Below are 112,045 nucleotides of genomic sequence, written 5' to 3' on the forward strand. Positions count from 1 at the left end.
ATGGGCATGGGGTATGGGAAATGACCTGTTGTCTTTATTTGGGGCTTGGCCTGCACTAAACGTTCGGTAAGAGTTTATTGGAAAGTAGCCGAAACTGTTGCACTTGGCCAGCCCCCTAGGCGCAGTCAGTGTTAATTTCTTAGCTATTAAAGAACTCGAGCGTATATGTACTCATATTAATATGGATCAGTTAAAGGAAAGGCTTCAACTCAGCTCAGTTAAGCTGAATTAGCATTTCCCATTTGAAAAGGAAAAGCTCTAAAACCAGATTTACATAAATATATATAATTATAGCTCTATGAATCTTCATATATAAATTGACTTTACCCCAAATGAAGCACATTCGTTAATCTTCCTATTTTTGCCTTACTTCAACAGGAACTCATCTTCGTATGCTTAAATATGGAAACTCTTGCATGATGTGTATACAAAATACAGCTGAATGTATTCATTTTGTATTCATATATAGAGACACGCTTCAGCGGCAAGAAGAAGAGATCTGTGAGGCTACCTCAGAGCTGCTGCCGTTTGCCAATGTTTCCCAGCATTCTAAGCCGCCAGCCGATTTATCACTGGCCCACAGAGCGCTGAACGTTGAGCGCTGACTACTTGACATATTCATTAAATTTGCCACATTGTTGCAGCAAGGAGGAACAGACAGGCAAGCACACGGAGCTGACAGAATGGCAAAGAGTCTGGAGAGATGGTCATCATTTTGACACCTTAATGCGGTAATTAGGGTTTTCTCAGCATTAACTCAGACAGCGGCAACACCCGGGAACGGCAACGGACCATCCTTAAAAGCCGATCATCATGAGCAAATATTAACACAGCGCAACGACCAAAGGCGATAGCATCGCCAACGAACCAACCGAATCCAATACTTATGAGCAATCGGCCATGGCCAATGACCAATGGCCATTGGGCAACATGCAATGGGCTATGGGCTATGGGCTATGGGCTATGGGCCATGGGCAATGGGCCGTGGACAACGGGCTCTGGACAAATGGGCAACGCCTGCGGTGTGCCGTTAACGGTTTACGCCGAATTGGCTTAAATTTAAAAAAGATTACAGCCAAAGATCATCAACGCCAGCATGCAGGGTGATCTCTCTTGCTTCATGAGATCCTTGCGGTTCGGGTGTGAAGATTATGACACAGCACAAAATATAAAAACACCAGCCAGCATCAGGCAAGGGCGGCCAGGGCGTCAAAGGCCAGGTCAGAACCGGGTCCCAGCAGTCATGCCATGGACGGGGCAGAGGAACCGATCCGAGGAGCAGCAGGCGCTGCAATTAATTTCAAATTTTTTAACAACTCACAATGCGCCGTCGCAGACAGCTGGGCAAGGCGAAACGTAGGAAAAAGAGGCCAAGGGAAAGAGCGGCACAGAGAGTCAGTGTGAGCCACAGAATTGAAGAGAAATTGCAGACAAATTAAGATAAATGAATTGTTTAATTGTTGCATATGGTGGGCATTCATATTGTGGAGCTGCTAATTTACCTTGTAAAGTAAATGGCGAAAGAGCTTATGAGAAGCATTCCATGTCATGTGTTTATGCAAGAAGAAAACGACGACTATATACATATATATATGTATGCACATATCAGCCTATGCATATGGGTATAGAAATACATACTACTAAAATAATTGTCTTCTCTGAAATGATAAAAGTTAACAATAGAAACCATATGTAACTTCGAATTTAAGTCTTGGATAGAGTGAAGAGAAGCAGTAGAGGTGTTCCTCTCGGCAGTGCCTGACTAAGAAATGCCCTTACACAGCAGACATAAAAATTGCATAGAAGAGCCTACTTTATATGGTCTTATTATAGATTTATTATATAGACCTATTCATACATATCTAAATACTATCCTACATAACTATTTATACATACAAATATAAAATATTTATATATCAAAAATATGCATACATGCATACATACATACACACCTTTACCATACATATATATATACATACATACATACATACATACATACATAAATCCATACATACATCCATATATACAAACCTTTACCATACATATATACATTCATATATACATACATACAAAAATACATACATACATACAAACATACATACATACATGCATACATACATACATTCATATATACAAATATTGATAAATACATACGTCCATTCATGTATACATACATTCATATAAACAATCGTACATCCGCACCAACAGACACGCCCACATATTGATCAATATTTGGTTGGAATTTCGCGCGAATATTTTGTCAACACATTCCAATAGTCAGCTCCAAATTGTTGGCCAGCTGCCATGCACTTGACACTTGGCCACACTGAGAGGCAGGCTTTTAGGATTAATTTGCGCTCAGCTTGAAATGCTATTAGATGCGCATTAACACCCGTATATATACATACATATACAAACAGTTAAGCTCGGCTCATCAATCAACGTCGCGATGTCTAAATAATGCAGCACAAACACAAAAGGCAGCGTCTGCATGTCGCTCTGTGGCTCCGTCTCTCTGTCTGTTAGCCTGCCACAAAGGACTACCGCACTAATTAATACTGCCGCCCCGGCTGACTGATGGCCAAAAACAGATTCGTGTTGAACACAAACACACACAAATACACACGCACACACATAAGAAGAGAGACCATTCTAAGCTAAATAAAGTTATTAAGCTGCCAAGGGCCAAAAGGGAAATGTTGCCAAAAAAAAAAAAGCAGCAAAAAGACTTACGCAAAGGAGGCAAAGAAATGAAATGAAACAAAACGAAAAAGGCCCAAAACGCAGCATGTGTTAAAATTATATAGAGAGTGCGTGTGCGCATCGGACCCCCCTAATGGAGGACGCAGACCCACACGGCTGGGACATGGACATGGACACGAGCAGTTCGCCAGAGTTAATAAAAAACACATAATTGCGTATGTTTGGACCAGCCACATGCGTTTCAATGCCCGCTGCCCACACTCCAAGTTCAGCACCGGCACCAGCACCAGGTCCAGCTTCAACTCCAGCATCCTTCAGCCTCCGCCGCGTGCTCAAGTGCGAAGTTCTGCGCAAACGCCAAGCGCCTGTGAAAATATGATTTTTGTTGCCATTTCGTGTTTTGCCACTTTGGAGGTCTTCATCATTTTTTCGTTGCCTACCACACTCACTCTCTCTCTCTCTCTCTTATATATGAGATCTGCTGTGTTGTGTGTGTGTGTTTTGTGTTTCCATAAAACTGACCCCATGGGCAGTGAAATTAAGTTGATTTTTAATGCAGTCATGGTGGGTAGCCTGCAAGGTGGTTCCGTGCGACTTACAAGTTAGCCAAACTTTAAAGGAAAAAATGTTTCAATCAGCAAAAGTACAGGTATATATAAACATATTTTGATAGCAATTGAGGATACTTATCTTGCATATCATGGAAATTTTCTGTGTATTTTCTAGATGTATATCTCCTACGACATTTCTACGTGGATATCTGTCACACAGTTAAGTCTTCTAGAACATCATCTTGTACACTCTTCGCCATTTCAGAAGCTAATAAAAATGTTATATATATAGCTGATATATATGTATATATATATTATATACTTACATAAGAGGAGCTTTCATTAAATGATACTCATAAAATTATTTATGTTTCTAAACAACTTCATTGATATATAAATTTCCGCCAAGCCTAAGCCTTTTCATATTCAGCTCGTATGATCTACAGTTATGAACTGAAATGCCTTGCATACGGCTTATGGCCCACACGCTCGAGCACAGAGTCTGCTCATCTCTTGTCCAAAACTATTCAATATTTCCGCGCCTGCTCGCTGCCCACGAACGTTGCCAGAACGTTGCCATAATAAATTTCAACTTGTCTACACCTATTTTTACAAACATTTAAAAATTATTACACAGACTTTTTCATTATGCTGCGAAGCAGAGCAGAGCAGACCAGAGCAAAGTAGAGCCAGACCGGGGACCCGTTGTCCAGACTCGAACCGCGTCCCGCCTGTTGACCTTAAATTAAATGTGCAGCACATGAATTATGTAAGCTGTTTAATAAAGTGATTCCATTTGCATGCAAGAGCCCCGCACGCATGCGCAGCGGGCAGTCAGCCAGTCAGCCAGTTGGCCAGTCGAGCAGTCCCCTTGGTGCCGATGGACCCGCCGCTGGAGCCGGGCCAAACAACTTACTCACAGCCGCGCTGCCAGCCCGGAGCGGAGGCATCGCGCAGCGCGCGCTGATTGTCGCTTAATAAAAATGGTTATTGTGTTGCCCTGGCTGCGGCCAGGAAAGGAGCAGCACTGCCCCAAAAGGAGAATGAAGCGAGCGCCGTGTGGGGGGCGCAGGCTGCAGCGACTATTTATGTGTGGCTTTTGTAAGAATTATTAATGTAAATCTTTCATAATTTTCTTAAGCTGTGCGCGTGCGCAGCCAGCCAGCTGCGTCGGGGGTCGAGGAGAACACAGGAATCTGGAACTGGACGGCATTTACAATGATTTATGGCGCCATCTGCCAGTGCTGCGCGGCATCCTGTGCGCAGAGCTTTAAAGCACATGTACAGCTTTAAGCTTAAAGCTCACGCATATGCCAGTCGCCCTCTCTCTCTCTCTCTATCTCTCTCTCGCATACATTCATTATGTTCATTCAACGTCTTTTTGGCTCCACCCACACAAAACGTTCATTTTGTGTGCCGACGCATGCGCCGTACCTGAAAGGGGGATGCGAACAAAATGAAGTTGCAAGGAAGCCAATATGCACACAAATACACATGTGTTTGTGTGTGTGTGTGTGTGTCAACATATTGCTGCAAGCCAAAGCCATGCACACAACTGTTTGCAGCTGACAGCAAATCAAAGGCAGCTTGTTTAGCCGCGAGGCAAGTTGACGTTGCTGCCACAACTGGGCGCCATATGCTGAGGCAGCCCGTTTGCTCCAATGGCAACGGGCCACAGCTCCTTGTCAATGGCAATGGCATGCCACGAGAGGTAACGCCAACTGTTGCCGCCAGCTGCAACTTGTTGGTGGCTCTTTGCCAGCCTTTGCCTGCCTGCCGCATTCGTCATCTGCAGCAGTGCCACATCAACGTCATAAACAACAAGATGAAGCAGAAGCAGAAGCACACGAAGAAGCAGAAGATACGCAACCACATAGCTACAGCTCCATCTGCTCAGCTCCTGACTCCACTTCTTCTGGTTGGCTGCCAGCCACCAAAAGCCAAAGATGGCCGCTTGAGCCAACGACTGCTGTGCACTTGAACTTTCATTTTGACGATGCTGATGATGTGCATCTCGCGCACATAGGGTTGCACTCTCAACTGTGATCTTTCACAGTGCTGTGACTGAATTGCCTAGCTAGAGTATGAAATAAGCCATATAGACATACATATAGACTTATAATGATTCATTGACTTAACTAAGAGTTAGAGAAAAAGATAGCTAAAGTGTGAATGCTCCAACAAAGCTTTCTTATAAAGGTAATGGATTCTAAGCATAGTAACTTATTGACTTCCATATATATTAATTAAATTCTATATGCATATGTTAAATATTTACAGAATGTGCATAAAGTTTCATTAACATAATTAAAAATTGAAACGAAAAGTATTTCATTATGGAGAGAAAAACTACAATGAATCATGTTATGAATCAAGACATATTTAGTATTCTAAAGAATTTGCTCAAGTAAGACATATTTAAATTATTATATCAGTAAACATATCGTTAAGAGTTTCTTAACAAAGTGAATTTAAAACTTTTACAAAATCTTTACTTATCAAATTATATTTACATAATTTTAATGAGAAAAGAAAGGGTTTATAAATGTTTATTTATTGAAAAGTTAACATAAAATTTAAGTCTTTTTCGAATATGTAATTGTTGTGGCTTCATATGATGATATTCCATAATAGTTTAATGATACTCTTTTAATACACTAGCTCTCAAATTAGTGCTAAGTAAATATGACTCAAAAATATTTAGTTAAAACGCAGTGATTCACACGAAAATATTATATCAGCAATGATGAGTGAAAGCCCTTAATTCTGTTAATACATTTAATCCATAGAAGGCAATAGATAATTATTTAATTACACACATGTGAGGCAATTTCATGCTCTCATCTCAATACATTTACAAAAATAATTACAGTTTGAGTACTGCACTATGCAAAAGGAAAATGTGAATCAAGCTAAGTTAAAAATGATCTAAGATAATTCTCAGTAAAACAACTATACTTAAGTATTATATTATAGGGAAAAAATTCACTAATATTATAATGCATAATATGACATCAAATCAGATGATTTATTGTGATGATTCGGAATCAAGTGAATACTGGATATAGGTTTAAAATCATGTAAAATTCTTTTATATAAAACTAGATTTTAAGAACATTTTTTATTAAGTTCTTGTGAAACACAGTTTTTTTCGACTAGCTTTGATTATTTTTTAATCCAATCTAACTTTTGCACATAATAATAGCTACCTCCCCTAATTATCGTAGCTAAGAAATACCATTCAACACTTAAAGCATAAATGATATTTATTTTCTGCATTGGCAACTCTTAAACAAAAATGTTTTAAAATTATTTAAGAACTTATTTGTTTTATATTCGAGGATTCACAGTTTACAGTTCACAAAATATTTCGACCAGCCCTCAATGTTTGTGTTTTCTCTCGCTTTTTTTAGTTCTTTGCATTTTGCGCTATGTGCGTGCTGTGGTTTGTAAACCACTTGAAACAATTTTTAATTGTAATTTGCGCAAAGCCACGCCTTACCCAGCACCACCCACCGCCCCTCAGGCAGCCAGCCAGCCAGAGCTAGCCAAGCGGCTGAACCGGGATTGGGGCGTAGAGTGCTCGCATGCATAGCTTAGAGCGGAGGCATTGCTGGGATGCCAGCCGCGGCTGCGACGTTGCCTGGAATTTTCATAGAATGGCGCGTCCGGCATGCAGACGCTTTGTGCCAACAGCTGGGGCAAGATTTGTAGGTGGGCCAGCAGCAGCAACAGCAGCAGCCACAGCAGCAGAAGCCTCTTTAATGCACAAGCGCAGACGCTTTAAATTTTGGCCAGCCAGTTAGCCAGCAGTCCGGCCAGCCGGCCAGCCGGCCAAGTCCGACCTGGCCAAGTGCAATTAAAAATGAAAAATTTTCCCACACATTCGGTCAACTGTTGACTGGTCAGCGGCGATAAGAGGAGACAGAGACAGCCAAAGAGACAGAGAGGTGCAGTGTGGCCCGGCCCCAAGCCCCGGTTCGCAGTGCTGTCCATGCAGCATACCCATACCCATACCCCTACCCCCACCCCAACCCCTACCCATACTATACGATACCAATACAGTCCATGGACGCTGCACTGATTTCTTTTTCATGTCAGAGCAATGCAAACTGCGTGCACTGATTGGAGGCCAGCGGAATTTTTCCCATACACACAACGCATCGGGTTCGCGAATCGGGCCTGGTAGCCCTTTAGCTTTAAGTTTGGCTTTAACTTTAACTTTAGGCCTTACCTTGTGCCACTTTGGCCCGTGGAATGCGTCGAGTTATGTTTGTTATGTCGCCTGTCGGTTGCTGCATTCGAATCAGGGGAGGAGCGGTCGCTCCTCGAAAATTACTTTTGATTAATTTTCGCTTAATTTTTATTTTTATTTCTTACTTCCAGCAAAATATCTCGGCGCAAAATTTGCGTCATTTTGAAATTTTTGTCGGGATTTATGAACGTCGTCGTTGAGTTAATTAAATTCAGCAACAGCAGCAAAAACAAAAACCGAAAAAAACACAAATATTAACTAAATTATGGGGTCTCCTTCCATCTCTCTCTCTCTCACACACTCGCTATCTCTTTCGGTAACCCTGGGCAACGCCATTAAAACGTTGTATTTGCTTTTTCTCTTGAATTTTTCCTTTTAATGAGCACAAATTGTCTTGAACTTAAAGGCTCACCTGCAAATATCAGTGCAGAGCTTTAGAAAACTATGAACATTAATGAAAATCAATCAAAATGTGGTAAGCCAAAACAAACATAAAAAAATGATATCCCGGTGGGCGTGGGAATTGCCATATAATGAATATAATCATGCACGCAAATCCATTGTAATATCTATCAACTAATGGGCACAACAAGGCCAGACAACCCTCAACCCTTGACACTAATTGAGGATGCAACCCACAAAGGAAATGTCAGGCAATAGTCGGTCAGACAAATACCCAACCCTGTTATGAGATTTTTAAATAACTTAAAAAATTATAAATTAAAATTAAAAATAATTATAGATATTTTCAAATATATAATTAAAATTCATGCCTAAGACATAGACCTGTATCTATAGCATTTAAATTTCTAATCTTAACGATGATATTTTAAAATAGATTCAGCTAAATAATTATTAGTTTCTCACACGCTATAAACAAGTAAAGCTTTGCTTATAAAAATGTGTTTCCTAGTTTGCCTAGTTTCTCTGTCATCTAAAAGCTAAGCTACCCTTGTGATACCCTTTTCTGAAACGGGCTGAAACAAAAGCAACCCCCAATTGTTAGGGACTTAAACTGAGATATCAACACTTGCCCTGCGCAAAAATATGTTAATATCTGTGAAATTGATCTGATTTTAATTTCAATGGCGTCCCCTTACCCCAGAGAGCGTAGCTGATAGCTGAGAGCTGGGAATCCCTTACAGTTCACTGCACATTTTTCATGCCCAACAATAATAACAGCAACAAGGACACAACCCTTTGCAGTGCCAGTTCCATTTTCAGCTGTCTGAGGCTGAGTCTGAGTCTGAGCCTGAGTCCGATTCTGGATCAGGGTCGGGGTCTGCTCTGGTTAATCCTTTTGGTAATTTATGCGCATTCCTCTTGCTGCCACTTACCAAACTAATCATCATGCTGCTGCCTGCCTGACTGGCTGCTCCTCCACCTCGTTCATGTCACGTGGCCGTGGCCGTGTCCGTGTCCGTGTCCGTGTCCGTCCTTTCCATCCGCTATCATTATTCCTGCTGCTGCTTGTCGTGGTTGTATTGTTTATTGTGACAATTCTTGTCAACAGCGCAGCAAATGTCAACGGCACATTGATGGATGTGCCGTCAGAACCAGAGCCAGAGCCACAGCCAGAACCAGTACAAGTAGAGAGCCTCAAGCTGATGCCTCAGCCACAGCCAGGTGATGGTGATTCATGGCAATTGCATGCGGTAAAGAGCTGCTCAAATTTGTTGTTGCTGTTGTTGCGGTTGCTGTGGTCACAGAGTGCATGTGTGTGTGTGTGTCTGCCTGACTCTGACTACATGGGAAAAGATTATGTTTTCATTCGCTAACGGATGTGCTTAATGAGAGCAAACTGAGCAAAATATGGCATCACATTCACACTGCATAGCCGCACCTATAGCAATTGCTTACATAACAAATAATTATCAATTACGTCATCAAATGATTTTGATTGCTTAAAGAACCAGCATAGTCACTCTTGAGCCTGTAAATGGAAGACTTTGATATTATGAATATATCAAGGGGAAATGTTAGCTCACAGCGCAAGAATCTTTTTAGACAAGAAAGTCAGTCGCAGTTAACACAATTAACAATATTCATAAAGTAAGATAAATATCTATGATGCTTTGAAAAGTTAGTCAAAATTCATTTATTAAAATTACTACTAAATTATATAGAGATGATAAAAAAACAGCGACAACCTGGCTTTTCACAGTAAATATGCTATAAAATAATAATAAATATATGCTCAAAAAATAATAATAAAATAAATAAGCTCGTCTATATGAACTTGTTATCTGCCTCATTCGGCTATCATTAAACGTTAAAGAGCTCAGATTAAAAGCCTAACCTAGGCTAAATTCTAATCTGATGTTAATATAAAGCAACAAAAGGTAGTTGCCATTTCCACTTAGGGCTAAGCGCTGCATATGCTGCTGTAGATTGTGGCACAAACAGCTGGCAACAAGTGTTACTTGGCCGCAGTCGCATCCTTTGAAGTGTAACAAGTAGCAAGTGAAAAGTCAAAGAGGGTTAAGTTCACACACTCGCCAGCATGCAGACACAAAGACACACATGCATACATCCACTCACACACACACACTCACACAGCAAGCCGACCCACATTTGAGGTTATTTCGCTACTTAGCCTTTGCCCTGAGAAACTAGGAAGTAGACGAGAATCAATTGCCTTATTCTCAGCCCTTTGTTGCTCTAAGGTCAGCCCTTCTCTCCCCCATGGGCGCCCTTACCCCGGCGCCGTGCTAAATTAGCATATTTCAAAGACAACAACAACAAAGGCCACGAATGCAATAATTGGAGTCCTTGACTGCGCCAGTTTTCACTTTTGTTGTTGCAGTCGCTTTAATCCTTTGATGTTCAGCAGAAGTGGCACTCGGACGTGTGTCCTTGTATCCGTGCCCCCAACAACAACAACAATGCCACTTAATCAGTTTTCATTTTTCTAAAGCCTCTTTAAAGCCTTAAACAAACGAATTGGGGTTCAGCAGGTGTCAATTGGTAAGGGGGCAGCGGGCAGGGGTGGTGACATCTATTGGGGGCGGAGCCGCTTTGAGCCAGATAAATCCTTTCACATTGCCTTTTGTGTTAATTAGGCCGCAAGTGCAACATAAAAAGTCAATGGAGCGTTGAATGGACTGAGGGTAGGAGGCCAATCGGCAAATCTCGCATGCGACAAATGCACGAGGCAACTAAGTACATCACTTCGGCTAGCAGCCCTGCCTCAATGTGGCTGGCTATGTGTGTCCTTTGATGTATTGTACTTTCGCCAGCCAGTCGCTGCGCAGCCACCCCAAGGACGGGCGCACATCAGTCAAGGCACGCGCATCTTCATCTCCGTTAACACCAGCATCATCAGCATCATCATCAGCAGCATCATCATCATCAGCCTCAACATCATTACTGCAAGGATAACAAGCAGCACGCAGACTGCGACGCACAGGACGAGGCAGGACGCTGCTTCAAGCGTTTCTGTTTCTGTTTCAATTTTTGATTTTAATTTGCATTTAGAGCCTGTCGCACTCGGCTCTCGCTTCATAGTCGTGCGGCGCGTTTCCGAGACAGGACGTCTTGTGTCCTGTGGCTTCCGTCAAATTTATTTACACATCCATCACCAGTGCTGCAATAAATAGAAAATAAAAAAAATAAATACAAATGAAATAGAAAAAAATTAAATTAATTGAAATATGAAATCAATAACAATCAATTTAAATATTTTCAATTTAAGTTGTGCAATAAAATGTATTTAATTATAAAATATACATTAATCAGAAATTAAAATTAAAAATATTGAAATAATAATATTAAAAAATCTTTCAAGAATTTGAATTGAAACAAATTTAAATTGAATACCACCCAAAGCAATGGCAAATAATTAAAAAAAAAAACTCGTAACATATTTGATGCATTTAAAAGATAAACAATAAATAAATTTCATTCAAATATTACTTATAACATTTTTTAAACTAGTTATAAATTTCAAATTAAATTAAATGAAAAGCATGAATGTGCAAATTATATTTTATAAATGTATATTATATTAAATAAACAGTTTATAAACTCTAAAAATAAATGAAAATTGTTAGTGAAATTTAAACCAAAATGAATTTAAAGCCAACAAATGTTTCCTATTCTTTAATAATTAAATTAAATTATTAATTGTGTGTAGCAATTGGATTTTATACTAGTCAGACAAATATCTCATAGTAATCTGATTCATAAATTGAATTGAATTGAACACAAAATTATATCGAGCTAGAAATAGCTTAAGAAAAGTTCAACGAATCGAACGTAATTCTCAGAGCTGAGAAAGAAAAGCCACCCAGAAGTGAAGTTCGTGTAAAATAAAAAGAATAACAAAGCTGCGGACCAATCAGAACAGCCCGAGCAAAAAACGATTGTAAATAAAACGTAAGCAAAATAAAAGAAGGTAACAAATAAATATTACAAGCCAAAGAAGTTGCTCAGCTAGCCAGTAGCTGAAGAGCTCAGAGCTGAACGGTCAATGTTTATTGACGCTTTGCGCGCGATCGGCGGTTCGATAGCCGCGCTTAACGCTTTGCCCTGAAAGCATGGCAAAGAATGGCCAAACATTGGTAAAATATTGGCCAGAAATGTGAAGATTTAAAATTCAATTACAAGAAGGATAAAATTATGATAAAAGACAAACAATAAATATATTTGAATTATGTGAAAAGTTGTGAATTTTTGGACTTATGAAAAAATATAAAAATAATTAAAATATGTTTTTTATTTGAACATAATTCAATGGCAACTTTTAGAAAAGAATGTTTAACAGTGTAGGCAGAATAATATATGGACTTTAAAAAGATTTTGAAAAAATTTAAAAATAAATAAAAAAAGATTGAATTTAAATAAAAAAATATAGAAATATTTCTAAATATATTAAATTAATTAATTAATTGGCTTATAATTTACGATTATTATTTATATAAATTATATAAAATATGTGAAAAATATGTGCAATCTATGTGAAGAGCTAATAATATAATATAATAATAATTAAATAATAATAATAAACAATAATAATAATAATTTAAAAATCATTCCAATAACTTAAATAGGCTGAAATAAAAACCAAATTTAAAATATGCAACGAATATGTGATGTGCGTAGCAAAAAGTGTTGCTGTGTGGCTTCAATGTGTACTACAAAATGTTTGCTGTTGCATGGCCTCGGCAAACCAGCTCAACAACAACAACAACAACAACAGCAACAGCAGCAACTAATCAACTAACTTGTGTGTGCAGCAACAACAAATGCAATCAAAATGTGCTGCTAGTAAAATTTGGGCTTCAATTGTATGAAAATTTATGCAAATCAAAGTCGAGCGATGACTGCGTGGCAAGCAACAACAGCAACTGGCAACAGCAACAACAACAACAGCAACAACTTGACTGCAACACAGTCGCCGTCGCGCCATTGCCATTTGCATTTAATTGTTGTGATTATCTTGGCCTGCTGCACACGGTGGTAAGTGCGAGTATCTTGTGGATACATAGTGTTAACAACGAGTATCTTGCGGATACAGACAACCAGCCCCACTCGTATCTATCTAAGTAGCTGTCCAGCCGCATCCATCAACACTTTGGCGCGTATGTAAAGCAAAACTCAAATGTGTAAATGGCCTGTCAACAAATTAACCCAAGCATTACACAAGCGCAGTTGTTGCTGTTGTGGTTGTTGTTGTCGTTGTTACTGCTGCTGTTGTCGTTGTCGGTGGCAAGTTAATTAATTAAGCGACAACCACAACAACAACAGCAACAACAACAGTAACAGCATCAGCAGCACTTTATGTTGCTGAGTCAACAGATTAATCAATGCGAGTCTTACACGTCCGTTCGACCCGTCGTCCCCTCCCGAAAACTGTCAGCCATAGGTGTTGGCATAATTAATATTGATCTAGCCATAAGGCCGGCCAGCCGAGCTACCTGCTTAATTGCCTGCAGTTGTTGCTGTTGCGCTCAATTCAGGGTGGAACAATTATGCGAATCAAAAACTTAACTCAACTCATTTAATTTATTTTAAATGTTTGAGCAAGCTGGAACGAAACTTTGAAGGAACGACCTAGGCTCAGCAAATAATTAAATTTATTTAAGCTTTCTCTTGACTATAAGTTGAGCTCTATGCCAAGTTAGTTAGTTGCTTAGGAAACTGAGCTGAAGCAAATTGATGCTTAAATTGAATGTTTTAAATATTGATTGAAACTCTAATTTTGTCAATTTATTCAAGGTTTCAAGTATTTTATATCATATGTATAAGAATATATATATATATTAATTTTGTTTAGATATTTGAAAATGTTGTATAGTGCAGATGCATAATTGAAAGTTATATTCTTAAAATAGATGAAGTTGTTTTGAGTGTCTAGAACCAAGCTTCAGCAACCAAGTTTCAGGATCGAACTTTCAGGAGCCAAGCAACCAAGTTTCAGGAACCACGTTTCAGAGTAAATCGAATCGACTCGTAAATCTACAATTTTTCTTTCTTAACTTCTTGATACAAATCTTATATGAATCGATATTATTAAAAAAATAGTTATCTTGAATATAAATTAACAAAGTCGAGACCTAGCAAATGATTTGTTACTCATAAAGTTATAAGGCTATATTGATACCATATATATGTTATATAGATAACTCATACAGGTGATTGATCGCATTCATTTAATTTATTTTACTTACATTGCTTAAATTTAAGGTAAACTATTATAAACTCATAAAATTATGCTCTTTAAGAAAAATCAATTTAAATATATAATCTTACACAACATTTGCTAATCAATGATTTAACACCAAATTGTTTAACGATATATTTATATGAGTTCTCTTGGTTCATGTTAAATAATATTAATAGTAGTATTTTCATAGACTTTATAAAATGCTTTAAAAAACAAATAAAGAAGCATATAAATTTTTTCAATTATTTTATATACTTTTTGAAATTCCTAAATGCCTTAGCCATTCTTCAAGCTATTGAAATTCTTGAACTGCTGCTAGAGGCAGCTCTCTGCAGCCATTGCTATGTTTAGCTATTTAGCTAGACGAAACAGAAAGGAATTCTTTGCCAAAGAAGTCAACGCCATTTTGAATGGTTCATGGCCGCAACTGGACATGGTATCCACCCAGAGAACACACAGCCGAATGGCAATTGCTCAGTTGCTTCCAGTTGCTGTTGCTCTGGCTGCTGGGCTTGTTGTCTCGTCCTCGCATCAACTGCGGCCAACCTACACAATTGAGTTGATTTCAATTGCAGGGTGGTCCGTGGCACTCAGGGCCTTATAATGCGCCAAGCGCTGTCAATCGGTCTCCGACTCCGACGCGTATGTCTGCGTGTGTGTATGTGTGTATGCTGTGCGCAATCAGGCGAACGAGAGGCAATGTCTGTCCAGGTTCCAGGTGCGGCTGACTGGCTGACTGACTGGTTGCCTCGCCTAGTAGTTGCAGCTTGTTAATCTCGTTGCTCTCCTTGTTGTTGTTGTTATTGTTGCATGGGGTTGTCAACATACTTTTTTGCTTGTTGACAACACAGCAACAACAACAGCAGCGACGACGACGAGCAGTTGCAGTCAACTCGAGACTGCAGCAATGCAACCTGAAGAGCAGCCTGCAATTCGGTCGTCTTCCTCGTAGTTACAACGTCATAATTGCAGCGCATAATGAGGCACACACACAGGCATGCGGCAAGTGCAACTGCATCTGCAGCGAAAATTGCCTCAATTTTCGTTTGAAATGCAAATGAAGCACACAGACACCCACACGGCCACGCCCCCAATGATGACAGTGTGCCCAACGCAGTTAAGCAAGTGCAACGTATAATGTGCAGCAACCGAATCCTAATTGGATGCATCAAACACACACGAACACTCACACACACACACACACACACACACACACACACACACACACACACACACACACACACACACACACACAGCTTGAAGTGTGCTGCGCTGCAACACATGGCGTATGCGCAACGCAAGGCAACAACTTGAGCTTGGTTTATTTATGAGTCGCTGCTACTTTGGCAGCCTCAGGTCTGCAGTCTTATATGCACGATATGCAGCGCATTTAATTGCTTGTTAAATTTGTGGCATTCTCTTATCGCTGGGCAGCGCGATAAGGCCGCCTCGATTGGTAGTCAAACGATCTTCGGTTCGACACTTGCCGAACTGCGAGAAAGTTGCCCCAGCAAAGATTTCGATTCTTTGCTGAAATTTACAGCTCATTTACAGCGGCAATAAGTTAGATAAAAGTAGATAAAGAGCAGCTGATAAATGTGTAGCATTATCTAAGCTAACATAAAGGACACACCTAAAGAATATGGAGATCAGATGGACTTAAGCTGGGCACAACAATTGTTCAAAGAAATGAAGAGATAAGTCTAAGAATTCTTAGATTTTGGGTACTATTTAATATATATTATATATATTATAAATGAATTAATTTAATATATATTTTATATATTATAAATTAATTAATTTAATAAATATATTATATATATTATAAATAAGCAAATTGTAACTTGATTCAGAATTTCAAAATTTATAATGGATACATAATTTTTGGCAAGTTTTTGGCTACAATTTAATACACTTTTCCTGCTAAACATGAAATCCATTCGCATGGAACTCGCTGAAGCTGCTCTATCACCAACTCAATATCAGGCATACAAAACTGCAATTTAAAAAGCCGCAAAGAGAGAAACTTAATGAAAATAAATATAAGACAAGAGTTTTCTAAGTGACGTAGCCGACATGGAGATACTCAGTATTGCTGTGCTTTCACAAACTTATATATATAACTTATATATAGTATATACGGCATATAGTAATAATTTGAAATATAATGAATTTAGTGTTCGTGTTAGCAGAAAGGTTCTACATAATTAACCTACAGACATTGTGCCTGAGGGAATAGACATAAAAATAAAAATACGCTTCAAGCCTTGCTCAATGGCTACAGGGTATAATAAAGTTTCTTGGCAAAATGCATTTTAATTGGTCGCCAGATATGCAATGCAGGGCATCACACAGAGCCATCTGCCAGACGTCTCTCAGATAAAGAATTTAAACTGATGCACATTTTGTTAACAGCTTTATAAAGCGTATGGCTTTTAGTCGTCGTCATCGAAGACGTTGTTGTTGGCACTGCCAGTGCTGAGTTTGCCAGTGAATTCAATAAAACTGATAAGGCAACAAAGTCAAGGAACCGACGCTGACTCATGCAGCGGCGTGCAGCATGCGGCAGATCTTCGATCCAATCCGATCCGATGGCGATCCGATGTGGCTGTCTGTCTGGCTTAGCGCGTATTTCACGCGATGCGATAGCAGCGCAATTGATTCGCTTATAAAATTTATCGATCTGTTAGCCGTGGCTTAAAATGTTGCCAGGTTGGTTAATTTGAGTTTAAGGACGATGATGTTGCTTATCAGGCGTGTAAAGTGTTGCCACGATAACCAACAAATAAACTGAAGCAAACTAAAAGTCTGCCAATAAAACGTATATATATTTATATATATACGGCCGATGGGCACAAATTTTTATTTCATTTTCATAATTGAAGTTTCTCACGCTCTGGAGTTCTATTGAAATGCCATAAAGATTGAAATGTGTGGCAAGGCTTTAATAGGCGCCGCCAAAAGTCTTCAGCCGAGCAGCGTTTGGGCCGCAACGTCTGTCAAACGGTAGCCCGTGCATAAATCAAGGATTTTTCGTTGCTTTATGCCCCTCCACAAACTATATCAAATCAGCTAGCTATCTAAGCCAGTTAGGCATAAACATTGTTTCCCACACACAGATACGCTAACTCACACACACACACATATGCTGGCAGCCAGACTCAAGTCAAGGCAGATAACTTTGCCCCGGTCGAGACGAGACATTCCAGGCAGCCTGGCAGCCTGGCTGCCGAAGCCACGGCAACAGCTAGGAATGCTTTTGATCTCGGGCGACTATTCAAATACAGGGTGCCCCACTGTCAGTCAGCCGAAGCATTTCATTTCCATAGCTCTACGCTAGCTCCCTCTGTAATTAAACGAATTTTATCACATTTTTCGTAATGTTTTATTTTTAACGTTTAAGCCATGAAATGCACAAAAGTTTTTTCAGCAAGCCAAAAGCGAAAGCTGCCACGAATAGGAAATACTTAAAAATTAGCTCGACTCTTGGCTTTAAAATCTTAAACTTCAACTATATTAAAGTTGATAAGAAGAGAGTGGACTGAACTGGGCCAAGCAGAATACGTGGATAAGAATTCATAGCTTGAATAAGCTTCAATAATATAAAATATACAATAATTAAAATAATTATAGAAGCGAATATTTCTGTAAAAAAAAGTAAAGGAGGGATTATAACCTAAGATTTTATATAGTAGTACCAATTATATATGGTTTTCCCGAGTTATTGGTAGCCTAATAAACTCTTTCAATATGTTTCCACGGGCAGAACATGTTTGACTATATATGCTTAATATTTGAGCGTTTATTTCTATGGCAACTATAGTCCATCAACCCAGGAACCTAGATACATACATAAATTGATATCAACCGATTTTGACAGACTGTTTAATCATTATGGAAGCATCATTATGCTTTACTCATATAATGACAACAACATACTCTACATTAATAACTTTTCCGATACTTTATATAAAAAAAATCTCAAATTGATAAGCTGACCAAATAAGAGCAGTAGAAAAAATAATTACAAGGAAACAAAAATGATTTGTAATATTTAATTTTTTCTAGTTTTGTTTTATATCTACATCTATGCCATTTAGTAAAAATGTATCCATAGTTCAAAGGTGTGCCTCATCTTTGCAAGATAATTCATGATCAAATGGCAAGTTTTAGTGAAGTTTTTGACACCTGTCTCTTAATTATAACTTAAGCAATAACTACAATATAGTGGTTTCAAATGGTATTGCTGTTGTTTGGTCATCCTTACTTACACATTCTAATACATAAATCGACTCATAAGATTTTCAGAATAATATACAATATAATATATTGATTAGCATAGATGGTATCAAAGTAAGAGGATCAAAGTATAGTATTTTATTCACATGTACCCACGCTAGAGTTGCACCTCATTAACATGGCTAAACTGTGTCGCATCTGCATCTGCAGCTGCAGCTGCAAGACAACGTCATATGCAGTAAACGGGAAGCAAGTGGAGCACAGGCTCTGCGCTGGGCAGCGTGAATGGCATACCAAATGATGGCAGATCCTCAGATCAGTTGCAGCGCTGGCTACGTGTGTGAAAATGGCACGTTTCAACATTTGAGTATTTTTTACATGCGCTACGTGCTACAATTAATCCACACCCACCCCTCCCCGTCCAGCTGAGCGGAGTGGCGTGCGCAAGAAACTACATTGAAGACGCCATCGTTGAGCGCATCACGTATACGCCTGGTATGCCAACAGCAACAGCAACAACAACAACAACTGCGCTCTGCGTGTCACAGATCAACGCGATGCGATGGCGATTTCGATGGATGTGGCGATGAAGTTGTTCAACGTCAACTGGCACTCGCATTCAGTCTTTGTATCTATGTCTGTATCTGTGTCTGTGCATGTGTCTGCGCCTGTATCTGTGCCAGTATCTGTGGCGCAAGATCAGAACACCTCTCCGCTGACCTTGAGTGCCATGGCGCGCTTTAAATGAGTTCAATGCGAGCCTCAACGAGTTGGTTCTTGGACAGGCTTCTGTTGCGTGAGTCATAGACCAAAGACTTGCCTGAAGATTTATGACAGCTCTGGAATTTAATTTAGCTACTGTCCGTCCGTCTATTTGCGCTGAGAGCTTTGCCTTTGCGCGCTCGTTGATTAAATCTGCCACAAAGTCAAATTAAATTTCACATAAACAAATAAAATGAAATTAAATTAAATTTGTTGCCAGGCATTTTTATATTTTATTCACTTAAATTTTATTTATTTCTCTTTTTTTTTGTACTTTTTCGTCTGCGGTTTTTTGGCGCTCAAGGTTAATGACGACTTTCGGCTGCGGTCTGTGTGAGCTCGGGCTGTGATTTGTGTTGGCTACGAAATTGAGTTTGGGGTTTGGGTTTTGGGATTTTTGGGGTTGGTTATTGCGATTGCGATTTAATTGCCTGCTGCGGTTGCTATAATCAAATTTCTGCTAGACCAAGGCGGGCTCTGAGCAGAGAAACACGATTGTTAGCCAAGATATGACAAGTCGCGTCTCTATATATATATAATAAGGATATTGTTAAACTGTCTTGACTTTTACTCTCACAGGTTGTATGGCTTGCCGGATGGACGCGCCACTTGTCGCTCGGTGCCAGGCCTAACCAAAGATCAGGTGGAGCTCTGCTACAAGGCAAGTGATGTAACAGCCGCAGCTCTGGAGGGCCTGGATATGGCCATACGTGAATGCCAGATACAGGTAGTTGGCTAAAATGATTAAATGCACTCAATTTTTATTTTAATAAATATTACTATGAAATTTCTTATATTTGATAATTAAATTTAGATATTTAATAAATTTATTTTAAATATAAATTGTTTATTTTCTTTTACTCTTATAAGAATAAACTTTGAATAGAAAATATCTTTATTTTTGTATACTTTTTCATTATTATTAGTTGTTTTCTTAAAACATTTCCTTGTCCTTATCTTAATTGAGTTAATAGAGGCTAAAACGTTTAGAGCTTGTTATATATTTACCCACATGCACACACGAAGCTATCATAGAATTTTCTTAGAATTTGTGTTAAGTTTCAGTTCTGGACTTTCTGTTGTCAAATTAGCTAATCATTTTATGTGGTTGCAGTTTCAGTGGCATCGCTGGAACTGCTCGTCCCTCAGCACAAAGAGCCGCAATCCGCACGCCTCGAATCTGCTCAAGAAAGGTAAGTGTTTGCCAAGTTTCCCAACTGCCCCAAGTAGCAGTGGCCTGGTCCAACCGAAAGCCATTAAGCTGACACTAAAATGCGCCGTAAGTGTGGCTCAGCTTTCACGCAAACAAAATCGCTTTACGACCAGCAAACGACAAACTGTCAACGGGTTTGCGGTTATGCATAGAGCAACGGCCCACACGCAAACCGCTAGGTAAAAAAGTAAAGTAAATGCACTAAAATCGGGTATGCTCGACTAGCAGATGCCATAAGCCAAGTCCTCACAGATCGACGGCAAACTAACTCAACTCAACTGACTCATGCTGACTCTTACATCGCCTATACCCCTGGCCATATCAGTGTATGAATAGAGTCTAATTAAAAGTGCCCAGCAATAGGCCCTGGTCCAGTGTCCGATGCTATTAGCCATCGCATTATTAGACACGCCATGGCACAAAACCACAGCAGTCGAAGCTGGCGCTGTGCCTGTGACTGTGACTGTGGCTGTAGTTGTAGCTGTAGCTGGTTCTCTGGCTGCCTAATGCCCCAGGCCCAGTTGGTCAGCCGCAGCGCAGCTAGATCATGTTTCTAAGTTTTCCAGCTAGTAAGAGTGTTGCTCGAGGCTTGTTCTGGGCGCACCTTTTGTCACAGCCTAGTGCATCCCAGCAGCGGCAGTGCGAACTTTGACTTTGATATCTTAATCTGTCGGCCAGGCATTATATTTCACACACGCACACACACACACTCGATACGCGGCGTGTGCCTTATGATCATGTTGGTCATGATGATGTTTAACTGACCATCTACAAAGTGTCGCCGCTTTCTTAGCCGCTTTTGTTAGCCAAGTAGCAAATAGCGGTAACTGTATGATCACAAGCGCCGATCTGTATCAGCTGCGACTACTGTTATGACTCACAGCGATAGTTTCTCAGGTTCTATAGGCAGCGTAGGCCACCCAAAAACGCCCTGAAATAGAAGTGAATATTGCTCATAGGTTGTGAATATCAAAATCATATATTCATTGACAAGATTAGAAAGTTTCTTCAAAGAGCAAGACAATCTTTAACTAATGGCCCAAGGTGGCAATCAGGCTAGTTACTTGGAAAATCCTTTGACTTGGAGGCATTGAGGAATGTTTTAACTGCGTTCCCAAGCGCTTCATTAGCTAAATTATGCGTCATACAATTGCTGTAAGGAGAGACAGGGTCCAAGACAATGGGGCGAATGGTCAGCGATCAAAATGGCGGCATGCAATGCAGATGCAAACGATATACTTCCAGTAGCCAGGCTGAAAAGATTTCTCACAAATTTCAATGCAACAAAAAGAAAGAAATAAATAAACAAATGCAAAGAAAAAAATCGTATGAAACAAGCAATAACAAGAGTGGCCTGGGAGACCGTCGAGTAAAAGGGAAAGGCGCGCATCCAAGTCGAGTGGAGACGACTCGACTTGACTCGAGTCCGGCGTAATTTATTTGCATTCATCGTATAAATTATATTGTAAGCAAACCACTTCATTCAATTTCAATTTAAAAAATTGTTATCTCTGTTGACGGATGCTGCCGCGGCCACTGACAACGTACAGCAAAGCGACAGCCAGACATTTCAAGAGACAAACGAACCAGCCAGCGACAACGACTGAACGACTGAACGACTAAACGTGAATCTGGATGTGGATGTGCCAACTCGATCTGTATGCGAATTTCGGTAATGGGCATGGATAAGCTAAGCAGACGCCAATAGCAGCAAATTATAGTCCATCAATTAGTCGGGTGAACATGAAATTGGATTAGATTTTTGTAGAGTCGTAAAAAAGTTCAGCGCGAAAAACGTATTAGAATATTACTTAAGAGTAAAGCATAATGTAAAAGTTGAATGAAATTATGCAGTATTATTATAAAATGGAACACAAATTCATTTTACACTTTGATGAAAAGGCAAATGTCCATGAAACCTTGATAGATCTGTAGAACTCTAACCCTATGCACAATGAAGTCTTTGTGTAAGCAAAACTATAGTTAATCAAGCACTAATGTCAATATAAATTTATTATTTTGATAATATATATATATATAGAATCTTGACTTATCAAAATGAAGAAATCATATCGAGAAAGGTTCTTGAAAAACTATTCTAAGCTATTCAGTAAGTTAGCTAAGTATAATAATTATGCTGATCTAAATATTTGTGGGATCTATTGGTTCCAAAGACATATTTTGCTGAAGAACTTCTGAAAACGAATCAATTGGGTTCAGAATTTCGTACTGAAGTAAGCCAACTCCCTCAAACACTTTACTCAAATATAGACCCAAGCATACATAAACAATGCAAAAAACTTATGAACTAACCTAATACATATAAAATAATATTAAAAGCCATATATCAGAGCTTAAATATAGGCCTAGGGCAAATATTTTATATAATCAATTTACTAAACGAACCGTTTGACTTTAAGATTGCCTCAGCTGGTATTGTGGCAATTGTGGATTTAGTAATTCCGACAAAGCCAGAACAATGTCATTACAGCATATCTACATATAATTTGCATTTAGCCATAATCTTGGGACTGGCATCAAGTGCACGCAAACTTGATCGGGCCAAATACCAAAATGAGTCGGGTTAAAGTTAACAACACTGCCCAATATAACAATGCCGAACCATAAATCTCCAAATGCATGCCACACCAGCAGCAGCAGCAGCCGCAGCAGCCGCAGCAGCAGTTGGAGAAGCCAGAGCAGCACTTCCAAGTAACTCTCGACTAGCCTTCAACGGGGCGCGCAGCGTACGAATATGGTAAACCCAAGCTTATGTCAGTGACATGTCTGCCGATCTGGCCGGCTGTCTGTCTGTCCAGCTGTCCGGCTGTCCGGTTGTCTGTTTGTCAAGCCGCCCGTTCGTGTGTCCATTAAATAAGGAAGGAAACACCGAACTGAACTGCACATAACGAGAGTCAATATTGACAGGCAACAGCAACGCGTGCAACGATTGCGACTGGGAGACTTATAAGGGCAGAGCCACAGTCCAGCCAGCTAGCCAACCAAGCAAGCAAGCCAGCAACCTGAGCAGCCCCAAAACAGCGAGGGATCGACGACGATCGGCCAAGTGAAACGAAACAAATCAAGTCGGAGAGGCACAATGACTGACAATCGAACGGCGCACGGACAGGTCAACTATTTTGCATACATCTACTATAACTTATGGAACTGGTCGATCGTTGATCGTCGTCGCAGATCGCAGATCGTTGCTGCTGCGGCTGCTGCTGCTGCTGCTACTTCGCCATGCATTATTGTCAATCAAGTGAGGCTGGACTTGGGAACTGAGCAGTGGGGCTGGGACTATAGCGGCAGCAGGCATGTACAAAAGTAGTAAAAGGATTACGTACGATCGTCGACGACGATCGACCTTTATCTTGGTCTCGGTTCAGCCAAATGCATGTGACAACAAGCGAGCGACGTATGTCGCAAACAATTACTTGGGATTGCAACATAAGAGACAGAGACAGAGGCAGGGCAAGGGAAAGGGGCAAAGACAGGCATGCACAGGGACAGGTCGCAGAGAGAGAGAGAGAGAGAGAGAGATCGGCTGGTCGCCTGACTCGATCGCTTGCCAATTTATGCGCAGTAAGAAGCACGTCACTGGCCCCAAGGCATTGTCAAATGTAACTCGCTGGCAATGATGTGATTTGGATTTGCAAATGGCCTGGGGGGAGAAACAAAGCGTGCATAAATCAAGACCCAATCGACCGATCAACGAGCACCGATCACACAGATCACAGATCGCGAAAAATTCAATCGAGTGGCAGCGGGCGAAGGAGGTGAAGGAGGTGGCTAGGCTGCGGCTACTGTGCGCATTGATGCATTGATTGATGGCGTCTTAATCGTCAATCAAATGCGCGCTACACTTTTGCATTACACCATTGACATTGGAACGATGCCATCGCTGGATCGGTGGATCGCTGGATCGCTCGATCATTCGATTGCTTTGGCTGTACAACAGCGACAACTTGTCACAACATTGACATTTGCATTCGTGCGCATCCTGAGTGACGGACTCTTGACTTTCGTTGCCATCGGACAGCTTGACCATCTCTGACTGATTGTTTGACAGCTTTTGGCCCCTGCCCTGGCAGCTTCCATCTCCCAGCTCTCAGCCTGCTAGCGGCTAGCAGTTAGCATCTTCTTGATGCACGCCTGTCACATTGACATATGTACTGTCGCCGGTGCATTGGATTTGCTCTGGGGTTTTGTCTTATGCAAAGTGGCGCTGACAATTTGCATGTCAATCGATTGACAAATGTTGCTAACTTTGGTCCGCTCAATGACGGTCCATGTCGGTCATGATTAACGTCAATTTTGACAGTCGTTTGACAGCTGTTGCATAAGCCGTCAACTAACCGACTGGGTGGGTGTGCTCTGGCTTTGGCTGTGCCCACAATTTTGCATCATTAAAACTTGTCTGTTCGATCGCTGGAATCAATTGAATTGGCCAGGCTTTGGGTGGCGGCATTTGAGGCTTGGCGGCAAAGCTTGAACGCTTGTCCAGCCCATGTCTAAGCCAAATGCCGCACAATTCCCTTGGCGATCGCAAAGATAGCAGAGAGCAGACAGCGACAACAACTGCTTGGGCATTCAGTGTTAAAAATAACGCCGCATAACTTAGTTTGCGATAGTTTGCCGTGAATCCCTAGTGACGCATCCACTTCGACTTCCATTGCAATTGCTCTGAAATCTAAACAATCTTCTTCACAGGCTATCGGGAGAGTGCATTTGCCTTTGCCATTTCAGCTGCTGGCGTTGCTCACAGTGTGGCGCGCGCCTGCAGCCAAGGACGCCTGATGTCCTGCGGCTGTGATCCGACCATCAATCGCAAGACGCTCAACAAGAACCTGCGCCAGTCCCTGGACAAGGAGAAAAAGCAGTTTCTTCAGTATCTGGAAACGAATCAAATCCTAACGCCCGAGGAGGAGAAGACATATGAACGATCCAAAATCGCCAGTCGCTGGAAATGGGGCGGCTGCTCCCACAACATGGACTTTGGCGTCGAATACTCCAAGTTATTTCTAGATTGTCGCGAAAAAGCTGGCGATATACAATCCAAAATCAATCTGCACAACAATCATGCAGGCCGAATGGTAAGTGAGCAATAACTGAATATCTGAATATCAACTGAAAATACCTTATGCATTGAATGATTGCCCAACTTTCTGCTTAGGCCGTATCGAATAACATGGAGTTTCGCTGTAAGTGCCACGGCATGTCGGGCAGCTGTCAGCTTAAGACGTGCTGGAAATCTGCGCCCGACTTTCATATTGTGGGCAAAGTGCTGAAGCATCAGTTTCGCAAGGCCATCCTGGTCGATCAGTCCAATCTGGGCAATGGGGAGCCAATCGTGGTGCTGAAGCGCTCGCGCAATAAGAAATCGAATGGAGGCAACAGCGCTGGCAGCTCCACAGATATGGCTGGCGCCGATGCGTCTGCCACGCTGACGGGCAGTGGCAGCCAAAGCGATCTGGACGCCGAGCAGGGCGCACGACAGCCCAAAGCCGATAAGAACGCTGCGCGCATGGCCCGAAAGCTGGAGACGTCGCTCTTCTATTATCAGCGCTCGCCGAACTTTTGCGAACGCGATCTGAGCGCAGATATTCAGGGTGAGTGTTGGCATAGCGAGTTGAGGAAATTTATAAGTATTTAAGTCTGGAAACTGTTTTATTGGCTCATCTTTACTTTTCATCTATATCAAACATAAAAACTTTATTTTTTCTGAAACCCTAACTCACTTTTTGTCTCACCCATTGTAACAAATGCGAATCATATATGAAAAATGATAAGAGCAAATACCATTATAAACAGATTACCAAAAGAAAACATAAAAAAATGTCAAAAATTCGGTCACACTCGGACAACAGGGCACTAATTAAAAATGATTTATTGGCATTGCTTTAGCGATAAATTTGATTTGCCTCTAATAAATAAATCACAAATGCAAATTAACAGCAGCCGGATAACAACAACAACAACTGCACACAAAAAATAGCCATTTATTAACGGAGCTACCAAACATGCCACATAACTCAAAATGCGCCACGACAAAGTCGAGAGCTGCGCATGCGCTCGGCACGTACTCTCCGCCAACAAGCAGCAGCCACAACAACAATAACGACAGCAACTGAGATATGCATGACTAGAAGATACTCTAGCTAAAGTGACCCAAGTAGCTCAGGCCAATGCGATGGAGTAACTAAAAAATCTGAGTTGACTTTTACGAAGTTAAGAGCTCAAGCAGAGATCAACAACTTTTGCTAACAACAATCTAAGTCGTATATAGAGCGAATATATCTAAGATCTATAATCCACATATAATATGAAACTTACTTGAATTTGGAAAGAGCACTAAAATATTCTTAATATTTATAAAAATATATATAAATATTTATATAAGACTTAAGTTAAGATAGATATCTTAACTGTCTCAAAATAATACTCAAAGTAATTATGGAACTGTTAAAACGTTTGCTCGATTAAATATGCCAATTTAAAGTGCTCAACTTTCAGACATTCCACAAACAAAACTATGCACACAGAAATCAATATACCCCATTTAGCCACTTTTAATGGGTATGACTAACTGCCACTTGCAATTTTCGTTAGCCATTTTGTGGCTGCTGCTGCCGTTGACACATTTGCAAATTATCAAAGGCGACTGCGACTGCGACTGCGGGCCAGTTTAAAGTGTTAATTACGACGCAAATTTATAATTAATCGCCGCCGAGCGATGGGGTGTGGGGATGCGGTGAGGGGGCGAGCTATCGAGGTTGGCTCATATCGTTCGGCCCGCAGTCCGCCGTGCTCATCGCAGCGCATTCAACAGGCGCTTGATTCATGTGCCGTGTCTGGCCAAATGATGGCAATTAACGTTGGCAATTAACATCTAACAATTATGATACTTTGCTTAGCGTTGCAGTTAATTGTTTATTTATCGCTTTTTAATGGCCGCAATTTCAACAGTTGCAGCCGAGCACGAACGACAGCTTAACACTTTATAAAGCCCCAACTAGTCGTTGATTAATCGAGTCCTTTGCCTAACTTGATTAGCATATTGAAAATTGACATGATCAGATCAGATCATAATGGCTGAAATGCTGAGCGCTCTTTGGAGTTGTTCATTCTACAGAAAAAAATATTTTAAAAATAAATCGATATTTATCGATCTCATTACTTATTTATATTTTTATTATAATTTCTAAATAATTTTATTATTGTTTAATATTTCAGGTACAATTGGTCGCAAATGCAATCGCAATAGCACGACCAGCGATAGCTGCGCCTCTCTCTGCTGTGGGCGTGGTCACAGTCAAGTGAAGGAACGACGCGCCGAACGCTGCCGCTGTAAATTCCAATGGTGCTGCAGCGTCGAGTGCGATGAGTGCCATGTGGAGGAGTGGATAAGTGTGTGCAACTAAGCCCCTTGCCGCTGCCCAAGACAACTGATAAAAGACTGCTCTTCAATTAGCAAACAGCAGCAGCTAAAGCCAAGAAACGGAATAAGAAATCAGTATTAAAATACACTTAATTAACAACAATTAATTATATACGAATAGATTAAAATTAAAATACTCAATATTGAATAGGACGACTATAGATGGATCCATTGTGCGAGTGCGTGTACATTTTATGTTTAGCTTTAGCAGTCCATTTCACTTACGAATATCTGTAAATACAAATAATAAGATGCACGATTAGAGTCTGTCAACCAGCTGACTTTTATTCAATTTCAAATTAAGCTTATCTCTTCCTCTCCCTCACTCTCACCCCCTCGCTGTTTCTCTCTCTCTCTCTCTATCTCACTCTGTATCAGTCACCCCACATTATGCACATTTTCTTTTGCTTCACGTGAATGTCGCGCGGTCTGAGCTACTGAGCTACTAATTCAATTAGCTGGCTAAATAGCTGCCCAAGGTACAAGCACTGAAAGGGGGTGCTCTCCGAATTGGAATAGGCAATTGGCTAAACATGCCTTGGCGTCACTGCGGGGCTTCTGGGGCACAGCAAAAAGCCAAAGAATCCGTTTGCACAACTTTCAGTTGGCTTTCTGCGGCGCTACGTGCTGCAAGCGTGCGGTCGATTCGGAAAATCTATCTGGGAGCTACCAAAGGATACTTTCTTCCTTCATCATTGTGGTGTGACATATAAATAGAGCTAACTAAAGTGTGCAGGTCTGTCTTTAAGGACACTCGCTTTTTAGTGCTGCAAAATGTGTTTTGAACCTTCCACTCTTTTTTAATATAAAAAAAAGTTCAGGGTGTTTGGATGAACCAAACTTTGTCCGTATACATATGTAAATTTCAGCTTGTTAGTGTATGGTTACTCTGGGAATTTCAGTCAGTGGCTTCAGGGATTTCGGAATTATATATTTCTGCGTATCCTCGCGCACCTGCTCTTAAATTTGTCCGCTTATATAACCTGTGCAACAATAACCCACTTGAGGTTCAGTGTTAATTCCTCGAATCCTTTCATAGTTGGTGTTAGGCAACATCAATGAGGCTAATGCAACTTGCAGCACCAAAATCGGTTGAAGAACTTTTTCACTAGTTTTACAGAGTAAATCACCTTTTGCAACTTTAGTATACAACGAGTTGTCTGTGCGAGTTATTCAATATGTATTTGCCATATTCGCAATTGCCGGATCCGACGGATAAATTCGAGATCTATGAGGAGATTGCGCAGGGCGTGAATGCGAAGGTGTTTCGCGCCAAGGAATTGGAAAATGATCGCATCGTTGCACTGAAGATACAGCACTATGATGAGGAGCACCAGGTATCCATTGAGGAGGAGTATCGCACGCTGCGCGACTATTGCGCACATCCCAACTTGCCGGAGTTCTATGGCGTCTACAAGCTGTCGAAACCCAATGGACCCGATGAGATTTGGTTTGTCATGGAGGTTAGTTTGCCAATAAAATCACGTCTGGGTTTTTATACCCAACTCGACTCACCTCTTAACTACTCATAGTACTGCGCCGGTGGCACTGCTGTGGACATGGTCAATAAGCTCCTAAAACTGGACCGTCGCATGCGGGAGGAACATATTGCGTACATTGTCAGGGAGACCTGTCGCGCTGCCATTGAGCTGAATCGCAATCATGTGCTGCATCGTGACATCCGAGGCGACAACATTCTATTGACCAAAAATGGACGCGTTAAGCTGTGCGACTTTGGGCTGTCGCGTCAGGTGGACTCGACGCTGGGCAAACGGGGCACCTGCATTGGTTCGCCCTGCTGGCTGGCGCCCGAGGTGGTGACAGCACTGGAGGCCCGCGAACCGGACATAACTGTGCGTGCCGATGTCTGGGCACTGGGCATAACAACCATTGAGCTGGCCGATGGTAAGCCGCCGTTCGCGGACATGCATCCGACACGGGCCATGTTTGCAATTGTGCGCAATCCGCCGCCCACCCTGACACGACCCACCAACTGGTCTCAGCAAATTAACGACTTCATTGCCGAGTGCCTGGAGAAGAATGCCGAGAATCGTCCCATGATGGTGGAAATGGTTGAGCATCCCTTTCTCACCGAGCTGATCGAAAACGAGGATGAAATGCGTTCGGATCTAGCCGAGATGCTCGAGCTGGCCAGCGATGTGAAGACGCTGTACAAGGAACCGGAACTGTTTGTGGATCGCGGCTACATTAAGCGCTTCGACGAGAAGCCGGAGCGCATGTATCCCGAAGATTTGGCAGCTCTAGATAATCCAGTCGATGAGAGCATACTCGACTCGCTGCGCAATCGCATGGAAATGGGCGAGTCCTATAGCTTTATTGGCGACATTCTGCTCTCCCTGAACTCTAACGAGCTCAAGCAGGAGTTCACCAATGATGTGAGTCTCCAGCGTGTCCCGCCCGTATGCAGCTTACGTATTTTATATTTGATATCTCTTTTCAGTTTCACGCCAAATACAAATTCAAGTCACGCTCGGAGAACCAGCCGCATATTTTTTCTGTGGCAGATATTGCCTATCAGGATATGCTGCACCATCGAGAGCCGCAGCACATTGTCTTTTCCGGCGAAAGCTATTCGGGCAAGTCGACCAATGCCCGCCTGCTGATCAAGCATCTGTGCTACCTGGGCGACGGCAATCGCGGCGCCACTGGACGCGTCGAGAGCTCCATCAAGGTTATACTGATGATGGTGAACGCCGGCACACCGGTCAACAACGACTCGACACGCTGTGTGCTGCAGTACTGTCTGACCTTTGGCAAGACTGGCAAGATGAGCGGAGCTGTCTTCAATATGTATATGCTGGAGAAGCTGCGTGTGGCCACCACCGATGGCAGCCAGCACAACTTTCATATCTTTTACTATTTCTATGATTTCATAAATCAACAGAATCAGCTGAAGGACTACAATCTGAAGCCAGATCGCAGCTATCGCTATCTGCGCATACCACCGGATGTGCCACCATCCAAGCTCAAGTATCGTCGCGATGATCCTGAAGGCAATGTTGAGCGCTATCTTGAATTTGAGGCCATTTTACGTGACTTGGACTTCAATCACAAGCAGCTGGAAACAGTGCGAAAAGTGCTCGCTGCCATTCTGAACATCGGCAACATACGCTTCCGTCAATCGGGCAAATACGCCGAGGTTGAGAACACCGACATTGTGTCACGCATCGCTGAACTGCTGCGCGTCGATGAAAAGAAGTTCATGTGGTCGCTCACCAATTTCATAATGGTTAAGGGCGGCATTGCCGAGCGGCGCCAGTATACGACAGAGGAGGCACGCGATGCTCGGGATGCTGTAGCCTCCACGCTGTACTCGCGCTTGGTTGACTTCATCATCAATCGGATCAACATGAATATGTCCTTCCCTCGCGCAGTCTTGTAAGTATTTGGGTATCCAGATCCTGGTCTTTAAATTAATGCCTACCTGTACAGTGGTGACACGAATGCCATAATCGTGCACGACATGTTCGGCTTTGAGTGCTTCCATCGCAATGGCCTGGAGCAGCTGATTATCAACACGCTGAACGAGCAAATGCAGTATCACTACAATCAGCGCATCTTCATAAGCGAAATGCTAGAAATGGAGGCCGAGGATATTGACACCATCAATCTGAACTTTTATGACAACAAGACGGCCCTAGATAATCTCCTGACCAAGCCCGATGGCCTGTTCTACATCATAGACGATGCATCGCGCTCCTGTCAGGACCAGGACTTGATTATGGGTAGACCCAGAACCACTTCTCTGGAATAGCTCTCTCTCTCTGACATGATTTCACTACTCTATATTTGACTTCTCATCTTTTAGATCGCGTTTCGGAAAAGCACAGCCAGTTCGTGAAGAAGCACACTGCCACTGAGCTATCTGTTGCCCATTATACGGGCCGCATCATTTACGATACGCGCGCATTCACTGACATCAATCGGGACTTTGTGCCGCCCGAGATGATCGAAACGTTCCGCTCCTCGCTGGACGAGAGCGTCATGCTCATGTTTACCAATCAGCTAACCAAAGCTGGCAATCTGACCATGCCCTTTGAGGCCATACAGCATAAGGACGACACTGAGCGCAAATCATACGTGAGTTGCATCAAATCATAGCACAGCTCAGATCGAGATCTCATTATGCACCTTTGCCGTACTTAAAGAATCTAAACACGCTCAGCGCTGGCTGCATCTCGCAAGTGAACAATCTGCGCACCATGGCCGCCAATTTCCGTTTCACCTGCCTGACCCTGCTCAAAATGCTCAGCCAGAACGCTAATCTGGGCGTACACTTTGTGCGCTGCATACGCGCCGATCTGGAGTACAAGCCGCGCGCCTTCCACTCGGACGTCGTGCAGCAGCAGATGAAGGCGCTGGGCATTCTGGATACGGTCATTGCGCGCCAGCGTGGCTACTCCACACGCTTGCCCTTCGAGGAGTTCCTCAAACGGTAGGACGCGCCACGAAGTTTTGCTCCTAGTCCACTCATCGCCTCTTGTTTCGCACTGCAGCTATCAGTTCTTGGCCTTTGACTTCGATGAGACGGTTGAGATGACCAAAGACAATTGTCGCCTCTTGTTTCTGCGCCTGAAAATGGAGGGCTGGGTTCTGGGCAAGACCAAGGTCTTCTTGCGCTACTACAACGATGAGTATCTAGCCAGGTGAGCAGCAATCGATAACAGCTAACGCATTGCCACTAAACTGTGCGTCACCGCTAGGCAATATGAGCTGCAGGTGAAAAAGGTGATCAAGGTGCAGTCCATGATGCGTGCACTGCTGGCACGCAAGCGCGTCAAAGGCGGCAAGGTCTTTAAATGTAAGTGGCGCCATCTAAAGCAATGCTTAGGCAAGTCTCCTTAACTCTCTGTCTATCACACAGTGGGCAAAAAGGGAGCTGGCCATCACGACGAGGCAGCGAGCAAAATACAAAAAGGTAAAAAAACTCAAGTTGATAAGCTTAAAGATTACGATGAGGAACATATCGACATAAGTGAGACACCATCGGAGGCCGATGAACTGTTTCTGGAAGCGCGTAAAGACGAGGCTCTCGCCGCAGTGTGCATCTCCAAAATCGAACAGGCCTCAATCGATGAATAGATCTCATTTTATTTTTACATAATCAAAAGCAATGCCCATGTGGGCACTATACTAATTCGTGGGGGTAGCACTACCAATATCCCACATTACCAAGTACTACATGCTACTACAACTACAACATACATACATAATAAAATATCAAAGTAACCAAGCCACAAGTTTGCATTAGTTAGCGTGGTTAGGGTCTCCGGTTGGTCTACGTGCCACTTAAGCCGCTTAGTGCAATAGCGCACGGGTGTCCAACCAGAACAACATCTAACTACCTGGCCACCCACATCTAGTGATGCAACCAATCGGCTTAGCTGGACGTGTGGCCTACAGAGACAGATGAATTATAAGTGTTGCATTGAAAATAAATGAAAATTTAATTAAATTAAGGTGACTCCCCCGCACACTGACCGCAATTCTAACTGGCCACTAACCCACCTCCTCTCCCTTCCTTCTCTCTGCCTCTCCTTTTTCACTTTCTCTCTCTCTCTTTTGTGCTTTCCTCGGCAGCTTTTCGTGGTTTCCGAGACCGTGTTCGCTTACCGCCCTTGGTGAATGAAAAGTCCGGACAGCTTAATCAGAACACGGCGGACTTTATTCGACCCTTTGCTAAGAAATGGCGTGAGAAGTCCATCTTTCAGGTGCTGCTACATTATCGAGCCGCTCGCTTCCAGGACTTCGTCAATCTGTCGCAGCAGGTATGCTTTCTTGGTTCCACTCACCTTCCTTTCGCTAATTGAAACACCTACACACAGGTGCACATTTACAATCAACGCATGGTGGCTGGCCTCAATAAGTGCACTCGAGCTGTGCCATTCGAGCGCATTAACATGCGTGAGGTGAACTCTTCGCAGCTGGGGCCGCTGCCCGTGCCCATCAAGAAGATGCCCTTCCGCTTGGACCAGATACCATTTTACGATACCCAATATATGGTCGATCCGGCCAATTCGATCTCACGTCAAACCTTTCCAAGTCACTTACTGCTGCAGCAGACAGAGGACGATGAGCCCTGGGACAGTCCATTGCAGCGCAATCCCTCAATGACCTCTTGCTTGCTAACCTACAATGCGTATAAGAAGGAGCAGGCCTGCCAGACCAACTGGGATCGCATGGGCGAGAGCGACAACATCTACAATCAAAGCTACTTTCGGGATCCACAGCAGCTGAGAAGGTGAGTCAGTCCATTGCACAATCTCAATCGAATCTTCTTCTCACATCTTATCCATCAGGAATCAAATGCAAAAGAACATGAATGCCTATAACAATGCTTACAACAACAACTACAACAGCAGCAACTATCAGAACGCCAACTGGGGGGTTTATCGATCCGGATCGCGCCGCAATTCTTTAAAGGGCTATGCGGCGCCACCGCCACCGCCGCCGATGCCATCCTCCAATCAGTATCGCAATAATCCCAGCCAGCAGCAGCGTAATTACCAACAACGCTCTTCATATCCGCCCTCTGATCCGGTGCGGGAGCTGCAAAACATGGCGCGCCGCAACGAGGACGATGTAAGTAATGCCAAAATATGATTTGGATTTAGGTTGATTACAACAGCTTGCTCTTGGCAGAACTCCGAGGAGCCACCATTTAACTTTAAGGCCATGCTGCGCAAGACAAACTATCCACGGGGCTCCGAGACGAGCACCTACGATTTCCACAATCGCCCTGGCTGGGAGAATAGCGATCAGCAGCAGCAGCAGCACACATTCCAGGCACCAAAACTACGGTCGACAGGTCGACGCTATGATGAAGATGGCCAGAACTCCAACCACAATGCTGCCGGCAACTATGGTGTGTCGCGCAACTTCGGCCAACGAGCACCGCCTCTGCATCAGACGCCGGCGAGCGTAGGACGCAGCTTCGAAGATAGCAATGCGCGCTCTTTCGAAGAGGCCGGCTCGTACGTTGAAGAGGAGATTGCACCGGGCGTTACGCTCTCGGGCTATGCTGTTGACATTTAAAATACATTAATTGTCTACTATTATATTGTATTCTAAGTGGGCAATAACCTAATACAATTGGTATCGAAATTTTATTAATTACAATTAGAAAAAGCCACCCGTTAATTTTAGCAATAAACTGGAATTCAGCAAAAAGTTTACGATTTATTGAAACGCGGAAAAGAGGAGATTTACGACGATATTAAATTGCTTTTGAAAAATTTCATTCACTTGTAGTCCTAGAACGCAACAACAATACTTTCAGTATTACATAGACACTATGCATAATACATTCTATATACGTATATATCTCAATATATATATAATATTAACATTAATAGCTTAACAAAATTGTTGTAGGAATGGAAATATCGAATACTTTTTGTATCCAGGACTTGGTTTAAAGTATTTTGGAAAGGTTTTTAAGACTAAAGTATATATGTATAGGTTTAAACCGCACACCCAAAAGAGACATAAGGCTATAAATTCTTGAATATGATAAAACCAAGATTTCACTCAATGCCTTCCAAATCGACCGCCATCAATCATCCATGCCCGGCTCACGAAGTCCATCCGAGTGCATTTGCTTGCCAGCGATTTCCAGCATGGCACGATCTTCCAAATTGGTATCCAACACCGAACGTTTCTAAAAAAGCAAAACGTATTTATAGATGTAAAGAAACTTAAACTTTAATTTCTCTAGTTTAATATTGCCTATTCGCTAACTTTTCCACTTGTATGAGGAAAACATTTGATTAGCTAAATATTTAGATGTGGAAAATGTTTACCTGATCATCACTGCCGCCTTCGTCATCATCCTTGACAGGCAAATCGCCTACAGCCCAAACCTCCAAATTGCGTATTTTGAATTGCTTGCGTTTGCTGTAAAAGAAGATATTATATATATATATTATTTTAATATTATATTATTTTTTGTATTCAGCATCAATCACACCTGAGCTGCACATAGTCAGCATATGTAGTACAGCTCTCCACACTCTGACCCTCGCCAAACATGCAGTCCAGCCAGAGACCTAGTAAGTAATACAATGGTAAGCCAATTCCAATTACAAGTCTATTCCTTTTGTCTTACCCCAGAACTCGAACTGTCCACCCATGCCCTGTAAAAAGTATTGTTGTAATAACACAAATCGATATACGCACAATTACTCACAAGCCCATTAGGCATTGTCTGCTGATTCAAGTTTAGATACTGATAGTGGTCATTGTAGCCAGTGGAGGTGAAGCAGCGCATGGCTGGGCTGAGCGTATAGAGCAAAGAAGTATCGTTGCCAGTGAATTGGGGTTTAAGTGCCCACGATTCAGGAGCATAGCCGCCAAATATGTATTGATCCTCATCCTCGATGAAAAACAGCGTAGGTCCCTTATCTATCATCTTGCCAAGCATTGTGGAGAAGCTCTCGCCATGGATTTTCGATGAAAATAGGAAACGCCATTTGTGACGCATCTCGCGCGGCAACTGTGCATTGATATACAGCACATGTGGCAGCTCGATGATGGGTCGGTAGTGGCTATTATGCGGCGCATCTGTGTGCGTATATAAATGAGATTTACGATTGTCATGATTGAGGTACAAACAACGTCATTGCACATTACATACCGCACAGCTGGGGCAGAATGGAAATTTCCATCTCTTTGATGATTGTACGCTTGCTGCCGCCATGGCGTGTGTAAAGCTGCACAAAGACCTCGCGCCACAGCTGTAGAAATTGTGGCGTTACGTGGAGCCAACGCTCCAATGCCTCATTGTGCAAGGTGTGTTCTAAGTCTTTGCTTAGACTACGCATCAGGCCCTTGGCAAAGCTGCAGAGCGACCGCTCTGTGGTAATAAAGCCCAACTCCTGCCAGTCCTTGATATTGGAACCCTTTAAGGTGCTCTCCAGATGCACATAGCTCTTAATGATTGAGTGTATATACTGAAAGCAGTCAATTAATATATAATTAATTCAGTTATTATAAGATAAGAGCTCACCTGTTCCAGTTGTTTGCTGCTCAAGCTGTCGTTGGGGCTGCATTGCAGAGATGACAGCATCATCTGCATTTTCATCTCAATGCTGCCACGTTCCATAATGTAATAGGGCTCGCCAAACTTCTTCAATGGTATATTGATGCATGGCTGGCCTGGCTTCGTTGGGATAAACAGATATTGAGCCGTGGCCTCGGCTAGTGAACGCTCGATCGTTTGAGACCAGGCTTCCTGTTTTTCGGACAATCGACAATCCAAAACACACACAAAAACGAAAGCAAAATAAACAAATTAATGCGATCGTCAGCAAACTCTTTGATGCCAAGGTAGCGCGGTAGGGGACGAACACAATGTTAATATTTGATGACATTTACTGTATTCGTCGCGTCAATTGTTTATCATAAATTCAATTTCGTAGCCATAATTATGTGTTGCCCCCCTTGGAATCACGACTAATTCGTTAACAAGCAAATTACACAGAGCAAAACAAGCAAAAAGTCACCCGCAAATACGCAAAGCAAACAAATTAGTCTAGCCAAAGACATGATTGCAAAACCGAAAACGTATTCCGTTAATGCAAAGTGTTATTGATAACGACGACAACGGCGATGGCTTTCCCCGCACATAATATATCATTTATGGAGTCGCATGACACTGCTGCAGTAAACCTTGAACTTGTGACCGTAGCCACTGGCAATGCCAGGCAACAACCGAGCATTGATTTGTTAGCCAAAAGAGCACAAGTGCAACGACCCAATAGCGTTCACCTACCACCAGTCGATCTGAGGTTAATTTCTCTAAAGCACCGCCAGATGCGTTGCGATATGCCGTTTCTAAAAAGCGCAGCTCCTCATTTGTGTACACATTGTCCGATTCTTTTTTGCTACTAGTGTTACCCATAGTTTGTGATGGTATTTTATAGAAAGTAAATACGCTACTGATGCGTCGAATTTAAATTGAAAAAAGAAAACACAACAAAGACTTAACACAGCTGTTGGGCAGTGTGACCACAGAGCAATTACACCAAACACTGCTAAATGCAGTGCGCCACACCGCAGCCGCTGCTCATTTCTGCGCACCGGCAGAAGTATTACGATTACAACGTAGAAAATCCGAATTATATTGGCCATTGGTGTTGGCTCCAATTATATAACATCATTGTATGGTAAGCAAATGTGATTCTGATCCTTCTAACTTAAGCATAAATAACAACTACAGCTATTTTGCAGTGCTACCACAAACTAGTATAAGAAACGCTCAATTTGCCGCACCGCAGCCGCAGCCGCAGCTCTTTGCCAACATTTCTGCTTTTTATTATGTCTAAATATTTTAAACAATACATTAATGAAATATTTTCTTTTAATATTATTAAAAGCTTAGACCATAACAAGCGATAAATATTTTTCACAACAATGAATGAATGAACACAAACATCGTTCGTAAACTGGTCACCCTGTAATCGACAAGCCTCCACATTGTTGCGGAAATGACTTATTACAACCGTTGGGCTTTTATCACTAATTCTAAGCCGTTGTGCTCTCCCAAGAATTTGAATGACAATTTCTAGTCCTTTCCCTAAGTCCGTTGAGAATCATAACGAACCTGTCCAAATGGCCTAAATAGCTATTTCGCACTCAGTCAGCAAAACCCGAGATCACGTTCAGCAACAGCTATAATTGTCTATTAAAAAGATAATAAATAATACGCATTTAAATGTTATATGATATTATAAACCGTACTTATGTATGTAAAGCTATAGCATTAATCGATTGTTAGCGGCTGTTGCTGATTCATCTCTAGCACCGATAATTTACTTCTGATAAGAATTCATTGCGAGACTATATTCTATATTTTAGATAACTAACTTTTGATCAAATACGAAATAACAAACGCAAATAAGATTTTGACTTACTTGCTCTTCCGTTTACTTACCTAAATAATTCGCTTGCCATTAAATAGTTGATTGAGAAATAAAAAGTTAAAATTGCATTCTTCGAGTGATATTTTGTGAATCAGCATGAAAATTTTATCACTAGACGATCTTTCTGGGTGGCAGGTAATGGATTATAGCGCCATTGGTCTTCTGCAATGTCCGTCTGTTTGAATTAGCTCTGGCATTAAATGCGCCAATTTAAAACATTCTTAATGATTTGTATTTTTATGTGAATATTAATTTTGAAGGAATTCCGGAAAAATGCTCGTGGCTTCGTGACAAAGGCACATTACGCCAATGAGCTTATTGCGTTAAAGACATCTGCACGCTCCGTAGTGGACATTCCGTGGATCTTGAAAACGTACAAGAAGCTATTCAACAAATACCATGAGAATATCATAAAATTTTATGGAATTGACTACAAAAAAACGGCCTATGTAAGCCTCATTATGGAGTTCGCAGTGGGTGGATCGCTGTATGATCAAATCCATGGCACAGATGTCCCAAGGTACTCTTCGCAAGAAGCACTCAATTGGATGCTGCAATGCGCTGAGGTACATTGGCACTTTTTCCTTTCTACCTAAAACAAATGTCGAAAACTGTTTCTTTTCGCAGGGAATTGCATTTCTACATTCACTCGGTGTTTGTCATGGCAATTTGAAGCCAATGAATTTATTTCTGTTCAATGACAATCGCTGCTTGAAGGTCGGTGAGCTGACATTTGGAGTGGAAGATAGTTGCAATGATTACGCGCCGCCAGAGGCCAGAAAAACACTCTCAAGTAATATAAACCGAAGACAACTCAATTCCATGTACGGCATCATATATGAATACATCCCGCCATACTATACACAAGAATACGATGTATATAGCTTTGGAATAGTTCTTTGGGAAGTGCTTTCACGCAAACGAGCTTTATATTACTATGTATTGCCGGAAAAACGTCTTAGTTGTCCTAACGATGAGTTGGGCTTCAACTATATCAATTCGCTGATTGCCAGTTGCTGTGATGATGACCCGAGCAAACGGCCCAAAATGTCGGAAGTGATTGAGCAGCTCAAAGTCATTAGAGGGTATTTTTAAAAGTATTTATTCTTATTGTGTATATATATTGTTACTTAGTTGTCATAAAGACAACGGATTTGCGCATCGTCTGCCACAAAAGTCTGAGATTCGTTTCTAAATTCGCGAGAATCCACAGTGCACCTGCCTAATATACCTCTAAGAGTGAAGTCTCGAAAAAAAAATAGTAATGAAATATATTATTATTTTCGAGACTTGCCTGCCAGCAGCTAGCTGCAGCTCATGTCATTTGGTCCAGTTAATGTGAGCTACCCTGTAGCCTGGTATCCAAGACACGTTCGAGAGGCTCTTGAAGTTTTTTCTTTATTGATTAAATATTTATTTATTGCTTAATGAAAATACAATTAACATTTGCTTTTTGTAGACAGCATTATAGAATTGAAGGGGTATTAGAAACCCCAACCAATTTCGACATCTCTGGCGTACAATTGGGAGTGGTAATGAATGATCGATCTTCAATAGAGTTTTACTGAACGTCTGTTTTGCAGAAAATTGGATATGGCAGGTTTGGAGAAGTGTATAGAGCAAATTTTAATAATGTTCAATTGGCAGTAAAACAATGTAAGCCAAAGAACGACATCGAAAAAATAAACACTGCGAGAGAGGCGTCTCAACTTGCCCGGTGCAATCATGAGAACATTATCAAATTTTTTGACTTTAAAACCGATGCTGACGTTAGTGTGATTGTAATGGAATATGCCGAATGTGGATCACTCCAGAATTATTTGTTTCCTAAAGGAGTTCCGAACTATAGTTATACGAACTGGACTGCTTTCGACTGGATGCTACAAGTGGCTAAGGCAAGAACTGTAATTTTTCTGCTGAGAACTAAACTAAAATTGCAATATTTCATAGGGCCTTGCTTACTTACATGCCATGAAACCACATCCACTAATTCATCGAGATGTTAAACCACAAAATGTGTTGTTTGTTCACGGCTATCGCGTCGTTAAGTTAGCAGACTTTGGATCGATCCGCGAACAACCTGATGCGATGATAGCAGATATGGTCGACGCGGAATCGGTTAATGAACAAAATAATGCGATGACAGGCAACGTTGGCACAGCCTCATACATGGCACCAGAGGTTTGTGTTGCATAAAATTAAAGTACTCATAGATCCTAAAAATGGTTAACTATTTACATAGATTATAGATCACAAGCCATACACTGTAAAGGCAGATGTTTACAGTTTTGCTATTGTGCTCTGGCAGGTGATTAGTCGTAGTGTTCCCTACCCTGATCATTTAAAAATAAGAGCAGAGTTTCGTAAATTTAGGACATCTAATGGTAACTTATTTGTCAGACCTAATAGAATTTTTTTGATATTATTTTTTTTTGGATATTTCTAGGTGCACGTCCGTATATTGACAAACTAAAAAAATTTTCCAAATCGGAAGAGCTAAAAACTTTGATTTTAAAGTGTTGGAATCAAAATCCGGACGAGCGATTATCTATGAGGGAAATAATTTCCATACTGGAAAATGAATATTGACTGCCTATAAACAACATAGGGATATGACATGGAAGTGAAGCGATTCCGAGTGTGGAGGCTGCCAGATTTCAATAATAATGATCATGTCTAATTATTTAAATACATAAATCAAGAGTTTTATCGTGCACATCATATTTTATTGCCTCTATTCAAATAAAAATTATGTTCTTGGGTATTCTTGCGATGTGGAAAGAATAGCCTATGGTGCTGCGACATAGGTTGGTTACAGGTGACATGGAACGGTTGAATCCTTATAAAAAATTAGGTTGATGAGCTGTTACTTTCACTCTCTAATTACTAGCCTTGGCCTGGATACCAGTTCCCAATTAGAAAATACGAACGCTCTCCATCCCTTTCGCGCCTTCATCATTTTATTATTTCTTGACTTCTCCTATCTTAATTGACAGGCCTGTTGTAGCTCAGTTTGGCATTGTAATTGATGTCTCGATGACAATGTTATCAATGTTATCGATATATCGATGCCCCCGATCGATATATCGATATATATATATATATATCAAGCATAAGCATAAACCAGCTAAACGTGAACAAAATTATTCAGCAAAAATGTAAGTATTTTATGATCGCAAATAGTCAACTCATTTAACCCAACTACGACTCGACAAATGTGTTTGTAAATAAATTTCCATAACTTACATAACCCATCACATAAAATGCAAGAATGAATATTTTAGTCAGAATATTTAATTTGTGCGATGGAGCACGTGCCCTTCTGCCATAGATTTTATCCACCAATATTTCAATAAAAATATTTATTTTTAATTTTAAGGAACTGTAAACTATTAGAAGAACTATCCACAGAAGATTTGAAACATGTGCAATTGGGAACGGTAATGTGTGATCTTCCATAGAAATTTATTCATGTCATCATGTTCCTTGCAGTTACTTGGAGAAGGCAGCGGTGGAAAAGTCTATAAGGCAGATCTGCGTGGTTCTGTATTGGCAGTGAAGACGATTGAATGTTACGATGAAAAATGCCAAATAAATATTGATAGAGAAGTGAATGGACTTAAGAAATGTATTCATGAGAATATTATAAAAATGCTTGGTCTTAAAAAAGATGGCTTAACTTCACTGATTATGATGGAATTTGCTGAATGTGGATCGCTCAACGACTATTTGTTTCCCATGAAAGGCCCACGTCAGGAATATTCTGAATCGACCGCAGTCGATTGGATGCAGCAATTGGCCAAGGTAAATTCAACTACTCTTCAAAGAACCAGCCATAAATATATATACATTTTTGTAGGGGGTTGCTTACCTGCATAGCAGGAAGAAGCCAGTGATTCATCGGGATCTGAAACCAGCCAATCTGTTACTTACACAAAACTATAAAGTCTTGAAAATAAGCGACTTTGGGTGTGTTCGTGAACAGACCGCTTCGATGACAACTGAAGTTGGCACTGTCGAATATATGGACCCAGAGGTCTACATTAAACTACATAAATATTTATTTTAAACTAAAAACTCTTTTCATACTAGATGGCGAAAACCTCTCATTACAAAGCAAGTGTTGATGTTTACAGTTGTGGCATTGTGTTCTGGACGATAAAAACTAGAAAGATCCCTTTCAGTCATTTGAATAACCCTACCAATGAAATTAGTATTTTAAGAAAGGCTTTAAAAGGTAAGTTTTTGATCCAGTTCGACTAAATTTGTTTTATATTAATTTGGTGCATCATTTAAGGCGAACGTCCTCCTATCGACGATGTAAGTTCGGATAGCTTAAAATCTTTGATTTCACTGTGCTGGCATGCAGACCCACAGAAACGATATTCCATGGAAAAAGTTGTCATCGAACTGAACAAAATTGCAGCTGATTTATAATTTTATATGAAGTACTAAATACTGTTTCACATCGCAGCCGCAACATTACAATGATTTACAAGGCTAATATTCCAAAATAAATAATTCAAGCCATTTGTAATTAAATTTTGACGTTCACTAGATCAAAAATTATGAATTTTTACATCTTTTCGTTATCTTTTTTTTTTATTTGGTCAAAATTGATATAAAACTGATAAAAAATTTGTAGCTCTACCATTGTTTTATCGATTTGTCCAATGCCCCCTCTAATTTAAGACAAAATATAATCTATATACCAATAAATTCACGCATATAAGATAACAAAAGAATATAAGCAAACGTGCCCTATTGCTTGGATGAAAAGTGATGAACGACACGACAAACTTTTAGAAAAAACTTTTACCTTTATAAGGATTTAGGTGGCAACCGACGATTTTTAGAGCTGGAACTGGCTGCACTCCAAATTTTAATCTGCCGCGATCAAATGTGAATAAAAAACGCATCCTAGCCAGCTTAACCTATCAAATTGCAATGAATAGAATTATTCTATAAAGTAGAGCTAATTTATGAACTAAGTAATAATTAGAGAGAGTTCGATGATTTTATACTCTACTCTACTCTAAGCATTGAAAACAATTTCAGAAAATATTATGTAAAACCTTAAAAGAATGGATTTTTCCCCATTTTTATTTATGCCACTTTTCAGCTTTTTCATTGTTATGTGATTGTATGAATATCTAATTTTTGTATTTAGAGTTATATAAAAGTGTAGAGCAGTTTTAGAACTCATATTCAATTGATTGCAATAATTTGAATGTCTTTCGAGCATTAAGTTCTTTAGCTTTTCATTATATATACTGAAATGGAATAGAATCAAGTGTGACAATTCTTAACACAGTATCACACTTTCGCCGCACCACAGCTTCATTGGGATCAGTCTTAAATAGCATGGTGCCATTTGCAAAAAATTCAAAAATGAAATTTTAATCATTTGTGTATTTTACTTTTTGTTGTTGTAATGTTAGGCAGATAATAAAAGACGAAATCAAGTGCTTCCCCACACAGAAATACCTGACACGATAAATTTCTGAACGTTGCCCAGGCAACAAATGTTATTTAATCGATTTTTGTACGAACATTTGGAAATTCCTTTACGTAAGCTACACACAAATTCCTGAACAATCAAGTTCAACTACGGCAACAGGCTCTTTCACTAATTACTTGTGTATGAAAGGTTAAATATATATTAAAGATATACATATATAGATAACTGGTGTTCGACAATGATTGCCACCGCCGGACAGAAACATTCGCGACCGATCCGCGATCAATGCGGCTCCTGTCCGGATCGCTTCGCTAGGGACAAGCGTCAAGTGGCAATGGTAGATTCCGATACCACAGAAGAAGAATCATCAACGGATGAGGAGGAACGCTGGAAGGATGTGGCGCGAGCTGCCGAGATTCCAGCCGAATATTACAACATACAGAAGCTCGTCAAATATATCAAAGCAGGCAATCAAACAGCCACAATTGTGAGCCTGTGCTGCCTGCAGGACTATGATTTGCGCATACAAATCAATCAGTTCGCCATCCAGGACATTGGTGGCCTTGATGTTTTGGTCAACATACTCGAGTGCAACGACACCAAATGCTGCCTGGGCGCCCTCACCGTTCTCTCCGATATAACGCTTAACATTGACATACGAAAGACAATCGTGGATCTAGATGGCATTCCACTGATTGTCGACATTCTGAACTCATCTATGAAGGACTTGAAAACTATGGCCGCCGAGACGCTGGCCAATGTCAGCAAGGTTCGTTTGGCACGCAAATACGTGCGCCAGTGTGGCGGCATTTCCAAGCTGGTCGACCTGCTGGATATCAAAATGAGGTAGTATAATGAGGTAGCTATAGTCGAGCGCTTATACATTTTTTGTATATATGAATTTTTTATTTTCGATGCGCTGCAGTATCTTACAAACGCCACGTAATCAGCTGACCGTCGAGGAGATCGAGTTCCTGGACATGGCACGGGCCGGCTCGCGTGCTCTTTGGACATTGGCCGATTCCAAGCACAATATGGAACTGATGCGAAAGAGCGGCATTGTGCCACTAATGGCCAACTTGCTAAAGTCCGTACATATTGATGTGGTCATTCCGATTATGGGCACCGTAAAGAAATGTTCGTCCGAGCCAAAATTCCAGCTAGCCATTACCACAGAGGGCATGATCGCTGATATTGTGACCCATTTGAACTCGGAGTGCATCGATCTGAAAGTAGAGTGCAGCACGGCGCTCTATAAATGCGCATTTGATGCAACCACAAGGGATTTGGTGCGAGAGGCGGGCGGACTTGCCCCGCTCGTTAGCATCCTCAAGGATAAGTCGGTGCGGGATAATAAGCCACTGATCAGAGGCGCCACTGGCGCCATTTGGATGTGTGCCATGTCTGATGAGAATGTGGAGCAATTGGATGACATGAATGTTATTCATCATCTGGTGTCCTTGCTGGCCGACGAGTGCGATGAGGTCTTAACCAATGTCACTGGCGCTTTGTCCGAATGCGTGCGCTTCCAGCAAAATCGTGTGGCAGTGCGTAATGCTAATGGATTGCCGGCAATGGTGGCACTGCTTAACTCCTCGCACGCGCCGCTGCTCGAGAACTTAGCTACGGCAATAAAAGAGTGCGCCGAAGATCCAGAGAGCATGCGTATTCTAGAGCAATTGGATGCAGTACGTCTGGTTTGGTCATTGCTCAAAAATACAAGCCCCCGTGTCCAGGCGAATGCCGCCTATGCGATTTGTCCGTGCGTACGAAATGCTACGGATTCCGCCGAGCTGGTGCGCAGCTTGGTCGGCGCAATGGAGCTGGTAGTGGGTTTGCTCAAGTCCAAGGAAATTATGGTACTGTCGGCGGTGTGCGCGGCAATTGCCACCATTGCCTTGGACCAGACCAATCTGGCCATTCTGACAGATCTTCGTGTCATATATAAGATCGCGGACTTGGTCAATACAACGGATGATATGCTGCGCATGAATCTGGCCGCTGCTGTCGCCGCTTGCGCCTGTTTCGGCAACAACACCGAAGAGCTGGGACGCCTTCGCACCGTAACACCCATTGTCACCTACATGACCAGCGAGAATCCCATGGTCCATCGCACCACGGCCATGGCGCTCGAGAAGCTCTCGATGGATCCACAAAACTGCATCACCATGCACCAGGTCTGTATCAATGTGTGTGCCCAGCTATTGTGCCCAGCTAATGTCTTACCCTTAGAGCGGTGTGGTACCCTTTCTGCTGGAATGCATTGGATCCACCAATAAGGAACTACAACTGGCAGCCGCTGGCTGTCTACGCAACATACGTGAGCTCGCACTGCGCGCCGAAGAGTATATGCTTAAGATTGACGATGATTAAAACGTTGGCTTTCGCCAAGAGCCCTGGGGCCTTATGCTTTAGCCCAGGTCGATAACTATTTTTATGCTTTGAATGTTTAAATTTGTTGCAAGTGCAAAAATATATGTAGCCCAGAAGCTTCTATAAAATAACAAAAAAAATAATATGGGAATATCAGATTACCGTATGAACTAAAAACTAAGCGTATGCTGCTCTACCCTTTAGACTCTGTAGCAAGGCCAAATCTTGCCAGTGCAGTTGAGCAAAATTATTATGTAAAAGGAATATGAGAGATGAGGAATGAGGGAGAGGAGGTAATCGTATCGATTGAAAGACAAGCATTCGAATATTATATTCAACATTTAGCTATAGATATATTTGGCGCAACATTTGAACTAACTAGGTGAGTTTCAGTGTCAGTAGCTGGCATTGCTGCCTCTCGTCGAGATGCTCATGCGACGTTCGACGCGATTTGTATGCGGCAGTAGACAGCCGGGAGGGGGATAGCGCCAGCGTCGGGGCCTGGACAGTAGGGTGCCATCGGTGGAGGCGCGATTCCGGAACGGTGCATCGATATCGCTGCGTGAACTACCCAAGCTATTGCTGGCTATATCATCGGTGGATTCGGTATGATCGCCGCTGTTCTCCTCTTGGCAGGCGCTGCCAATGACCAGGAACGATCGTCGGGCCACGCCCAGCGGCGTCGCATCGTAGAAGGAACAGGAACCGGAATCGGGCGTTAAAGTGCCATCGGCGGCATGCGCCACATCGCTGGTGGAACGTTTGAGCTTTGGAAATTTGCTAAATACACGCCAGAAGCGGAACACATCGCGGAATACGTTTTGTACCTAGTTCGGAGTCGAAGCACAAATAAATGATGATAACAACAAAATGAAATCCAATGAACCCACCTGATCGACGCTTTCTCTTACAGAAATCTCATGGAAGCAGGCACAGGAGAGCTCACGAAATCGACGTTGTCCCTCCTCCAAGCTGACCATTCGATCGCCAGTCTGATCTGTCTTGTTGCCCACCAGTATGACTGGTATATCCAGAGCGTAATCCTGGAAGCGACAAAACTAGAATACACTATGCTACACGGTACGTGGCAACGGCTCACCTTGCTGGCCGAGCCCAGTTTGCGCCGTCGCTTGTTGTAGTTGATGAGAAACTTTAAGCGGCTGCATTCATCAAAGGAGCATTTGTCTGTGATGGAGTAAACGAGTATGAAGGCATCGGCCCAGCGTATATTGGACTCCAGCGTAACGCCATCCAGTTCCTGAAGAAGAGCTAAGTTCGATTATCTTCGCATATCTTGTGGAGTTCACTCACATGCAGCTGCCCGGTGGCATCCAGTATGTCAAACTGCACCGACTCTTTGTCCAGTGTCGTTTGGCAGGTATAGATTTTCTCCAAGTTCGGATCATATTCGCCAATGAAGCGACGCGTTATAAAACGCACGACCATAGCTGTAAATTGCAGAGCCGTGAGCACAGAGAGGTGAGGTGAGAGGAGAGAGAAGCGTCCACCTACCCGTTTTACCAACCCCGCTCTGGCCCAGAACCATAACCTTAAGCGCCTTTTGCTTGTTGGTATGCAGACCCAGTTTGACCAGCGATGACTTTGGCGAGGTGGCATTCATTTTGCAGGGCAGGCAAAGAACACGCACAGTCTTTGGGCTCAGGCTAAGACAATGTCGTCTGCTCCAAATGATGGAAGTAACCTTTTTGACTACCCTGGAAATACGATAATACAAATGGGGTATGTTAAGTAACTTATAACTTCAACTTAGATAAGTATGAATTCCAAATATAAAAAATCATTTCAAAGTTGCAAAAGTGATTAGGAACTTCGCTGTATAATCCATTAGTGTGTTTACCTCTTGCTCTTACAGGGTATTCACCTGCCCAGGCTTAAACGCATTTGCATCTATTTTTATATTATCGCATAGTTTGGCTGGCCGTTATCCATATGCCAGCTGTCCCACCTAAACCAGACGAGACCTCGCCGCATATTTTTGGCTCAGCTCCAAACATTATTGCATATTTTTCAGCAACGGCAGCAGCAGAAGGCAGCAAATATTTTATAGTATACGCCAAGGGGCAGTACAATGGAAGTTTGAGTGTGTTTTATAGCTCCCTCTGTTATGTGTACATGTGTGTTTCAGTATGTGCGTTCGTGTGTGTGTAAGTATGTGTTTGCCTCTGATAAGGTCAACAATGCCAGCGACAACGACAACTATGAAACATTTATTGGACACTTTTTGCGTCGTCGTCGTCGTCATCGTCATCCAGGGCCAGCGCTATTTCCAGGGACATGGCCAGAGACCTATTCATCATCATCATTATCATCATTGTCCTCGTCATTATCATGATAATCGCTCCACGCCCCAACAATTATCAGCAGATTACTTGGAAGCAATACACTTGAAAATAAATACAGTAAAATATCAATTATCACTTGAGCTGAGCTCTCGTCTGGCTCCACGACATTGTGACCAAGTACATGTGGACATTTGGCTGATACGAGCAGTCGCCACTGTTTGCCCAGCCAGCCATGTAAACAATAGAATTGCTAGGTGAATACAGCAAACAAGACCGAAACCTCAATTCCCTAACGCCACTCGCACTGATGGATTATTCCCAGCGGAAGCGAAGTGCATAATTAAGAAACTATACATACATTTAATTATATATATACTACAAATACATAGGCCATAATTATATATTTTTTTGTTATATACTTAAAGTCAGAGAAATGTTTATGCCTTAAAGACTTTCCATCAATTGAGTTTAATACTTTATAAGAGCTACTTGCATTACTATAGAAATTGTAAATGGGCAAGTGAATTAAGATAAAGCTTAGGTCTTTTAAGGGCTAGCTTTGTTATTTTAGTTACTCAATAGTAGCTCAAAAATGTATACTTTAATTTCATCAAAATTTTAATATTTTCAATTCAAAAATTTGAAGTTCTCCAACTGCTTCGAGGTACTCGAGCAAAGAGTATTATAATTGCTTCTACTCTGTCCACACTAACACGCACACACTCCTTGCTCGCACACACACACACACACACACTCTGTGTAAATATGTAAACAAACGTATTAATGTCTGCTGTGCTGATAAATATTCATCAGGAGAGCGCGCCAGCGTCAGACGAGTAGCAGCCACATGCATGCTGATTATGGCCGGGCTAGTTGAGTAGACCGTGCCAGGAGCGACCAGACTTTACCTTTTGCGACTTAAAACATTGCTGCGTAGATTTTAATTAGTTGGATTTGAAGCTCAAACAAAAGCAAAGCTAAAGCCGCCATGGAAACAAGCTGTGTAGCGCGCGTGTCTAATGAACCAATACCGATGGCAGGCAACGTGGCGTATGCGCAACGCATCGAGTGCTTCTCTAGAAGTAGCAGCTAGTATTAGTGCATTAACTAACTGTTGCCATGACTTTAAAGTATCCCAAAAAGTTTTCTTCCACAGACTGGCCAGCCAGCCAGACAGCCAAAAGCCCATTAGGGCCGTCTGTGCGTCGTCTGCAACATAGATGTAGAAGCGCAACTTTGTTTTGATTTCAATTTAATTACGGCGATAGCTTTTCTTTAGCCCCAAAACAGTAACATACGCGTTTTCTCACGCTGCTGCTTAAATGGCTGGGGTGGGCTGAATGGTTGAGTGTCGAACAGGTGGTGCAGTCGAGCAAGGTGTAAACAACGGCAGCAGCAGCAGCAGCAGCTTTTATGCACACTAATGAGTTCTAGGAATCATTATCTAACATCTTGAAGCACTAGGGGTATTCGATGGCATTTAAATCATAAATATTTTCTTTCTCTAATATTCTAGGCCATTATTCATAATTATCTTTTAGCAAAAAAAAATATGGGAAATTTTGAGATGGGCTTTAGCGTGAGCACCCCTAGTGACAGCTGGCAACACCTTGGCAGGCGGCGCCGTCAATGGGACCTTGGCATCGACATTGAATTGAAAGCATGTTCACTCTTTTGTAAGGATGGCATCGCAGGTTTTGGGGCACGCGGATAGGACTATGTCTGTAATATTTTACGACTCTATCTGACACTGGGTTGTTGACCTGCTTATGTTTATGAAAACATATTGCGTGCTAGCTGTAAATTGAGCTTAGATTGGGTTGCGTCTCGTTGCCTAGCACGTGGCATGCCACTCAAATTCCATTGAAAACAAATCAACCTAACCACTGACCAATAACAAAATATCAATAGCCAAAACAAGTGCAGCGCCAGCTCGTCAATGGAGTTGGGTTGGGTTGTCATGGTACTAAAGCAATTCCGTTTCCCACTTTCTCAGTAAGGTCATGGGAAGTGCGGCAGTTGCCGCGCAACTTGTTGACGACTGGTTGGAGTTGCCGCCCACTCAGCCCACCGACAGCCCCACAGTCCCCCTCCTGTTCGACAAGCGCATTTGTGCTTGTCATTTCAGTTCATTACCAGCTATCGACAATCGACCACTGAGTTAACATTAACAACAAACGTGCTTAGCCTTGTGTTATTGCTAGGCCAGATGATACCCTATGGAAAGTGTCAGCAACATATGTTGTAAATAGTTTAGGTATTGAAAATATTTTTAGATTCACGCAGCTAAATAAATGTATATATATATGCGTGCTATGCTAGAAGATACCCATTTGTTGTGTATCGTTTTAGAATGCAATATAAAGTTAAATGCTTGCTCTGTTTCATTTCCTTAATTAGCTTGAATATACCCATCGTTATTTAGTTTATATTTACAGGGTATAACAAGAGCTTTGCACACAACTGTTGCCATTGACTGCCGCACTTGTTGTTGGCCCTGAAATTGAAAATGCGAAATTGTTAGACCCAGCGTCGCGCCGAAGAGTTGGCGGTCAGCCTCCCGCGTCTGCCCAACCCAAAACCCTTCTCCGCTAAAGTATTTGTTTTGTCGCGCATTTCCATGTGGGAAGGAAAAACCTTGAATTGAGTATTAGCCGAAAAAATAAAAAAACATTGAATTTGAATGCGGTTTCCGAGCGCATAAATACAATCTAGGCTTCATAGCTATAGATATGCTCTTTAAGCAGGGCACAGATCATATTAGTATATTGAACTATTTATTATATATATTAGATATATGATATTAGTTCGCTGAATATTTAATCTACTGTATACATCTCCTATTTGGTATATATAAAATTGCGAAGATGATTTTAAGCCATAAAGGTGAATGAGAGTTCCAGAAAGTGAATTGAAAAAGGTCGTAAAATTCTTTTTCTGTGTACTGTGATAATAAAATGCACTTATTTAAATATGATTATTAATGTTTTTAAATAATTGTTATGTTAAATGTACATATTACTAGTATCTTTATATATATATGAATATATTTATTCAAAATAAAATCATATTCATCATCATATTCCATCTTCAATTTGCAATATGCAAAGTACCCAAAGTGAAAGGGTATAAGTATGTCTCATAAATTGAAGTCAAGCGTCATAAATGCCATTTTGGGCTGGCAGTTATGAAGGGCCAAGACAGTGGCAATACCAATGGGGATAGCTGGAGTGCTGCCCGCCTATAGGGAGTGAGTGATAAGCGATGCTTAACTAAAAATAAACGCGAATGGGACGAAAGAAAAACTCATACTCATGGTCAGCACTGTGCGGAATATGATACAAAAACCACAATTGCTCGCAATATAAACACACAGATACGCACACAGTCTCACAGTAATATGTATACGTGAGTGGTGCTAAGCTACTGGAATTGGTTTAGTGGGTTAGGTGTTTTGTTTAGTTGCTTACAGCACGTGCTTAAGCCCAGTGACTGTTTCAATCTAATAATATGAAAAGGTAAATAAAAAAATTCTAAATGGCTTCAATTGACTGAATAATTTACACATTTGTTGAGTGAATTTATCAAATCAAAATATTGAGTTCTAGAATATAGAATAAAGGATTTTCTACTTATTTCATCAACCACGTCGTATACTTATTGTTGCTCATTATCATAATAATTCCCGATGAAAGCTCATAAGCTTATACTCACAATAAAGAGAGTCTTGCTAAATGCTTTTATATTGATTTCTAGCTCATTTCGTTTGTGTCCTGAACGCTCTTACTGCCGCCTTGGAGCCGCCTTTAAATACTTTCGTTTCTTATGAATGACAATGAGTGGCATATGCTAGGGCTGATTCAAATTCCTTTGTTACGTGTTTTACACCATAAAATAACATTATATCTTGACCCACTGAACACAACATTTTATAACTACTTTGGCGCATTTTATGCCTGTTGCCTGCACAGGCGTCGTCCGACACGTCACACAGGTCGTATGCGTTATTTACTTTGAATATCAATAACACTTGTAGCTACCGATGCGTTTACGATCGCGACACTCAATCTCAATGAACAATGAATTATGATATGGCGATTGTCAGCCAGCTCCAGACCTCATCCCGATGACAACATCTGCGGTTGCTGGGCAATAAAAACGTAAGCGCTTTTGTGCCGCTGTTGTGGGATCTGCGGGTTGTTGTCATTAACTAGTAAGTAGCTTTATAGCTGTGGGCTGTAGGCTGTGGGCTGTGGACTGTTGGCTGTGTTCTCTTGTCTGGGCTGTTTGCAATTTGCCCCATTATATTGGCGTGTGGCAAACAATCCACACACACTCACACAAGCACGCGCACGTCCATTGACCGCCAAGTTGTGCAACATATTCGCTTTTCACTTTTATTTTTTTTTTGCTCTGGCCTTGCTGCCAAATTTAAAAGCAAATCTAACAAATCAAATCAACAAGCGTTCGCAACGTAGACATTTTTTTTCGCTTAATTTCATATGTTTCGAATATTTTTCAAAGTCAAAGCCGCAAATCATACCGGAAAGACACGAAACTATCGAAGCTAATTAAAATGATTAACAAAAGCATTTATAAGCTATATCATTTCTAGAAAACGCTCTCAATAAAAAAGCTTAAATACTCTTTGAAAATATTTAATAAACAAATAAAAAAAACTTAGTGTTTTTTATGAAATAGTTTTTCTTTTAATGAGGTCAATTATTTTTCATTCATAGATGAAAGTTAAATAGTTTTCTAAGCGAATTGTGGTCCAGGTTGTAATCATTGCAACATATGCCAAATACCCCAAAAAACATTTACCACAAAAATTATAAGAGGGCAAAAACATATTTGGTTAAATGATGTGCGCGAGACGAGGTCGTTTGCTCTTAACACATAAACAACAGCGCGGCCAGAGGCGTTTCGAAACTTGAAAATATTTATAAAATATTTTAAAAGATTCAATCACAATTACAAAATTAATCAAATAATTTTTAAATAATATTTGAAAAAAAAACTCGCACTTTTAAGGTCTCACAATTTTTTTTAAATATTTTTAAATAATTATAAGTTTTTTAAAAATAAAATTCACAGATTTAGTCCACCCCATCTTAATATTTCGACAACGCCACTGATTCAACTTTTAATTGTTTACAAATTTTATCAAATAATTTTGAAATTATATATTGTTTATTTGGCTGTTTAAAAGTTTGTTATTGTAGCACATTATATATATATATATATCAATCTATATATAAAACTGTATTTTTTGCAAGCTAAAAGAAACTAAGTATACGCACCGTGTGACTGCAACAGGAAATTATTTATTTGTACTCAGCTTCGAAATTGTGTTTCCGTTAATTGTTAATTTTTATTTTTTATTATTTTTAGTTATGTTATTTATGCGTCCTTTGATTGAGGAACCTTCGCGTTGAAGTTCCTGACGCGTATTAAGCCGCAGGCACACAACAATTATGCTTTTATATTCACATGTTTAAACTGCCGTTGGCGTTGCCTTTGCCGATGCCGTTTGCCGATGCCGATGCCTGCTTATTGCGACGCGGCCAAGAGGCCATTGTAAAACAATAATGAAAATCCGCAACAAGCCGACAACAACAGCAATAAAGAAAAAAACAAAAACAGAATCCAAAACACGCGGCGACTGCGCGACGTTGTCAACTAACGCGCGTTCGGACAGTTCTAGCAGGGGCACACCCCCCTCGCCCACCTCACGCAGTTGTAAAATGCAAAAGAGTTTCGACACGGAAGTGCACAACACGCCCACAACAACGCGTCAACACACACGCTAGCAAGAAATTGCTTTTTTCTTAGTTTTTTTCGCGAAACGGGAGTTTGACTGCGAAGCGGCGATGCGTCCGTTGCGCTGGCGTTGAAACAGGCGAATAAACAGCGGCAACAGCAACAAAAACAAATTCAACCAATGCCGGCAGCAACAGCAACAGCAACAGCTACAGCAGCAACAGAAGCACCAACAGCAGCAACAGTTAGCATCAAATTGCTTGTAGAGATGCTGCTAATTTCTACATTGCTTACAAATATATATATGTATATATATATATAAATATATTTATTTGACTTAATTACTGTTAACATAGTTAAATAATAATTATACATATTTAACTATATTACCTGCAAGCCATCATATACGATTGTAGCTAGTTTTAGCGTTAAACCCGCTAAACGCAGCGCATCTTTAATTGGTTAACAGCATGCTAAGCGTACCCTGAGCTGTTAACAGAGCCATGTTAAGTGTGTGGTAAACTTAACAGCACCTGTTACACGTACATTTGACAGCGTGTAATGCTAATTATTAAATGTAAAAATAAAATTTAAGTAAAAATATAAAAATATAAAAAAAAATAATTTTAATAAAAACAAATGTATTTTATTTATTGTTTCTCGCAGTCAGTTTGACCGTTGCGGGAGTTGATTTTTGCCGGCCGACCTTCAGTTCAAAGTTGGGGCCACACGTGTTTTATATTATATTTTGGCAAAAATGCAAACATTGTCTATGCCAGCGATGAAACGTACATGACTAATGTTAGTCCAAACACAGACTCTAGTACAAATTACATACACGTGCACAGGACGAGGCAGAGGCAACGGCAGCGGCTGAGGCAGAGGCAGACGCACGCGCACGTACAATGTAAATAGCAACACACACAGAATGTATAGAAGGGCAACCTGTTGACATCGGCAGGTGGCCTGTTTTTATGATACACTTATTGAGGATATTTTTGTTACTCAGTGTGTTAGGCATAGGTGGATACAGCCTATAAAGTATAGAACTTATGGTTAAGTACGAAGAGCTTGTTTCTAAATATCGACCAAAACTATTAACTTGGCTAGCAATTTAGTCGTCGACAAAATTAAAGTGCTTTACATATTATATATTATATATTATATTTATATGTTAATATATTTGAATACAAATTCAAAGTTTAATTAAGTATAAATAATAATTGAATTATTCTAATTGTGGAAAATGCAACTCTTTTATAAAACTTTACCAAACTCCTTTCATGAAAATTTAAAGACCAGACTACTATAGCATAAAAATCTATAGAAAATATCGGTTTTTTATATGACAACTCTAATTCCCCAAATTAATTGATAAAATACCTGCCTAAACAATCATATCAAATCAAATCACCATATCAAAAAATGCTATATTTTCAATAAATACTCTTCTTTGGCATTCAGCTGACTTATAGGGTATTCATGTTGCGACGTGTCATCCATAGTGTTAAACATTGTTTTATTTCTTTTGCGCTAAGCGAACCATTGGACACTTGGGCTACCGCATAGGATATGTGTGTGTTTAATACTTAAGTATATGTACATATTTGTATCTTAATGTCAGAGCGAAACAAGACTGACCTTAATTATGTATAATAGATAACTTAAAGCATCAACAAGCTAAGCAATCCTAGCCCAAGCTGAAACGAAAGTATAACTTAAAGTAAATAAAAATAAGAAATAATAAATATATAAAACAAAATGAGGAAATATATAAAAATATATATTTTTTTAAAGTTAAATATTATTTCTAGAAATCACAGATCTATCCTATATTTGTTTATTGGAGTATCTTAAAAATATTTATTTTCAGCACTTTTAAATGTTAATAATTTCAATAGAGAAATATAGTACATTTTAATAAAATTTTGAACTAATTAAATTAAATTTAATTACAAAATTAATCTTTTTTTTAATTTAAAGAAATTCATAAAAGATCTGCAATTTCTAAAAATTCTAAAACATCGTTTTGATATATATATAAATAAGATAAAATATATTTATACTCTATCTTTATATTCATTTATATATTAGTTATTTCGTATACAGTTAGAGTATATGATATTAGTAACCATGCTTTGAAGTGGTTTTAATCAGCTGTGGGCATCCGATTTTGCTCACTAATTGGTTTGGACAAGCGCCTGTGCAGCTAGGTCTCAATTGGCAACAGGTTGGGAATGCCGCTGGCTTCGGGTCTCGGTGAGCATTAATTTTGGCAGGCGCTGCGTGTGTGCATTCATTACGGTTGGCTGCCCCAGGCAATTGGTGTCGTCGGCGTGCTCCCAACCCTATCCAACCCCAGCCAAACTATTGACAGTCCAAGCTTGCGTCAGTCGACTGGGCGTTCTTACCTTTAACCCTCCCAGGTCAAATGCTATCGTCGTCATAGCTGCTGTCACTTTGCATTCATGTTGTTTACGCATCGGCAATGGCCAAAAGGTGTGCACGTTTTACCACCCTCCCCACCTTCTGCTTCCCCCACCCCTCCCTGTAAGCGAATAACTTTTCATCTATTTTGCGGCTTAAGCAACTAATTTACCAAATTGAGTGCTGCCCGGCAAAGTTTAGACTGCTCAAACTTGTGCGACCTATTCGCATCTCAACGAGAATTGTTGGTCCGCTAATTTATTAATCTTGTACACGGTTTCCGTTGTTGTTTCCGCAAGACCCTTAAATGTGAATAATAGACTCAGATCAAAGTCAAGGTCGCCGTCAATCACTTTAGCCATTTCGCATGCTAATCAAGTTTTTAGCTTTGGGGCGTGTATAGGAAATTGTTATGTTGTTGAAAATTACAATTAAAATTTCACATGACCAAATATAAAATGTTTTCGATCAATTTTATTCCATTGTTCCCACTAAGCACTGGCTCTGCCTCTCTCCATCCACTGTGCGAGTCTTTGGCAGTTGCTTCTTTGAAGCTTTTAGAAGCTTTATACTGCAAACAAAGAGCAATTGCAGCTTGTCTCTTTGAAGAGCGAGCAAAAGCTACAAACGATCGCAATTCGAATTAAGAGCTGATTGTGGGAAAACAATTGCTGGGGGATGCCTTCTTGTTAAATGGAGCATATCATGACTAATGGGAAGCAATGGAAAATAAAGATTAGATTACGCTTATTGGCAAATATTTATACTGTTTATATTTATATATAAAATACATTGATGCACATAGCATTAGGCAATACACTGAAATTAACTGATAGAAAAAAGAACAATTAAGTTGCAGATGATAGAAGAAAAGCAAGCGAAAAGCCCTTCTCTTCGTCGAACCTAGGTAAGGTAATAACCTTAGTTCCTCTTTTATATGTCTTAAACAAGTCGAAAGAATGTAAAATAAACACTCATAACAATCCATAAGCACCTAAATTACTTTAATATTAAGCTGGATATTGAAGTCTTCTACAAGTTCATTTCATTTTAGATAACTTTACCTAGTCATCCAATTGCCGATCTATGCTACAATCCCTGTCTAATATATGAATATAGTCAGCATCTGGTACAAATAATTAATCTATACATGCAATTGCTGTAGAACCTCATTATACCCATTTCTGGAATCGATTACAGGGTATACAACACCAAATAATTATGTAGATATATATATATTGAGGCAAATTTCGCTTTAGCATTTCGATCTCACAGCCAGTACACATTAGCACCTCGTCGAGCACGGAACGCGAATAACGGTACACAGGCTGGAAAAACTCAGCGGCAAGTGCAAAGCAACGGGATCGAGAGATCGGGGCAGAGGCGGAGGTGTAACAATTTGCACGTACTGCGTGTGTCGGTTGGAAAAACAATTCAATATTTTGGAGATTTCCAAATAAACAAAGACAAAGAGAGAGCAAGAGGCAGAGAGAGAGAGAGACGAGGCACGCCACTTGGCCGGCGCAAAGAAGCTGCTGATCTGTTGTGCCGCTGACGACAAGCAGATCAAAAGATTAATTGGAGAATTGAATGAGGCATGAGCTAAATGAGTTGTCGAACAGATGATGTTAACGCTGTGGCCAGATTGCTTACGGTCAACCAATTAGTTTATTTTGTAGGCCACAAAAGTGTAAACACATCAACAGCATGGAGAGTGTGCGCTTCTCCATCATCGTAAGTAGCCCCGCGGCCGCCCACTCGCGCTCTGTATGCACCGTTTGGTTTATTTGTATTGGCAGGAAAACGACCTGAAATGGCAATCGGAGAGCGAGACGGCCGAGATGCAGATGCTGTTTGATAAGCGCAGCATTTCCAGCGAGGCCAACAGCGATGCCGTCTTCAGCAACGAGGCCCATGAGATTTTCACACGCCAGCAGCAGAGCCAGGTGCTGTGGCAGGCGCAGGAGATCGAGGAGACGCTGTGCACGGTACCAAATGGCCGGCAAATCTTGGACATGGTCAAATCAGCCTGCTTTCTAGGTGCGCAGCCACTGCCAATGGCTTGGCAACTAATTTAATTATTTTTGCTTTGCAGAGCTAATGATCGAGCCAAGCGACTGCAACCTGGCGCTCATTTGCTGCTCTCTCTATGGCTCCGTCGAGAACATTATATATCTGCTCAGCCATTACGATGCCGATCCAAATACCTCCGACAGCCATGGACGCACTCCGCTGCACTTTGCCTGCTGTCGTGCCAATGCGCCCATAGCCAAAGTATTGCTCGATCGCGGCTCCGATCCGAACCGCTGGGAGAACAAAAAGGAGGTGACACCGCTGCACTGCGCTGCCAGGTGAATCGATTACGAAAATGATTGGAAACAATTGAAAGATATTTTAGACACTTCAAGAATTAGCAAAGCTTGTATGATGAACTCTAATGAAGACAGCCAGCTGGCTTACCAGGCACATTTAGATTGCTGGGGAATCTTTGAAAAATACTCAAAAGTTTGAGTAACTTAAGTTACAAAATACCTCAAGTAAATTGTAAATATTGCAAGGCACTTACATTTTTTATATCTATATATATAAATCTGTCACCTTAAAATCAATCTAAATAACTCAACTCAACTTGAGCAAATGACGTTAGACTTATAAGTTGCATGTCTAGGAAGTCGAAGGCCTTGTAAGTTACAGCCACCTTGTAAATATTTGCTAGGTAGTTTAAATAGCAAGCAGTTCCATTTTTGAAAGAAGATTAAGTCTAACAGAATTAGACTAGACTTCAAGATTTTAGATTTTAAAGTAGAGAATAATAAAAAACAAAACTGACTGGCAACATGTGAGGGAATTATACAGGCAGTAGATTTTATCATCAGTGTAAATTGTACATATGAAGTATGCAAAGAACTCTTATCTCAATACAATATCTCAGTGTTTCATTAAAATTGCAATGAATTTCAAATTAAATCCAACTCTATCTCTTTTGAAGTTTCTAAGTTATACAAGAAAATATATAACTTCTTTGCCTAAATTGATCAAAATCTCACTCTACCATAAATTTCAGTTCGAAAAGCGTTGAGTGTCTGCTGCTATTGCTCAGGCGCAAGGCGAATATCAATATTGGCATCAACAGGCGCTCGGCCTTGCACTATGCCATTGACGGCAATGCAGTCGATTGTGTGGAGATCCTATTGAAATATGGCGCCGATCCGAATACGCCGCAGGTGTACACAGAGACGCCGCTGCATACGGCCTGCGCCTCCGGGTTTACCAAGTGCGTGCAGCTGCTGCTGAATCACAATGCCGATGTGCGCTCCCAATTCGGTGAAGGCAAAGTGACGGCATTACATTTGGGTGAGCTCCGGCTGCGCTTTAGATTCGCTTTGAAGATTTTGCCTGACTGACATTTTGCAGCGGCCGAGAACGACTATGCGGAATGTGTGCGTCTGCTACTGGAGCATCGGGCCGATGTCAACTGTCGCAATGCCAGCCAACAGACGCCGCTGCATCTGGCCTGCCTCTCCCAGTCGATAAGCAGCGTCGAGATTCTGCTGAAATATGGCGCAAATGTGAATGCCGTTTACCGGGACGGACGCACAGCTCTGCATGCGGCCATAGTCAAGCAGTCGCGTTGCCTGGACTGCTGCAATGCGCTGCTTAAGGCCGGCGCCGATGTCAACAAGGCGGACGACTATGGCTATACGCCGCTCCACTTGGCCGCACTGAACGAATTTAGCAGCTGTGTCTACATCTTCATAGGCGAGTGTGTGTGCTTAGAGCATTCAAGTCGACTAATTAACAATATAATTGCAGAGCATGGCGCAGATCTAACGGCACGCACGGGCGGACATACATCGGCGCTGACGTTCATTGTGCGCCGTTGCCCGGAGATTATACCAAAGCTGATGCACAAGCTGGACAACTCGATCAAGGCGAATGATCATGAGATAGGCGACGTCGACTGCCAAATTAAGTTGGACTTTCACCTGCTGGTGCCCAGCTCATCGACCGAGAAGGGCGAGGCCGAGCTGATGTTGAGCCTCATCGAAGTGGGACAGAAGCGCATACTTATGCATCCGCTGTGCGAGACATTTCTCTTCCTCAAGTGGCGTCGCATACGAAAATTCTTTCTGATGAGCCTCGCCTATCACACCTGTTTCGTGATGCTCTTCACCCTCTACGTGATCGGCGTCTATGTGCGCAGCTGCAAGGAGGGCGAGACGTGCCAGGCACCTGGCTATGTATCCACCATTGGCTACTTTGTGATTGTCCTGAATGTCATGCTGCTCGGCAAGGAGGTCTTTCAGATGGCGCACGGCCTACATGGCTATGCCAAGTACTGGGAAAACTGGCTACAATGGACCATTGTCTTTGGCGTACTCTTATGTGTGGTATGTTGTGTGTGTGTGTGTGTGTGTGTACTCCCTATGAAACTAACACTACAATTTTTGTTTGTTGTTTTTCTTCATCATGAAGCTTACATATTAATAAATCAAACTTGTTGATTGATAGATTCCTTTTGTACAAATACACTCAGCGAAAAACTTGGAACAGTTTATGAGCAATTTAAAATGGCAATATTTTTGGGGCTAGACCAAAACTATGATTTATAGCAAAATATTATAGATCTCGTTCCGAAACCTGACTTTGCTTTCATAAAAATATATTAAAAATATAGATTATATAAATTGAAAAATAATTCTTGAAATCTTTTTTTCATTTGCCCTTGTTCTAATAAAAATTTAATATATAAATAATATATTGATTATAATAATAATATATTGATTATATATTAATTGCCTAAAATATTAAAAAGTCATCAAAAAATCTAAGAAATGTTGGAACCAAATGAAAGACTTCTCTGGCAGACTTTGTTGGTTTCAAAAACATTTTTAAACTAAACTTGTTTTAAAAGAATTTAAGATAGATCAAATATAATATGGTTAGATTGATAAAGTTAATGAAAAAAAGGAAAATTATGTTTAAGCTTCCACTATAGGATAGTGATTCTGATACTGAAATACTTTTAAAGAGAGTAGTTAGGTACTTACCTAGCAGCTAGTAATACCTAATACTTACCCCTATATACCTTTAAATATTTCGAGTTAGATCACAAATGCCTTAATCACATTTGCTAGATCGAAATACAATTTCAGAAATCTCTATTTGCAGACACCGGAAATTTTGTGGACTGGCGATCTATTGGCGGTGCCCATGTGGCAGCATCATGTGGCTGCTGTGGTCATTCTATTGGTCTGGCTGGAGTTGATGATGCTGGTCGGTAGATTTCCCATATTTGGCGTCTATGTGCAAATGTTTACCAAGGGTAGGCAGCAGAAGTGATGAGCTTCTTCTATAACCCGTGCTATAAATCTATTTTCTGTCCATCAGTCGCTGTTAATTTTGGCAAATTCTTGATGGCCTACATCTGTTTGCTGATTGCGTTTGGCTTGAGTTTCGCTGTGCTTTTCAACGACTATCCGGCATTTGAGAACATAACATGGTCGTTCCTGAAGTCGTTCACCATGATGTCCGGGGAGCTGGAGTTTGAGGATATCTTTTATGGCGATTATGCGGTCAAATTTCCAGTCACTTCTCACATCATTTTCCTGGCCTTTGTGCTGTTGGTAACAGTGATACTGACCAACCTGATGCTGGGCCTGGCCGTTAGCGACATACAGGGTCTACAAGTGTCGGCCACGCTGGATCGATTGGTGCGTCAGGCGGAGTTGATATCGCGCCTGGAGAGCTTGTTCTTCTCCAGGCTACTACGCAATGCACCACTCGTGGAGTACTGCAGGCGCAAAGCTCTGCTGCGCACATCGCGCGATCGACTGCAGTTTACGGTGCGTCCCAACGATCCGCGCGACCGCTCCCAGCTGCCGGAGGACATCAAGCTAAACGTATACAAGCTGGTGGCAGAGCGGCGTGATCGCAACATGAGCACGCGCCGGCGACAGTTCGAGAAGAACTATCACATGTTCAGTCACAGTCTGCGCCAGCGACAGCAGAATGTCAATTGTGGAGAGTCAAAGGCCTCTCCACAGCGACAGCAGCTGGAGTCTCCGTATGCAGCACAGACGCAATATTTCCAGATGAACGAACTGCTGCGTCCGCGCTCAGCCACAAATGTGCCCCAGCAGCTACGCAAGGAGCACGAACTAAAGGCTCAACAGGCCGACGACTGGCGAGTGGAGCTGCAAGTGCTCAAGGATCAGTTGACTCAGCTCACAGCCAAGTTTGAAAAGTTCTCAGAGAATGCGCTGCGCAAGCTAAACTACAGCGCCAACGAGCTATGCCGCATGAGGCAGCAGCAGCAGGCGACAACTGAGACGCTGCGTCATCATCATCGTTGATACAATTACATGTATTCTATATATATATGAATTTAATAAATCTAAAATTAAACCTTATACCAATCACTGATTGAGCAAACCAATTATGTCTTTCATAGTTAATCGTTCCGTTTGGTCGTTGGTCCAGCAACTTTCAATCAACGACTTAAAGTGCTCACAATATTTGATGCCATGAATATCTGTCAGTGGAGGACGTTCACCTGCATATTTATAACATGTATATTTAACATATTTCTCGTTCAATCTGCTCACTAACACTTACCCCTAGTGACCAAGTTAATAATTGCCAGTGAACACTTCTGTTTCAAGTGGTAGAAAGGTTTCTTTCTAGCCAAGACCTCCCAGAGCACGATGCCAAAGCTATAGACGTCGCTTTTGTCTGTATACCACTGGCCCAACGCAACCTTCGAATGCAGTTATCAGTTTCAATATATTTACAGCAATTTTGAGCTGGAACAAACCTCTGGCGCCATATATTCGGGCGTGCCTATTAGATCTGTCATCAGAGTGGCCTGATCCCGCACTGTTCCGAAGTCGGCTATCTTCAAGGTGCGAAATTCGTTCACGAGCAACAAATTGTGTGGCTTAAGATCGCGATGGATTACAGGCTTTGGCGTCATGTCATGCAGGTAAGCAACACCCTAAAAAAGACATTGCTAAATATTAAATTCGATAACCGCTTGATCTCTCTCTACCTTGGCCAACTGTTGCATCCAATTGAGTACAGTTCTGTGAGTATATTTATGCTTCTTATGTCCATTGCCGTACAAATAGTTGTGGAGTGAGCCACAGTCGGCATATTCCATGAGAATCAACGTATTGCCATCAGCATCTTGCGTGGAGCCAAAGAATTTGATAATATTCTCATGGTTAGCCCGGAATAGTTGTCGCACTTCTCTCTCAATCCAATTGCCGTTCAGTTCGCTCTTTAAAATTTTCTTCACCGCCAATTCAATGTCAAATAAATTTGCTCTCAAGACAATACCAAAGGATCCTCGTCCCATTACCTGCAATAAATATGTATAGTAAATTCTTTCACAAATTGGGCATTCATTCGCTTACCTCTCCTAATTGCAACTCAGCGACATTTGCCGCTGTCGTTCCTAAATCAAGATCCATGTCGTAATATAACCTGAAAGAGATAAATAAATTAATTAGTTAGTTAAAAATAATAAAAATGAAAATTATAAATAATTATATAGTTTATACGCAATACAAGTTTATTTTTGTATTATTTTTATTTATTATTTTTATATTTTTTTTTATTATTTGAACTTTTTTTCCTTTGGCAACTTATCAAATTTCCTTAATATCGATAATAATCGATTTAGTTTAAGAACTACAAGAGCTGTAAATTTTAAACACCTAATTATATATAACATAAACACTTTTAAGCAGACAAGCGCCGAATCCTAATGCCAAACTATCAATACAAATACCAGAATTTTCTCATCAGCTTTTTTTGTTTGCTTCATATAGAGTTTTTTCTTTACTTGCTATGTCGCTATGTCTACAATGCAATTTATCAGGTAATCTTCAACACTTTATCAGAGCAGCATGAACAGTTGCTTTTTTTATTAAGCTGCCAATTCACAAAACTAATCTACTCCATCAACTTCGTAAGCGCGCATAGAAATACAGATATTAATAAGAATTTTAAGTTGACATACCTGGCAATTATGCTGATGTTCAATATCACATCTTCCATAGTTGGTCGCTTATTCTTGTGTTCATCTCGACATCTGGCAATCAGCGAGTTCATTTCCTTGAAGCCCAGCATATCTGGGCCCAGTGCCGACATATAAAATAGCACCTCCCAGAGCACCACGCCAAAGCTGTATACATCGTACTGTTCTGTGTAATAGTATTCTATTGAATTCAAAAAGTATGTGTGCATTCGTGTTAGATTATTTTCATTCAGATAGGCTTGCTTCTTGCGTCTAGTCTCCCGTGGCGCATAGTCATTGCAGCTCTCTTCAGCGCCACTGGCCAACTCGCCGACCTTCAGGCAGCGCAGGTTGTTGGTCAAGAACAAATTCTGTGGCTTCAAGTTGCCATGATATATGGGCTTTGGCTTCAGGGCATGTAGAAATCCAACGCCCTACAAAATGCAAATGTGAATCGAACTTTCTCAAAGTATATAAAACGTCAATAGATACCCTGGCAAACTGCAGCATCCAATTGAGTGCCTCCTTTGGTGTATAATTGGGTACTCCGGCCCAATGAATGTGAGTGTACAACGATCTGCCTTCCGCGTACTCCATTAGGACCATTACTTGGCCTGGCTTCTCGGTTGTGCCATAGAATTTCAGAATATTCTCATGATCAATTTCCAATAGCTGAGCATATCTGTTCTTGAACCATTTATAATCGATCAGAAATTCGGGATATATTTTAACGGCGATTTGTTTGTTTTGCCACTTTGCCTTTTTCACTATGGCGCCATAGTTTTTCACGATTTCCTTTAAAGTAGAAATTTGTATAAGATCTCTTCACGTTTGATATTCACGTAATTAAGTATTAAATAAGTGTTCCATTACCTCCTTAAAATCAATTTCATGCAATTTTACATTCTCACACATGTCCAACATAAATATCAATTTTAATTTACTGATTTGCTGAAGAAATGATTTGATTATTTATGGGTTTTTCATATAAAAAGTTTGCCTCTAATATTTGATATACATTTACTTTATATTCAAAGAGTTAGCCTTAACTGCAACTGTAGCAGACATCCACTTGAGCTAATATATGTGACTACATTAACTGATTAAACTTGCAAGATAAGACTATCGTTTTGCAAGATAACTTTTTATGCTCTTCAATTAGAGGTCGATAGTTTAACGTCAGCTTGACTAGGCGTCTACCCTGCATTTTCATTGGCAAAATCTAAGAAAATGTCAAGTCATATTTAAATTTTATAGCAGCTCAGAGTAGTTGCCGCTATATGGATATTTTGTGCCGTCTTTTGTTTAGTATATCAGTAAATTGATTTTAATTACCAGCACAAGTTGCAAATGTAAGAATGAGCAGCTTTAAATCTTAATTGATTTCATGAGACTCATTAAGTAAAAATAAATCATGTCTCAACGTTATGAATTTCATGTTTTAAATAACTTTCAACACTAAGCTTTAATTTAAATTCATGAATTGCCATTTTCAACAAATATTTTTATTATTTTTATAAACTGTTTCGTGTTTTGTGAATGAACAATATTTTTCAACTATATTTTGATACTCGTTTTTCTGGTTTTACGTTTTACTCAGAGTCTGTTTAGCTAAGCATTCGTGTATTCTTTTGAGTGTAATTTTTTCAAACTAGAATAATATAACAAAAAAGTCGAGTAAAATATTATATCTTTCTCATTTGAGAAAGAGAGTAAGGGAGGGTTTTAGGGTTTCACTGTACACCTGTCTTGTTTGCTCTAAAAAGTTTACGAAGATTACTTAGATATGAAATTATAAAGATATTATACATACTATATATAATAATTTTTTAATCGATTTTAAGTCTCAAGATAAGAATTTTGCTCATAATTGCACACCTCTAATCACTTAGCCTCATTGGCTTTTCTGTGTCGAAGTATATACTTATCATTATCAAAAAATATAAACGCTTTGTTAACAGTCTAAAAGAGTATTCTGAAATTGTTTCAATATTAAGAGCAGATTTTATTCAACAAAAAATACTAATATAAGCCGAAATTAACTTAGGCATTGATGATGTACATTTTTGAATAAACTAATATCGATATTAATCGATTTATTGATATTTAAATAAGTTTATTAAAGTGATGTTCTATAATGCAAATACGTAAATAGGCAAAAGCTTGTGTTTATATTTAAAAAATTAACGTGAAAGTAAATTTTTTTTGTATATTTGTGATGAATGCTTTATGTTTTCCTTTTCACTTCTACTTAACATATCTCTAAGATCCCGGGACGTTGGTTAGCCACTTATCATTGCTTTGATTCCAAATCAAAGTATCCTCATCCGGCTGTGGATCGTGTGCCGAAATCTTGGTCCAGGTTTGCGTGTTTGGATTATAGGCAAAGTTCTTGGAATTGCCCGGCGGCGGCGGTGGCGTTTGGTTGAGCAGTGGAGGTCGTGTGATAGGCACAATATTCGGCTTATCGCCTGGGTGTACACTTATATATTCCACTTGCGACTTGGGATTGGAGTACTCAACGGCCAGGGCCTGGCACAAAAGCAGCAAGGCAACTGCAAAAATGTTGGATGTGAAAACAGTTTACACTGTGAGAATATTTCACTTACGGCTTATGTGAAATGGACCTGGTCTCAGCATTATGTTTGCTTTTGTTTTTTTTTTTTTGTTTTTTTTTTTTGTAAATCTCTCACTTAATGCGCCGCGTAATCGCAACAAACAGACAAACGTTTCGGCTACGACTGTTCAGAATTTATTTTTTACACATTAGACAAGCCGCAAAAATAGCCCGAATGTGAACATTGAAATCTCAGCTTATTAATCTGTGTGCTATGCCCTATAAACGTTGATGGTGTTGGTGGGGCATACGCAGCGCGAATTAGAACTGACAACTTTTAATTTTCATTCCCAATATTTCTTAATATAACTCAAACTCAAACTCTGCGAATCAATTTGAAATTTTGAAGTTTTAATAGAAAAACTTAAATTTCTTTGTTATAAAATTCAACTTTTGAACCCTGCTTCCTTTCAATAAGTTGTCTTATAAATTATTTATTTATTATCAATTAAACTTTATACATTTGTATTGCTAGCATCAGCAATTAAATTCATATTTCTATTTTGTGATACAGAGTAGCAGTTTGTCGAGTAGACTCGCCTAATTAGTTCTCGCTTGTTTTTATTCATATGCCTCTAAGGTCATTAGTAAAGCATTGAACTGTAGATTGTAGCAGACATTTTCACTAAAACTATTAGAAATCACATACAGCAATGATCTACGTAGTACTGCAGATGCCCAGGTGTATGAAACGAACATCTATGAATGGGAGTTAGAGGAGAGAGTTAAATAATAGACAAATGAATATATTCAAAGGAAACTCACTTTGACCACAGCGAATAGCACAGTTGAGACGTCCCTCGTTGTAGTAGTTAACGCCATCGCTGCCACAGATGGGATTGTATTCACTGGTCGCTGGGCAGGTCTGGATGCAGGCCTGGATGCGGGGCGAAGCTGTTGTTGGTTGAGCTGTGGTCGTTGGCCTAGTTGATGTAACGGGCTGTCCACGAATGAAAGTCTGCGTCAGATCCTCTTCCCATCGCTGGAACTGTGGATGCGCGGCAACAGCAGCGATCAGCAAACCAAAAACTGCAACCGGAATCAATGAGCATAGTTTTGTTTTTAGAATTACTGATTAGTAAGCAAAAACCCACCGATTATATGGGTTATTTCCATTTTTTTTGTGTGCGAGAACCACGAATTTGTCCGAACGAGTGTGAAACTGAATTACTTCTGAGCCCGTCAAACCACCCGTTGGGTGCTTATAAGCGAAGCCCTGAACTGATATGTATTTCGGTATTGATTGCTAAAAACGTCATCAGTCGCTTGGGTGACTGTGTTTGTATTGAGATCGAGGGAATTGCCCTGACTACGTAAAGAACTGGAACTGGTTACAAAGTGTAGAAAATCGAATTACTTCTACGACATTCACAAGACAATTGTGATTCACTCTTGGCCACATAATATTTGCCGTCTTACGGATATTCGCTTGACGCTTACTAATCTGCGCACGATCAAGGCACTGCATAGTTCGACTAGAGCGCATTATCACGTGCAGGCGAAGTCAATTTTGCATTCTCAGATTGACTTACAATAATTTAACTGCAATTCTTAACATTTCAAATTCAAAACCCAATCTCATATCTCTGCGAATTTCGCACTCTTTTCTCAAAGTTTTCGAGTCAACTGAGAACAGAGCATCGCGCAGTCGGCTAAGTGCTATGTCATAATACTTTTGATAATGCTCTAAATTTAATAATTTTTTGTTCAAGCTTAATTGGAAGCACATTAAATGACTGAATATAATATTTATATACCGGTTCGCAATGTCTAACGAGCTGTACTCAAAACAGGAGTTTTAAACTTGAATTACTCGTCATCTGAAAACGATATATGATTTTTTGAGGCTTGGCACAATGGGGATTTCTTTATTTCTTTCAACCTAAAAGCTATTATGAAGCTTGGAAGTTAATAAAGTCACACCTCCTGGGGAGGTAGAAAATCAGTCAACAGCTAAATTTATCAACTGAGTTAATATTAAATAAACTTATTTAACACTGAAATATCTTAAGAAGTTATAGCATTATTACTTCTATTAAACATTTTTATATTTAATCCAGAAATCATAATAATTAATCAAAATAATATAAATAAAATAATATTATATTCATTAGGTATAACATATAAATGTAAATAAAAGCAAACTAAATTTCTTAAAATATAAGCAATAACTTTCTATCATTTTTGAACATAATATATTACGCTTTTGAGCAAATACTGTTAGACAAAAGTTTTCTTTACAATTATCAAGGGAAGTATATACTATATAAACAAAAAGGTTCTGAGCTAAATTATGAATCAATTTGATTAAAATAAGCTTAGCATATTCTTAGGCTGAAGTTAAATTAAAATGAAAGTATAAATATATTGCGCTAATAGTATTAGAATATTGCTATTATATTAGTAGATTATTGCTATAATATTACTATAATATTGGTATAATATTTATCAAATATTACTATAATATTGCTATAAGATTGCTATAATATAGAAGGTTTATGAGAGGTTTTTAAAAGCTAAGCGAAAGTTTTCTTTTAATATAAACAATAATTTAAGCACGTTTCTCTTTTTTTACTATTTAATATAAATACCTATAAATGCATAAACAACATAAATTATTCTAGTATCGTCCCACTGTGCAAGCTCTCAACAGTTTTCCTAGTTTTTTGTTTACGGACTTTTCTATTTATGGTGCTCGATCGCTAAGCAAATAGATAGTCATGACGCCAAAGAAAAAAAGCTCAATGAAAGCTTTTCAAGCAAAACAAAAACATTTGGCATTGTTTAGAAAACATTTACTAATTGGGCTGAGCAAATTGAATTTACGTTTGCACAGCTTACAAAGTTAAGCATTTCAATATTTAAGGCCAAAAATAGCGACGTCTAATCAAAACAATCAAAAGTGAGTGGAAAACATTTCGAATGCTGAAGATCAATAGAGCCAATGGAAAAATATGTGTCAAACAGTTAATGAAAGACATGTGTGTGATAATATTGGCGAGGCCGGGCACTTGTTGACAACGTGAATGTCTCGTGTTTTAATTATATCATATTAACACTCAACGATTTGTTTAGAGAGGTCTAGGGCTAAATGACTCAATGGGCGATCGATCAGACAACAAAAAGCTGTAGATATATAAACTAGAAGTCAATTAATATGAATATCAGCTTGTTTGCTTTAGATTAGACACTGACGTTGACACTGCTCTCCACTAATATGCCTCTATTTATCGCTTAGGCAGGCAAATATCGTGAGTAAATAGTTTGACCAGATTTCAGAATCGCGGAGCCACGAGCATGCGCTCATGGCATGCTTCGACCGCATTCGGCACTCGCGCAGTCTAATCAAAGAGCGTGCTCCCCTATGGGTCTTTCGCTTTAATTGAAGCTGCTTCGACTGCAATACAATTATATCTCATTAGGTAATCCGCTAATTAAACAGCATCTTATCTTACTTATGCAGTAGCTGTAGAATATATATCATTATTGGAAATGTTCGATATATAGAATTTAATTCTTTGATAGATAAAATTTTCAAGCATTACGATTGACTGCAATGCCAAAATAAACACTTTTAATTGCATTAAATTATATATTATATCAGATATCTCTACATGGCTTCTACTATTCAAAATTCACACTTAATAAATTATTGATATAAATTAGTGAATTGATGGATGAAATATAAACAATGCTATTTTCACTCGCATGACTAAAAAAGCTGAATCTTTAAGAGAGAAGATGAGAGATAAGCAAAAACAAATATGAATATCAAAAATGATCTATATCTACATATACATATATGTATATGTATAACAATAAATAAGGTTATAGTAATTTAAGTTTATTTATAGTTATATGTAGATAAAGTAAAGGACTCTTTTTTCTGCCTGTCGCATACGTTAGCATAGATATAATTATAAATATTGTAATACAATATAATATAAAAAATGATTTTCCTTCTTTATGTTATTTATTTTTTCTATCTACAAATATTTATAATATTCTATTCTAATCTTGCATTATCTATGACCTTAAAGAACCAGTTCATGTATAATTGTTTGCCTTCAATTTTATCCCATCCATTTCTTAACCTGCTTAAAAGCAGCCTCATACCCATGACGCTTTCTAGCTCTTATGACTTGAACTAGACATTAATCATTCAACAATCAATCTATCAATCAATGAGAAACATCAATTTGAATAAATTCTCAAAATAAATGTGTTGTAGCTCTGAATTAATTTGACCTAAAATTATTAATAAATCTATCAATTTCCTTAAATATTATGTAAATATATAAAATAAAAAAAATTTTTAAAAAAATGTTTTTTTTTAAATATTTCTTTGTGCAAATGCTATATAGATGAAAATTGTATAAAACATTTTTCTGTTTTTAATTTATGTATTTTTCCGAACGAATGAATGAGCATGCTAAAAAAGTGTTCATGGTTTCTTAGACACCTTTAATATACCACGTAAATTAGCTTTATTATAAACTCTGTTTATGTCTCTACAAAGATAGAAAGAAATATATAGATCTATCGCAAAACTACCTATTACCAAGTGTTTAACTTATACCTAGAAAATATTGTAAATAAATATGAAAAAAGGAGCTCTCAACTAAAAGATACAAGCCCAAGAATAAATGCTTATTTATAATAAAGAACTATTCATAATTAATCAGCTTCTTTAGTTTTCAAGATCTTTGGAATATAGACAGAGACAACTCCATAAATATATTTAAAGACAGTTAAAGATGCTTTCTTTCACCTGCAACAAGAATACGCACAAAGCCAGCATACCCTTTATAGAAAATTCCCCTTAAGTTCAGAGTAGAGCATTAAGTGGCATTGCCGAAATGCACATTGTTCAATGAAACAAGCGCAATGCCCCATTGGATAGCATGCAACTGCCACGAAGGCGACGCATGATTAACTGCAGAACTAAGAACTGAGAACGGAACGGAGGGGCGAAGCGAAGCGTTGCCTTTGTTTTTCCGCAAAAACAACAACAGTGCGTGAAACAGTTTTCAGGAAATGGCGACAACGAATCAATATAAAAACTCGAGCCGTACGGAGAACAGGCAACAGTCTCCATTTAAGATTCACAGGTGGTAAGAGTTTATCTGAGCTCACAGATTAGGGATCAGTTCTTGTCCAGAAAGAGAGCGAAAACAAGTCCACGTCGCCAGCTGAGCGCGAGATTTTGTTATCAGCCGAACGCGTCGCAGCCAGAGCGACTTAAAAGGCAAACGGCCCTATCGTAGCCACTCGCAGTGCTCACTGAGTCGTCGTCTTGACAACATTTAGCAGTTCAATAATAATTGGAGATTTCATTTCGATTTCAGTGAAATTCTTAAATTTACAACTAATTTTCTGCGTCGTGTGCTACACTGAAATAACAGCTGACATAATGCCAGAGAAACAAATTGCACCAGTTATCAGTCGTCTGGAGGAGTTCGAAAAGAATTTGCCAGGGTAAGCAAAATTCGAATTAGCTAACATTATCTATATATATATATATATTTATATATATATATGACCTTGCCGGCTAGAGGAAGTCATGTAATGTTGTGTTGACGATAAGACAGATTAGCCTGACAAACTGAGCAAATCTCTACACTGAGCGCAAAGTCAGTGCAAGTTTCTCAGATTTGAAAGGCAAAATATTTAAGAATTTTTACAATATATAAATATATAGTTGATAATTGTTTGTTGAGGATTGAAAATTTAAACATAGTGTAATTCACCAAAATTTAAAACAATAAAATATTTAAGACTAGGACTCAATTAATTAAATTATATAACTTATGTTAAATTTGCTAAACATTTCTATATTTTAAAAAATTTGTGAAATATACTTAAGAATTTGCGAAAATATTTAATTTGAATTCTACTTGGCTTAGTCTTTGTCTTAATATATTTACTTTTTTATTAGAAACTATACAATATATTATTTTATATATTTAAATATTATATAATTTAGATTTAAAAATAACATTATAATATATAATTCACCCAGATATTCTTTAAATTTCTTGAAGTAAAACTCACATCATTTTATCTACGCTTCAGTTACCTGGACACACACAACAAGCTGGCCATACTCCTGGATTATGATGGCACCTTGGCGCCCATTGCTGACAATCCCAACAAGACAAAGATGCCCGTTGAACTGGAAGCCATATTGCGTAGGTTGGCCAAGCATCCGCAAATATTTATGGCTGTCATTTCGGGTCGTGCGTTAAGGGATGTGCACGCACTTGTCAACATCGATGGCGTTACCTTCGCTGGCAATCATGGACTTGAGATTGAGTATCCGGATGGCTCACGTCACGACTTTGAGCTGCCCGGTGAGATACAGCGCAACTATAAGGCCATGGTGGATGAGCTGAAGCAATCTGTGGAGAAGCATGGCGCCTGGGTGGAGGATAAGCGCGTCTCTCTCACCTATCACTATCGCGATACACCTAAGCAGCTGAAGGATGAGCTGAAGCATTTGGCGATAGACATCTGCCAGCGACATGGTTTTCGTCCCAATCAGGCGCACGAGGCCATCGAGGCGAAGCCCCCAGTTGACTGGAACAAGGGCGAGGCGGCACTTCACATTCTAAAGACTAAATTTGGCGACGATTGGGCTCAAGAAGTGCGCGTGGTATTTGCAGGCGATGATACCACAGATGAGGATGCCATGCGGGTAAGTCCCATAGACTATCAACTAACTGCTTCGATACTAAACATAAATATTTTTTCAGGTACTTCAGGGCTTGGGCCGCTCATTCCGCATTGCTGCCGATGCACAGATTCAAACCTTTGCGGATTTCCGTCTGCCCAAGCAGGATCTCATGACGGATCTGCTCAAATGGATATCCACAGTTTATGTCTCTTAAAAGTGTTAGCTAATTAAGTGAATTTATTTAGAGTTTAGTCTTATGCATAAGAAACTGCAATTTGTTTAAACATAATCACATTTAAATATTGTTAATTTTGTTTAAAAAACTCTTATAAATATAATAATTACATCTTTTGCATAACAGAACTAAAGTAAAAGAAAATATAATTTATAAAAATATTTTACTCTCTTTTTATGAATTTACAAGAATTTTACAATTGTTAAAAATCTAAACGAAAAGTAATTTAAATTTAAATAATATTTCTTCATTTGTATATTCTAATTTTGAACTCAAATCAATTCAAATTCAAACTAGATAATAAATAAAAAACAAAAAACTAAAATTATAAATATTGCTCTAGTCTAAAAATTCTCTAAATTTTACTCCTACTCGCAGCATTTTATATATATCGCAATATTTAATATTTTATTTGATTGTAGCATAAACTTTTCTATTTAGGCAGGAATTCTATTATAGAAATATGCCAATATTTATGAGCATTTCGGTACATATGGACGATTGCTTATGTTTACAAATATATATATCTGTATATATACCTGTACATATATATATATATATATATATATATATATATATATATATATAAAAATTTTAGCAACATTTTTCAGTAATGTTGCTCATCATTATCATACATGACTAAACAAGCGTAATTTACATTTTCATTTATGTAGTTTAAATCATTATCTATTTAAACATTAAAGTGTTAAGCATAAACACTATTATTATTCCTATTATTATATATTATATATAATATACATTATATACAATATATTACATAATATTATTTTATATATTATATATTATTAACACATATACATATAGTAAACTTATTTTATGATTATTATTACGATCCATAACAACAACATACTTTTATGGACAATTTTAAACAATTGTTTACTCAAGAACAAACATAATTCTAACAGTTTTTATTATGCTAATAGCTGTGCTTAACATTGCACAATTGTCATTAACCTAAATATAATAATAACTATGACAACTCATATGACTATTACATTTACTTAATGCATATAATCCAAATGATCATTATCATAAAGATCATTGGACTAATTACAATTTACTTAAAGATAATTGTTACAATGATCATTAGCTTATTTTATTATTCTAATTATTATTTAAACAATTTTTTAAATTTACAAATATAACTATTACAATTTTGCTTAATAACTATACTTAATATTATTAACTTAATATTAATAAAAACTTACCACAGCAGGAAGAAGAGGAGGAGCACTGCCCGGCACGTCCGACCACCAGCGGGTCCCGAAGACGACTGAAGCGCCCTGCTGCAGCCCTGCCTTTATATAGGGCGCCGGAGTCACTCAAAGCCGAGCTCAACTCTTGAGCTTTGCTCTGAGTTAGTTCTTACACTGGAGAGCGTACCTGCTGATCTTCCAACTTTCTTTTCTTATATATAAAGAGCGCAACCGAGGCTGTCATACATACATGCACAACTTCAGTGCTCTTTTCTAGGTCTCCTTCTCGTACTTCGATAGAAGTGAGTTTTTGAAGAGGTTTGATGTGTGTTCAATGTTTGGTGGCGAATCACACAGACAGACAAACAGATAAATATGAAGGGATGGAATTATGTTATCGCCCTGATCAAGAATATATATGTAGATCCGCGCCTTCTGTTTTCCTAGCAGACAGACATAATTATTTATCAAGAATCGGTCGTTTTTGTCTTCTAAATACATTTTAATAAAACATTACTTGCTCAAATACATATATATTGGTCCTCTATGTAATTCTCATATTGTGTAGTTATAGGTCTCAATGTAAGCCCCAAAATGAACGTAAATGCGCCTGTTTATTTATTGATATAATACTATATATTGATTTATATGTGCGTAAACAAAAATCGAATTTAGTGCCACTTAAGAACTGGACACGGTCCATCTTCTGCACTGCAATATAAACACCATATATACTAAGTTGTTTACGCTTCAGTGCTTACATCCACAATTTATGGATCCGCAAAGGAAGTATTTGAATGTGAAAATCTCAATATTAAAAACCCGATCAGCTGTTACTCAAGATCTATGTGTTTGGAATCGTATACCTCTACCACTCGATCAATGAATGGAAACTCACTCAACAGCGAGCTGTCAAGGGAAGTCAAAAGAAAACCGAACGGCGCGAAGTGTGTCAACGGAGGCGATTCCAAAACACGAACGACCTCAGACGAAGGTGCTTCAAGTTATCAACCACTCGCTGTGATCCCACCTCTATATACATAAATTCATATATAATAGTGGCATATATGTAGATCTTGTGTGTATGTCCAGGCTATATATATATATGTATAAATAGAGGGGCTTCTATTATACGGTATGTGCTTTTTTTATGCACATATGCCTCATAAATAATGTGCCCACCATTACTTGGCCACGTCTCGGCCGACGGGGCGACCAGGGTTGTCACGCTCATGAGCGAGCGTGAGTATTGAGTTAAGAGAACAAAATTCAGATACAGTTCTCATGCATATAGATCTTTGGCATGGGGCTGGCGCTGTTGCGTTTTGGGCATTAGTATTAAGTCGGTCGAGGTACGTCCAGCACGTCGCACACTTTCCGGTAGATACAGCATCTGATATATATATATAGTTATATAGAGTACTAGTCTGCTAGTCTAGAGACAAAATATGGCTGAGCAAAAGAAGGCACCGCTCTTGAAAAAGGAGGAGGATTACGTCAAGGCTCTGGAGGGGTGAGTACGCAGCATGAACAGGACTCGCGAGCAGCTTCCTAATGCTATGACCTCTGCTTAGCTTCATCACACCCGAGACGGATCAGGTTGTCCTGTTGCTGGACTACGATGGCACACTCGCACCACTGACCGAGGAGCTCTCGGTCATGCCCAAGGATACGGAGATCAACATCAAGAAATTGGCTGCCAACGAAAAGATTTTCATGGTTGTCTTCTCCGGCCGTGAGTTGAGCGAGATCAAGAACCATCTGAAATTCCCCAATGTTACCTATGCCGGCAACCATGGTCTGGAAGTTGAATATCCTTCCGGCAAGAAGTTCAAGATCGAGATGCCCGAAGAGCTGCTCGAGAAGCACAACAAGCTGGTCGCCGAGCTGAAGGAGAAGGTAATACAAATGGAAATCTAGAAATTTCGGATATATTTCAATATGGTTTGATTGCTCTATTTACAGGTCGTTTGCTCCGGCGCCTGGGTGGAGGACAAGAAGATTTCGGTCACCTATCACTACAAGGGCGTCACCGACAAGCTGAAGGCCAAGCTGATTGCCGAGGCCAAGGGTCTGATTCAGTCGCACGGCTTCCAGCTGATCGAAACGCCCTACGCTCTGGAGGGCAAGCCACGCGTCAACTGGGACAAAGGTTAGTCCAACTAGCAACTAACCATAAGCCATAGACTAGACTAGATCATGCATTAATATACATCAATATGTCTCGATAATCTTGGCCAACTGTTGCCGCCCATTCGCTGTCGTCTGCTGTGTCGCGTCGGCACCTGTTCAAAACAATTCGATTTGGGACGCGACTCTTCGATGATTTAATTATTGCCATATTTTCTATAAACGACGGGCGCAAAAAAAATATTCTTTTTCAGCTCGGGCCATGTGGGCGGCTCTTTGGCATCGATGTTTTCGAAGCGAAAATTAAAATAACAGAATATAAAATATATATCTCAGAGAAATTTATGTAGACAGCCGTCGCAGCATTCAGCATATAAAAATGTTTCCAATTTTTTTCTACTTGACAAACAAGCAGAGCAAAACCTGATGTCAAAAGCACGCCACCAAACGATATATAAATCTATATATATATATTATATACATATCTATGTATATGCTCTACTGTATATATATATTTACTTGCCTAATGATAAATTAAAAAATTTCGTGCAATTTATCACTGAAATTTTCGCTTTCATTTCTCGAATTGTTTTGTTTTTATTTTTCCCGCATTTGACTTGAGTTCTATGAAGGTTTCTATTTTAAAGATCTGCGCCTATATGCTGTACATGAAAAAACCATTTTTGCGGTCTATATACACTTGTCAGTATGACGAGACTCTGAATTATTTCTATATGCTTCAGGGTATGCGCATTGCCGTACGAAATATGCAGATCTTGCTAATATGAGAATATGTATATATATATATATATATATATATAGATATATATATATATATATAGATATATATATATATATATATATATATATATATATATTTTTTTTTTAGTCTATACCAATATTGATCTGTAATCTATCAATATTGATATAGACTATATTCCTAACTTTTAATATATATTTCTACATATATCAAGTTGGTAGTTGTCATATAACGTTTTCATATGATAGCTACATTTTTTTTATCAAATGTTGAGTAAAATTGGAATTTTGTAGTTGTATATAATTTTTGCAGATAACGAAAATCATCGAATTATATCATATTGATAGAATTACTTTTTAGTTTTTCTAAGACGTCTTGATTGAAGAAATCCAGTATGAGCTACAGTATTAAATGTAGAAATGCGTTCCTATGTGGGAGCAGCTAGAATAAGCTGAAAGTATGTTAGGAACGGTTTTAAGAAATTTAGCTAATATCTAGAATTTCACTGCTTTAGTCCCATCTTAACAAACGTTCCTTTATATAAACCGAATCGTATGATATGCAACTGCTTAACTATATTTTATAGAATTATGACAAAAGTAGCTTTAATAGACAGAGTTCTTCCATATTTCAACTTGACTAAAGTATTCTAGTATTTTTTTTTTTCATATCAAACATATATATTTTTAAGATCCCATACGAAAAAGTGTATCAAATGTTCATTGCGCCATTTGTTTTTATTTTTTTGACTCTAACTAAGCGCAACTAATTCGGAATGATTTTTGCTAATGATGCATTGCTTCAAAAGACATATAAACTATAAAAGAATATTCATGTCGATCGGTAAACATAAATTGTATATATATTGCGTGGGTTTTTAGCGCAAGTCTTAAAAAGTTTTTATGTTCAAATACTTTCGAGTTCTTTCATTAATGAGTTCCTAATGTAAAGCACAGTAAAAAAATGCTACATTTTGCAACTAAAAATAATAAAATACTAGTTGTATATATTATATTGATTTGTTTTTGAATATTTTTCATTAGCTCATCAGGAACTAAAAGAAATTATTAGTGAAAACTTTGTATTGAATTTTGTTAACAAAAACTTTTACTATATCTCACATATACACAAAATATTTCATGTTTAAATCGAATATTTATATATATTTTTTAATTATTATCGAAAAAATGCGACTTTAAAATGCCCTTTGATCTAGAAATTAAAAAAAAAAACTCATAATTTAGATGTTTTACAAATGAATTCCTAACGGAATACATAAATATTTTGTGGACGAGAATATAAAAAATTGAGAAGAAAACGAAAAGCAAATCCCAGTGCAATTTAGACTACGTTCCAAAAAAGATATATATATATAACACATATTTATATGGAAGAGATCTTGTCTAGCTGAAAGCAAATAAGACGTTTCCAATGAGCTGCGACAAATGTGCATAATTCAAAAGACAACAAAATAAAATTTAATTATATAGCAATAAATTTGTGTAGTGAAAAAATCACACAGCAAATTTATTTTCTTCTCTTCGTTTTTTTTTTTAATTTTTATTTTTTCGTGAAAAATGAAAGCCTGCCAAGCGCATACTATGAGAATAATAATACTATGGCAACAAAAGAGCTCAGCTGAATTGTTGGTGCCGTCTGAAAAAAAAAAAACAATTTTGAATGCAATACTTTTGGCATCGGGAGCCGGCAGGAGGCGTTGGCCAATGCGTCATCAATTAAACGAAAATTTAGCGTTAATAGGTGGCAAAACAAGAAAAGCAACCAAAGAGACAAACAAACAACAAAAGAAACCAAAAACTCGCACAATTAAAATAATCAAAATGTAGCTCTCTATAGATCATATATAGAGATAGATATGTATAAACAATATATATATAGAGCGAGAGAGAGAAATGTGGCTTGCATAGATTTACTTGACGTGCCGCAGGCCAAACACACTCCACGCCCACGCAAACACCTAAAAATAACGCCTAGAAAATACCAGAAAACTGAAAGCTGAAAACTGAAAACTAAAAACTGAATATACATATAGATAAATCTCTAGCTCGTTGACGCTGCAGGCGTCTATAGATTTATATATAGCGAGTGAACTTTTCAAAATATTTGGAAAAAAAGCAAGTTTGTAACACTTTGTTCTGAATTTGTGCTCCAGAAAGCAAATGGAAAATTTTTGAACATAAAGAAAAAGAAAAATAAAATGATCGAAGCTTAGTTTAGTTAAATCAAAAGGTTATTTTAGTAAGGATAATAAAATAAAAAAATAGGTTTAAAAATAATATCGAATTTAATTTTCATAAGTTATTCATAATATTCATAATTCAGAAAATAGGCCAAAATATATGATCATGAAAAAATCATGTATATCATGAGCAACAGCTGTTAGAAACACATTTATATAAATGTTATTCAAAAAATGGGAAAGCAAATCAGTACTGTAAAAACTAAGCAACAATGTTGATTAACAAGAAGTATCATGTTATTCTGAAATGTTAATGTTAACGAAATATTATTCAATGACAGTCTTAAAACTAATCAGAAATGTTAAGGCTAAAAAAAATGTTATTAAAAGAGTTATTAACCCATGTTAATATTTACAGAGATATACTTCTGATTAGAAGTTTAACAGCAGTGCTACATTTTCCATGTTAATAACAAAATGACATTCTTAATTACAGTTGTAAAAATGCTTTTCAGAAATATTTCATCTAATCAGAATTGTTAAAGAAATTGGAAATTTTAAAACTATTTAGTAATTACATATTTAGTAAATACATATTTTCAGCTCTCTACTTATACAATAGACTATATAGATAAATACATCTATGTATATCGATAATAATACGGATAACTTGCATTTGCAGGAGAGGGCGCCAAGATGATTTTGGAGAAGCATTTCGATGCTGATTGGGCCAAGAACTTGAAAATCATCTATGTGGGCGATGATACCACCGATGAGGATGCCATCAAGGTGCTCCATGGTATTGGCAAGACTTTCCGTGTCTCGGAGCTGCCAACGCTGAAGACCTATGCCAACTATCAGATCAAGACCGTCGAGGAGGTTGGCTGGCTGCTGAAAGCCGTTCAGGCCAACTATGAGAAGAAGAAGAAGATATAAGCGTTGCGGCTCGCTGTAGCTTAAGCTAATTCCACACTTACACATACACACACACGCACACGCACACGCACATAAACACATATTAGCTGTTGTCTTTTTAAAAAAAACAATATTTCTTTCTCATTATTTTGTATGTATGTAATTCTTACAGATACAGATCCCTTAAAACGAGTGTTTCACAAACTTTTCTCTGTCTAGATTCGCAATAAAAAGTTCACATAATTTATTAATAAATTTGTTACGAAGCTTCTCCTTGTACGCTGCGTCTCCAGCTGATCTGCTTTATCTGCGCTCTGCTTTCAGAGCGCCTGCTCGGGCTGTGCCCGCACGGCCGCCGCGCGCTGACTGCTTAACAATTGTGGGTGGCACGACGACGGGCGGTGTGGGGTTCGCTGGTGGCTGCACAGCGCCAGCTACCACGCCCACTGGCGTCACGACGGGCGTCTGGACAGTGACCATGCCACCCTGTGTCGCGGGGGTTTGTGGTTCGCCGCGTTTGGGTTCGCTCATGTTGAGCCCCTCATTGAAGATCATACAGAATTCACCAATCTTGAAGACCTCGCCATTTTTGCCGGAATACAGTGTGAGGCAGTGGCGCCAAATGGAGGCATAGCCCTTAGTCAGTCTTATGATGTCGCCCGGCGTTATCAGTTTACCCGGCTCATCCCAAATCGATACATTAATGCTGGCTGTAGGATCGCCCACTTTGAAATTGCGCACCTCGCGATTCTCTTTAGTTACGGTTGCCACGCCCACCTGGTAGAAAACTCAAACAAACGTAAACAAATCCGCCAAACAGTTTGTTATCGATAGCAAATACAGACCTCGAGCACTATGAAAATAACATTGATGTTTTTTAGACCGGGTTTAATGTCCTTTATAGCAATGCATTCAGCGTTATACATGACAGTATTCCAAATATGTATATCTAAATGCTTAAAATGCTTGGAAACAATAAATAGTATATATAATTTAATTGCTTCAAAGGGACGCCAAATGTGAGTGCACACAGATGCCACACACAACAAACGCAGCTAAACAGCTGATTTGCTATTTGAGATGCGCAGCAGTCGTGAGCTTATTACTTTTAACGATTATTTTGTATGAAGTCGCCTAAAACTGTGACACGACAAGAATTATAAATAAATGTTAATATTATTAAAGTTAGAAATGAAAAAACTTAATAATGAAATACGTATTTTTGTTTTTATTAACATAGCTCAACCGATATACAATTTATTTTGTTCGGATGAAGAAAAGTTAAACGATATAATAATCGGTTGAAACTCAACGAGGGCTTGTGACGTCGCAATCGCTTTGGCAATTGTTATATACACGCAATAAGTTATGTTCATTTATGGTTTTACTCTTTATTTACATTTTTAACTAACTGAAAACAAGTGCAGCAAGAATTTTGAAGGTATTGTATAAAAATTGTGAAAAACACTTGCGAGCCTATCATTGAGTAACCTTCTTAGTTTGTGGTAACTCGACAGCTGTTCGCTTGAAATGCCATCACGAACTAGTTCAATGCTGAACAATATAACTCATTTGTTCATTTTGCTGCAAAAATAATACAAACATAGAATTTTGCATATTTATACTGAAAAATCTTTTGCACAAATAAACAAAGTTACTGCAGTGCATTTTCACTGCTGAAGAATTGCGACGAAGTACACAAAGGCAAAGGAGTCGCGTTGCAAGCAAACTTAACGCAGTTCTATTTACGTTTTGTTTATCAACATGGAATCTGGCAGCAGCTCGAGCTCCACTTCGGGCAGCAGCTCGTCGAGTGGCTCATCCAGCTGCACAGATACGGGCAGCTCTTCGGATACCGATTCGAGCAGTTCGGGCGTTGCCGGTCCCGAGGAAAAACCACAGCCAACAAAAACACAACAAACCGCTGTGCGTCGCAAGGCGGCAGCGACGCCGGCAGAGAATGAGAAACCGAAAACCGCAGGCAACAGCAGCGCTTTGAGCTCTGCTTCGAGCAAGGTGCGTTCTGTGGTGGCAGCCAGCAATCAGCGCAATGGTGCACTATCCAGCGACGATGATGACGACGACGACGACGCGCCGCCAGCCAAAAAGAATCCGCGCACCATGACCAACAACGTGGCGTCAGCTGCCGCACGCCGTAAGCCGTCAACAGGGGCGCCGACCAAGCAGGCAGCGAGCGGGGCAACTGGCAGCAACAACAAGGCGCCACTGCCAGCCAAAGCCAATGCCCAGTCGCAGCGCAATGGGGACAACAAACGACCTTCACTGAGCTCCTCATCCATGAGCACAGATGACTCGCACAAGGATGTAAAGAACGGACGGAAAGTGCCGCTAAAGCTGGCCAGCACTGCGACGGCTGTGCGCGCCAAGCAAATGCGTGCCAAGGCGCTGCAGGCCAAGGCGAACAGCGCAAGCAACAACAACAAGAATGGACCGGCTGCAGCTGGAAGACGCGCGAAGAGCCGCAGCAGTGATGGCAGCGATGATTCGGACAGCGGCTCAGGCTCCGAGACCAGCTCCATAAGCGAGTCGGAGGGAACGGATTCAACCAACTCGTATAGCTCTCAGCCGGCGACGGGCAAGTCAAATGCCAAGGGCAAGCGAGTTGCTGCTGGAGCTGGTGACAGCGAGGAGGAGCGCAAGGACAAGGCGAATCCCATGCGCAAACTGACGCGTTCGCTGAGCATGCGTCGTTCCAAGCAGCAGCAGCTTAAGCCGGGCAGCGAGACCGAATCAGATCCAGATCTCGACCAGGAAGACGACAAGCAGCGCGTGCTCTCCAAGAGTCCGGCCAAAAAGGCGCCCACAGCCATCGGCCTCAACAGCAGCAACAACAGCAAGTGCAAGGTGAAGAAAGATATGACCTCAATCAAGTCGCGACCCGTCTCGCCCGCCGTTCAGCTGGAAAAGAAGTGCCCCATCGAGGGCTGTGATTCGTCGGGCCATTTGAGCGGCAATTTGGATCGTCACTTTCTGCCCGAGGCATGCCCCATCTTCCACAACATGTCCGCATCCGAGTGCAAAGAGCGCGCCAACGAGCGCAAGCTACGCAATGAGCAGCGCCTCAAGATGCCCATCAACATTGTCACGGCGCCGGGCAACCAGAACAGCAACCTCAAAGCCCTGACGCCCGAGCAGCGTGAGTTCCTGGCCAAAATACGCGAATCCCGTGCCAACTTCCGACCCATGAGCAACAATTTCTTGAACGACAAGGTGAGCCCGCCAATTCCATTTTGTGATGTCATGCAATAATGATGTGCTCGCTTCCAGGTCAAGATAGACAAAGACTGCACGGACGAGGATCGCGAACCGAATCTCGCTGGCCTGGTGCCCGACTACGATCTACAGCTGTTTCGCGAGGCGCAGGCGCAGGCCTCCGAGCGCATCGAAGACGAGCTCAAAGATCTGCCCGTTGGCAAGGGCATCAAGTGCGTTTCCATTTACCTCGCAAGACCTCTGTATCTAATCTGAATTTGCCTCCTTTTTTGCAGATACATCAGCATGGGCAAGTATAAGATGAAAGTGTGGTATCAGTCGCCCTATCCGGACGACGCCGCCCGCCTGCCCAAGATGTACATCTGTGAGTTTTGCCTGCGCTACCAGAAGTCCGAGACGGGCATCAAGCGACACGCCGAGAAATGCGTCTGGCGGCATCCGCCCGGCGATGAGATCTATCGCAAAGGCAAGCTCCAGGTGTGGCAGGTGGATGGCAAGCGTTACAAGCAATACTGCCAGCATTTGTGCCTGCTGGCCAAGTTCTTCCTCGACCACAAGACGCTCTACTACGACGTGGAGCCGTTTCTCTTCTACATCATGACGCTGGCCGATGTCGATGGCTGTCACATTGTCGGCTACTTCAGCAAGGTGAGCTACAGCTTTGCTTTATGGATTAGCTAATGAAAGTAGTTGCATATTTGGGCTAATTAGTTGGTTAATTAGGCGTGTTAATAGGTTTTTATAGGCATATTCATATGCTAATTGACAACTTGTTACCTGGTAACTGTTATCGTCGGCATTATCCATACTTTTTGATGTGCAGAGGCGCCTCTGCTCCACTTAGACTCATATTTTCTTGTCTATTGGCAATGGTAAATTATGTATAGCTACTTTCTGTCTGGCTGTCTGTATAACAGAAGCTATAGAAATCGAAATTTCTAGTTCCAGATAATATATATGTTCGATTTGCCTTGCTTGTCGTATAAATATGTGATATATGGAAGCATTCGTGTAAACATGATTTCTTGAAAGAGAAGCCCCTTTTCGATGCTTAAAATATCTTGAATTAACTTGTGAGTTTGATTCATATAATCATGGATCATCATACTTATATAAGTATAAGTATAAGTATAAGTATAAGAAATACAATCAATTAGTTTGTAGAAGAATCAATTAATATGTAAAATTTAAACTGTTTCAACCGGGCAGATATTTTATCTATATATTATTATCTTTGAATACATATTGGTTATTTCTGTATATATTTATATATATATATATATATATATATATATATATATATATATATATATATCTATTTATATATATATGAATATATATATATCTGATCAAATTGTACTTAAAACATCACTTAGTAGTTGCAGATTAAAGCTCAAGTTTCAAGTTTCTGTTTTAAGCCAATATATATGTGGTATAAATATTTATATGATATATTTTATATATGCTTTTATATTTATATATATATCAAGTTCATTCAACTTTTTAAAAACCTTCAGAACTTAGCTATATTTCTAATTTTATAAAATATATATAGAATTCCAAATCAACTTCTCATAATTGATTTAAAAACTTGAAATGTGTTTCATAATATACAAATTGAAACAGGGTTAATGTACAGTGGACTAAATAACGTTAAAGTTTTTATAAGTTTAAATTGATTTCGTTAAAAGAAATTGAAGTTTTACATAAAAACTCGAACTGAATTTGCGAAATTTGATGATTATTATTATTGAATAAATGATAATAATGATGAAATATAAGAATAAATTATATAAAAAATCTAAAACAATGATAATAACTAAATATAAACATACACAAAAAATATAATATTGAATAATAGCTAACTAACTCTATATTCAATGCCAATTCCCAAGTATCATAAACCGATTGGAAATTATTTTGAATGGGGTTTTGACTGCACCTTACAAAATTCAATAAGTTTGCTCAAAATTCTATTTATTTATGCAAAATGTGATCTATTTTCAACTTATATTTCTTATATATTCTATTTTACACTAATAATTTTCTAAAAAAAAAATAAACAACAATTGAGCTCAGAGCTCAATCTTCGTAGTGCTAAAATCGTTTTGTTCAGTTTTTGTTCATGAGCTCCTCTCCACCTCTCTTTGAAGTTGAGTTTATCTGCAGCAGATTTGTATAAATTATTATAGTTAACTAGCCAAAAAGTATTCTGAGTTTTAGTTTCAGGCACAGTTATTTTTGTCAGCTAAATTTCAGTTCAAGTTAAGTAACAAATGTGAGTTGGGAGTACGAAATGAGGAGTAAAGCGAGTCTGATTTGCCCTCACGAAACTTGTCAATTTATATGAATTATGCAAGTCCAAGTTATATCGATAAGCTAACTTTATACTAAGTAAGATTAGACTTAACATTAGACAATATTTGTTTGATATTTTCTTTACTTTGTATTCATACATCAATCTATTAACTCCGGCCATACTTAGTTCTCTTTGTGGAAACTTGCAACCAAATTGAATAATACCATTTCACAGTTTTATGATTCTTTTATGTGTGCAGACAGAGCCGAGCAGAGCTGGGCCCAGCCCAGAGCCCAGAACACAGAACCCAGAACCCAGAACCCAGAGCCCAGAATACAGCTTCCAGCATCCAGCATCCAGAATCCATGTAATACATGGAAGATAGATAGACTGTGCTCTGCTGTACATATGCCCAGACAGGCAGCATTCTTGACCATACCCAAAAATTGTTTTGTCAACCGCGTTGAGCCAGGAGTAAATAAGCTGACACCAGCCGCGGGGCGTGGCAGGGCGGGCGGGCACAAAGTGGAGATTTCCCCAGCAAACTAAAAAAAAAAAAGAATTGAGAGAAGAAAAAAAGGCATAAACACAAAGTACATTGTCTGCCATGTGCGCACGGTTTCTTGACCTCCCCCTGAACATGGCGTCTAGCCGAGCTCTGCAGCTGCAAGATGCCCCCGCGGCGCCCCCTCCGCAGTTGCAGTTGCATACAAGTTTTTTGGGCGCTGCCAGAGACTGGGTTTGTGTTACAAATTGCGCATGTCGCGCCGGGCTGCTGCGCAGGCACACAGTCCCGGACCCAGTCCCAAGCGTAGTTGGTGTGGCTTTCTGTATTCCATTCATCCCAGAACCCGTAGGTGCAGCCGAGGCACCAGCGGCAGCAGCAGCACTAGCAGCAGCAGCTGGTTACACACTACTCACAATTCGGGTGTTTCTAGTTTACATGGCTCACACTCATAGTTAGTTAAATTTTGGCAATGCTTTGTCTGTGTGTGTGGAGTACCTTGGCCCTGCCACCATGCGGCTTCATACTGCGCAACTATGCCACCAGACAGCAGCCAGACATGACGGATTGGGGCAGGCAGTTGAACCAGCCAGCCGGGGATGCTGCGACTGCTGCTGCGACTGCTGTTGCTGCTGCTGCTGGGGCGTGCACGATTGAGGTCGTGCACCTCGACGGTCGCTGCTCAGTCGTGCGCCTGCTCCAACTGGTTGGGGTGTTGGCCAAAAAACCCAGCTGCTGCTGCTGGCCGCGTATGTGCGTTCCCAGACATCATGGCAGACGACGCGGCAAACAAAGAATAAAAATGCAAAGTACATAAATGTATTTCCGAATTGCGAATTGCGAATTGTTGCCTTTTGGAGTTCACACCCAGCCGTATTTTTTGGCAGCCCCTCCCCCTCCCACCTCACCCATACCCGCCTCTGCCAGCATCAGGCGCTGCACAGTCGAAAAACTTGGTTTGGATCTCTTTGTCGTCTCGCCCGCTCTCTATTAGCGCGTATGCCCCTTACGCTTATATATACATGATATTTCTATATACCCAGCTACATATGTACTACATGATGTGTGCCTGTGTGTGTGTGTGTGCGTGTGTATTTACGCATTGCACGCTGCAGAGCATCGATTCAGTTTCTGCGACGCCTGGTCATTGAACTCCCGAAAAAGCTAGAAGCATCAAATGACAAAAACCCCCAAACCAAAGCTGTCTGAGCCCCCAGTCTATCCATGGCCAGCTCCAGCTCCAGCTCCATCTATATGCTCGTCTGATTGACTTATCATTCCAGCATTTTCTCATCGATTGAATTAACAATTAACTCATAACTTCAATAAATCAATTCCTTTTGTTTATTCCAATATAAACTTGAGTGAAAGTCAGGGAAAGTTAAGGTTTCTCTAGTCTTGATCTCAAATACTGCATTTTCAGTCAATCTGGCGATTATCTTAACGAATTTATCTCTACTTTCAGCATATTCCGTTTTTGCAGGAGAAAAACTCGTTTTATAACGTCTCCTGCATCCTGACACTGCCACCATATCAGCGCAAGGGCTACGGCAGGCTGCTCATTGATTTCAGTAAGTCCAAAAATTGCATTTTCGTGGGTGGTACAAGTATTACTAAACAATTATGATTAACAACAATTTATTTGTTGAACATAACTGGGAATAATCTAAAGTTAAAGCGATAGAAAAGTCCCTAAAGATCAAGTTTTGAGTGTGTGATTTAAAGGAAAGTTTTTTATTTGAAATTTCTTTAAAGAATTTTCAAATCTTTTATTCCCATATATAAGATACAGCTCAAGAACTTGAACTTTTTGCCAACAATTTTTGACTTTTTCAATAACTTAAGCCTTCTAAACTTTTTACTAACAATTTTTGACTTCAAGTTTGTTTGTTTCAATAAGAATCTCTGATCAGATTAGTTTCTTATAGTTTTTATTTTTCTTATATAATATATAATATATGTTTGCTATATATTTTCTCAGCTGGAACTTAAATTGAGTAAATTCTATACAGAGTGAAACATGTTAGTTGAAAGAAAAGCTAAGCTGTTATATATATAATTATATACACATCATCTGTATATACATTTTGATAATTGATTTGTTTATAGCTCTAGCGCTTTTGATTATCATTTTCCTTTTCTATTTACACTCGTTCACAAATTAAAAAGCGCATATTGATTTTAAGCTATATTCTTCTTGCTGTCCATCAGTCCGTATGAAGGCAAACTCTTTCGCCGCTTTTGATGCTAGAGAAGTGAGTTTTGGAAGTCGAAATTAATCAGTTGAGTGCAGCTCGATGCGAGTTGGCATGATAAATTCGCGCCCATTTAGAATATAGTTTATAGAAATATAGTTTCTAAAGTTCCTATATTCTTATATATAGTTGCAAATGAAGTAGCTTCAGCGAGTATTGCGCAGTCGACTCAGTTCCTTGTTGAAGTTTGCTCGTTTTTCATATTTACCTTTAACTTATAAATAGTCTTATTAAAGTAAATAACGTTTATAAGGATGGCTGGCAGACTAGTTACTTCCTTAGCCAATATTTTCTTCAATTTTGGCTATATAATCCTCAAGCAAAGATTTATATTTGAACTACTCCTTCCATTCCATTTATGAAATATTTCAATTCTTAAATTAAAACAAATTAATAAATAAAGTGAGAAACTGTAAGAAAACTTTATATAATTAGTTTTCAGATTATTTTTTTGTTCTTAAAAATAATTATATTGAGCTTTGAAAGTTTCTTTATTATTTTTAAATTGAAAATATAGAAATATAGAATTCTATATTTTGTATTGATTTTTATTATAATATTGAATATCAAAAAAATATTTTTCAATTATTATATTTTTCAATTATAATATATTTACCGAAGCCTTTTGCAATTTCCATCTTTCAGTCAAATTTTATATGCTTTCCTGTTCTTTTTTAACCAAAGCTTATACATAAATATCATATCATTGATCATGAAATATGATTATGCTTCTTTTTCTCTAAAATATCTTCCTAAGACATATTCGATCTAGAACACAGATATTTAAAAATGAAATTGATATTTGCTGTTTCTTAGAACCTGAAAGCAAATGGGGAACAAGTGGAGAGAAAATTGAATATTTTTGTATATTTATTTTCCGCTGGCCATAATGAGCCGGCTATCGATTTAAGTGGTACGTGAGGTGTGCGTGTGACTCATTGGCTTATATGGCGGGCTAGTAGTGCAATATAGTTAATCATGATTGCATGAGAGAAGTCAAGCGACATGCCAGCCATAGACAGCGGCTCCAGTCGAGCTTAGCTTTTCATGCTGCAGAGCGATGCATGCAATTTCTGCATCAATTAGGCGTAGACCAAGTTTCGCAGGTGTGTATGCACACACACACACACATAAGCACATATACATACACACATATATAGCTATGTATATGCAAGTATAAGTAATTTTTTTTATCGCTGTTGCCACCAAAATTGTTTAAAATTAATCCGCCTTTGAAATGGACGAAGACAACGCCAGACAATAAAGAAACAGGCGCAGCAGCGGCAGCAAAAAAAATATAACAACAAAAAGAATTAAACCCCTTCCCCCGCTCTCGCCAAGTACTTGAGTCATACGCGACTTGGATGGGATGAATGGCAACGGCGTCCACGTCAGTCTCTATGTATAAAGTCGATACATGCAATGCGGGCGTCCACACACGTTCCTCTCCTAGGAGAGATAGAAAGAGAGAGAGAGCTAGAGAGAGAGAGAGAAAGCAAGAATGAGGAGGGAGGGCATAGCAGAACGAACGAAACGACATTGACCTTACACACACACAAACAAACAAGCAAATGGCCAGAGTTGAGAGAGAGCGTAAGCAAAGCGAGTGTATGGTGCGAGCGAGACAGCATGAGGGAACGTAGTGCGAGTGCAAACAGTTTTCGTCATTATTAACAAACACCCAGAAAATGTGTGGCGTTTCGGCCCTTTTGTATTGGAGGACAGGTGTCCGGCCAAGACAAGGGGGCCAACTGCAAGGGTTAAGGACAGCGTCAAGTGTCTGGGCCGCCTGTCCGAGCGGTCGACGAGTCTGGCTCATTAGCAAACGGCCAGGCAGTCGAGCGAGATAGTCATATGTATATGTATACATGAATATATATATATATATATATATATATATATATATATATATATATATATATATATGTGTGTGCGTATCAAGTACATAATATGGCCAGGTGTAATAACTGCATGCACGCAATATGCAAATGTGCAAAGAGACAGAGAAAGAGAGAGGGAGAGGGACTATGCTCGCCCTTATCTGCAGGCTAATGTATTAATTAATGAAATCAAGCCCAACCACAAAGCGACGTTGCAAAAGTTACAGCCCCAAAAATTTTCAGCGGGCGTTTAAAGCTCGCGCATAAAAATAAAATTAAAACAAAATGAAGAAAATAAATATACAAAAACTTTTGCAGACAGCAACGCAGCAGCAACAACAACAACAGGCAACAGCGCAATTGGCGGCAGACAACAAAGGTCAGCGCAGGTCACAATGAAAGGGCGTCGTCCTCTGCGTGCTGCGAGTCGAGCAAGCGGCTGCAGCTAGTGAACTAGTCGAGTAGACGAGTAGTCGAGTATCGGATACCCGGCAAACGAGCTTTTTTGCTAATTGCACTAAGAACGGCGGCAGCAGAAGCAACAATTATTAGTGCACTGCTAATTGACTAAGATTCTTAAGTTGTTAATTGTTTTTGCAACTGCGTTACGTTTCGCATTGTTGTTGTTGTTGTTGCATTCATCAGTTGCAAGTCTGCTCTCTAGTCGAGACAACTGCATGCGCCTGTGGGTAGGCAATGCTGCGCAGCTCGGCCAACGAATGCGAATCAGCCATGGATCGATAAAGTCGTCTCGACGTTGCCCCTCACACTAAGAAACACACACACAAAAATATATACGCAGACAGGACGAAGAGCGACAAAGAGAAAGAGAGAGAGAGAGAGCAACGACAGACGCAAAGAAATCAAAACGCTAGCCCAAAAGCAACTGCATATCCATGTGGGTAGTGCAGAGCAGACCTCAAAGCTTCGCGTACAGTGGTATGCAAATCTTTGAAAACGAACAAAAATAACTATTGATCCAGTTCGGATTAGGGCTTATATATTATGTATTTGAGGCGCAGCATTAATAAGAATGTTTTCAGGATATAAAACTATAATTTGTATATATTACATAAATGGATATATCTTAAATTGATTAAAAATCATAAGTATTATTAGGGTTTTTTCATTAGGCATAAATCTTACATTTCTAACGTAGAAAGGCATTTGGCTACGACATTTCACACAGGTTCATGGCTTTTAAATATATTTTAGTGAAGGATTTTCCTATCAAATATTTATGTTGATAATTGCGGCATTTAGATTTCGATTATATATATAGAAAGTGGTAGGCATAATAAAATAAACAAAAGAGACATAAAACAACTGTCTATCACTTAGATTTCTCTTTATCACTTTTCCTTTGACTGGCGAATAGCTGCAGTTTCTTCATTTCATATATTGTTGTTGAAATATTTGCGATTTGGCGTCTTCAAGTTCTTCATTTAGTTTTTTAATTTCAGCTTTGTATTTTTTATGCTCCAACTGTAAATTGACTTTTAAGCGCATATTTTCCAAACGTAAGTCCTTGCTGTAATGGAAAAGCCAATAAGTGAATTAATATCAAGTCTTAATTTGATATATGTATAAGCAAATTTAATTTGTGTGCAAACCAATTGAACTAGCTAAACTGCTCTTCAGTTAGCTGAGGAATTCTAATTGAAATTTAAACATACATTTCATTAATTAGCTCGTCAATGACAGCCTCGGAGCTTTCTCTATCCAGAAGATCATCCAATTTCTTAAGGTTAACTTCAGTTTTGATCACTTTCTGCAAATTTTCCAATCCTCTGGTTGCTTCGTCCTCATTGTTTTCCGATACAGATATTTCTGTTTTTATATTCAAGCTTCCTAAAAGATCGTCCTCTATGCTTTTGTTGTTGGACTGTTCTGTTCGATTTTTTGTTGTTTCACCGTCTAAATTTAAAATGCAGGGTATTGCACCTGGTCTTAATCGCCCCCTGCACATGCCTTTTGGAAAAATGGTATTAGATCATTTAAATAATTAGTAATTGTGATTACAAACCCCTTTCGAATCTTCTGGCGCCGCCAATATCTTCGGGCCTAAAGTGTTCGGAGCAAACGAATATGCCCTTGCTATATTTGAGCTTTGGATTGCCACAGAATTCGAGCCACTTTCTGGCAAGTTTGTTGTTCTTCGGTAAAGCGAAGAAACTTATTAATTTCCCATCCTTTTGGCTTGTATAATTGCAGTTCAATACAGAGCAGCACTTCATTTTTGTTTACTGTAGAATACAAATTAGCGCTGACATAAATATGTTTTATTTGTAAAGTTATTCTATCGATAAGCAGCTGTGCTGCCAATTGCGGCACGCATATCGATAGTGATATGCAAATTCATCGCACAGCTGCGAGTGCAAAGATCATTCACGCACACATAGGGCTGGCAGAAATGTACGTGACATACACATGTTCCGCTCCATTGTACGTTAGAAAAAAAAACAATAACAACAACTGAGGCTGAGATGAAGCTTTCGCACGCTGTTTTTTTCAGTCCCGCATTCCCCGCTATAACTCAACCAGTTGCAGTTGTGTCTGCTATTGAGTGCGTCTAGCGTCTGCGTACGAGTGTGTGTTTGTGAACTTGTTTGTATGTATTACATGTCTGTGCTGTTGCCTTTTTTACCCGAGCCTGCCTCAGTGGGTTTTGTGTTGTGAGGGCACGCCGGGCTCGTCCTCGTTGATTTACTTGCTGCACTCATTGTTGCTGTTGTTGTTATCTAGACTCGAGAATTGTTGCTGCCAGACGTCGGCGACGTCGTCGAGCTTTGGGGGTTGAGCTTTTGGGTTGAATGTACGCCAGAACGCTGTTTAAATGCCCGCCGCTCGTCATTCATGTGGCCGGGCCGCCAACCGCCGCCGTCGTCGTCGACATTATTATTGTTGTTGTTGTTGTTGTTCGTTCGTTCGCTCACTCGTTCCTTCCCGCCACCCATTTGGGACGCACACTTTGTGGAATCCTGTCTAGACACAACACACAACGCTGAGTTGGGTACGCTAAGGGCCGTGTGGGCGGGGCAAAGTTGGTCACCATAAATAATACGCCGGAACTTGAAAGCTAGTTCTATCTATAGCATACTTATGGGCATGTGTTTAATGTGCTTTTACCAGGCTATCTGCTAACCCGTGTCGAGGGCAAAATTGGTTCGCCGGAGAAACCGCTGTCGGATCTGGGCCTTATATCATATCGTTCATATTGGAAGGATGTGCTGTTGGACTATCTGTGCAATCGTTCCGGCAACACGCTATGCATCAAAGATGTCTCTCAGGTGAGCAATTCTATCTTGTGATATAGTAGAACTTTAATAATTATTGTAATCTTCGGCTTATCGCAGGAAATGGCCATCTATTCGTATGATATTGTAAGCACACTCCAGGCGCTGGGCATGATGAAATACTGGAAGGGCAAGCACATAGTGCTCAAAAAACAGGTGAGTTCAGCTAACTCTGATCAATTACTGTTCAAAGCTCAAATATGAAAATATTTGCAAAATTTCTAGGATGTGCTGGATGAGTATGAGGAACGAGTGAAGCGCCGCGGCACATTTCCAAAAATCGACGACTCCTGTTTGCGCTGGCAGCCCTTTATACCGGCACAACCGAGCGCCTCACCATAGCCACGTGGTTGGAAGCACGCCCAGGTGTGCTTGGTGGACTCTTCGTAAATGTGTATTTCCATAGATATTCATTATAATTTGTGTATATTGCTTAAGGCCTCAAGTATTTGTTGGTAGCTAATTAATAATAGCATATACATAGTAAAAATTCCATACAATACCGATTCTGATTCTGACTTAAATATATATGTATATATACTCGAGTGGCGAACAAATGATGAGAAGAAAAGAAACCAGCCGCAGCCGTCTTGAGATTTATATTTTTTTTCTACTTCTTTTTTTATTGTTCACCACTGAGCTCATCACTTCAGGGGCCCCAAGATGAATCATGGAAGTGGGCAAGAAAAGCCAACGCGTTTACATGGCAGTTGTCGTAGCGGGGCGGGGCTGGGGCTGGGGCGGTTTGTGTAGCAACAGCGCATCGCAAAAAGTGCACACTGTGAGACAGAGGCAGGCACAACCGATGGCAGCAGCGGTGGCGGCTGCAACAGCAGCAGCAGCGGCGCATTGACATTGCCGCCCAGACACTCCTCAGCAGTGAGTGAGGCAACGCCACACACACATTCACGTGCACATAGACACACACACACCAATACCAAAGCACAGAAAAACAAAGCGTCAGACAGGTAGCGAGCAGAGAGCCGAGAGCTGCAAACAGCGAACAGGGGCTGAAGAGACACAAAAGCTGCACAAACCAAGGGACGCAGCCGAGTTGCGAGCGAGCAGTGACTGCGACTGCACGCCACGTTTATGGCCAAAATGCATATGCAGCCGCAGTCGCAGCAGCAGCAACATCGACAGCGACGCCAGCAGCACGGCAAGCAGCCAGCCAGCCAGGCAACGACAATTCCGCCCTGCCAGACGCAGACATCAATCCGTCGCACAGTGGTACGCGCACGTTGGGCATGTAGTGAAAGCTTTTGACTTGAAGACAAAGTAAAATAAAAGTAGAAGTCAATCAATACATTTATTTCATTTGTTCTATAATGAATACATATAAATATATGAACAGTCTTGGTCCAGCGAAAAGTGGGTAATACTTGAATTTAAATAAATGTTCATATATAGTAAAGGTTTTATATCAATTCTCTAAGATTTATTTAAAGAACCAGAAAGAACATACCTACTCGCATATAGATTGACTCATTAGCGCATTGCTCTATTCGTGAAATGCAAATAACGCCTTGCTTAATCAGCCCATCATATAGCACTTTTATATTATATAATTTGTATATGACATTGTTCTACTCAGAAGAGTGAAAACAGATTAAATTACAATAGGAAAAGTTCGGTATAATACATCTGTTGTTTTTCTTTTATTATTTATATAAAACATCTGTTTCTTAATTAAGGTAGGTAACTTAGAATTGCTGCGCGCAGTCAGTGCAACACATGTTATACAGAATAAAGTAAAGCTTCAGTTCTCATAGCTTTCTGCTGTCGAATGTATGTAATGATGATATGTAATGGACACGTTAAAATATATTTTTCTCTAAGCTGAAGACATGAAAAGCGTAGTACCCACTGTGCGTGCTTTTTGTTGCAGTCTGTTGGCTGGTGGTGCCTGCCAGTTTTATAACAAAGGAACCCGTGAGTGAGAACTGGGCAAAAGTATATGCAATATATGCTTGTGCGCATGTATTGGTGAGCGGAAAGCGCGGTGTAGGAAGCAGGAAGCGAAAGAAACGGCAACACATACGACTGCTGCTGCTGGTGCTGCTTTTGCTTATGTGTATTAGTGTTTGTTGCAAACACATACACACAGACAGCTGACGCTGCTGGCAGCAGCAGTGGCTGCGACAGCAGCAGCGACGTCGACTTTGTGGCAATGCGAAATAAAATTCGCGCATTCGGCTTTTGATTAAGCAGCAACATTGAGCATTTGATCACCAACAGCCGGCGTGCGCGGTTCGCTTCGCTTTGCTTTGCTCAATCGACAGAGAGCTGGCAAAATAGTAGCAAGTAGCAAGTAGCAAAAGGCAAAGTCAAAATCAGAACCAAATAAAATAAAAGGCCAGAGCGTTTCTAGGCGGCCACACAGTCGGCCATTTGCACATCAAGTGGCCGATTGTGTCTCTCTCAGTGTGTGTGCGTGAAATTGTGTGAGTGGGTCTGTGCTTGTGTGTGCAATGAGCGATGGACAACTAAAAAGAAAATGAAGTTAAAATTTGTAGCGCGCGTGTGTGTGAACAATTAAAGCAACAAAGAAAAGAAAGAAAAAAGCTCAACCAGCCAGGCAGCCAAACAGACGCAAGCCAAGTGCAACGGAAGTTTACTGTGAACGAAATATAAGACCAGTTAAAAAAGAGTAATGGAAAAAAAACGGACACAGAACATATTGTGAAATTCAATGCTTGAGCGGATTGGCGGGCGGGTGACAGCGTCATCGACGCGTAATTGCTTCTGGGTTTTTCTGCCATTCGAACGGAATTAACGCAGGTCAAAAGCGACGAAATGCTCGTTATAAAAGAAGACTTGAACAAAATTTGTAGTTGAGGTTGGGTTTATTTTTAGCGTTTTGATATCACAAGGCACCAGCAGCAGCAGCAGCAGCTGTAGCAAAAGCAACAACAAGACAACAAATTTTCGGTACGCACACAGACGAAACTTTCATGCTGAGAGACGAAGCTACCTCTACATTTCTTGCCGACGGCAGCAACGAAAGAGTGACGCAAATAGCTGCAAAATTGTTTGAAGCGACGACCACATGATTCTACACATTGTAGATTTTACATATTTCCAAATTTCTTTTGCCTACACAACACGCACGCGAACTGAGAGACAAAGCTACACCAACACAAGCACGCCGCAGAACTTTTTGTCGCCCAAATATTAATTTTAGACAAAAATGTTGCCCAGACCCACGACGACATTACGCATACACCATTAAATTTGGCAATTTTGTGTGCGTGAGTTTGTGTGTGTGTGTGTGTCTGATCGGATTTGCAAAATATTTGATGGCAAACTTCAACTCAGGGTTAAGGGCGTGCTCAGTTGAAAAGCATGTGTTTGCATTTTGCAGCACTCAGATTAAGAGAGGGAGACGGAGAGCGAGGCGGAGAGTTTGAGAGGCGAAGGCAGCACCCACACACAGGCAGATAGACATGCACTCGGCAGTCGTCGGCGCATTGTTACTATTTGAGGTTAGGAATGCCCCACCCAAGCAAGGCACATATATATATATATATATATATATATATATATATATATATATATATATATATATATATATATAAATATATAAATATATATAGATATATATATAATTTTATAGGTACATATTGGTATATAAAGCAGTCATGTCTGCTAGCCTGCTGCTCATTATATATACATACATACGTATATAGCATTGCACATATGTACATATGGCAGCCTCGACGTCGTCGCCATTGCTATATACATATGTACATACATGTACATTAAATGCCTCACTCACATACACTAACACATGCTCGGCTGGGCACGACAAAACGACATTCGAACAAAATTTGCAATTATTCACAACGCGCGGCAGTCAAAAGTTGCTCGCGATCGCAGCAGCAGCGGCACCAGCCGCCGTGACACATCACATACACATACTTTCGTACAGGCACGAGCACACGCATACATATTTACAGACTTGAGCGGCAGCAAGTCCAAGTTCATTATACCACAATCTGCGCGAGAGGCTTAAAGTTTATGAGCTGTTGTAAAATACAAAAGTGTAGCTGCTGGCAATTCATTTAATTCCTTTTTGGCGAACAGCGTGCAAAAGACAAGACGCAGAGAGAGCGAGAGAGGACAAACAAGAGAAAAAAGAGGCGAAATACTTTGAACGCGTTTGCAAATTCGATTTTATGCCCTCTGTCTCTGCAGTTAGCTGCGTGTTGGTGTTTGTGCATATACATGCATATGTACGAGAGAATTCGCGAATGTAGTGGGGCACGTGTGTGTCTCGGCTGCGCCACAAAACTTGCCAGGTCATATGTATGCGTGTGCGAGAGTGTTTGTCGGCGATCACGCACGTACCGTTGCTGCGCTTAGTAACAGATAGAGAGAGAAAGAGAGCGTGAGAGCAACGAAACGCCGGTTCTTTTTGTCGTTTCTCTTTCTATATTGGATTTTTCTTTTCAGCTTTGACTTTTTCTTTACAGCGTTTCAAATATAGAATATCAAGGGTCGGTCCCTGGCTGCGAATATGACAACGACTAACTGTTGCTGCAAGCGAAAAAAATTTTACTTTCGCATTTGGCCACCGATGACGTCACATCCGATTCGCTGGAGTGTGGACTATGTAGCCATTAGCACGTATCTATGAATGTGTGCATTCGTATGGTCAGGCAGATCGAGGTGCGCAATGAAAAAAAAACATGACTAATTTCGTATTGTTATTGCATAAATCTGCGTCGAGCAGCAAATTTCTCACAGGCTGCTATAAGAATTGGCGAGGTTAAAGCGACGTCTGCGGCGACAAAGCTTCAGCTCAAAAAGCTTACACATATGAGGTTATACATACATTTATATACGAATGTGTATGTTCGGCAGTGTGTATATATGCGTGTGAGTTTGGAATGAAGTCATCGGCGTCGTCGCATGAACAGACACACGTACAGAGATCGTTAACCTTAAAGCTCGGCATGGACACAGCGCGCAAGGTCGTTTCCTGCGTGGCTTTAGGAGTCACAGCAGTTACTTCGAACCAGTTGGCAACATCTGTTGGTTGGGCTTATCTTGGTCTGGTACCTCTCCCCTAACCCGCTGCGCCGTCTTTTACCGTGCGCGCTAATCAGTGACCGGGGCTGGTTTTGATTATCTCAGTCAGGTACCTGAAGTAGCGCGCGTGGTGGCCAGACGCATTCAACATTAGCTTGCAAACTTCAGTCTCCACCCGTTGTCAAATATCTTGTGTCTCCCCCATGTCTATTGTACTTCATCAGGTGCTCTGGTGTCACTGGAAACCCGGCACATGTTGAAGTACACTCAATATGCGGTGATTTGCATTTGCTGGTGCGTCTCGTGAAGGGCCTAGAATATTATGTCTACAAATGTAACTTTCAAAATAAATACTTAGAATGAAATGAGTTACTTGTTTTCCTTTTATCATATGTTTGAGCTACCTGCTGTGAAACATTTGCTGTGGACAGGTGGCAACGCTGATATATAGAAATGTAGTTGAGTTTCGATTTTGTATATATTATGCGTATTGGCATCAAATTCACATGTGTTTTAAAATAAACTTGGAAAATGAAAATACAACAATATAAACAACTGTTAACTGGAAAATGCTTCTGTTAAGTAAGTAATCGTCAGAAAAATATATTCTCCATCATAAGCATTTAAGACTTATCGATAAGACAGATGTACATCAATGTGTAATATATTTCGCAAATAAATTTGATGGTTTTAAGATTCAAATTAAAGCAAGATTATTAATAATTATAGGAATTTCAAAGAGCTAAAGTCTTTAATTTGATTTAGCTTAAATATGTTCAAATAAAGTTCAATTGTTTCCATTAGTTGTCAATTATTTAATCGATAGTCGACTACAATGAAATGCGTGAGGAGCAAATATGCTGGGTGTGGAGCCATACACATCTGTTATGAACTACCTAACAGAGTTGTATCCACTGAGGAGTCAGTTCTGATAAGAGTAAACAACCAATGTTAACTAGAAAGCAGGGCTGCGTACAAAATCTGAAACAGAGTCGTCGTAGCAAGTTGTGACCTAGTGGCGTTAAATAAGGTCGGCTGGTGGCTTTGCGTTATAATTTTTCGACTACAGATTCGACTGGTTTTATTCTAAATCTAAATTATCAGAACGTGTAGCATACTGTTCAATTCAATACGTTAATAGCCATTATAATATCGCGTTAAAGTTGAAACTAGCATCAAAAGCGTCGGACGAAATCCCATAAGGACCATGCTACGCTCTATCGCTGCGACAAGAAACGAATTGGGCGCCTTGCGCGTCATCTTGCTTCGAGCCCGACCGGTGAGATCGGATTCTAACTATGGAGTCCGGACCCTATGCAGTGTTGGCAATCAAATGCCCATCAGGTAAAAGGCTGACCAACTTGTTGTTGAGGTTATAAAGCGTGTTGTGTAATATTGCATATGCAGCCCAGTGGGTGGGTTGTCGGGAAGCGGGTGCTAATTTGCTAATTTTGCGTGTATACGCGCGCGTGTGCTTATGTGTATGTTTGTGCGTGCATCCAGTGCGTGACAGTGAAATGAGCGTCGCATGATGACCCAAGCTAATCGCCACTGATAAGCGCTTGCCGTAAATTTTCAAACAAAATTTCTGATTGGCCTTTGCCAGCAGCAGTTGTTGTTTACATTTTGTGTGCCTGTTATCGATAACAGCAATCAGCTGATTGCCAGCTGTCAATCGATTTAACGGAATTAACTTGAATCTGTCCTCGCAGGTCACCACTACATAGTAGAGCGATCCTCAGTCGAAATCAATTATTGCCAGCATGGAAGTACAATTTTGTCCGCGCCTTCGCCAATTTGCCAGAGCACATACGTGTCCCGCTGCCAGCGCTATCTCCGACTATGGATCGCGGCTCCATTGTCGGTTGGGAAAAAAAGGAAGGCGATAAGCTAAACGAGGGTAATTCGAGCCGTTAGGAGTAGCGCTTATAAAATAACAACTACTCCTCTATCCAGGTGATTTGCTGTGCGAAATTGAAACCGATAAGGCTACCATGGGCTTTGAGACACCCGAGGAGGGTTATCTGGCCAAAATTTTGGTGCCCGGTGGGACAAAGGATGTGCCAGTCGGCAAGCTGGTGTGCATTATTGTCCCTGATGAGAGTAGCATTGCTGCATTCAAGAATTTCGTTGACAGCGGTGGTCCAGCCGCGCCTGCTGCTGCCGCAGCACCAGCAGCCCCACCACCGCCACCACCAGCAGCAGCAGCAGCTCCAGCCCCTGCTGCTGCCGCACCTGCAGCCCCGCCACCAGCAGCCGCGCCATCACCACCTGCGCCCGCCCCGGCTGCAGCATCAGGTGGCGGTCGTGTCTATGCTAGTCCCATGGCCAAGAAGCTAGCGGAAACAAAGCAGCTCCGTTTACAAGGTTATACTCAATAAGCCCACTATTCCCACTGTGTGCATGCAATATGCTCCACTAACCCAACTTCTGCTTGTACTGTTCCGTTACTAATACTGGCCTTTTGTACAGGCAAAGGTTCTGGCGTCCATGGCTCACTTAAATCTGGTGATCTTGCAGCCGCGCCATCATCAAAGCCAGCACCTAAACCTGCCAAGTCTGATGCGCGCTTCAAGGACATCCCATTGACTACGATGCGCTCAGTCATTGCCAAGCGACTGCTGGAGTCCAAGCAGAATTTGCCACATTACTACGTAACCGTTCATTGCCAGGTGGACACGGTAAGTTCAGTAGCAAGCGCAGCGTTATAGCTTAAGTGTGAATAACAACAATTGTTAAATAACTAAATGTATATTATTTAAATTGTAAACTTTATGTAGACCATATATATATGTCTAGACTAGACCATTTTTAGTTATTAATTTTAACGACAATCTAAACTTATCTTCTCAAACTCTGTTTAGATTGGATCATTTCATGGTACCAATCAAGGCCTAGCTCTTTCGATTAGTAAACCTGATCTAAATCTTTGTTCTATTTATAAACTACATCAAGAAGTTCATCAAAATTGTCACTGCGTCGTTGCTAATTGAATTAAATATGTTAATTATATTTGTTATTACTATCTAGATTTCCATGTCATTCTTGTAGTAGAAGAGTTATTTATATTATCTATTATATTTACAGCTGATGAAGTTCCGAGCACACATAAACAAGAAAAATGAGAAGGGAGGCGTACGCGTCTCCATCAACGATTTTATAATCAAGGCCGTGGCGACTGCATGTCGCAAGGTGCCCGAAGCGAACTCGGCTTGGATGGACACGTTCATTCGGCAATACGACGATGTCGATGTGTCTGTGGCGGTGTCCACTGATAAGGGACTTATAACGCCCATTATCTTTGGCGCCGATCGTAAGGGAGTGTTAGAAATCTCTAAGAATGTTAAGGAGCTGGCAGGGAAGGCACGCGACAACAAACTGCAGCCTCATGAATTCCAGGGAGGCACCATCTCCGTGTCCAATTTGGGCATGTTCGGTAAGGACGTAGTTAATATACATATATGTCTTATAGCATTTTACTAATGCTTCAATCTTTGCTCCAGGTGTTAATCAATTCTGTGCCGTCATCAACCCTCCACAATCCTGCATCTTAGCCATTGGCACAACAACGAAACAGCTTGTATTGGATCCAAACAGCGACAAAGGGTATTTCTGTAGGCTAACTAATTATAGATCTGTCTCTAATTCTATGCTTTCCATTCTAGATTCAAGGAAGTGAATATGCTAACCGTAACGCTGAGCGCCGATCACAGAGTGGTCGATGGCGCCGTCGCCGCTGTATGGCTAAAACATTTCCGGGACTTCATCGAGGATCCGGCTTCAATGATAGTGTAAAATGCTACGGATTCAATTTAAGCTATCCGACATAGTGTGGACTAGTTCTGTTGTTCACTGTTCATCATATTAAATAACGATATACAATGCTCTGTATTGTATATTTTAAATTGGTTTGCTGCCCTTGACCTGCGCTGAGCCTGTTTGGCCCCGAATGGGATCCCACTCAACTTTTAGCGCTTATATAGCATATATATATATATATAAATGTGTAATAACTACATAATGTTTACTAATTGATATTCTTTACAAGGTTTTACTCAAAATAACACACGCACGTATATATATATATAAAGATATATGTATACAGATCAGACATTGTAAATTTTGGTTTAATATACAAGCAACAGATCTAATTTAATAAAAACTTTCATCTTTTGTTAATCATTAAACAACATTGATAAATCCGAAACTGTTAAATAAACAAAGCACATGTATTTAGTCTCCTATTCTTAAATACCTAAAAGCTTCAATTCAAATCGAACCAATCAATTATATTCAATATGAGCTTAGTTTTTTGTCTTTGGTTAAGGGAAACACGCTTGTGTGCCTAGCTTTGCTTTAAAACTCTCCGCTCTCCTAACTAACAAAGGACCCGAAGCATTTCAACTTTTAATTATAATCTGTATATATTTTAAGACATTTTGCCATATCATTTTTTATAAATATGTTGTAAATAACTTGCCTGAAACATTTTGTATTTCTGTGTTTACCAATTTAAGCAACGTTTTATGTTTGTTCTATGTTTATTGTGCTTGATATATTTTTCTCAAGATGTTAAAGTCGCAAAAGTCATGAACTTGATTCATGATGCAGTTAAAAGTGCTGGCATACCCCTATACATTATTGAGTGTATATATATATATACGTTAATCATTTCCAACTAAATTTGTTGACTTTTTCTGACATCAAATGTCTCTAAGATGCGGCGGACAATATCTTATGTGTCAATTTAGTCGATATTTCTTCTCTTATTACAACTTCTAACAACGAAATTAAACGAATTTTATCATTCTTGCTATTCATAAATATATATATATATATGCAATTTTAATATCAGGTGAATTTTAATGCAGTTAGTCAGGGGAAGTACCTGCAACTCTTTTAAGCCTCTAACATTTTGGCTGCTTCAGTTTCAATATTTTTAAATTATGGCTGATTTTACTTATCAAAAAGAACTGTAAGTATATAGTAATATATAGATATAGATAGGAGTATATTGGTGTAACAGTGCTAAAGACTTCAAATTTGCTTTAATATATGTTAAATAAAACTACATCCATTTGGGAGCGTGGCAAATTGGCTAAGACTACACCTTCTATAGCTTTAATGCCCCAATTCTTACTTCTTTTAAATATGCCTTTGTGCTTATTAGAATATCAGTGGAAATATGCCTTGAGAAACCGCGCAGGTATGGAAACTCGAATAGTTGCGAATCACCGTGAACCTATCTTATCTATTTGATTTATTTTTAAGGTATGCAAACAGAGCTGCAAGCCCAGACAGATATAGTTTGTGGTTGGATCTACGAATCAAGAATCATTGCCTGCTTCGGCATTTGATTTGTTCTCTAATAATAAATATTTTTCATTTTAAATTTCAGTTAATAATATAGATCTGTTATCTCTTTAACAGTCCCTAATTTCGAATTAACTTAATATATTTTGTCAAGTCAAGGCAAGTCCATAGAAGACAGGGAACAATATAGGGGTCTATAGACCCTTTTAAGGTTGGCAATTGGTTCGATTAAAGTCCCGATTGATACTCAATAAATAAACATAAAATTTTTGGTTTGTCATTATTTAACTAATTTATTGTCAATTTCTAAAAACTAATCAAGAAAATATTTATAATTACAAAGATTAACTAAAGTTGGGCTGGCTGCCCAAGGACTCATGGAGCTCTACCATTTAGCGGGTCCCATCTCGCTCCAGGTGTTGACGTAGTCGGTCTGCTGCTCGAGTGCGGGGAACCAGTCGATGCCGCCGTAGTCGATGGCTGGCTGGGTGCCCTTGTAGTTGGCCGGCAGCACCGAGGGATCGAGGAACTTGTGCAGAGATTTCATGTCGCTGCCATGGAAGTGCATCTGGATTAGAGATTAGAGATTAGTAAAAGCAAGAGAGAGGGAGAGAGAGAGAGCGAGCGTTCAACTTACGCGTTTGTTCAGCTTCTCCTTGATGAAGGGCTTGAAGAGCGTCCAGACCATGTTGAAGATGAAGGGCTGCTTAACGATGTGCACCTCCTTCATGCGCAGCGGCATGGCCTCCTGGATGAAGGTGAGCAGACGCTTGGAGAAGCTGGGCGACAGCGCTTTCACCTGCTTCATGGCCAGGCCATCGAAGTCCATGATGCAGACGACGCCGCGCACCTGTGTCTCCTCCTCCAGCTGGGCGGCAATGTGCACCACGTACAGCATACGGAACATCTCATCGCTGGGAATCAGATTGGGGTCCCAGAGCTTGCCACAGTTAACGATGAGCACACGTCGTCCCTTGTGGTCGCAGTTCTTCAGCACGTTGATAACGCTGCCCTTGATGAAGCGCTCGTGCACATCCTTCACCTGCAGGCCATGCACCAGGGCTTTGTTTTCCTTGCGGAAGTTGGCAATGCTTTTCAGCTGCAAAAGAGCGTGCCAAAAAGCAGGTGTTTAATCAATCAAGGGCGATAGCAAACGTCTTTCGCATTGACCATTGAACGGCCATAAAGACCATGGCTCCGATAAGGCGCGGGTGTTTATGATGGAATTCAGAGCCATGGGACACGTCATGGTCACTAGCAGCTACATGCATTATATATATACACACACATACACTCACATACATATATATAAATATATTTATATATATATATGTATATAGAGAGAAACGCATGTATATTAAATAGAAATACTTGCTGGCTGCTTATCGCTTGCTTAAAGTTTTTTTTGCAATTTTTTCTATGAGTGTCAGCGGGTTCAAACTCGTATCAATGCGAGGATCAGCATAGACGGCAGACGCTCCAAGAGTTTCATCGGCCTAGCGACAAATGGAGCAATTCCTACACTAGCTAAATACTTTGTAGAGCATAAAGAGCTATGCTATATATAATAGATAGATCCATCTGGTCATATATTTATATATATCTAGTATTCTAAGCAAAATTTGATATTATTTCTTCACTTCATATTTTTGATTTTTGGCTTATTTCTTAACAACATCTAAGCACTATATCATATATTTTTATAGTACCAATGAGTTTGTATGAAGATTTATGCTTTTACAATTTTTTTAGCTATTCATGTTTCAGCCATAAACAATTGATATGGCTAGAAGTGTATTTTGTATTCGCCACATCCATTAGTTATTTATTTTTTATTTCATTTAATTTCACTTGATTTTATTCTTTTTACGAGCTCAGTTTTCGCTCAGATTACACTGAGCTGAGGTTGTAGACCCCGCTGTGTAGTCCGAGCTGGCTCCTTGGGGGTCACTAGGTATATCAACTTAGTTCAGCGCAGCACTGATAAGACGATCTATAGATGTATTTTAAACTCGATTGCTGTTGCAAATCGGATGTTGTTAATCGTGCCTGACATGTGGGTGGACTAGAAGTTCAATTGCTGAGCTAGATCGCTTCGGTATTACGTATAAGAAATGTATAACTGAAGATTACATTGTTTGTTAGTTTTTTTCTAATAGCTATGAATTTTAGAAACTTTGATGCTTAAAGCCTTTGTATATTTTATATATTATAATTAGTAGAAATTGTAAATGTAAATGTATCCTGTGTGGATCGTATGTAATTTAAAATTTGCAAATAATATTTTTAAGTTTGGAACTTTTTTATATCATATGTGGATAAAAGGTGGATCAATTGCGGATCAAATGCGGATCAAATGCGGATCAAATGTGGATCATATGCGGATCAAATGCGGATCAAATGTGGATCATATGTGAATCATATATGGATCATATGTGGATCATATGTGGATCATATGTGGATCATATGTGGATCATATGTGGATCATATGTGGATCATATGTGGATCATATGTGGGTCGTATGCGGATCATATGTGGATCATATGTGGATCATATGTGGATCATATGTGGATCATATGTGGATCGTATGTGGATCATATGTGGCTATTTTGCGGGTCGTGTGTAGATCGTAAGTGATCCATAGTTGGATCAGTTGCGGTAAGCAAGGGGACTATATGTGTATCATATGTGGAACATAAGTATATCACATGTGTATCATAAGTGAATTATTCAAGGATCAACATGGGATTAATTTGCCTATTGTGTTTATGTGCAACTTGTGCAACTTATAATATACTTTTATGCATAAATTAGACAACTTCTTGTGAACTATTTTTACAGTGAAGATCATAAGTTCCGATTCATATCATATGTAATTTACACTTCATTTCCAAATTGCTAATAACTTTCAAACTTCTTCATATATAATATGATATTTCAGGATAATTTGTTGATTTTTAGTAGTTTTGTGATCTATTTGAAAAGTAAACTAAAAATGTGTGCACTGTGGATCGTATGTGAAACTTAATGCACACACAGTAGCCGCAGCTGCTGACGAGCTTAAACTCTTTTGAATAAATTGCATTTCCATAATATTACGAAACTCTTAAGATTTAAGTCAGTGAGCCGCACTTAGGCTTTAGTTATAAATCACATTGCTATATAGTTTGATGCCACTTTTCACTTCAAGTTTATTAGAGTACGCACCTTCTCCAATGCGCTCTCCGGATAGAAATGGCAGACGCGCAGGAAGATCAAGAGGAAGGCATCGTCGTCCTTGTAATTGAGCTCTGGCGTTGCCTTGATCAGTTCGCGCAGTTTCTGAAGCGATTCCGCCCTCAGTTCATCCGTTTCGCGCAGCTCAGCACGAGCGATCTCCAAGGTTTCTGGCTTCAAGTAGCCTACGCGCAAATGGAATGCCTCCTCGCCGATGTCCACGGTAGCCATATTGGGTATGTGTGTGTTATGTAGATTTGTATGTTATCCGCGTGTTTGCCTGCGTGTTTCAGAATGCGTTTCAATTAGTTTAGGAACACGGAACAATTTGCCAACTGCACTTTGTGGGCTTAATTTGAATAGCGAGCAGAAAAATGAACCCAAAACGCAATCCAAGTTTTCGATGTTGACAGTAATTTTCAGTAATAAGTCATGCCTCGTATTTACCTATGGGCGTGAAATGTTCAACAACGAACGCGACTTTTTATATTTTCCCTGTGTGTCTTTTGTTGTTGTTGTTGATGTTTTAACGGAATTGAATCGCGTTCTGGTTCTGCTTCCTCGCGACTCGTGTGTTTTATACCAACTGAATTTAGCTTTTGAAAAACCCTTGCGAGTTAACGTTTACTTCTCTATATGTTTCATATGTGTGTGTGTGTGTGTGGTGTGTATATAGATGTATATAGCGTCGCAGCGACGATCGACACAAGCGGCTATCGCAAATACAAATACAAATACAATTACGAAGACAGCGTCCGATCCGCTGCTGTCGCTGCTGACGTCGCCGTTGCCGTCGTCGTCGAGTCGACGTCGACGTCTTGAGCATGACTCGAAGCGCCTCAATTTCTGATTATGAAAATCTCAACAAAAATGTATTCTATATAGATAAACATATATACTTATATATGTATTTTGAGTCGATAGTTAGTCAACTATCAGTGCTTATCGGTCGCCACACCTCCACGAGCCGCTGTCAATCACAGTCATAGCCCTCGGCAAAGGGCAAACACTTGCCTTTTCATGATCATCAGTGTAGAGCATTGTGATCATTGGCCTGGCTTTGGCTTAGCGCATGTTGCCAGTCGTGAACTTTAGCCCAGCTCCGCGCGAGGCGGCGCTATAACTTGACAACAACAAAGGCCACACTCATAGGAAGCGAGCGCTATGGTCATGGAAACAACATGGATACTTACTGTTGCTCCAGCGAGTAAAGTCCAAGTTAAACAATGTCTTTGGCGATAACACAGCGCCGAAAATTTCAGCTATTATCGCTGTGTTTATTATTTTCATTTTTATGTTCGATTGACAGGCAGCTATTGCACCCGCGCCGCGCCTGCTTTCATTCTGCCGAGATAGTCTTTATCAATATCGACAAGTGTCTTAGCAGCGACGTCTGCGTCGGCGTCGGCGTCGCAGTCGGCTGCTAACGCGGCAGCCACAGCGACGTTGACTCTGACGACAGCCGGGATGGGCTTTGAAAATACTATGTAACATTTCTAAAAAAATAGAAATACTCTTGCTTGAGGTACTATGGAATTAGTTAATGAATTTGAATTTTTTTTTTAATTTAATACAATTTTATTCTTAACTATGAAAAGTTATAAGCAGTTTTATTGACTGATCAGCTTGTGGGCAATAACAATATAATTTTTAGCTATTAATTATTATTAATATTATTTGTTAATTATATAAATATTGTTTATATTTAACTCTTATTTCATTCAGAAACTTAAAATAAAATAATAGATTTCAATGAAAAAATAAACTCTAAATTATTTTATCTGATAATTATAAATTGTCCTTAAATTATGTTATATTTATTTAAATTCAGAAAAAAAAATCCATTGAGCTTCCTGTCTGCTAAATAGTATCCACTACATTGCAATTATTTTCTACTCTAACATATTTTTTTTAATATTAATTTTTTTAATATAGTAAAAAATTATAATACTAAAATTCAACATTTGCTAGGATTAAATTTTGCATTATATAAATTGAAGTCTTTTAAGAATTTAACTTTAAAAATTATAAATCAATTTAATGCAAGTGCACGTAAAGTTCTTATGTATAATTATTAAAATAATAGACTTTTATCAACACAACTGTTATGCAGCCAACACCAACAGGGTTCTGTTTTCTTTTTTCTTTCAAGTCATAATCAAATTAAGCTAGAAATAAAAATTATTGAGCATTTTGAATGCATACAAAAATGTCATGAAATAATATTTTTCTTTTGAGTCTTTAACTGCTAAAAGTAAACAATAATTTGTAAATAAATTAAGCAACATTCAAGCACACAGTCAATTCCAGGGTAGCTCTAGGTGCGGCTATGCCATAAAAACGTTTTCATTTTGCAAAATGTTGTAAAAAAACTATCTAATATTTGGGATTACTCATGCCCATCAGCTTACAGGGTATCTCTTAGGTCAGCTACATTAAGCTATACGGCTGGCGGTGGGTGACAGCATGCATACGAGTACGAGTATAAGATATACCTTGTACAAGTACCATTTGATTTCATAATTGTAAATCGCTTGCTGGTTTGCTGCTTGGTCATATTGAATTTATCAGGTGCTGCGAAACAGTTGTTCCCTGTTGCCGTTATTGGGGCAATTTCATGCTTTTGAAAAAGCGAAACATTACCGTACGTTATCTTTGTTCATTTCTTCGTGTTTTTTATTTTTATTATTTTTATTATTTTTGAGCTTGCCAAGCTTATGGCAACGTGCGCTTTTGTGCTCGGAAACAGCTAATACCTAAGGAAACTAAAGATTTCGTTAACCCATGCACACTATATGACAGACACACGTATAGTCCATATATATATATAGTATATATATATATATATATCATATAAGTGGATTCGCGCATTCGCTTAGTATAGTCATAGGGCAAAGTCTTTGCACTTGATTTGATTTGTTGTCATCGGGTTCGACGTCGCGTCGTTGTAAACTTTCTTAATGCTGCTGTTGTTGTTGTCTTTCTTTGTTTTATAATATTGTTCAAGTATTTGTTGTTGTATTTTTCTGTTCTATATAATTATTTGTTGTTTAGTTGCCGAGTGTGCTAAATATGTTGTTGCTGTTGCCGCTACTGACGCGTTATCGAGCTTCTGTTTTTGCTTTTGTTAATGGGCATT

The 112,045-nt window shown here is 39.9% G+C and overlaps 18 protein-coding genes across 22 annotated transcripts; 10 read left to right on the forward strand and 8 right to left on the reverse strand.

Moving 5' to 3' along the window:
• Window positions 1–12,868: 12,868 nt before the first annotated feature.
• Window positions 12,869–27,882, forward strand: LOC111602183 (protein Wnt-10b; the record flags this gene model as incomplete). Its single annotated transcript, XM_030224489.1, has 6 exons — window positions 12,869–12,969; window positions 19,757–19,904; window positions 20,292–20,370; window positions 25,104–25,486; window positions 25,567–26,002; window positions 27,627–27,882. Coding segments are annotated over 6 exons (1,335 nt in total), but the record flags the coding sequence as incomplete, so codon positions are not given.
• A 567-nt stretch (window positions 27,883–28,449) lies between these two features.
• Window positions 28,450–35,004, forward strand: LOC111600950 (neither inactivation nor afterpotential protein C). The gene is made up of 14 exons (XM_023317331.2): window positions 28,450–28,567; window positions 28,977–29,294; window positions 29,364–30,227; window positions 30,293–31,230; window positions 31,285–31,577; window positions 31,661–31,932; window positions 32,001–32,287; window positions 32,349–32,498; window positions 32,556–32,653; window positions 32,717–32,770; window positions 33,433–33,620; window positions 33,678–34,093; window positions 34,152–34,434; window positions 34,495–35,004. The coding sequence occupies exons 2-14, from the start codon at window positions 29,010–29,012 to the stop codon at window positions 34,885–34,887; spliced, it is 4,521 nt and encodes a 1,506-aa protein (XP_023173099.2). The 5' UTR covers window positions 28,450–28,567; window positions 28,977–29,009; the 3' UTR covers window positions 34,888–35,004.
• A 208-nt stretch (window positions 35,005–35,212) lies between these two features.
• LOC111601293 (MTOR-associated protein MEAK7) lies at window positions 35,213–37,753 on the reverse strand. Its single transcript, XM_023317807.1, has 8 exons — window positions 37,625–37,753; window positions 36,860–37,084; window positions 36,488–36,803; window positions 36,041–36,414; window positions 35,960–35,987; window positions 35,822–35,900; window positions 35,655–35,748; window positions 35,213–35,512 (listed from the first exon to the last, which is right to left on the reverse strand). The coding sequence occupies exons 1-8, from the start codon at window positions 37,751–37,753 to the stop codon at window positions 35,408–35,410; spliced, it is 1,350 nt and encodes a 449-aa protein (XP_023173575.1). The 3' UTR covers window positions 35,213–35,407.
• Window positions 37,754–38,786: 1,033 nt separating this feature from the next.
• Window positions 38,787–41,363, forward strand: LOC111602171 (mitogen-activated protein kinase kinase kinase 7-like). Its single transcript, XM_023319136.2, has 8 exons — window positions 38,787–38,909; window positions 39,035–39,340; window positions 39,402–39,859; window positions 40,234–40,306; window positions 40,358–40,669; window positions 40,725–40,955; window positions 41,017–41,158; window positions 41,221–41,363. Exons 1-8 carry the CDS (start codon window positions 38,871–38,873, stop codon window positions 41,361–41,363), a joined length of 1,704 nt encoding a protein of 567 aa, XP_023174904.2. The 5' UTR covers window positions 38,787–38,870.
• A 527-nt stretch (window positions 41,364–41,890) lies between these two features.
• Window positions 41,891–43,296, forward strand: LOC111601711 (putative mitogen-activated protein kinase kinase kinase 7-like). Its single transcript, XM_023318433.2, has 6 exons — window positions 41,891–41,932; window positions 42,154–42,214; window positions 42,267–42,578; window positions 42,634–42,810; window positions 42,867–43,011; window positions 43,072–43,296. Coding segments are annotated over exons 1-6 (837 nt in total). The 5' UTR covers window positions 41,891–41,930; the 3' UTR covers window positions 43,212–43,296.
• A 1,001-nt stretch (window positions 43,297–44,297) lies between these two features.
• Window positions 44,298–46,718, forward strand: LOC111601032 (armadillo repeat-containing protein gudu). 3 transcript variants are annotated; one of them, XM_023317446.2, is made up of 4 exons: window positions 44,298–44,345; window positions 44,457–45,081; window positions 45,161–46,412; window positions 46,468–46,718. In XM_023317446.2, exons 1-4 carry the CDS (start codon window positions 44,300–44,302, stop codon window positions 46,606–46,608), a joined length of 2,064 nt encoding a protein of 687 aa, XP_023173214.1. In that variant the 5' UTR covers window positions 44,298–44,299; the 3' UTR covers window positions 46,609–46,718. The 3 variants fall into 3 exon arrangements, with proteins under 3 accessions (XP_023173214.1, XP_023173221.1, XP_023173229.1); XM_023317453.2 differs by having other exon boundaries at window positions 44,301–45,081; XM_023317461.2 differs by lacking the exon at window positions 44,298–44,345 and having other exon boundaries at window positions 45,017–45,094.
• Window positions 46,719–46,971: 253 nt separating this feature from the next.
• Window positions 46,972–54,809, reverse strand: LOC111601592 (ras-related and estrogen-regulated growth inhibitor). The gene is made up of 6 exons (XM_023318254.2): window positions 54,215–54,809; window positions 48,121–48,323; window positions 47,920–48,056; window positions 47,708–47,866; window positions 47,499–47,651; window positions 46,972–47,435 (listed from the first exon to the last, which is right to left on the reverse strand). Exons 2-6 carry the CDS (start codon window positions 48,227–48,229, stop codon window positions 47,004–47,006), a joined length of 990 nt encoding a protein of 329 aa, XP_023174022.1. The 5' UTR covers window positions 48,230–48,323; window positions 54,215–54,809; the 3' UTR covers window positions 46,972–47,003.
• Window positions 54,810–58,395: 3,586 nt separating this feature from the next.
• LOC111602163 (transient receptor potential channel pyrexia) lies at window positions 58,396–63,457 on the forward strand. The gene is made up of 8 exons (XM_023319124.2): window positions 58,396–58,835; window positions 58,901–59,141; window positions 59,197–59,452; window positions 60,166–60,455; window positions 60,516–60,860; window positions 60,915–61,492; window positions 62,274–62,427; window positions 62,493–63,457. The coding sequence occupies exons 1-8, from the start codon at window positions 58,809–58,811 to the stop codon at window positions 63,455–63,457; spliced, it is 2,856 nt and encodes a 951-aa protein (XP_023174892.2). The 5' UTR covers window positions 58,396–58,808.
• Window positions 63,454–66,083, reverse strand: LOC111601887 (mitogen-activated protein kinase kinase kinase 7-like). Its single transcript, XM_023318733.2, has 8 exons — window positions 65,998–66,083; window positions 65,617–65,919; window positions 65,128–65,558; window positions 64,520–64,589; window positions 64,153–64,464; window positions 63,919–64,098; window positions 63,720–63,861; window positions 63,454–63,657 (listed from the first exon to the last, which is right to left on the reverse strand). Exons 1-8 carry the CDS (start codon window positions 66,046–66,048, stop codon window positions 63,521–63,523), a joined length of 1,626 nt encoding a protein of 541 aa, XP_023174501.2. The 5' UTR covers window positions 66,049–66,083; the 3' UTR covers window positions 63,454–63,520.
• A 1,171-nt stretch (window positions 66,084–67,254) lies between these two features.
• On the reverse strand, window positions 67,255–67,861 carry LOC111601720. Its single transcript, XM_023318445.2, has 2 exons — window positions 67,734–67,861; window positions 67,255–67,679 (listed from the first exon to the last, which is right to left on the reverse strand). The coding sequence occupies exons 1-2, from the start codon at window positions 67,762–67,764 to the stop codon at window positions 67,387–67,389; spliced, it is 324 nt and encodes a 107-aa protein (XP_023174213.2). The 5' UTR covers window positions 67,765–67,861; the 3' UTR covers window positions 67,255–67,386.
• A 282-nt stretch (window positions 67,862–68,143) lies between these two features.
• LOC111601730 lies at window positions 68,144–68,907 on the reverse strand. The gene is made up of 3 exons (XM_023318456.2): window positions 68,836–68,907; window positions 68,507–68,770; window positions 68,144–68,440 (listed from the first exon to the last, which is right to left on the reverse strand). Exons 1-3 carry the CDS (start codon window positions 68,855–68,857, stop codon window positions 68,400–68,402), a joined length of 327 nt encoding a protein of 108 aa, XP_023174224.2. The 5' UTR covers window positions 68,858–68,907; the 3' UTR covers window positions 68,144–68,399.
• A 1,650-nt stretch (window positions 68,908–70,557) lies between these two features.
• On the forward strand, window positions 70,558–74,786 carry LOC111601111 (trehalose-phosphate phosphatase). Of its 2 annotated transcripts, XM_023317561.2 has the most exons (4): window positions 70,558–70,643; window positions 73,090–73,219; window positions 73,817–74,438; window positions 74,497–74,786. In XM_023317561.2, coding segments are annotated over exons 1-4 (888 nt in total). In that variant the 5' UTR covers window positions 70,558–70,642; the 3' UTR covers window positions 74,632–74,786. The 2 variants fall into 2 exon arrangements, with proteins under 2 accessions (XP_023173329.2, XP_023173337.2); XM_023317569.2 differs by lacking the exon at window positions 70,558–70,643 and having other exon boundaries at window positions 72,990–73,219.
• Window positions 74,787–77,200: 2,414 nt separating this feature from the next.
• On the forward strand, window positions 77,201–82,125 carry LOC111600968 (probable trehalose-phosphate phosphatase C). Its single transcript, XM_023317355.2, has 4 exons — window positions 77,201–77,382; window positions 77,444–77,768; window positions 77,835–78,021; window positions 81,642–82,125. Exons 1-4 carry the CDS (start codon window positions 77,318–77,320, stop codon window positions 81,893–81,895), a joined length of 831 nt encoding a protein of 276 aa, XP_023173123.1. The 5' UTR covers window positions 77,201–77,317; the 3' UTR covers window positions 81,896–82,125.
• A 32-nt stretch (window positions 82,126–82,157) lies between these two features.
• On the reverse strand, window positions 82,158–82,966 carry LOC111600979 (SOSS complex subunit B homolog). The gene is made up of 2 exons (XM_023317366.2): window positions 82,720–82,966; window positions 82,158–82,651 (listed from the first exon to the last, which is right to left on the reverse strand). The coding sequence occupies exons 1-2, from the start codon at window positions 82,798–82,800 to the stop codon at window positions 82,178–82,180; spliced, it is 555 nt and encodes a 184-aa protein (XP_023173134.1). The 5' UTR covers window positions 82,801–82,966; the 3' UTR covers window positions 82,158–82,177.
• A 499-nt stretch (window positions 82,967–83,465) lies between these two features.
• Window positions 83,466–95,909, forward strand: LOC111600698 (histone acetyltransferase KAT7). The gene is made up of 7 exons (XM_023316956.2): window positions 83,466–85,105; window positions 85,163–85,320; window positions 85,384–85,756; window positions 89,378–89,483; window positions 95,180–95,337; window positions 95,404–95,499; window positions 95,569–95,909. The coding sequence occupies exons 1-7, from the start codon at window positions 83,639–83,641 to the stop codon at window positions 95,683–95,685; spliced, it is 2,475 nt and encodes an 824-aa protein (XP_023172724.2). The 5' UTR covers window positions 83,466–83,638; the 3' UTR covers window positions 95,686–95,909.
• Window positions 93,014–100,943, reverse strand: LOC111600706. Its single transcript, XM_023316966.2, has 4 exons — window positions 100,782–100,943; window positions 94,074–94,293; window positions 93,724–94,018; window positions 93,014–93,578 (listed from the first exon to the last, which is right to left on the reverse strand). Exons 2-4 carry the CDS (start codon window positions 94,282–94,284, stop codon window positions 93,437–93,439), a joined length of 648 nt encoding a protein of 215 aa, XP_023172734.1. The 5' UTR covers window positions 94,285–94,293; window positions 100,782–100,943; the 3' UTR covers window positions 93,014–93,436.
• A 414-nt stretch (window positions 100,944–101,357) lies between these two features.
• On the forward strand, window positions 101,358–104,193 carry LOC111600716 (dihydrolipoyllysine-residue acetyltransferase component of pyruvate dehydrogenase complex, mitochondrial). Of its 2 annotated transcripts, none has more exons than XM_023316977.2 (7): window positions 101,358–101,721; window positions 102,090–102,277; window positions 102,334–102,744; window positions 102,850–103,058; window positions 103,465–103,813; window positions 103,881–103,983; window positions 104,043–104,193. In XM_023316977.2, the coding sequence occupies exons 1-7, from the start codon at window positions 101,585–101,587 to the stop codon at window positions 104,170–104,172; spliced, it is 1,527 nt and encodes a 508-aa protein (XP_023172745.2). In that variant the 5' UTR covers window positions 101,358–101,584; the 3' UTR covers window positions 104,173–104,193. The 2 variants fall into 2 exon arrangements, with proteins under 2 accessions (XP_023172745.2, XP_023172756.2); XM_023316988.2 differs by having other exon boundaries at window positions 102,898–103,058.
• A 1,746-nt stretch (window positions 104,194–105,939) lies between these two features.
• On the reverse strand, window positions 105,940–109,506 carry LOC111600902 (clavesin-1). The gene is made up of 4 exons (XM_023317257.2): window positions 109,354–109,506; window positions 108,898–109,186; window positions 106,328–106,789; window positions 105,940–106,258 (listed from the first exon to the last, which is right to left on the reverse strand). Exons 2-4 carry the CDS (start codon window positions 109,135–109,137, stop codon window positions 106,076–106,078), a joined length of 885 nt encoding a protein of 294 aa, XP_023173025.2. The 5' UTR covers window positions 109,138–109,186; window positions 109,354–109,506; the 3' UTR covers window positions 105,940–106,075.
• Window positions 109,507–112,045: the final 2,539 nt, after the last annotated feature.

This window comes from Drosophila hydei, unplaced genomic scaffold (genome assembly GCF_003285905.1).
Source record: "Drosophila hydei strain 15085-1641.00,03,60 unplaced genomic scaffold, DhydRS2 tig00008114-arrow-pilon, whole genome shotgun sequence".
NCBI classification, from domain to species: Eukaryota; Metazoa; Arthropoda; class Insecta; order Diptera; family Drosophilidae; genus Drosophila; species Drosophila hydei.

Bases quoted from the DNA above. Each gene is read 5' to 3' on its own strand.
- LOC111602171 (XM_023319136.2), top strand. From the start codon at position 38,871: ATGAAAATTTTATCACTAGACGATCTTTCTGGGTGGCAG. The intron at 39,341-39,401 runs GTACATTGGCAC...TTCTTTTCGCAG, and splicing joins GGATGCTGCAATGCGCTGAG to GGAATTGCATTTCTACATTC. The intron at 40,670-40,724 runs GCAAGAACTGTA...AATATTTCATAG, and splicing joins GGATGCTACAAGTGGCTAAG to GGCCTTGCTTACTTACATGC.
- LOC111600706 (XM_023316966.2), bottom strand. From the start codon at position 94,284: ATGAAGTGCTGCTCTGTATTGAACTGCAATTATACAAGCCAAAAGGAT. The intron at 94,019-94,073 runs GTTTGTAATCAC...TTTTTCCAAAAG, and splicing joins CGCCAGAAGATTCGAAAGGG to GCATGTGCAGGGGGCGATTA. The intron at 93,579-93,723 runs GTATGTTTAAAT...TTTCCATTACAG, and splicing joins GACGAGCTAATTAATGAAAT to CAAGGACTTACGTTTGGAAA.
- LOC111601592 (XM_023318254.2), bottom strand. From the start codon at position 48,229: ATGAATGCCACCTCGCCAAAGTCATCGCTGGTCAAACTGGGTCTGCAT. The intron at 47,652-47,707 runs GTGAGCCGTTGC...TGTCGCTTCCAG, and splicing joins AACTGGGCTCGGCCAGCAAG to GATTACGCTCTGGATATACC. The intron at 47,436-47,498 runs GTGGGTTCATTG...ACTCCGAACTAG, and splicing joins TAAGAGAAAGCGTCGATCAG to GTACAAAACGTATTCCGCGA.
- LOC111600698 (XM_023316956.2), top strand. From the start codon at position 83,639: ATGGAATCTGGCAGCAGCTCGAGCTCCACTTCGGGCAGCAGCTCGTCG. The intron at 85,106-85,162 runs GTGAGCCCGCCA...GCTCGCTTCCAG, and splicing joins ACAATTTCTTGAACGACAAG to GTCAAGATAGACAAAGACTG. The intron at 85,757-89,377 runs GTGAGCTACAGC...CTCTACTTTCAG, and splicing joins TTGTCGGCTACTTCAGCAAG to CATATTCCGTTTTTGCAGGA.
- LOC111600902 (XM_023317257.2), bottom strand. From the start codon at position 109,137: ATGGCTACCGTGGACATCGGCGAGGAGGCATTCCATTTGCGCGTAGGC. The intron at 106,790-108,897 runs GTGCGTACTCTA...GCTCTTTTGCAG, and splicing joins CGGAGAGCGCATTGGAGAAG to CTGAAAAGCATTGCCAACTT. The intron at 106,259-106,327 runs GTAAGTTGAACG...TCTCTAATCCAG, and splicing joins AGGAGAAGCTGAACAAACGC to ATGCACTTCCATGGCAGCGA.
- LOC111601711 (XM_023318433.2), top strand. The intron at 42,811-42,866 runs GTCTACATTAAA...TTTTCATACTAG, and splicing joins TCGAATATATGGACCCAGAG to ATGGCGAAAACCTCTCATTA. The intron at 43,012-43,071 runs GTAAGTTTTTGA...GCATCATTTAAG, and splicing joins TTTAAGAAAGGCTTTAAAAG to GCGAACGTCCTCCTATCGAC.
- LOC111601887 (XM_023318733.2), bottom strand. From the start codon at position 66,048: ATGTTGGACATGTGTGAGAATGTAAAATTGCATGAAATTGATTTTAAG. The intron at 64,099-64,152 runs GTAGAGAGAGAT...TGTCTTTTTTAG, and splicing joins GGATGCAACAGTTGGCCAAG to GGTGTTGCTTACCTGCATGA. The intron at 63,862-63,918 runs GTTTGTTCCAGC...CTGCATTCGAAG, and splicing joins CCGAATATATGGCGCCAGAG to GTTGCGTTGGGCCAGTGGTA.
- LOC111601111 (XM_023317561.2), top strand. The intron at 73,220-73,816 runs GTAAGCAAAATT...TCTACGCTTCAG, and splicing joins TTCGAAAAGAATTTGCCAGG to TTACCTGGACACACACAACA. The intron at 74,439-74,496 runs GTAAGTCCCATA...ATATTTTTTCAG, and splicing joins CAGATGAGGATGCCATGCGG to GTACTTCAGGGCTTGGGCCG.
- LOC111601293 (XM_023317807.1), bottom strand. From the start codon at position 37,753: ATGGGTAACACTAGTAGCAAAAAAGAATCGGACAATGTGTACACAAAT. The intron at 36,804-36,859 runs GTGAGCTCTTAT...GACTGCTTTCAG, and splicing joins GCAGCAAACAACTGGAACAG to TATATACACTCAATCATTAA. The intron at 35,988-36,040 runs GTGAGTAATTGT...TACTTTTTACAG, and splicing joins AGACAATGCCTAATGGGCTT to GGCATGGGTGGACAGTTCGA.
- LOC111601032 (XM_023317446.2), top strand. From the start codon at position 44,300: ATGTTATTTAATCGATTTTTGTACGAACATTTGGAAATTCCTTTAC. The intron at 44,346-44,456 runs GTAAGCTACACA...ATACATATATAG, and splicing joins ACATTTGGAAATTCCTTTAC to ATAACTGGTGTTCGACAATG. The intron at 46,413-46,467 runs GTCTGTATCAAT...TCTTACCCTTAG, and splicing joins ACTGCATCACCATGCACCAG to AGCGGTGTGGTACCCTTTCT.
- LOC111600950 (XM_023317331.2), top strand. From the start codon at position 29,010: ATGTATTTGCCATATTCGCAATTGCCGGATCCGACGGATAAATTCGAG. The intron at 32,654-32,716 runs GTAAGTGGCGCC...TCTATCACACAG, and splicing joins AGGCGGCAAGGTCTTTAAAT to TGGGCAAAAAGGGAGCTGGC. The intron at 34,435-34,494 runs GTAAGTAATGCC...TGCTCTTGGCAG, and splicing joins CGCGCCGCAACGAGGACGAT to AACTCCGAGGAGCCACCATT.
- LOC111600979 (XM_023317366.2), bottom strand. From the start codon at position 82,800: ATGTATAACGCTGAATGCATTGCTATAAAGGACATTAAACCCGGTCTA. The intron at 82,652-82,719 runs GTCTGTATTTGC...GTTTTCTACCAG, and splicing joins TTATTTTCATAGTGCTCGAG to GTGGGCGTGGCAACCGTAAC.
- LOC111600968 (XM_023317355.2), top strand. From the start codon at position 77,318: ATGGCTGAGCAAAAGAAGGCACCGCTCTTGAAAAAGGAGGAGGATTAC. The intron at 77,769-77,834 runs GTAATACAAATG...CTCTATTTACAG, and splicing joins TCGCCGAGCTGAAGGAGAAG to GTCGTTTGCTCCGGCGCCTG. The intron at 78,022-81,641 runs GTTAGTCCAACT...TTGCATTTGCAG, and splicing joins ACGCGTCAACTGGGACAAAG to GAGAGGGCGCCAAGATGATT.
- LOC111601720 (XM_023318445.2), bottom strand. From the start codon at position 67,764: ATGCTGAGACCAGGTCCATTTCACATAAGCC. The intron at 67,680-67,733 runs GTAAGTGAAATA...ACATTTTTGCAG, and splicing joins AGGTCCATTTCACATAAGCC to TTGCCTTGCTGCTTTTGTGC.
- LOC111600716 (XM_023316977.2), top strand. From the start codon at position 101,585: ATGCTACGCTCTATCGCTGCGACAAGAAACGAATTGGGCGCCTTGCGC. The intron at 101,722-102,089 runs GTAAAAGGCTGA...CTGTCCTCGCAG, and splicing joins GGCAATCAAATGCCCATCAG to GTCACCACTACATAGTAGAG. The intron at 102,278-102,333 runs GTAATTCGAGCC...TCCTCTATCCAG, and splicing joins AGGCGATAAGCTAAACGAGG to GTGATTTGCTGTGCGAAATT.
- LOC111602163 (XM_023319124.2), top strand. From the start codon at position 58,809: ATGGAGAGTGTGCGCTTCTCCATCATC. The intron at 59,453-60,165 runs GTGAATCGATTA...CATAAATTTCAG, and splicing joins CCGCTGCACTGCGCTGCCAG to TTCGAAAAGCGTTGAGTGTC. The intron at 60,861-60,914 runs GCGAGTGTGTGT...ATATAATTGCAG, and splicing joins CTGTGTCTACATCTTCATAG to AGCATGGCGCAGATCTAACG.
- LOC111601730 (XM_023318456.2), bottom strand. From the start codon at position 68,857: ATGGAAATAACCCATATAATCG. The intron at 68,771-68,835 runs GTGGGTTTTTGC...TTCCGGTTGCAG, and splicing joins GGAAATAACCCATATAATCG to TTTTTGGTTTGCTGATCGCT. The intron at 68,441-68,506 runs GTGAGTTTCCTT...TCCCATTCATAG, and splicing joins TGCTATTCGCTGTGGTCAAA to ATGTTCGTTTCATACACCTG.